General features: G+C 38.1%; 6 protein-coding genes across 23 annotated transcripts in view; 3 read left to right on the top strand and 3 right to left on the bottom strand.

Moving 5' to 3' along the window:
* LOC115448143 overlaps positions 1-10,270 on the bottom strand; it is a 10,817-nt gene extending 547 nt beyond the window's left edge. The window contains exons 1-7 of the mRNA XM_037440782.1: positions 9,871-10,270; positions 9,011-9,310; positions 8,092-8,166; positions 7,631-7,813; positions 7,263-7,402; positions 6,804-7,048; positions 6,173-6,314 (exon numbers count right to left, since the gene is read on the bottom strand). Of these exons, the coding sequence (XP_037296679.1) occupies positions 6,173-6,314; positions 6,804-7,048; positions 7,263-7,402; positions 7,631-7,813; positions 8,092-8,166; positions 9,011-9,310; positions 9,871-10,041 (1,256 nt within the window). The 5' untranslated portion in view covers positions 10,042-10,270. The remainder of the gene's footprint in view (positions 1-6,172; positions 6,315-6,803; positions 7,049-7,262; positions 7,403-7,630; positions 7,814-8,091; positions 8,167-9,010; positions 9,311-9,870) is intronic.
* A 2,279-nt stretch (positions 10,271-12,549) lies between these two features.
* Positions 12,550-34,980, top strand: LOC115448142. The gene is made up of 15 exons (XM_030175457.2): positions 12,550-13,066; positions 14,832-15,129; positions 15,451-15,553; positions 15,709-15,816; positions 16,047-16,154; positions 16,321-16,380; positions 16,470-16,504; positions 20,144-20,655; positions 20,973-21,273; positions 21,359-21,461; positions 22,011-22,118; positions 22,243-22,350; positions 33,712-33,771; positions 33,848-33,963; positions 34,585-34,980. Exons 1-14 carry the CDS (start codon positions 12,589-12,591, stop codon positions 33,887-33,889), a joined length of 2,424 nt encoding a protein of 807 aa, XP_030031317.2. The 5' UTR covers positions 12,550-12,588; the 3' UTR covers positions 33,890-33,963; positions 34,585-34,980.
* Positions 34,981-39,991: 5,011 nt separating this feature from the next.
* On the bottom strand, positions 39,992-51,597 carry LOC115448134 (3-hydroxyisobutyryl-CoA hydrolase, mitochondrial). 3 transcript variants are annotated; one of them, XM_030175450.2, is made up of 5 exons: positions 51,186-51,597; positions 47,033-47,567; positions 46,204-46,478; positions 44,907-45,048; positions 39,992-42,990 (listed from the first exon to the last, which is right to left on the bottom strand). In XM_030175450.2, exons 1-5 carry the CDS (start codon positions 51,195-51,197, stop codon positions 42,845-42,847), a joined length of 1,110 nt encoding a protein of 369 aa, XP_030031310.2. In that variant the 5' UTR covers positions 51,198-51,597; the 3' UTR covers positions 39,992-42,844. The 3 variants fall into 3 exon arrangements, with proteins under 3 accessions (XP_030031310.2, XP_030031311.2, XP_037296512.1); XM_030175451.2 differs by having other exon boundaries at positions 42,845-42,990; positions 51,379-51,396; XM_037440615.1 differs by lacking the exon at positions 51,186-51,597 and adding an exon at positions 47,892-47,918 and having other exon boundaries at positions 42,845-42,990.
* A 2,456-nt stretch (positions 51,598-54,053) lies between these two features.
* On the top strand, positions 54,054-55,633 carry LOC115448146 (peptide deformylase, mitochondrial). Its single transcript, XM_030175475.2, has 3 exons — positions 54,054-54,493; positions 54,827-54,947; positions 55,425-55,633. The coding sequence occupies exons 1-3, from the start codon at positions 54,158-54,160 to the stop codon at positions 55,613-55,615; spliced, it is 648 nt and encodes a 215-aa protein (XP_030031335.2). The 5' UTR covers positions 54,054-54,157; the 3' UTR covers positions 55,616-55,633.
* A 511-nt stretch (positions 55,634-56,144) lies between these two features.
* LOC115448145 (cytoplasmic dynein 1 intermediate chain) lies at positions 56,145-74,079 on the bottom strand. Of its 13 annotated transcripts, none has more exons than XM_030175460.2 (16): positions 73,775-74,079; positions 73,075-73,205; positions 72,185-72,375; positions 71,696-71,823; positions 70,171-70,203; positions 68,468-68,488; positions 66,331-66,378; positions 63,538-63,708; positions 63,244-63,400; positions 61,679-61,933; positions 61,185-61,302; positions 60,591-60,822; positions 60,223-60,383; positions 59,848-59,988; positions 59,091-59,216; positions 56,145-58,612 (listed from the first exon to the last, which is right to left on the bottom strand). In XM_030175460.2, exons 2-16 carry the CDS (start codon positions 73,195-73,197, stop codon positions 58,448-58,450), a joined length of 2,070 nt encoding a protein of 689 aa, XP_030031320.1. In that variant the 5' UTR covers positions 73,198-73,205; positions 73,775-74,079; the 3' UTR covers positions 56,145-58,447. The 13 variants fall into 13 exon arrangements, with proteins under 13 accessions (XP_030031320.1, XP_030031321.1, XP_030031324.1 ...); XM_030175461.2 differs by having other exon boundaries at positions 73,075-73,202; XM_030175464.2 differs by having other exon boundaries at positions 63,538-63,675; positions 73,775-74,078.
* Positions 74,080-74,477: 398 nt separating this feature from the next.
* LOC115448133 (neurexin-4) lies at positions 74,478-102,179 on the top strand. Of its 4 annotated transcripts, none has more exons than XM_030175448.2 (25): positions 74,478-74,837; positions 75,584-75,697; positions 78,734-78,930; positions 81,550-81,691; positions 82,230-82,433; positions 82,831-82,997; positions 83,555-83,731; positions 84,293-84,454; positions 85,113-85,329; positions 85,987-86,131; positions 86,626-86,732; positions 87,566-87,691; positions 88,208-88,411; positions 88,487-88,666; positions 88,884-89,021; positions 89,356-89,492; positions 90,261-90,412; positions 90,994-91,190; positions 92,424-92,564; positions 93,373-93,552; positions 94,729-94,862; positions 95,208-95,418; positions 98,121-98,258; positions 98,583-98,674; positions 99,269-102,179. In XM_030175448.2, the coding sequence occupies exons 1-25, from the start codon at positions 74,771-74,773 to the stop codon at positions 99,365-99,367; spliced, it is 3,828 nt and encodes a 1,275-aa protein (XP_030031308.1). In that variant the 5' UTR covers positions 74,478-74,770; the 3' UTR covers positions 99,368-102,179. The 4 variants fall into 4 exon arrangements, with proteins under 4 accessions (XP_030031308.1, XP_037296586.1, XP_030031307.1 ...); XM_030175447.2 differs by lacking the exon at positions 78,734-78,930 and adding an exon at positions 77,760-77,956 and having other exon boundaries at positions 74,484-74,837; XM_037440689.1 differs by lacking the exon at positions 78,734-78,930 and having other exon boundaries at positions 74,481-74,837.
* Positions 102,180-103,622: the final 1,443 nt, after the last annotated feature.

The raw sequence follows: 103,622 nt of genomic DNA, 5'->3' as shown, positions 1-103,622 counted from the left end.
GCGCGTGCGTGTGTAGCAGACATGCATCGAATGAGTTTGGTACAAGTGCTGGCAATTGCAGCGCGCGTGCGTGTGTAGCAGACATGCATCGAATGAGTTTGGTACAAGTGCTGGTACGTGACTCACTGGAGGGTAGAGGAAGACCTTGGGGCAGCAGGGCGCAGGCGTGCAGGTGCAGCGCGCAGCGCGTGCGGCGGCGTGCGAGCGCGCGTGCGTGTAGCAGACATGCATCGAATGAGTTTGGTACAAGTGCTGGTACGTGACTCACTGGAGGGGTAGAGGAAGACCTTTAAAGTGGCGGGCGTATGTGCAGGTGCAGCGCGCGCGCGTGCGGCGGCAGTATGCGTGCGAGCGCGCGTGCGTGTGTAGCAGACATGCATCGAATGAGTTTGGTACAAGTGCTGGTACGTGACTCACTGGAGGGGTAGAGGAAGACCTTGGGGCAGCAGGCGCAGGCGTGCAGGTGCAGCGCGCGCGCGTGCGGCGGCGCGTGCGAGCGCGCGTGCGTGTGTAGCAGACATGCATCGAATGAGTTTGGTACAAGTGCTGGTACGTGACTCACTGGAGGGGTAGAGGAAGACCTTTGGGGCAGCAGGCGCAGGCGTGCAGGTGCAGCGCGCGCGGCGTGCGGCGGCGTGCGAGCGCGCGTGCGTGTGTGTAGCAGACATGCATCGAATGAGTTTGGTACAAGTGCTGGTACGTGACTCACTGGAGGGGTAGAGGAAGACCTTGGGGCAGCAGGCGCAGGCGTGCAGGTGCAGCGCGCGCGTGCGGCGGCGCGTGCGAGCGCGCGCGTGTGTGCAGCGACATGCATCGAATGAGTTTGGTACAAGTGCTGGTACGTGACTCACTGGAGGGGTAGAGGAAGACCTTGCAGCAGGCGCAGGCGTGCAGGTGCAGCGCGCGCGCGATGCGGCGGCGCGTGCGAGCGCGCGTGCGTGTGTAGCAGACATGCATCGAATGAGTTTGGTACAAGTGCTGGTACGTGACTCACTGGAGGGTAGAGGAAGACCTTGGGGCAGCAGGCGCAGGCGTGCAGGTGCAGCGGCGCGGCGCGTGCGGCGGCGCGCATGCGAGCGCGCGTGCGTGTGTAGCAGACATGCATCGAATGAGTTTGGTACAAGTGCTGGTACGTGACTCACTGGAGGTAGAGGAAGACCAGGGCAGCAGGCGCAGGCGTGCAGGTGCAGCGCGCGCGTGCGGCAGCGCGGTGCGAGCGCGCGTGCGTGTGTAGCAGACATGCATCGAATGAGTTTGGTACAAGTGCTGGTACGTGACTCACTGGAGGGGTAGAGGAAGACCTTGGGGCAGCAGGCGCAGGCGTGCAGGTGCAGCGCGCGCGCGTGCGGCGGCGCGTGCGAGCGCGCGCGTGCGTGTGTAGCCAGACATGCATCGAATGAGTTTGGTACAAGTGCTGGTACGTGACTCACTGGAGGGGTAGAGGAAGACCTTGGGGCAGCAGGCGCAGGCGTGCAGGTGCAGCGCGCGCGCGCGTGCGGCGGCGCGTGCGAGCGCGCGTGCGTGTGTAGCAGACATGCATCGAATGAGTTTGGTACAAGTGCTGGTACGTGACTCACTGGAGGGGTAGAGGAAGACCTTGGGGCAGCAGGCGCAGGCGTGCAGGTGCAGCGCGCGCGCGTGCGGCGGCGCGAGCGCGCGTGCGTGTGTGCAGACATGCATCGAATGAGTTTGGTACAAGTGCTGGTACGTGACTCACTGGAGGGTAGAGGAAGACCTTGGGGCAGCAGGCGCAGGCGTGCAGGTGCAGCGCGCGTGCGGCGGCGCGCGCGAGCGCGCGTGCGTGTGTAGCAGACATGCATCGAATGAGTTTGGTACAAGTGCTGGTACGTGACTCACTGGAGGGGTAGAGGAAGACCTTGGGGCAGCAGGCGCAGGCGTGCAGGTGCAGCGCGCGACGCTGCCCCAGTGCGAGCGCGCGTGCGTGTGTAGCAGACATGCATCGAATGAGTTTGGTACAAGTGCTGGTACGTGACTCACTGGAGGGGTAGAGGAAGACCTTGGGGCAGCAGGCGCAGGCGTGCAGGTGCAGCGCGCGCGCGCGCGCGGGGGCGAGGGCGCGCGTGCGTGTGTAGCAGACATGCATCGAATGAGTTTGGTACAAGTGCTGGTACGTGACTCACTGGAGGGGTAGAGGAAGACCTTGGGGCAGCAGGCGCAGGCGTGCAGGTGCAGCGCGCGCGCGCGTGCGGCGGCGATGCGAGCGCGCGTGCGTGTGTAGCAGACATGCATCGAATGAGTTTGGTACAAGTGCTGGTACGTGACTCACTGGAGGGGTAGAGGAAGACCTTGGGGCAGCAGGCGCAGGCGTGCAGGTGCAGCGCGCGCGCGTGCGGCGGCGTGCGAGCGCGCGTGCGTGTAGCAGACATGCATCGAATGAGTTTGGTACAAGTGCTGGTACGTGACTCACTGGAGGGGTAGAGGAAGACCTTGGGGCAGCAGGCGCAGGCGTGCAGGTGCAGCGCGCGCGCGTGCGGCGGCGCAGTGCGAGCGCGCGTGCGTGTGTAGCAGACATGCATCGAATGAGTTTGGTACAAGTGCTGGTACGTGACTCACTGGAGGGGTAGAGGAAGACCTTGGGGCAGCAGGCGCAGGCGTGCAGGTGCAGCGCGCGCGCGTGCGGCGGCGCAGTGCGAGCGCGCGTGCGTGTGTAGCAGACATGCATCGAATGAGTTTGGTACAAGTGCTGGTACGTGACTCACTGGAGGGGTAGAGGAAGACCTTGGGGCAGCAGGCGCAGGCGTGCAGGTGCAGCGCGCGCGCGTGCGGCGGCGCGTGCGAGCGCGCGTGCGTGTGTAGCAGACATGCATCGAATGAGTTTGGTACAAGTGCTGGTACGTGACTCACTGGAGGGGTAGAGGAAGACCTTGGGGCAGCAGGCGCAGGCGTGCAGGTGCAGCGCGCGCGCGTGCGGCGGCGCGTGCGAGCGCGCGTGCGTGTGTAGCAGACATGCATCGAATGAGTTTGGTACAAGTGCTGGTACGTGACTCACTGGAGGGGTAGAGGAAGACCTTGGGGCAGCAGGCGCAGGCGTGCAGGTGCAGCGCGCGCGCGTGCGGCGGCGTGCGAGCGCGCGTGCGTGTGTAGCAGACATGCATCGAATGAGTTTGGTACAAGTGCTGGTACGTGACTCACTGGAGGGGTAGAGGAAGACCTTGGGGCAGCAGGCGCAGGCGTGCAGGTGCAGCGCGCGCGCGTGCGGCGGCGCGTGCGAGCGCGTGCGTGTGTAGCAGACATGCATCGAATGAGTTTGGTACAAGTGCTGGTACGTGACTCACTGGAGGGGTAGAGGAAGACCTTGGGGCAGCAGGCGCAGGCGTGCAGGTGCAGCGCGCGCGCGTGCGGCGGCGCGTGCGAGCGCGCGTGCGTGTGTAACAGACATGCATCGAATGAGTTTGGTACAAGTGCTGGTACGTGACTCACTGGAGGGGTAGAGGAAGACCTTGGGGCAGCAGGCGCAGGCGTGCAGGTGCAGCGCGCGCGCGTGCGGCGGCGTGCGAGCGCGCGTGCGTGTGTAGCAGACATGCATCGAATGAGTTTGGTACAAGTGCTGGTACGTGACTCACTGGAGGGGTAGAGGAAGACCTTGGGGCAGCAGGCGCAGGCGTGCAGGTGCAGCGCGCGCGCGTGCGGCGGCGCGTGCGAGCGCGCGTGCGTGTGTAGCAGACATGCATCGAATGAGTTTGGTACAAGTGCTGGTACGTGACTCACTGGAGGGGTAGAGGAAGACCTTGGGGCAGCAGGCGCAGGCGTGCAGGTGCAGCGCGCGCGCGTGCGGCGGCGCGTGCGAGCGCGCGTGCGTGTGTAGCAGACATGCATCGAATGAGTTTGGTACAAGTGCTGGTACGTGACTCACTGGAGGGGTAGAGGAAGACCTTGGGGCAGCAGGCGCAGGCGTGCAGGTGCAGCGCGCGCGCGTGCGGCGGCGCGTGCGAGCGCGCGTGCGTGTGTAGCAGACATGCATCGAATGAGTTTGGTACAAGTGCTGGTACGTGACTCACTGGAGGGGTAGAGGAAGACCTTGGGGCAGCAGGCGCAGGCGTGCAGGTGCAGCGCGCGCGTGCGGCGGCGCGAGCGCGCGTGCGTGTGTAGCAGACATGCATCGAATGAGTTTGGTACAAGTGCTGGTACGTGACTCACTGGAGGGGTAGAGGAAGACCTTGGGGCAGCAGGCGCAGGCGTGCAGGTGCAGCGCGCGCGCGTGCGGCGGCGCGATGCGAGCGCGCGTGCGTGTGTAGCAGACATGCATCGAATGAGTTTGGTACAAGTGCTGGTACGTGACTCACTGGAGGGGTAGAGGAAGACCTTGGGGCAGCAGGCGCAGGCGTGCAGGTGCAGCGCGCGCGCGTGCGGCGGCGCGTGCGAGCGCGCGTGCGTGTGTAGCAGACATGCATCGAATGAGTTTGGTACAAGTGCTGGTACGTGACTCACTGGAGGGGTAGAGGAAGACCTTGGGGCAGCAGGCGCAGGCGTGCAGGTGCAGCGCGCGCGCGTGCGGCGGGTGCGAGCGCGCGTGCGTGTGTAGCAGACATGCATCGAATGAGTTTGGTACAAGTGCTGGTACGTGACTCACTGGAGGGGTAGAGGAAGACCTTGGGGCAGCAGGCGCAGGCGTGCAGGTGCAGCGCGCGCGTGCGGCGGCGCGAGCGCGCGTGCGTGTGTAGCAGACATGCATCGAATGAGTTTGGTACAAGTGCTGGTACGTGACTCACTGGAGGCTTAGACTAATACAAATCGCCATCAGGCGCAGGCGTGCAGGTGCAGCGCGCGCGCGTGCGGCGGCGCGTGCGAGCGCGCGTGCGTGTAGCAGACATGCATCGAATGAGTTTGGTACAAGTGCTGGTACGTGACTCACTGGAGGGGTAGAGGAAGACCTTGGGGCAGCAGGCGCAGGCGTGCAGGTGCAGCGCGCGCGTGCGGCGGCGCGTGCGAGCGCGCGTGCGTGTGTAGCAGACATGCATCGAATGAGTTTGGTACAAGTGCTGGTACGTGACTCACTGGAGGGGTAGAGGAAGACCTTGGGGCAGCAGGCGCAGGCGTGCAGGTGCAGCGCGCGCGCGTGTGGCTGCGTGCGAGCGCGCGTGCGTGTGTAGCAGACATGCATCGAATGAGTTTGGTACAAGTGCTGGTACGTGACTCACTGGAGGGGTAGAGGAAGACCTTGGGGCAGCAGGCGCAGGCGTGCAGGTGCAGCGCGCGCGCGTGCGGCGGCGGCGTGCGAGCGCGCGTGCGTGTGTAGCAGACATGCATCGAATGAGTTTGGTACAAGTGCTGGTACGTGACTCACTGGAGGGGTAGAGGAAGACCTTGGGGCAGCAGGCGCAGGCGTGCAGGTGCAGCGCGCGCGCGTGCGGCGGCGCGTGCGAGCGCGCGTGCGTGTGTAGCAGACATGCATCGAATGAGTTTGGTACAAGTGCTGGTACGTGACTCACTGGAGGGGTAGAGGAAGACCTTGGGGCAGCAGGCGCAGGCGTGCAGGTGCAGCGCGCGCGCGTGCGGCGGCGCGCGTGCGTGTGTAGCAGACATGCATCGAATGAGTTTGGTACAAGTGCTGGTACGTGACTCACTGGAGGGGTAGAGGAAGACCTTGGGGCAGCAGGCGCAGGCGTGCAGGTGCAGCGCGCGCGTGCGGCGGCGCGTGCGAGCGCGCGTGCGTGTGTAGCAGACATGCATCGAATGAGTTTGGTACAAGTGCTGGTACGTGACTCACTGGAGGGGTAGAGGAAGACCTTGGGGCAGCAGGCGCAGGCGTGCAGGTGCAGCGCGCGCGCGTGCGGCGTAGCGTGCGAGCGCGCGTGCGTGTGTAGCAGACATGCATCGAATGAGTTTGGTACAAGTGCTGGTACGTGACTCACTGGAGGGGTAGAGGAAGACCTTGGGGCAGCAGGCGCAGGCGTGCAGGTGCAGCGCGCGCGCGTGCGGCGGCGCGTGCGAGCGCGCGTGCGTGTGTAGCAGACATGCATCGAATGAGTTTGGTACAAGTGCTGGTACGTGACTCACTGGAGGGGTAGAGGAAGACCTTGGGGCAGCAGGCGCAGGCGTGCAGGTGCAGCGCGCGCGCGTGCGGCGGCGCGTGCGAGCGCGCGTGCGTGTGTAGCAGACATGCATCGAATGAGTTTGGTACAAGTGCTGGTACGTGACTCACTGGAGGGGTAGAGGAAGACCTTGGGGCAGCAGGCGCAGGCGTGCAGGTGCAGCGCGCGCGCGTGCGGCGGCGCGTGCGAGCGCGCGTGCGTCGTGAGCGCGCCGCGCTGCGTGAAGCCCTTGCCGCACTCCGCGCACTCGAACGGGCGGCGCTCTGATGCAACACGTCTTATTTATCAACATTTGCTGCGATATTTACGATAATAACATTGGCGTATTTATCCAGTGGCATCATGTGTGAATTATGTTTGTAAACTGGGCCTAAGTTTAAGTATATTTTTGTAACATTGGGCTCTGAGCAGTGAGTAAACAGTTTCTAACCCATTTGCCATCGGAATGATTGGAATGTTAGCCGGCTAACATAAAAGGTACATGACATTACGCGTGTCACGGAAAAATTACTTTATTATGTAATAAATAATAAGGTTATATTCCCGTGACACGCGTAATGTCATGTAACTGTCACGTAGCTGTCATGTCACCGGCTAACATGTCAAGCATTAAGTAATTTAAAGGCACTCCTTTTTTGTAGTTGACATGAGGGATAATAAATTTTATACTTATCCAATTAGTTTCTTCCATGAATATCATAGTTGTTAAACCTAAGTAGCAGAGTCTGTAAGTGAAGCATGTAGTGTGACCTTGGTGCAGCAGGCGGTGTCGCTGCAGCACCTCGCGCTGCGCGAAGCGTCGCCCGCAGTCGCGGCAGGCGTGCGGGCGCTCGCCGGTGTGCACGCGCAGGTGGCGGCGCAGCGTGGCGCGCGTGGCGAGCCACTTGCGGCACGCGCCGCACCACGCGCCGCCGCCCGCCCCCGCGCCCGCCCCCGCGCCCGCCCCCGCGCCCGCCACACCCGCCGCATTCATCGACGCCGGCTCCGGCTTCCATCTGACACAACACAAATCATGCTTTGTTTTAGACAAAATATTATTTACATCTCTGGTCATGTAAAAAATATGCTTTTATTGAATACCCTTAAACGTGTGTATTATTAAATCCTTATTATTTTATGTAACCACTAAACAAGAAGTAACCACAAAAATATTTATATACTGATTGTTGCTACAAAAATTAAATTACAAATATTAACAATAATACTTACTTTATTGTCATAACTTGCTCCTCAGCTTTGTCAATCGTAGCTGCATCTTCTTCACATTTGTCATTCCCACTAAATATGCCATTTAAAACTACTGGATTTGATTTATCTATACCGAGAGCTTGACTTTCTTCTGCACTATCCTGAAAATTATTATAAAATTCATAAATATTTTCACTTGAAAATTCCAGATAACTTTTAAAATATTATTGTAATTAGCATCATGATAGAACTCTTACTCATAAAAACCGTTTTTTTTTTTCATTTGAAAACAATTTAAATAAGTCTTACAAAATCAAAAACCATTATTGTTTTTCTCATTTTGACTTTTTAGGTGACAGTAAATTCAATAATTATTATATTGTACATACATCATCTTCCTCCGTGAGTTCCAACATCACCGTGTCATCATCACCCATCACCAGCTCCAGGGTATGAACCCCATGATCCATTATAGACATGGTAGAATCTTGGTGCTCTAATATACCGAGTTGAATCAACACTGTTGATAAGAATGATGATATCTCAGGATTGTCTGCGTCATGAATTTGTGCCTGAAGTGTAACATCAATATTCAATAATTTTAATAAAAAAAATTATTAAGAAAATCGGTACAAGTAGAGATCTTTATGTATTGTATATTGAACTTTGTGAAGCTATGAGGGAGGAGCATGGAGTGACATGCAAATTGTTTCAACTTACTTATAATATTTTTTTTTATACATTCCTTTTGAAGCCAGTATTGAACATACTTTATGTTTTAGTATGTCTAATACTGTGTAAGACAAAATATCAGATTTTTCTAGACTACTAGTAATACTAAATCTAGTACCTCAATCTCTTTACTGTCCGTGCAATTAACGATTTCTGTATTAACATTACAACTCTCTTGTAATTCTGTTGATTTCTGAAAAAAGTAATTGACAAAATTTTATCCACACGCCACATACATAAACACTACTTCACATCTGAAGGGTTAGCCAAAGGAGCAATTAAGATATGTATGCATTGCCATGGTATAACATACATTCATGGCCTGTTTCACAACTTTTGAGTACATGCTATTTGTCACATAAACATATAGCCAACCCAATACAAAAGTATTCTACTTTATGCTCCTAAAGAAATGGTATTAAAATGAGTACTATCTTCTTTAGCTGTTTAATATAATAACTGTCAAATGAAATTTACTTAGAACTTGTGAAGCAGACCCTTGTAAGATTACTTACTACTGGACAAAATAAGACTTAACATGTCAGGTCTCAGGACAGCGAGCGAATGGGAATGCTCCGTGAATTACAATAATTTGTAATTCAATGTGTTTGTTATTGTTTACCATCAGGCGAACGGCAAGCTCCTGTCATCATTCAAAGCAATAAACAGAAAACTAAGTACACATCGCAAGCGGCGATAGCAAAGTTGGGTGTGGATCGGACTGCCAAGACGAATGTCCGCAGGTTCAAATCCCAACGGCACACACCTCTGACTTTTCTAAAAATCATGTGTGTATTCTTTGTGAATTTATTGTTCGCTTTAACGGTGAAGGAAAACATCGTGAGGAAACCTGCACACCTGAGAAGCTCTCTATAGGAATTTCGAAGATGTGTGAAGTCTACCGATCCGCACTAGGCCAGCGTGGTGGACTAAGGCCTAATCCCTCTCAGTAGTAGAGGAGGCCCGTGCTCAGCAATGGGCAAGTATATAATACAAGGCTGATATTATTATTATTATTAAGTATACATTAGACTTACCTCCCTATTAACAATAATATTATTTAAGGTATTTAATTCCAGTACATGTATGTCAGAGAATTCATCCCTCGTAAATGTCTTATCACACTTATCTAAACAATGTATATTATCTCTCATTCCCTGTTCTTGTTCCCTTTCTTCTATCGCCTTCTGTAAGCTCTCCTTCTCCCTTGTTGCTTGTAAGTGGAACTTTAGTTTCTGATAAGAAACCTCACATTTTTTTCTGAATGTGTAGTACCTATTGAGTTCTTTGTGACAATTTGCACATATTAAATTTGGTAGGCAATCTTCATTTGTAACCTGTGAAAGAGATAATCATTTTAGCCATAATTATATACTGGCTATTCATAATTATATTATTAGACAGATAGTACCAGTTTTAGAGTTTAAGGGAAGACAGGTCAGGCAGTTAACTAGCTTGACCTGTATTATAGAGGCTGCTGAGGGTTTAGGAAAGTGCCACAGACTTTGGCTAAAATGGCATATGTAATGTTTTTAGCAAACAAAAATTGGGACCTGAAAATAAAGTTCACTAGAAACAGGGCGCGATTTTCTTTTGCCAAAGTTGCTAAGCCTGGTGTCTCACAGGGCTTTGTTAATAAGCTATAATCCTGTTGGTCTCTTAGACCTACAAATATAAGCAAATATCTACCCATTTCTTAAACAATAATTCCTTATCAAACATGTTATTTCTGCTATTATAAATGACATAATCGTAACTATGTAATATACCCCACCGAATTACCAAGTAAAGAAGTATGTATACATTGTACATCTTACACTCACAAGTACTTACATGAATAAAAATCATGGCAAATACATGAATTTAACAATAATATATTGATAAGAATACAATATACCTCCAATCCAACACAGATCATGATCCGGAGTGATAGCGTCGCACAGATGCCGTCGGAGCCTTCGGCAAAGATTGGCAACATCTCCTCTGACTTCTCGAGGCAAAGCCGGCACAAATTATGTACGCCCTCAATTACCTGGATTTCTGGGCGCCTTCGAGTGTAAGTACGCATGTTGATTGGTTTAATTGCGAGTTACACTTTGAAAACAAGCGATATAAAATTCACAATAACATAACCTTAACAATAATGGTTAATTAACTTCATAATATTATTTATTTGTAGTCATTTAAGTATAAAAATAATAATCAGGCATTTTAAATTGTTTTTAACGTAAATTATGCATAGATACACAAAACAAATCTCAAATTTCAAAACAAACCCGAATTTGACATTTCACCAAATGTCAAAATGTCTGTAATAAAATATTCCGTTTCACACATGTGTACATCTCCAATGTTGTTCACAAAAGATTTTTATAAAAATATATCTATATTGCGAACAATATTCACAAAATGAAATCGAATTTATTACACAAAATTATACATCAGATAATTTTCTAAATGTTATGTATTCTTTTCATATTGACTGCCTCACTGACGTAGTCGTAGGTATTGCATGCGCGGTAAAACTGCCGATTACGCCCTGAGGTCTCGGATTCAAATCATGGGCCGGCAATGCAATCAGAGACGGCGCGAGCTCATGTGCCGCTCGTGTGCAACAAATTCCTTGGCGCTACCTAAGAGATAATGTTCTTTAATAATAATTTGTAATAACTTATTAAATCAAAAGGTATTGTGTAAAGTAAAGAAGCCGCTGGCCGGCCTTAGCACGGGCGCAGGTTGCTTGAGAGCGCCAGTGCCGCGAGCGACGCATGTCTCTTTGAAGGTGTCGTGTCTGGCGCCCCCCTAACACACTGCACCCGTGTGCACACTCTGCACAATAGGTAAAGTCGCCTCTGAATGTAATTGATATAGAGTTTTTCTACTTAGTATTGCGTTCGACCCCAGTCACATCATGGGACGGAATATACAAAAAGCAAAAATTTGGTGCACCTCTGCCTACGCCTTCAGAAATAAAAGTCGAGAATGAGTATAACTTGTATGTGTGTATCTGCGTGACGCAGTTAGTTATTTGGTTGCCTACGTCTGCCGTGTTGAGATCTCGGGTTTGATTTTGGGTTGGATAAATTGTATTTAATATTAGCCCGGAAGGTCGGAATCTGTGACAGATATAACAATAAGCTCGCGTTCCATGACACCGAAAGTAATGTAATCCATGGCGAATAATGAATGCACTAGTTGCACGTCTGTTTAGGCGCCGATTTACCCCTTAGATCTCCCTATAAATTATAATCCCCCTTAAAATTCCTTTCGGGAATAAAAGCCCTGTGTGCGTGTGAAATTAAGTATTGATCTATTTCTTTGTACGTCTACGGTCTTCAATACATTAACAACACATTAGCATAGCTCATTTAGTAGTTACGCCTATATTGTTGTTACCGGGGTTAAGGACGGCCACGGTTACGGCTTACGTGTAATCCGCCGAAAATACAAACAAAAATAGAGAACATCATGACAGGAAATAGACTAGTGATAGTCCTTTAATGGACTATAAATATTAATGAATGTTCTATTCTACTTTCATATTAATTTATTGCCTAAATAAATAAAATTTCTTTATCTTATTCAGCCTACCGATGGAGGAGTCAGAACGTCCATTAACTCAATTCTCAGGCATATTGTCACTAAACCTATGGTGTATTCGAATAAATTACGACGGCAAATAATGTGTAATAACTGTTCAAATTGAATAATTGTCCTAGTACTGGTTAATCACCGCGTTGTATTACAATTAAAATTAATAAGTAAAGTCTCTTCTCACTGAAAGCTATAGTTTAAGATACAGACATTAACACTTTTACCAAAAACTTCATAATTTTATGTGTAACTTAATTAACAAAAGTCTCTAGATAATCGAGTGGTGGTGATATGTCGAGATGTAAACGACGCCACATCAGCGTTATCTACTTATTTAAAATTCAGATAAAACATTATTCCCTAGCAAATCTGTTCAGCTGTTTCTGCGTTTACTTCTATCCAATATCCAAGCATTTTGACAAAGTTTTGTATTATAATATTATTAAGACAAATTTTTGAATCAGACGCATTTACCTAGGTTCACTTATTAAAAATATTTGTACGAATATCTAAGAGCTGCGTTCTTCAAGTTGTTTTTAATGGTAGTTTAAAAGAACCAAGCTATGAAAACAAATACAATTTTTATAAGTCTACAATCAATCAGTATGTGGAGTTAGGTAATAGTCTCTACTTCGCACACTGCAAGAAGTGGAACTAGTTTAAATTGCCCCTGGCAAGCTGTATTCCAAAGTAATACGCCTCACTTCATCAGGCATACCTGCATATACAAATTACAGTACTGTACAGTAACATATAGTTTACTTTCATATTTTTCTGTAAATTTTAATTGGGTTTGGTTATATAACCTGTTATTTCCCTCGGGGAATTCCAGGCGTGATTCCTGATTATATCGCTTACAAATACTAATTATAGCATAACTTTCTTTGATAAACCAACATAAATAATAAGCGGCAAATTATGCGAAGGCCGCGCGAACTATCTACCTTATGACTAAGAAAATTTGCCGATGATAGCAGAATGATTGTAAATTATAAGACACATCAGTTGATATCTATTTACAATGACATCCCCTGACAGCAAAATAAAAGAATTCTTCCGGAAATTTACTTTAATCACATATTTATGTGGCTTGGCAGACTTTTGGATCGAAGATCTAGATCTGCCAACACAATTCATCAAGTGTTACGATACATTCTGCAAGATTTTCAATAATTTCCTGTATTTATATGTCATAGCACAGATACTTTCGTTGTTCACGCAACACAACCTGACGGAGAAGCAGAGGAATTACCAGCTTATGTTTTGCGTGGCGCATCCTTTCGTAGTGACCTTCCCTACATTGATAGCCAAACATCGGAAGAAGTTACAGAGTGTGTTGTTCCGGCTTGTGGTGAGCCTAAAGCTGGTCTACAACGACCTGGACATCGAAAGGGAAATGATAAAAAGAATTAAATTTTATTTGTTCGCCGTCTCCGCCCCCTTTTGGATTTCTATGATTTCCTATTGTGTCGATTCATACGTACAAGTTGTAACATCCGGTAAGCGAGCTTACTATTGTCAAGTAAGTAGCTATAAGTGTTTTTTTATCTTCAGCATGGTACCTACATATCTAACTGTTTAGATAATCAGTGCCGAATTTATACTATCCTTGAGTACGACTTCATTTTTGTCGCCTTACATGTCTTCGGCGCCGATGCCTATTTTGCGGGAGCAAAATGAAGGTCTAAGATTGCAACTATGGCGCTCTCTAGGCCGCGGCCTTTACGGCCTGTTGACAAAACCGGCACTGCACTTGAAGAGAAATATAGTAGACTAGCTTTTGCTCGCGGCTCCGCCCGCGTTATAAAGTTTTTCAGGCTAAAGTTTTCCGTTATAAAAATAGTAGTTTCCCGGGAGCCTATGTTCTTCCCAGGGTCTCAAACTGTCTCCGTACCAAATTTCATCTTAATACGTTAGGTAGTTTTTGAGTTTAACACGTTAAGGCAGACAGATGCAGCGGGGGACTTTTGTTATATTATTTAGAACTTTTTAAGTGAAACAATCCCGTCATACATCATTGTTGCATAACTTTAACCGTTTACGCAGCGCAGGCAACGGAAGCTCTCAAAACTCATAATTTTCCCCGTTTTTGCAACATGTTTCATTACTGCTCCGCTCCTATTGGTTATAGCATGATGATATATAGCCTATAGCACTCCAGGAACAAAGGGCTATCCAACACAAAAAGATTTTTTCAGTTCAAACCGGTAGTTCCTGAGATTAGCCATTACTGCTCCGCTCCTATTGGTCATAGCGTGATGATATATAGCTTATAGCAGTCCACAAATAAAGGGCTATCCAACACAAAACGAATTTTTCAGTTGAAACCGGTAGTTCCTGAGATTAGCCATTACTGCTCCGCTCCTATTGGCCATAGCGTGATGATATATAACTTTGAGCACTCCACAAACAAAGGACTATTCAACACAAAAATATTTTTTTCTGTTCGAATCGGTAGTTCCTGAGATTAGCCATTACTGCTCCGCTCCTATTGAATATAGCGTGATGATATATAGCCTATAGCTCTCCACGAACAAAGGGCTATCCAACGCAAAAAGAATTTTTCAGTTTGGACCGGTAGTTCCTGAGATTAGCCATTACTGCCCGGCTCCTATTGGGTATAGCGTGATGATATATAGCCTATAGCACTCCACGAATAAAGGGCTATCCAACGCAAAAAGAATTTTTCAGTTTGGACCGGTAGTTCCTGAGATTAGCCATTACTGCCCCGCTCCTATTGGGTATAGCGTGATGATATATAGCCTATAGCACTCCACGAACAAAGGGCTATCCAACGCAAAAAGAATTTTTCAGTTTGGACCGGTAGTTCCTGAGATTAGCGCGTTAAACAAACAAACAAACAAACTCTTCAGCTTTATATAATAGTATAGATAGTATAGATATGGGTTCTAAATAACTTTATAACCTTCCATAATATTCGTAGAAATTGTGTTACCCAATTAATGACATTTTAATGACAGACCGTGAGTCGTAATGCCTATTTTATAGTTAAAAAAAACAATTAAGTGATTTGCGCACTGGCGTAACACTTTATTCCCTACTGAGTCTACATAATAAATTAATGTCTGATCGATAAGGGGTAGGAATGTGCTGCGTGTGCGCAGTACAAAACCCGGCAATCCTCCACCACCTTAAAGTCAATCATGCAGGTCTTTTACATTGTTCTTAAATAAGGACTTACTTATTATCTGGCTCTTTTCGAACTGCTGCTTTTCAAAACAGCGATTAAAACGTATCTTCCAGGTACAACATTCAACATAATGATACTGGCGTGGCCGTTAGTTGACGATCACTCCGTAATAGCCAGTTTGGCAAGGTTCATCTACCACATCATTTGGATATTGTTCGAGACGCGAGTCACCGCGGCCTACGTGATGGTCATATCACTGACCACTTGCATCAGTTATCAGTACAGGAACTTGCGAAGTTATTTCGAAAGTATACACCATGTTTTCGAAGAAGACTTAACGCAAAAGGAGAAGGAGAAGAAATACGAAAAATTGTTAAAAATTGGTATACAGGCGCATTCGGATACTTTAAGGTAACGAAAAATAAATATACAGAAGATATGCTTATACTTTTATTCGCCAAAGAATAAATAGAGTCCTAGCCAGTGCTTTCATTTCGCGGAGGGGGTGAGTCTATCGCCATATCAGGCAAATGTACCACTTGTACGCACTTGTCTACAAGTGGAATATTCAATTCATTCAATTCAAGGCATTGGCTTAGCAATAGCTATAGGCTACTGACTCTAGTAGCCTTTGGTTAGGTTATATAGTTCACTTATATGATGTATATTTTTGTTGTACATATCTGCGTTTATTTCTTAGAATATCGATGTATTAATTAAGTGTTCTTTCAGAGTCACAAAGGACGGTACTGAAGCGTGCAGCGCCGTGCTCAGCGCACAGGTCTTGTTCAATACAGTGTTTCTGGTTATCTTGATGTATCAGGCTGTTGTAGTAGTAAGTATAGCAATAGATAAAAATACGTTGCCGTAGTTTTGCTCCTAAAAGGTACAATGCCACTTTTCTTTTCTCCTATAGGGGATGTTGGTCATAATATCCATTATGCATTTTCCTTGACTATGTAAGTATTACAATGTTTTCATATTTGTCAGAACGAGAACCGTTCCTTAGTGAAGATGTTTTCGACGCTATGCACGGTCATAACTCTGCTCTTCAGCACTTGGTTCTTCACATGCAACGCTGGAGACGTCACTTACGAGGTACAAGATCTCAATTCTGTTTAGGACGGACTTTACCTAAATTCTCAGATCAAACTGAATAAATTCATAATTTGTCAGAATCGGTGATTATTACGTAGAGTTTTATCCAAAGTAATGAAGCCACAAAAGATTTTTCTTTTATTTTCTTTGCACTTTGCTAATATTCTTGTTCAATGTTAATTTCACATATTCTACATATTTTTTTAATAGTTTAGCATTTAATCTTGCAGGCGTCTCTGATCGGTACAGCAATGTACACGTCCGGATGGCAGAATTGCAGGGGACTGTCGTCTTTAAGCATCAGAAAACTACTCGTCATCGCCTTAGCCCGTGCACAGGTTTTGAAAATAAAAGTCACATTAAGTAAGGTGGATTTTGCAACGTAGAGAAACTGAGAGACCTCAGCAAAGTAAAATAATGCTACACTTGCACGTTATTTTTCATAAAAAATTGTATTTCTAGATTCAAGTGTCTACCGATTTGAATCTGTTTTTTTATTTGCAGGAACCAATAATCCTAAAAGGTTTTTGGATTTTAACATTATCACATCAGTCGTTTCTGTCGGTAAGAAATATCTGGTTTCAGATTAAAGTATTATCCAGTAGATGTGTACTTCGATAGACTTTTTAATATAAACACTTCAATTGTTTCAGATTGTTAAATTTTCGTATTCAATATTCTCGCTCCTGTACTAAACACTTCACCAGTATTGAGTCCGTATTGTAAATTTAAGGAAGACACTACCAACGCAAACAAAAATACAATGTTACCCCTAAACTAAAACGTATTTTTAAATTAAAAAACAAATTAGGAGTAGATACATTAGTTTGGAGTCAATTTTAATTCAATCCCAATAAATAACATTAGAAATTAATTATGTTGTTTTATTGTACATTTCTTTATTCTTTATGTAATGTTATTTCTATAACAAAGCCTACAGTACGTAGTACCTGCCTATTTAGTGAACTTACGTATAATAAGTTATTGATAATAAGTAATTAATATTATTATTTATTTATTAGCACTTCGTATACAAAAGTATACAGGGGGACTTAATGACATAGGCATTCTCTACCAGTCAACCTTAGGGTGGTGCAGAGATAATCATGGTAGGTGCATGAAATGAAGGTAAGATATTCAAAATATTCAGAATAAAATAATAATTAATAAATATATAGATATATAAATATTATTATATATACTTAAATAGAAAAATAATATATCAAGAACTAAGGTTGTGATTCTTCCGCTTTATTCGAAAGTATTATAATTGCCGGACGCTCATTTTGAACGCTAGCCGCGTAGTGGACGCCCTGATTTCGAGGGGGAGTTAATTTCACATAAGAATGGATTGAATAGTGAAAGAAGAATGACCGAACTATGAGGGGGACGTTTGGGAAGAAAATTATTATAAGAGCGAAAGTTCCTGTTATGAATGCCACAGATATTGGAAGTTTGAAGATAAATAAGTATAATCATGTCAATCGCGTGACAGCATCGCTGCAAAATATGGCCGTGGGCAATCTTTTTAAGATTTAGCAAAATTGGTAATCTGTAATGTATGATTCTAATAAAATCATAAAATAATAGGGTATTTTGGTGTAAGTATGTGAGAAAAAAACAAACATAAATAAGATACTTTAAACAAAAAGTAGTCGGAAAATAATAGTTTCAGTTCATAAAATTATAAAATAAATGTTGAAATTCAATTCAAAGTTTTTTCATCTGTTTTACAAATAAGCGAAATGAGTAACTCCGTGACATGACGTCATCAAGTTAGTAAACTACTGAAAGTGTCAATACGTGTTCACTATTTCTAATTTATCGAAATAAACAAATTATCGGAGAATAAATTTGGATCTCTTCTCGCAAGTTGTAATCAAGTTTTCCTCAAAGTTATATCAGTTGGCACTTGAATCCACAATTTTTATATTAGTAAAACGTCAAAAAAAATTATTTATTTATTTATTTATTTATTTATTGTTTCTGAATATAAGAATACTAGTGTATTCTTACATTCCGGAACAACACACCAATAATAAGGATAGTAGCTCATTTTAGTTGTAATAATTTCCTCTTTCTCTATGCACAGCGTTGTTACTTGATGTTTACTGTCGAAATGACGTCAGCAACGTGGCCTCTGGCGTTTTCGTTTATTTACGCGGGAAAATTTCAAATGTAATATTTGCATATATTTTAATGGCACTTATTGATTGAATACTTTTTTTTTATAAAATTTCTAGTGGTATTTTATCACCTTAAGATTAATTTGAGACACTTTTCAAAAAAGAGTATAATACCCTAATCAACAGTGCGCCCTAGACACATGTCTGTCAAATGTTGCACCCGATACATGATACAAAATCAGGGTAACGAGGTGTAAATATTTTGTGTTTACCTAATTACTATGAAACTAAACGTCCCTTAAATTAGGGGCCAACCATTTAGGGCCCCGGGATTCGAGGGGCAAACGGCACAAAAATTATATATCATGAGATTGGGAAGGTGAAAAAAAAAGTAGTTTTGTGTGAGAGAAAACCATTTTACTTATAATTTTCTCAACAGCTATTATTATAAATCACTCCAATTATTTACCATGAAATGAATACTCAGTTATTAAATCAAATTACAACATAAGTAATTTGATAAATTAATACGTAGCGGAGTTAATTACTTATAATATCTGTAATTAATAAGGTAGTTATAATATTGTAACAGCTAATATACGTTGATGGCATCTAATAATTTCTATAGAACTATCGCTAATACGTAAGGTCAGGGGGCTTAATTCTGTCTACGGGGGAATAACAATCTTTTTCCAATTACAGGTGTTCTAATCGAAAGACCGAGAGTTTCCAGCCCTCACACCCACCACGACAATTTCTGGTAGTCAGGATTAGCAGTGGCACGCATTATATGACCCTGAGCGGTGAAGCTCGGCGAGTCTCAGAATACACTAATCTATATCCCGCAACGAAGTTATTCAATTAGAAAGATAGCGAGGCATTGGAATTAAAGCCGTATGGGCTACTAGGGGATTATTGACTTTATTTACCTATATCTGTGTCAAGACTGTCCCAAATTTTAAAATTGAAGTATACTTAACTTATTAGCGTTCATCTTCCTTTTTCAATACTTGAGTAAGTCAATATTTACTAGGAGGTTTCCTTTCAAAGTAGTCCTTTCGAATAGTTTTATTTATTTATTACAACCATATAAGTAAGTAAATAACGTAATCGTCTGCTCGTACCCCGTAAGGGACTATTTCCAATATACTATAGAAGTACCATCAGAATGTAGAAATACAACTTGCCAGGCACTGCCCTACGCTCGTCACACTGCGTCATAGGATGTCAACACCAATATTCGCAAACAATACTTTAAGAACGCACAGTGCACCCGACGTCGCAGTGTTGGGAATTTCATAACTTTCTTTGGCTTTGTTCAACTTTGTTTATCTGGCAGCCAATTTAAGTAAAGACATACATATATCATTATAGAGAACAAATATATTATACCTACCTATGTAGTTTATACTAATATTATAAAAAGGAAAGCTTTGATAGTTTATTTGTAGGTTTGTAGGGACTAAAATCTGAAACAACTAAACCGATTTTGAATTTTTTTCACTAATAGGAAGCTACATTTAGACATTTTTTTTTCTCTGGGATTTTTTTTTTCACGCATGCGGACGCGCGAGCCAATCAACAATAAAATTGGTTAAGGATTGGGCAGCAATTCATAATTCGAATATTGCAATGTACTTGCAAAAGCTACCCCTTATAAAATTACATTAATTAACTCTATCATGTGAAGTAATACCTAAAGTTTAAATCCACTGCAAGCGACGCTGAAAACTATAAAGTTTAAAATTTTTCCTTAAATTCTTATATTGTTGCCTTTATTTACAATACATCCGGTCAAAAATCAAATATGGTTTCGATAATTAATTTGATTCACAAACAGAAAAGCCAGCAAAGGATCTTCCACCGTTAGTTTTTTTATTGCTTTGAATGACGAGACGAGCTTGCCGTTCGCCTGATGGTAAGCAATACGACCGCCCATAAACAGTAGAAACACCATCGAACACCTTGAATTACAAAGTATTGTTTGTTATTCCACTGCGCCATCCTGAGACATGAGATGTTAAGTCTCATTATGTCGAGTAGTTACACTGGATACAATAATGTTACGAATTTATCTATGTGAATAATAGTATAGCTTCACATACTTCGCAAACGTGTTACAATTAGCTACACACGCCTACTCAATTACACAACTGCTAGAAATTACTTTAAAAGTCTAGCAAATAATTACAAACCTGAACAAACGCGAAGACTCTCATCGTTACCGCAATGGCTCTGAAATATCCTTGGAATAAATCAAAAGAATGGTTCGGGAGGATTGTTTTCTGGGCCTACCTTTCGGGTTTGCCAAACTTTTGGATAGAGGACCTGAATTTCTCTAAGCATTTTATGAAATTTTACGATAAATACGCTAGAGCACTTGACATAATATCATGCATATTCGTCCTGTTGGAACTTCTCTCAGTGTTTACACAACATGAGCTATCTAAGAAACAGCAAACCATACAGATTCTATTCTGTGTTGGTCATCCGTTTCTTTGCTTGTATTCGGCGTTGATGGCTCACTACAAGGAGAAAACGAGAGAAGTGCTTCTAGAGCTAGTAATAACCCTGAAGCAGGTCCACAACGACCCCAACGTAGAGAAGATGATGATAAAACAGTGCAACATGTATTCTATCGCGTTCACGTTCAGCTGTTTTTGTTCAATGCTGTTTTATTGTGTTGATTCGTTAATACAGGTGTTGAAAACTGGTGAGTTTATCAAACACATTGGTATACTTTATATGTCGTGAAAATTGTTAAGTATATGTCCTAACCCTAAGGCTGAGCAGGTTGAGCGATTACGCCAAACTTTTTGGTTACCTCTCGGCGATATTTGAGGCGAATTAGACTGATAAATAAGCCGAAATTATTTTGAGCCCTTGAAAGGATGGTCCCAGAACTGCTTACTGCATATCTCTTTTACTACTTTCTCTTGCTGTTTAAGCTCGAATCAAACACGAATAATACGGGGAATCAGGATATTTTGCTTTGATAGATTTTTTTATATAACTGAAAGTTGTTTTCAGGTGTAACATTTAATGTAGTGATACCGGTTTGGCCGATCATCGCGGATAACTCAGTTGTAGCAAATGTGGCTAGAGTACTCTACCATATCGTCTGGATAATATTCATGGCTAAGGTAGCGTGTGTCTACATCATCGTGATATCGTTGAGCACCTGCATCAGCCACCAATACAAAAACCTTCAGAAGTACTTCGAGAGCTTGAATGAAATATTCTTAGATGAGAATTTAAAGCAAGACGAGAAAGAAGCTAAGTATGAAAAGAAGTTTAAGATTGGTGTTAAGGCGCATGCGCAAACTTTACGGTAAGCAGTAATAAGTAAACCTTGTATCTTTTATGTGGTTGGAAGGAATGGAATCTCTGTTAATCTTTAATACACGTTTTTACAGAGTTACAAAAGAAAGTCATGAAATTTGCAACGACGTGATAAGCGGGCAGATTGTGTTTAATATAATCATGTTAACAATTATAATGTATCAGACATTCATAATGGTAAGTATTTGATTTATGTAGAACATCTTTATAATTTGTAGTAATTATCCGCTTGCTATTTAGTTCGACAAGTTTGAAAAACAAAGAAAAGATAGACTATGAGATGGCAGGCAATTACAAAAAATAATAATTTTCGTATACCATCCCTATTTCTTACGTACAAGTCACAAGCAAGTTGAATTAGTGAACGTTGTTTGTTGTTGAACATTACGTGTTTATGTGTTACCAGTACGACAACTCAGTAAAGGCTGACTTGTAATGAATGAAGTAAATCAGTACCAAACAGCACCACGGAATGGATTATCGTTTTTATTTTCAATTATGGTCATTTTTTTGGGATATATCTTTGTGTAGGTTCTGGAGGCCACGAACTGGCAAGCGCGGCGTCGGACGTCCACCCACGCGGTGGACAGATAACCTCATAAAAGCCGCAGGAAGTCGCTGAATGCGGGCTGCTTCTAATAGGGCGATCCTGGAAATCTTTAGTGGAGGCCCATGTTCAGCAGTGGACTTCCTGCGGCTGATGATGATGATGATGTATCTTTACAGACTAGGGAACGTTCGTTGGTAAAAATGATGTCCACGGCAACGACAGCCATGACCGTTTTATGCAGCACCGGGTTCTTCATGTGGAATGCTGGAGACATCACATATGAGGTAAAGTTTTTACATACACAATAAACTGAGCAATAACCGTAACTGATGTCGAGGTTTTATTATATTCTTAATAAATCTCTCGACCGAAAACTTACCAAGACTTAATATATTTTCATATCATCAGGCGGCTCACACTGGCACATCAATGTACTCGTCGGGTTGGCAGAACTGTTGCAGACAATCTTCTATACGGGTCCGGAAATTGCTTGTAGTTGCCATTGCTCATGCGCAAGTACTTACTTACCTATTATTTTCTACTTAGTTCTGTCTCTAGTTGTTAAGCATGTCCTAAAAGGTTATCTGAAAAAGTGTTGTTAGGCAGCGTTCTCGTTTGTTATATTTGTTTCTCACAATTTATCATTTAATCTAGTTTCGGAACCCACTAGATCTATATAAATAGAAGTTGATTGCCTCATGTAGGTATGTAAGAACAGCAATTGAGAATTACGGCTCGACCGATTTGTCTAGTTCCCTGATTCGTATGTGTCAGAACAAATTTTGAATGATAGAAAACTGGAAAATTTGATAATATTTTTGTATGAAAATCCTTGTTTGCAAATCCTAAGTTCAAATCACCCAAAAAATTTCAATATTTTTTTTGAGTGTTGGGTTAGTTTCTGCTTGAAATATAGGATATATTGGACCAGATACGGCGCTGTTGTAGAAATCTAAAAAGATATAAGTTAATTTACATAAAATACGCTTTATGTATAACGCAATTTGTGGCAAGACAATGTCTGTTGGCCAGACTAATTTCATTTAAAGTTAACTTAACCGCTGCAATTACCATTGTACGGAAACAAGGTAATCTCGGTGGCGTAGTTGTATGAAATGCATGGTTCGACACCGCTCTGACATTCCGGGTCCCAAACTAGGTTGGTCAAAATGACATTGGTTTTTCTTCTCAGTATCAGCCCGGAGACCAAAATTTGTGGCCAATGGCGATATGCTTGATCCCTATTACATCATGGTGTTCATATTATTTTCTGCGCATATTTCGTCGTAGTTTCATTACGCCCACTTTCTTTCTCGAAGCCTATAGTTTTTAATAGATTAATGAATATAACCACTGCTTTACAAAATCTCTTGGAAAAAATTTAATGCATTCCTCTTCAACTACACCCTTAAAAGAAAATCAACAACTAAATGAATTAAGCGATTACGCTCCATGCAGCAAGTAATAAAATGTTATTTCTGGTAAAGTTTAAGGTCGCTTGGGCATAATGTTACCTATCAACTTATTGACGGGCGCCGTGGCAAGCGGCAAGGTTATCATTTAAGCCTATGGTTGAAACAAACCTCGCCTCCACCTCCGCAAATGCTGATCTTCTGTAAGGAATCGGACCTTCGCTAACACAGTTGTAACGAATATTTACCTATGTTTCGTCTTTGTGTGTAATGCTGCCGGAGCGTCTGCCAAATACTCTTCTAAATTTTCCTTGTTTTTGCGGAGATCGGGTACAATTACCGGTACCGCCTAGACTTGGTGGCTGGTCGGTTATGTTGGAGTCAGATTTACGATGCATTGTTAATAAACCCAGAGATGGAATATTTTTGGCGGCTGCTGGTATTAACATAAACATTGGGGCTACGTAAGTACTTAAATAGTTGGCAGTTAGTCAGTCATTAATAAATATTATGACTACCAATTGGAAAAGTGCTAATAAACTAGTTATTATAATCAATAATTCTCCTAGAAAATTTTACTTTGTCCACTTCTGCGTGCGCTTTCGCGGAGGCCAAGCTCTGCATCACCACCGGTAAATGGTCCTCATTAATACTCTAGTAACATCATCTACCACCATGTAAAACATCATGCTTCTGATCTCTCTCCGTTCATGCCAGTTTGTCGTCTCACCGTGCTATGAGAGTGAAGGAACAGAGTGCACGTGTGCTTTATAATATCTTTGACGTACCTGGCTGATCTCCGTTTAGATTGGCCGCCGTGACCGAAATTCAGCTAAGAAGGGATTTATTCAACATCAATATGCTACGTAGGTACGCTGAATAACGATGTCACTACAGTTTCCTTTTGCTCCGTATACTTGTTCATGTTGAGCCCCGCGTCGCTCGCCGCTCGTCACAAAACCCGCGACTCGTGGCGCGCAGTTCATAATGTACACTGTTGCCCATCGCGCCGCAATACCCATCGCCAAGAATAACAAACTCAAGGCTGGCAAGTCTGGGGCGTATGACCGCACAGGACAACTGGCGTCCTGTCAACTTTTCAAAAACCCTCCATATCAATTACCCATTGCACTCGCAGTGTTTTAACCGACTTCAAAAAAAGGACGAGGTTCCCAATTCGACGTGTATTTTTATATTTGAAAGAATATACTTCTAGATTAGTCTCATAAAATTATATGTATAAGTAATGTTAAATATTTTTTTAGTTTGCATGATTTTTAAGGCAGTTTAATTTTTCGGTTATTACTTAAAATAATGTTAAAAATCTTTCTTTTTTATTATAGTACTAAAAATATAAAAGTAAGAAAAAATAAAGAATCGTATTTAGCGCATTTAACGGCAAATTTCACATTTATTCTTCTATTTAGTAAATACAAAAATGACGTACTCGTATCTATCTAAAAATTATGTAAAACTTAATGTCTAGCCTCTATGTCGCAGAGGTGGACATTATTAAGCAGTTTTTTTTTATATAATGGCGAAGTTAGCACAGATCTCGCTTTATATTTGGACTAAGGAGGTATTTTAAACTCAAATATCAGGATATTTACTACTAGAAATGCCAGTTGTAAAGTATCACGAATAAGAATTTTATGAAAGGGTCCTATAATCATACGCTGTTAGATTTCATTTTAACAATAGGCATGGTAAAATCGCCAGATAACGCGAAAATTCCGTCTAGTCTTTACAAGCTCCATGTAGTATACAACCCTGGATGTTATTGATATAATGTTTACCCGATGTTGCGCTCATCATACCAAAGACTGCACGCACAAAGTGCATCACTTTGAGCAAACTATTCATATTAGTAATCAGGTGTAAGGCTTGGACTCGCTTGTCGCCAAGAATCTAATCAGAAAATTCAATTTCAAGCGCCTTAGCTTTGTTTAGGGGGAGAACACACAAAATATGTTGCGTCGTATCATACGGAACCACCGAGCCGCTGAGCGCACATCTTTATAAAAGCCAGGTTTTAGTACTTTAACTCATGTTTTTATTACATTTAAAAATATGCCACTGGTAAGCTTAAAAGTCGAGAACGCCGCACTACTCTGATAATCGGTATCTCAAACGCGACCAAATCGCACGAATTAATTGCGATTCGTATTCATTCATTCAACTCAGCCACAGGAAGTCCACTGCTGAACATAGGCCTCCCCCAAGGATCTCCACGTCGACCTGTTGGAAGCGAACTGCATCCAGCGACTTCCTGCGACCGTACGACCGTGCGACCTGCGACCGATTCATACCTATTGACAATCAATCGAATCAAACAAACCAAATATGAAGTTAATATTCAGCATCATAATTATATTTTCATCTTTCATCTACGCGTCAAGTGAGTGTTGTCCAAGGGTTAAAATAGAATATACAGTAAAACACGGGGAGAGTTGTTCCTCACATGTTAGCGGTGGTTACCTTCTGGAAAATGAATGGGTTGGCTTCTTCTTGAGCCGGCCGAGGTGTATAGTGTCAGTGTGTAATGATGGGCGGAACTATCCCGGCGTTTACTGCGGTGTATACTCGTGTAATATATTCGGCTGTAATTGTGATCGCGGTTGTGTACCCGGCTCTGGTGCATACAAAAACTTTATGAGGATTTATTCAAATCATGTGGAAAATATTAAAGAATTTGCCACTAAATAATAAATAAAAAAAATTATAACGCCTTCGAAAATCATTAAAATCCAAAAAAGAATTAACGTTAACTAAGTATATACTGATTACGAATTTTGGAGTCGGTGCTCACTTGATATTGCTAGATAAATATATAATCAAACAAAGTTCTAAAAACTATATAGAGCGGACATTAGGAAGATTCTCATACAAAAATTTTGCGCTTATATGATGGTTATAATCTACGGTGAAATAGTAAAACAACAATGTAAAATAATTCATATTATTTCCATGTCATGATTTGCACGTTTATAATGCGAATATTAGCATATTTTCTGTAAATATATTATTTTTGTATTAATATCTAAGAACGCTGTGACATACTGTCATACGGACATTTCAAATATGACAGCGATTTATTAGCAATTGGTAATAACTTTTGGAGCATAAATTTGGCCCTTCTGTCCGGTCTATAACTAACTATTGTTTAATGTCTTTGTAATCAAATGTTTATTGAAATTAAACTAATTTTCGGATTCTATCGCGGTTTTAGTATTTTATTTTCTCCCGACGTTTCGTAGACTTTGCAGTCTTCATGGTCACGGGGGGGACTGGGACATGAAGGCTGCAAAGTCTTCGAAACTTTGGGAGAAAATAAAATACTAAAACCGTGATAGAATCCGAAAATTAGTTTAATTTCAATGTCTAACATTCGCGTAAACATAAGAAATCATTATCAAATGTTTAATTTTAATTAGTCATCGACTTCAAAATTGGTAACTAATATTATATAGGTAATATTAGATAATATTATTGGATTTCAGTGGTTTTAAGGCGATTTAATTTTTTCATTATTTTTTATAGTTTTGACATGTATCGAGTTATTTTACTATTGTTTGAACAGTTAGGCTTAGGCCACGTAATGTTCTAGAAATCATGGAGACTATAATATTATTGTAACTGCTATTTGAAAATGTATTTATGCCCTGACAATAGATTTAATTACAAATTGGCGCTATGTAACCCTAGAATAAATAAAACATTATCTCCGTTAAAAAGCTTGTATCTCGCTTATGTCGCAGTTATTCGACCACTGCAATAAGCAATCTTATAGATAAATTGTTCTGTAGTGTTACAATGTTTAAAATTTTATGTTTAAAAATTTAAATTTAATATTCGAAATATTTTTTCTAAATATTGTCTTTATCTAAGTTTTCCGTAATGTAATTGCCATTTTAAATGTAAATAAAACACTTTATTATTTCCCGTCCAAGGCTCATTGCCCTCAAATACTCTCCTATCTCCCCCGTTCAGTTGATTGAACCCCTCTTCCTACACTGATGTACACGAAGTCAGAAGCGCACGCGCAGTCAGGAACAGTATTACGGACTCTACATCACACATGTATCAACTGGAATTGGGTTTATACATTATATTTAGAATGATCAGGAGATCAGGAGAGGTCAGGGTCGCCGGAGTCCGATGGATGAGGGCGGCCCAGAACCGGTCCCTGTGGCGCGCAATGGAGGAGGCCTATGTCCAGCAGTAGACGATTCAAGGGCTGAAATGATGATGATGATTGAGAATGAGTAGCCACTATTTGATATTAGTAATTATGAGATATTTTTTGTACGGAAACAACCAAGTGACTCCATTGCACCGTGGTAAGCGTAACGTTAACGTTGAAGGAAAACATCGTGAGGAAACCTGCACATCTGAGAAGTTCTCTATAGGAATTTCGAAGGTGTGTGAAGTCTACCAATCCGCACTAGGCCAGCGTGGTGGACTAAGGCCTAATCCCTCTCAGTAGTAGAGGAGGCCCGTACTCAGCAGTGGGCAAGTATATAATACAGGGCTGATATTATTATTATTATTAAGCGACGTAGAGTCCACATAGTGTCGACTGATGAGATGACGGTTAATAGAGATATGGCACAAGAGACTGCGCCGATTCCTTACAAACTAAGACCAGAAAGAATGTATGAAGGAATAAATAAAAAATCTTTATTTTAAGAAAAGAAAGAAAGAAAGAAGAACAATTTATTTGTCACAGACTGACATGCATAGGTACAAGCGTATAAGGGGAAAAAAATCAACATTATAAACAAGTACGACTAAATATCAAAACTAAACAAAAAAACATCTGGGAATATCAAAAATAAAACAATACGAAAATCCCTAAAACTGCATAGGCCTTGACAGGTGACCACTCAGCATGATGCTGTGTTGCGGCGCGAGCGGCGGCACAATCCTGGTTTTCGGTGGTCACCTTAACTGACGTGAGAACGATAGCAAGCCTCCATAAAAAAAAAATTATATACTTAAACATTACGACCGGCACAGTGAACGTGCGCGGACGAGCAGTCCGGTCGCTTGAGTCACTAAGTTGGATAATAATAAATCATTATCAACAAATTACAAGAACAAAAACTGTGAAATAGGACAAGTGTTCTGGATAATTACTTGGAAAAGATCGTATTTGTGTACACACACTTGATCCATCTGTATATTAAGGTGCGTTCGGATAATTTCGGACGGTTTTGCGATGTTGCGAGTATTCTCGAAAATATTTTTTTTCTCTTAAAATATTTAAGCGGTACCGGCATTTTATACATGAAATTGGTTATTATTAATGCTACTTTATGTGATTATTTAATCATCTTCCAATTATTAAAAATAGGTGATAATATCTGTATAGAAATTTAAAACCCTTAGAAAAGATCGGACGTTCGCAGGATAAAGTTCGGACTTCGTTCTAATAACGCTTATACAGCTAATATGATAAGGTCTACAAAATCAAGTAGAAGTCCCGATCAGTGTTAACAAAAGAGAAATCCACTTTTATTGTTTCACTGCACACATCACTCTTGTTCTTGGTCGTAGCATCATCTGTGGTATGTAGGGCAGGGAAAAAGAAACAGCGTAGCCGCCTAAGTAGCTTAAACTAAAAAATAACCATAGTTTCGTGGTATTTTTCGTTATACGATCTTACCCCGTGTCCGATCTTACCCGAACGCACCTTACATTATTCCATCTTATAATTATGCATTATCCATAAACCACTGCACCCCGCTGGGAAATCAATAACAACGGTTACTTAACTTCGCCCGAGGGTCATAAACATTGTGTAAGTACCTATAAACTTATTTAAAAGTGGGACATGTTTTTGTGCCTCTAGCAAGTGTTTTTTCATGTGTAATTTAAAATTTTCTTTTCTTTTAAAATTATAATACACTAAATATAGCAAAATTAATACAATTATTGAAAAAAAATACAAAAATAAGCGATCTTATCGCTAATAAGACTTATACTTCCGCGCTAAGCTCAAAAGTGGTATCACAACAAAAAATCTTGATTTTTATGTCAACAGATAGGTTAAAGAAATACCCATCCAATGAACTTACCTAAGTAACGGTATCTTCTTTAAAATTTGTAAAAAAAAAACCTTTAAAGAGTTTCTCTATCTCAGTTTTACATACAAAACTATATTAACAAAACTTCGATTATCTCGAAATAAGGTTTCCCTGACATACCGCTTTTGCGCTTAGCAGTGCAGGATACAGAGGAGAAGGGAGTGTATGTATACTTGAGGAGAGTAAGTATAACGTGTGTCTGGAAAAAAATATCTTTTAATACAAAATTCACACAAATAGTTATTTAGATCACGTTTAAGAGTGAACCTACTAGTGGTAGGTCTCTCAGATGTGAGAGTCTGCCTGGGAAGGTACCACCTCAATGTTTATTTCTGCCGCCAAGCAGCAGTGTGTAGTCACTGTTGTGTTCCGGTTTGAAGGACATTGTAGCCAGTGTAACTACTTGACATAATAAGACTTAAAATCGCATGTCTCAGGATAGCGGGCGCAGTGAGATACCAAACAATACTTTATAATTTAAGCTGTTGGATGATGATTTTACTGTTTATGGGTGGTCATATCGCTTACCATCAGGTGAACGGCAAGCTGACGAGCTTTCGTCAAAAAAATGTATTATGAACCTTATAAACACACGTTCTGATGACGTTGCAATGGACATTGCTTAACATTGAATTTCTTAACATTTTCGCTTATAACTTTTTTATTTATAGTTCTACGACAAAAAGTTACTGGACCAAAGTTGTAGAGAATTTAATTTGCAACAAAAAATGTTTATACATTTTTTTTGTCAGATAAATAGTTTAAGAGATACATCGTAAAAACCATTTCAACCCCTATTTTCAAGATGGCGGCCGTGGGACAAGGGTGGCGACCCCACAAACTTGGTTTTAGCTTTACACTGACCCCCCCTACACTTCAAAAAAATTAAATTGCGTCCTCTAAAAAACGCAACCCCAAATGTAACTTTTCAATGGACTATATATTTATAGTTTATTGTAGAAGAATATTGTTTTAGTTTAGATTTTGATTTTATTAACCTACTATTACACACACACACAGTATTACGAATATTATCTCGGAAGGGGTATGCAGAGGTGCAACCAAGGCACCCACTTTTCGCCAAGTGTGTTCCGTCTAATAGTGTGACAGGGGCGAGCCTATCGCCATGTCGGGCACAAATTTCATACTCCGGGCTGATACTCAGCAGAAAAATCCAAATATCACTTTGCCCGATCCGGGATTCGAACCCAGGATCTTAGAGCGCTGCCGTACCGCACATGCAGTAGAACTATGCCACCGAGGCAGTCTACTATTATCTTCAAATATTTTTTTTCTGATATTGACATTCGCAAAACAATCGCAGAAATTTTGCGAATGCGAATGCGAATATCCAAAAATATGCGAATATTCGCGAATGCGAATGCGAATATTCGTTACATCACTATTACAGTATTATTATAATTTGTGGCTAAAATTTATGGATAGATTGCTGCAAGTATTAGCAGGAGTAAAATGTATTTTTGATGATATCATAATTCAAGGATCTTCAGAAAATCAACTCTTGGCAAGACTACGCTAAGTTCTTAAAAAATTACAAGAAAATAATTTAAAATTAAATAAAGTGAAATGTAATTTTTTTAAGAAAAACAGCAACTATTGGCGACACACGATTTATAAAAATGGTTAACATAAGAACAGAGACAAAGTTAAAGCAATTCTGGACGCCGAACGCCCTAAAAACATTGACGAACTCAGAACATTTCTAGGCATGGCAAATTATTATAATAAATTCATATCAAACTTAGATTCAATATCGAATCCCTTGAATTCTTTGCGAAAGAAAGGTACAGAATACGATTGGACCATGAGATGTCAAGAGAGTTTCGACAAGATAATAAAAGAAATTATCGGTGGAAGGGAACTATTGCACTTCGATCCCAATAAACCAGTAATACTCGCTACAGATGCATCTCCGACAGGACTTGGTGCCATTCTGTCACATAGAATGCCTGACGCTCATGACGGCTCCTATAGACCAATCGCATTTGCATCTTGTTCACTCACATCAAGTGAAAAGAAATACAGCCAAATTGACAAGGAAGCGACGTCTATCTTCTGGGGACTTAAAAAGTTTTTCAATTTCTGTTACGGAAGGAAGTTTATACTAATCACAGATCATAAACCGCTCACTATAATATTTCATCCCCATAAAACATTGCCGGCAATGACTAACGAGACTTTCACTACGCCCGTTTTCTATCTGGTATTGACTACATGATTGAATACAGAACATCGAGTGGCAACAGTAACGCAGACTACTTATCTCGATTTCTAGTAGATAAAATAGCCTTGAATATTATAACGCAGCGTATTTTAGAGAAACCAAATGACCACCATCACAATTGACCGGAAAAAGATAGCTGGAGAAACCACGAAAGACATGGATTATGACACCCTGATGAAAGCACTGATGACGGGCACAAGTGTTGAAAGATATGGCTATAATGACAACGAGCTTACTGTGCAAGATGGGTGCTTTCTAAAAGGTACCAGGGTTGTGATACCGGCTAGTCTGAATCACACAGTACTAAACGAACTGCATAAAGGTTATTTGGGAGTTGTTAAAATGAAATTTCTTGCCGATAGTTATGTTTATTGGAAAAATATAAATAAAGACAAAGAAAGTCTAGTAAGTAAATGTCGTGAAGCCGATTCAACCAAAACCAACCAACACCGGTAGGATTACATCACTGGGAAAAACCATCTGGTCTGTGCCAGAGGGTACATATCGATTTCACAGGCCCTTTTAAAGGGCATTGTTTACTTATAATGTTGGTGCATATAATAAGTGGGTGGAGCTTATACCGACGAAGGTTACCACTAGCTCATGGCGTAGAAAAAATATAAAGGATTTATTTACAACATTCGGAGTACTATTCACCTTAGTATCGGATAATGGTCGACAGTTTTTATCAAATGAATTTCAGTCATTCCTGAAGAATATGAAAGTCATACATAAAACGTCAGCATCTTACCATCCAGCTACTAACGGAGAGGCAGAGAAATTCGTACAGACGATTAAAAAGGCATTGCGCGCTTCCCGTTCTGGGCCTGGTACGATACATGAGCAGCTACGAGACATCAAGGAACATTTGCTAAGGACCCCTAGCGTCAGCAGCGGCAAGAGCCCATACGAGCTAGTGTTTGGTAGAGGAGTACGCACCCCTCTACTTGTCAAGTTCAGAGGGAAGGTAGCGTGACAGATGGCGAGATCACATTGAGGAAAGGAGAGGAGAAGGAAATTGGACGTAAGGTGCAATGTAGGGACTCTACAGGCCGTGACAAGTGGGAATTCGGCAGAATAGAGAAAGTCCTAGGCCACCTGCACTATTTAATCAGAACAGAGAGTGGGGAAGTTCACAAACGTCACGTTGACCAGATCCTGGACTTACTTTCTAAAGAATAAGTACAAATTATGTTCATTTGAGGGGGAGAGAACTGTTGTGTTCATGACCCTTCTATGGTAACTGGAAAGGAAATACATGTCTGACGGTTGTCATTATAATAAAAGAATAAATGAAAATGTACATACATCGATATATATTATGTACTACGTAATATATTTGGCGTTCCGAACATTCACTGTGTTCAACTGAATTGAACTGCAATCCATTCAAACTGAGTTTAGTATAGTCAATAAGTATTCACAGCTTGTTGTGTACGGAGTGGCGCTCATGATATAATTTATTACTTTTGAGAGCTTACGTTGCGCACGCTGCGTAAACGGTTACAGTTACAACAATAATGTATGACGGGATTGTTCCTCTTAAAAAAAAAAAAACAAAAGATAAGTAAAACAAAGACACCAACCACATATGTCTGCCTGACTGAACGCGCTAAACTTAAAAACTACCCAACGGATTTAGATGAAATTTGGTATGGATTAGTTGAGACCTTGGGAAGAACATATGCTACTTTCTATTCCGAGCAAATATAAAGCGTAACTTTTATAACGGAAAACATTATCCCCAAAAAACTATATCACGCGGGCGGAGCCGCGGGCAAAAGCTGATACTTCATATGGACGTTCGTGTCTATAGAATATACGTCAATGTATATATATATATATATGTATATATATCAGGCAGGCAATTGAAACAACTGATAATGCTCGTATATCGCTATTACTACAGGTTTTAATTTACATGTACAATTAATACACTAGACAATAAATTTTGTTTCTTCAACAAGTTGAACTACAAAGATTAACTTATTGTGAATAAAGAAAAATAAATACTTACATTACACTTTGTGTATAGATAAATCAAAATTTTCAGTTTATCAGATACTTTTGTGGCTGATTACTTACAAACGTGAGTTGAAACTAAATTATAGTAAATTTCTAAATTCAACAGAATCCTGTTATCATGCGAGGTCTTGGGATCATAGAGTTGTCGCACCAATCTTTTGTATCGGTAAGTACAATCAGTAACAACGGACATACGGACAAAAATACAAATTAGAGAGTATTTTTTTTTTTCGTTTTTCCAGATCGTCAAATGTTCTTATTCACTTTTTTCACTGCTGTATTAACAGGAAGAGCTTGCTGTATTTACGAGAAGAGGCTAAGGAATTCGGAACACAAAGAAAAGTCACATACCAACTAGGTATCAATAATATATATAAAATTAAATATATATCTGTTCCTATGGATTCATAAATTTTTATGATCAAAATCAGGAATAAACTTTTACAAGTAATATTTTTTTCTACATTTCCGAACTTCAAACGCCTTCGAAAAGCCCAGTTAGGTAGGTATTTTAGGTATACCTACTTCATTATTGAGTCAACGAATACTGCATATGATGAAACGCCCTATGTCTGGGCCTAAGGGAATGACTACCATTGTTCCCCAATGCATTTTTGAAATAAACAACGACAAGTACGAGTAGGTAGTAGGTACGGATAAATATCAGTCAAAACTTTGAATTACGAAGTATTTCATGGTAGGTACTGCACTATGCTCGCCACGAGGGAACTGAATATTATTATACTGTATTTAATTAATCAAAATAAGTATTAGGCATAAATAAGTGGCCCACCAAGAAACACTTGTATCTAACAACTAAACATCTGTAACATAAATAAAATAACACTACAATTACTTAGATCAAATTTAAGTAATAGGCACAATTAAAATACAAATTTGGTGTACAATTTTACTAATTTAATTTACTAATAATCGTTGGACAGTACACGTTAAATCAAAATCTGTTACGGTATTCTAGACACTAACATCGCTGAGAAACACACGCTATAAAGATGGCAAGCTACGAAGGAAACAAAACCAAAGATTTCTTCTATAAAGTGGCATTACTTACCTACCTGTTCGGTCTACCAAATTTCTGGATCGAAGATTTTAAGCTGCCGAAATGGTTTATGAGATCATTCGACATTTTCACTAAGATTATAAATAATGTTCTTTATTTCTTTATATTAATGGAGATGATAGCATTTTTCACCCAAGAAAACTTGTCGGAGAAGCAAAAATCTGATTTATTGGTGTATGGAATTTCGCACCCTATACTTTACAGCTATCGCGTATTTATTTCGTACAAGGAAGATAATTTAAGAGCAGTGCTGTTGGACCTGGTTGTTACTCTGAAGAAAGTCTACAATGATGTGAAGGTGGAACGGCAAATGATTAAGAAGTCGTTGTTGTACTCCTCAGCCTTGGTTTTCAGTTGCATTCTAGCAATGTTTTTTTATACTTTTGATTCGATTTTGCATGTTATCAGAACAGGTAAGTTTGTACTACTTAATAATATTATTATAAGTAAATAAAAAAAAATAAGTAATTTTTAACTTCTAACCTACTTATTGCCTCCTTAATCACGACTCGCTAGTTCGAATTCCAAGATCGGGCACTCGTTTATGCGTGAATTTTTAACACCTATTGCATGGACTAGTCTTTAAAATGAAGTCAAATTGTTTCTACAATATGTGTGAAAACGAATTCCGCCAACCACACAGCGGAATAGGGACAAGTACACGAAAAAAACAAAAATTGCTTAACCTACCACTTTTATGTGCAGTTTCTTTTTAGAAGAGGCGGCAATTAAGTTGTCACTTGATGGTATGGAAGGTACTAAACACAAATAGCAAAGATATGGTTAATACATTTCCGTGACTCAACTAGGAGCAAATCTTAGGATTACCTTCTTTTCAAGCTAATCTTTATAAATATATGTCACAACAGGGATAATTAATAAATGGGTAGATACCATATGTTTGAAGTTTGTTTTCCATTCTAGGCAGTATCTATGACTTTTGCCTTTTCGTAAGGAAAAATCAAAAACTGACTAACTTTTCTTTAGTTCTCGGAATGCCACTTAAAGCAGTTGTTCTGTTTTTGAATATTTATTTTCAGGCGCCACTTTCAACGTAGTAATAACAACATGGCCGAAAGTAGAAGACAGGTCTACCTTAGCAAACGCAGGACGAATCGTATTCTACATATTATGGTGGTTCTTCATGAGTCGTGTATCTGGTGCCTACACTACAGTCATATGCCTGACAACGTGCCTCAGTCATCAGTACACGAACTTGCGAAGTTATTTTGAAAATTTAAACAATATTTTCGAAACTAATTTTGATCAGGCTGTGAAGGAGCAGAAGTATGAAGACGGATTTAAAGTTGGCATTGCTCTACATTTAGATACATTACGGTGAGTATGAAATATATTTTGCTATTATAATCCTAGATGTTTTTTTTTTTTTATTTCTGTCTATATCCCTCATTTGGATGAAGATCATACAGACCTTTTAGGGAAAGCCCTAAAAGGTCTGTATGACTTTATGAGTTTCATGCTAGATGGGCGGACCCAAAAACAAATCTTAAACCGTAGGAGCATCAAAAGGATGAACTCCGATACTTCACCGGACAGCCTTCATGACGCGTGGTGATAAATATTTAAGATTTGCAACAAGACACCGTTTGCTTTAGTTTTTATTTAGGATGTTTGAAGACTAAATTCCTTCACGTGGTTCTTGATACTTGATGCCAATAAGTACTTAATACCTTCATATGATAAAAGTACTGTGTGTAACTTCAGAATATCTGATTTCAGGTGTACCAGAGAATGCCATTCCATTTGTCAAGGAGTGTTCAGCGGACAAATTATTTTGAATATCTTACTACTGGTTGTGCTTATGTCACAGATGATTGTAAGTTACTATATTTAAGTAATTTAAATAAAATAGACTTATTGCTTGAACTATGAGACCAATTTCGAAGTTGTAAGCGCTCGCTAGGATGTTAGGCCTACGTTCAGCAGTGAAACAAGCAGATACTGTCGATAAAATCACATTGGCCACATAGACAAGTTGGAGAGACTTAATCCACGATAAGAGAATATCGATTTTTTTCAAGATTAATATCCTCGTATAAGTTTATTACGTTATCTAAGTATGACAGGCAACCTTTTTTTCCAGAATTCGGAAAGAACCTTGGTAACCGCGTTCGCGACGGCGTCCTCGGCGTCTGCAGTGTTAATCAGCACCGGGTACTTCATGTGGAACGCTGGCGATGTTACCGTAGAAGTGAGTCGGGTTTCCATCTTGTACTAATGTCCTACAATATCTAAATACTACTCACCTAATGATTTCTTATGTTTACGCGAATGTTATACATTGAAATTTAACTAATTTTCGGATTCTATCGCGGGTTTTTGTATTTTATTTTTCTCCCGAAGTTTCGAAGACTTTGCAGCCTTCATGGTCACGGGGGGGAGTGAGGTGTTGTTCATCCTTAAAGTCAAAGTTACAATATCTACATACATTTTATAGTTATACAACTTTTAAAAATTATTAGCTGTTGGTGGTCCGATCTACGCAGAATGAACTCACAGTGTCTTGCAGTCTAACAGCCGGTCTTTTGGGTTCCGATTTAATTAAATGTAGAACTGGAAAAAAAATACAAAAACCCGCGATAGAATCCGAAAATTAGTTTAATTTCAATACTACTCACCTACTCATGCTCTTTGTCCATGAAGTGGTAAGCAGAGGTTCAGAGGTCCCATAATGTGATAGGAGCAGAGGACGTTTTTTTTTAATTGCTTCGAATGACTAGACGAGCTTGCCATTCGCCTGCTGGTAAGCGATACGGGTACCAATAAACAGTAGAAACACCATGCAACACCTTGAGTTATAAAGTATTGTTTGAAATACGAAACTAGGTGAGGAAGTCTGTAAACTATAAACACCTAGATCGCCGAATGTATTTCGATGAAACGCGCTCAAATATACACCTAGTCATCCATTAGATAGACTTGTTTTTCATTCCAGAAAAAGATCCAATGGCATTTATATTCCAAGCATAGACTTTATATGTGCAAAAGCTAGCTTTCTTTACATAGCTAGCATATTTATCTGTGATTCCAGGCCTCCAGGTTGTCTTCAGCGATGTATCTCTCGGGCTGGCACAATTGTCACGGACGCTCGTCTATAACGATCAGAAAACTGGTTGTGATAACGATGTTTAATGCACAGGTAATAAAGAAGTCGAGTACTCAGGTATTTAGGATCTGCTTATACGTCTACGTGCACGACTAATTGACCCTGACGGTAAGTGGAGTGGGATCTCTCGAATGAAGAGATGGTTACCCCTCGGCAGTCTACACAATTATGCCGGCCTGTAAGAACCGGATATAGACTGCTTGATCCCGGACCGCGACACACTTACGTGGGCCACTATGGCGGGTTTTAACACCTTGTGTACGTCGCTATCTGGGCGGATATAAAATATAACCTACCACCAGCAAAAAAGGAAAAAAATACATACACATTAATCTAATAAAACAAGCTAATCATTTTTATATATTTTTTCAGAAGCCCGTTATATTGAAAGGCCTGGGTATAGTGGATTTGTCTTATCAATCTTATTTATCAGTAAGTATAATAAAATAAATTAGAACATATTTATTACATACATATAATAGCACACCATTAAAACATAGTCATAGAGTAAAATACAAGTAATTTTCGTATGTATACGTAGGTAGACAGAATCTCACGAAGCCCGAACGCAAGGGGTAATAACTAATAACTGAGCTGTGAATCGAGAGGCCGCTAATTCGAATCCCGAACCTAGATAATCAACAAAAAATACATACATATTATATTTAAAAAGATAATATAGCTATTTTTTTTTCAGATTGTGAAATCATCGTATTCAGTGCTTTCGCTTTTATATTGAAAACGCAGGCACAAATATAGGTAGAAAAATTTGTTGTTTTTGTTTTTATGACTTTTAATAACAATTATACCTTTAAACACTTCGTCGACTCTCGTGGTCAATCAAATCGCACGTTTAATAAAAAAAATGTTTTCATAATCAATTTTATGACTTAATTCTCTTTTGTGTATAATGATTCGTGTCACTTTATTTAACATTTAAACTTAATGCAGTAAATATAAACAATTTAAACAAAACTAGATATTGTTAAGTGTTTTCGGTATTCCACTATAATTTACCACTAATCTATAACTATTTGTATTCGTTTCTGTTTACTACTTAATCTCAAATAAACGTTTTTTTTTTCTTCTTTAAAGTTATTTCACTATGCAATTAAATAAATAATAAAGAATTAAGTATTTAATTTAGTATTATTTTAACTAAAGTATCCTTATGCACACAGTAATGGCGGATTTTGCACGTAGAATTGCTTCGAAGCATCCAGTCTTTAATTTTAAAATGTTATCATCAAGGGCAAGGAAAATTTTGAGTTCAATAGCTGTATAAAATACAATATCATTGAGTTGGAAAACCATAACAGATGAACTAATTGTTGCTATAAGGACTATGACGACGAGCTGAGTATGTTTGTAACTTTAAAGAATTATAATATTCTTTTTTTTATACTTAAATATTTCTTGATTTCTTGAGCTGAACCGTCCCAGAGGTACGAACAATATTCCATAAGCAACCGTGCCTGCGTTTAGTACAAGCGGTAGAGTTAATGGGGCCTGAAAAACCGACACACCTCGTTCAGGATTCCAAAACTGCGCGATGTGGCAGCCATTACGCCTTCGATGTGCTTCCATGGATTCAAATCATCGGAGATATCTACACTAAGGTTGCTCAAGGCATTCCACAATGAGTGGGGAACACCGTGAAGATTGGTGATTGGAGAAAATGGGGATCTTTTGCATACAAATGCATACACCTGATTTTCATGGCAGTAAAATCAACTAGGTTCCTGAAACCCCATATAGAAATGAAGTCCAAAGTCCGGTTGAACTTATTGACAATAACCTTGCGCCCCTCACAGTGTTAACTCGCTAGCTAGAGGCCCATAACAGTATCGCCCATGAACAGTACGACTCTTGTGCACAATGTGTTAAAACCCACCATAATGACCAACGTAAGTGTACCACGGTCCGAGATCAGCTTGCGTATATCCGGTTCCAACATTTATAGTATTGTAGTTTCTGTGTAGTAATTGTAGTTCCGGCATAATTGTGTCGACTGCCGAGGGGTCATCATCTCTCGTCAGTCGACATTATTGGACCCACTCCACTTACTATCAGGTGCAGTGGAGCCACTTTAAATGAACGTATAAAAAGTCGGCAGGCTATGCAAGTGCTTATCGACTCTACATGGGTTGTCGTGTATGTAAGGCAATAAAAAACATATTAACTCAAGTATATTTTATTAACTTGACGTCTCAACAATACACGTTTATATAGATACAAAATATACCACTCTATACATGTGTAAAATTTAAAATAAATGCATACTTATTGTCTCCTCTTTAAAAACTTCCATTGATTATATTTCCGACATGATGGTAAAAAAAACTATAAAAAAGTAATCTTAAAAATAAATATTAATAGCGGTCTGTCATGGCGTTAAGAGCCGCTTTCATTTTCAAATCGCAATATTTAGAGTTATAACTATTTTTTCCATGAAAATAATTTTATTAAAAATGGCTCAGTAATTATAAGCATAACTGCGATTGAAAACCCGCGCATCGTTTTGAATATACATTGATCAGGTGAGCTATCTATTCAACAATAATTGTAGCAAAAAGCTTTTGCTACAAAACAAGATGGCGGAAATTTACACTGTTCTACTTGAGACTGGAGATTATATTAAAAAATATCGCGCTACAATATATCGGTTCGCTAACTAATCCTAACATAATAGAATAAGGCACGTATTAATAACTCTTAGCAATTCAAATGACACTATCAAGGACTTGAACTATATCAAGCGACTAGTAACTTCTTTAATAGAAGCCTCTAGTGTCACTGTTTCTGATCGAACGTGGATTTTACCATCAGGCGAGACATATATGATCATTAAGGACCAATTTCAATAAACGATCCCAATTTTAATCTTCGATCTGATCCCCATAATAAACGAATCCAAATAAGTCATTTGTAATGATTAAAAACTGTATCATGATTGGTCAATTTTTACGATTGATCGAAGAAAGCGTTCATTGGAACGGACAGTTAGTTATACGAACGCGCCTATAGTTAAATTCGTTTTGCTAATTATAATCCTATAACATTGTACGTAAGTACCAATTTCAAATTTAATAATTTTAAAATGGCGTTACAAATAAACATTTTTAAATACGGAATGGACTAATCTTTTTTTACACTTTTTATTTGTAATAAGGATAATGTAATATAATATTGATAAGTACAATATAGTTTTATAAGATTTTTGTTTGTCTTAAAAAGTACTATATTTGCAGCTTACGAAAAATATGTATTTAGCGATGCTTAGAATGAAAATAGCATCATTGTTAGCTTACGATCGTAAAGACTTAAACGTTTTAACAGGCACTGTAATAGTAACATTTTTAAGTAAATTTGTAAACGTATTAAGCACCAATATACCATTCCTAACATATACATAAGAAACTTATTTAAATGAAAATATAAATACGTAATATAATGCCCTTATGTCCAGTTTCACTAACATTTGCAGTTTGTAATGTTGAGTTTAGACTAGCAAGTTCTTGCAACAATATATTGAGCAACTCTCAGATGCGAACACTAGTGGTAATATATCAGTTGCATATGTAACTTGCCGCAAGTTCTGCAAGCTTGAAACTTGCAGTTCTGTTTACGCGCGATATTGTTTGCGGAAGCCTGCAAGTCTTTTATTTAATCAAAACAAACTAGCTATATGGACATTTCCCCAAAAAGCGTTTTCTGTTTGACGTTGCATGGTAAAGTTTTTTTCGGAGGCGTCTACAAATCTACCCAAAGTGATGTAGAGATAATACAAAAGACGACCAAATATGCTAAATTTAAAAATAATTTCAAATATGTTTCGAATAATCAAGCAAATGTAAGTGAAAACGGACAAGTATTATTTGACTTAGTATGACACTATTTTATAATGCCGTCAGTGCTGCCGGTAAAGGGTTTTGTCCATATCAAGTCCGCATGAGCTGGACACAAGCTTAGGAATATGGCACTTACTCCTTAATTTTTCATCGTCCATATAACACCAGGTGTAACATAGCTGACTTAATTGGGGAGTGCTTACACCTCTGCCTACCCTTGAAAAAGTTAAGAGGCGTGATGTATGCCATTGCCAGTAATGAACATTTATACCCATACAAATGTTCTACCATCCCCAGATAAGGCAATAGCAATCACCAGTACTAACTTTGCCTAACAAATTCTATTACTAAAATATGATAATGTTATCACTTCACCGTCAACAATTGAACAAGGACGTATTAGTCAGTTCACGCAAACAGCAGCCTAAATTCACTTAAACTAATTAATATTACAATACTATTAGTCAGTAATATTTGGGGACCTCATTGTAATGAGCGCATGGTTCCTGTCTCTTGCACTCCACTTATAACCATTGGATTCTACACAGAAGCCCGGTTGCTATAATAACAATCAATAAGTAAATGTATGTATCATAACAGTGGCGAAAGGTGAAATGTTCCAAAAGGAAACCCGATACAACATTTAGGTAATATGCATGGATGCGGTGTGCAAATCGTTCTAATAATTAGATTCTACATAAAAGAAAGCCGACATTACGTTATATGGACCCTTCGACACTGGGCCCTTATTCTGTATGATAGTGTAAACGCGTAACGCGGCCGTGTCATGTTATCTTCGAGAAATGTGCGTGGAATGATATTCTGTAAGCCAAATTTCTATAGTCCTAAACATGACGCGTTGTGTTACGTGCTTGTTACGCACTGTCAAAATAACGTGCGGGATAGAGAATAAGGCACCTGGTATCATTGTGTCCATAAAGTAAGATCACATTCTTGAGAACGAGTGACACATAAATAACCTAAGAAATTACAAAATCACCGTTAATCCTTAGTTAAAATGCACCATTTTTTTTTACCTGGATATACTAATATAATAATAAAATCGATTTCCTATCTCTTGTAGCCCACATACATATTGGACACAAAACCTCCCCAAACATTACCGACATAGCACTTACTAATAAGGGAACACAAGTACTTCTACCCTGGTAATTGACCTCTACAGTTTGGACTCTACGAATTTCAGTTCCCGGTCCTCGGGGAGCTTCTTGAAGTAGCTCTCCACATAGTCGTCCGTGACCTCTGCCAGGGTCTTGGGATTCCATTTGGGACTGTTGTCTTTGTCGATCAGGAGGGCTCGGACACCTTGAAAATATAAAAATAAAAAATAATTGAAAATCGTCAAATAAAATAATCAGTCCAATAAGGCGTGGAACAATTGATTATTTCATTCATAAAACTATAATTTATAATTTGTTTATATTCTATTTTATTTTATCAATAACATTACCTGACGAATGAAAAATCAACCCTATACTATTTATAACTTAAATTATATTTAAACTTATCTAATAAGCTAGTTATTGTGGTAAAAAAAAAAATGATTTTTATTTCTTGACTGAATTCTGATCACGTATTTGGACACTTAATTATTTTCTGCTTTTTTGTGTTAGTAAAAATCAGGATACGTTGACGACATCATTTTAAAAGTTTTTTGAAATATCATGAAGTGAAGGGTCCAATAACAATGAAATTTATATGAGACCACATGAGAAGCACCAGCTTTCGAATAAAAAAAGAATCATCAAAATCGGTTCGCCCAGTCAAAATTTCTGACGTAATAAACATAAAAAAAAAGAAATACAGCCGAATTGAGAACCTCCTCCTTTTTTTGAATTCGGCTCCATATTCGTTCTTAAAAAATAACAGCAGCTTACACCTCATGCAGCTTCCTATATCTCAAGAATATGCAGAATCGAAACAATATACGCAATATACTTGTTGAAACAAAAACCTCTGTTCTACAAAATTAGTACAAAAAGTTTATTTCCTAACATTGTCCCTACGTTTAAACATGAATTCTCGCTCCAGGTCCGACTCATCAAGCAGACAATCCATATTGTGTGTATTAAATCCGTATAAGTATGATAAGAGAATATTTATATCGGCATTAGTAATATAATCAATATCCATCAAAATTGATTACATTGGCGATACACTTTCACTAACAAATATATAATTGTTACTATCTGTATGTGAGAATATTAAATAACTAAAAGCACTATATCCATATTAAATTACTCTAAAACCTAAGATCCATTAAAAAGTCATGATATGTAATAGATTGGTAATTCAGCACTCAAAAAATATCCAAAGTCTCATTCAGACCGAGCAATTATTGCTAGCAATAATCGTGAGGAGGTTACTGCATCGTATTGTTCTGAAAAAAACGGCGATAGGCTAGTTGGGGACGGAACGGACTGCCGAGACAAATATCCGCACGTTTAAAACCCAAGGGCACACATCTTTGAATTTTCTAAATTCATGTGTTTCTTTGTGAATTATTGCTTGCTTTAACGATGAAGGAAAATATCGGGAGGAAACCTGCATAATAATTTCGTAGGTATGTGAAGTCTTCCAACCCGCACTAGACCAGCGTGGTGGACAGAGGCCTAAACCTTCTAAATAGTGGAGGAGACCCGTGCCCAGCAGTGGGACAATATATAATACAGGGCTGATATTACTATATTTTTTACTATTTAGACATAGGCAACTTTTTTGAATACCTGTCGGATTAGTATACGATTATTGTTTAGGCTAAGCGAATATAGCCTGTAAAGCCGTGCCACTGCATATGTTCCATGGGATTACCTATGTTCTTTCAAGAATCGCACGTGGGAGGCAAGATTGCTCCATCTAAATGAGGATTTAGGCACAAAATACGAAATTGGATCAAACTTATTATGAAAAACATGCCATAATGACCAGTTTCTACATTTACAGTTCTGGGGCTAGTCATTGAGATCCATTGAAGCAATCTGGTATCATTTTGGCATCTTTAAGGGACCTCCACAACTCTCATTAACCGTCATAATATTTAGGATCTTCTTAGTAAACATTGTATATATCTGTCTCAGTTATACAATGGTTTGTCTTGCTTCCTCTAATGTTAAACATCCACATGACGTAAGACGGCAAAACGCTTCTTAGTAAGCTAACGGTGCCTGCAATCTACTTATTAGTCTATCATGAGTTATACTAGTTTGCCCAACACTGCATACCTTCAGGGAAGTCGTGGTTCTCGGTGGCGCGGCACGCGAGCCGGTACTCCATCCTGAGGCACTGGCCCAGCTCCAGCTGCGAGCCGCGCTGTAACGCTCGCAGCGTGATCTTCAGCGACCCCGGGCACATCTGGTGTAGCGTCTGCGGAGACACAGAGATAGATGTTTGAATAACAGAAAATAACTCTTTAATATAATTTAATGATGTTAACAAGACATTCTTCTAAAGCGAGGTTTGGCTAACAAAAAAAACTTGCCGAAGTTGACTTCTGCATGAAATTTTTGCCGTGTAAACAATTGGGAAGCTGATATGTTAATTTTGAAGCTTGCAGACAACAAGTTGCATGTGTTTAGGACTATAGAAATATTGCCGCTGGTGTAAACGCATCTTGGAAGTTCTTGCCCAATATATTGCTGCAAGAACTTGTAGTAGTCTAAACTTAGCATTATATTAAAATTTCTGTAAAAATGCAGCCATATTAAAGTGAAACGACACATTTTTGTAAGCAACAAGATTTAAAAATTCTACTCTAAATAAAATTTCAATGGAATGGTGTCACATTAAATACCTCTATCAAATTATCAGGATAAGTTATTAGTTATTACGATTTGATTCTATTATTAAGATAATTAAATGCAGTGCACATAAATGTGCCCGTAAATAAACCATAATAACGCCATCAAAAACTTTGAATTACTCATCACTGCATGACATTTAACAATATCCTGAAACATTAAATACTATACTGTACGCTGCAATGGCCTCGAAACCGAAATACAATAGACATTGGTAACATAACGACAACGGTTTCAAAGTCCATTTCAAAATTAAAGATTAGATTGATAAAAGTAGACACTATTTTATCACATCAAACTTTGATCAGGTTCAGTAGCGAAAGAGCTAAAGCCGTTCAATTATTAGATTTGATAATACGCGTCAGCACTATAGAAATGACGATAAATAATACCTAATAACAAATATTGACTGAAAATTAAAGGACAAGGGGAACTCGCACGCAGGCATCACGCTTTATCCCCAAATGGGTAGGCAGACAGGTACAGCCAGAGCACCCTCATTTTGCGAAATGTGTTTCGTCACATGATGTGATGGAGAGCAAGCCTGCTAATTAAGGCACACATTCCAGACTCTGGGCTGACAAAAAAGCCTAATAACACTTTGCACGACCCGGGATTCGGACCTGGGACTTCAAAGCCAATTCCGCGCAAGTAATTCAACTATGCCACCGAAGCATGGAAATTTGCATAAGTTAATTTCTCTGAAAATCAAAGTACCCACCTCCAAAGTCTTGACGGACCAGTCGTTGCCGACCTTCTCGAGCCTCTCGATGATCTCCTCGACTGTGGACGCGGCGAAGCAGTAGTTGATGTGTTTGATGTGCGGCGCGAGGGAGAACTCCTCCGGCGGCTCGTTGAACTTGGCGAGGAGAGAGTTGACTTCCATGTCGCTGGTGCAGCGAGACAGCAGCATTTCTAATTCGTAGAGACGCTTGCTCGGCACGAAATGGGTCGCTATGCCGGCTTTTACCACGTCCTTGCCTTTCAATCTGTCACCTGGGAAGTGATAAGTGTTTCTTAGACTTCAGGATTCAGTCAAGCGGGATTGTGTTGGGATAAAAAAATGTTTTTTTAATTGGCTACTTTTTAGGGTCAGGAAGAGTCGCCAAATTCTGGCCTAGAGTCAGAAGATCCGCAGAACTTCCGAGAAATGAGACAAGTTAAATGAAATTGAACAGCAAAGTTCACTATTTTTACGATATCGTAAGATTGGTAATAGTATTTGTAATTGCGGCGATAGAATAGCGGCGATAGCCTAGTTGGGTGTAGAACGGACTGCCGAGACGAATGTCCGCAGGTTCAAATCCCAAGGGCACACACCTCTGGCTTTTCTAAAAAATCATGTGTGTATTCTTTGTGAATTTATCGTTCGCTTTAACGGTGAAGGAAAACATCGTGAGGAAACCTGCACATCTGAGAAGTTCTCTATAGGAATTTCGAAGGTGTGTGAAGTCTATCAATCCGCACTAGGCCAGCGTGGTGGACTAAGGCCTAATCCCTTTCAGTAGTAGAGGAGGCCCGTGCTCAGCAGTGCCTATCTCAAAACTCACCAGTCAATCCCAGATACAGTCCCAAGTTGACCTGCAGCCGCGGCAGGAAGTACGACCCGCCCACGTCAGGGAACAGGCCGATCTTCGTCTCCGGCATGGCTATCATCGTCTTCTCTGTGGCCACTCTGTACCTGCCGTGGACGGATATCCCCAAACCTCCGCCCATGGTGATGCCATTGATCAACGCCACATACGGTATCTTATAATTTCCGATGAGATGATTGACATTGTATTCAGTGAAGAAGAATCTAGGACCCTCTACTTTATCTATGGCTAGTTTTACGTCACCCCCCGCGCAGAAGGCTTTTTCTCCGGCTCCCTTGACTATCACTAGAGTCTTCGTCCTCTCCCACTCTTGTAGTTGTGGGAGCATTTTGCTGACCATTGATGTGTTTAACGAGTTCAGGGCTTTCGGCCTGTTGAGGGTCACTACTCCAGCGTTATTAAGGGTCTCGAAGAGGACGTCGGATTCTTGTGTAGACATTGTGCGTTTGAGGAACGACGTGGTTCCGGATAGTCTAGTTAGCTTCAACATCTGAAAATATATTTAAGTTTATTTCGTACACTAGCTAGGTTAAGATTGTCCAGTTTCAACATTCCTTGTTCCAAAGATATATTCCCTTTCAGCTTCAGAAGTAAGTATGAATCCCCCAGCGATTAATTAGTTTCATTAAATGTTGATGGATATGCCACAGGGAGAACAGTTTGTATGCTATTTTAAACAATATTTAACATGAGATGTACCAATATAGATCAGTGAAATATAACAATAGATACATAAACTGCGAGTTACTGACTGCTGGTTACTTGATTGTTACAAAATAAAAAATAAAAATGAAACTATACAATTTTAACATACTAAAATTATCATGTCTTTCTTGAAGCTGTGACCCCTTTACAACATTCACCACATCACAAACTGACTCATATTCTGTGTACATTTCTATCAATGAACATTCCCAGGCCTGTGTCTAGATAATGGATATTGTTTTGTGAGCCGAACATCCTCTGACACGAGTATAAGCATTACTGTTTGAACGATAATACAAACATTGTCACTGAACTGTTATGGTAATACATAATATGTGGTGCACAGTAGGCAACCTGTATCATAGTCAGAGAACAAATAATTAAAAGGTAAAAAATGCACTCTTTACAAATATTATTAAATGTTATTCAGATCTGAATAAAATAATTAAGGTGTAATATAAGTTATATTCTGGTATGGCATCCATATGAAGTTCTCGGACATGTTTTCACTGCTTTTACTGTATTTATTATTATGTTTTACTGTGTACCAATTAGATGTCTGTACGTCACATGAGTTACTCATTGAAAACCAGCACTGCAGTATTACATACATAGTATTGCAGTATATAGCTGAATGGGAGACCCATTGTTAGTGCAATAATTGCTTATATTATATAGGATTTTGTGTTTTAAATTTTTTATGTTTGCTCTGACAATAAACTTCTTTCGTTCTTCTTGTTTCTAGTAGTTATATTTTTTTTGCATTCCTTGTATATGGTACAGTAAATTCATGATTTGCAAAATTTACTCCATGATGTAATTCTAAGCCAGATGTATGATCTGGAAATCTAATAAACCCCTTAAAATGCAGAATATTTAATTGTAACCTACATTTAAGCTAGAAATATAACTGTCAATTTCAGACATGTTTAGTATTCATTATCAACATTAGATAGCAATAGACCTTGAACTATAACAATGTCTGTAGAAAACAACAGGCCAATATAAAGTGATAATTAAATTATTCAATATTCAAATATTAGAGCCAGTTCTTACTATGGAGTCACATTTTTTAATTTATAGTTATTGTCAGTGTTTCTACCACCTATTTTCTCATTATACATACATATCTCCCAACATATCAATTAAATTTATTGTATTTACAGATGATTTTTCAATCATCAGATAGGTGTTATTCACAGTATTGTTAAGTAATAGTAGTATGAATGAAGCTGTTCAATTATCTAACTCTCATATTCATTTAGGTTATAATTTATTTGATTGATAACTTTTATCAGACATATAAAAAGTCAGCCCTTAATACAATGTCATAATTGTTGCAAAAATATAATAATAAAATAATAATATCAGCCCTGTATTATATACTTGCCCACTGCTGAGCACGGGCCTCCTCTACTACTGAGAGGGATTAGGCCTTAGTCCACCATGCTGGCTTAGTGCGGATTGGTAGACTTCACACACCTTCAAAATCCCTATAGAGAACTTCTCAGATGTGCAGGTTTCCTCACGATGTTTTCCTTCACCGTTAAAGCAAACAATAAATTCACAAAGAATACACACATGATTTTAGAAAAGTCAGAGGTGTGTGCCCTTGGGATTTGAATCTGCGGACGTTCGTCTTGGCAGTCCATTCCACACCCAACTAGGTTATCGCCGCTTAAAAAAATAAAAAAGCTATATTGCGCGTTGCAAAAATATAAAAGCTATATTAAACCATTGTCTAATCTGTCTTCTTGTGATCCTGTTTCTTTTATTTTATATTTAATCTAGAGAAACAAAAAAAATGGCAATGGCGACACTATGTACAAGTCAAACATGTAATCTTATTTTTTTGTTGCAATGATATAATAGCTTATTGTTATTACAATTATATGATTGGCTGACGAGATTTCAAAACACTTTTTTGAAAGGCTTGTGAATTCAATGTCTTAAAAATATTTGTCAGTGCTTGCCTTGTTTGCAAATGCTACTAACAAAGCAATCATGTTCATGAGCCATTGGAAATCCAATGCTAAAGTAGGCCTACCCAGAATATTTCCCAACCTGTTAAAATCGTCCTGGACTAGGTGAACACCTGTAACCTTTACCAAGGCCTTCGTCATCAATGATTTTTTTTGTAATCACATATTTCATAGTCTACTGACAGGTTTAATGATTTTATATACACTACATACACAGGGATTTACAGGGTCATTATGATATTGTTACTAAATTGAACCATATATTTATATTCTTGAAAATAACAGTTTAGAATATCGTAGAGAATAAATATTAATAAAAAGTAATTTTAATTTTATCAGTCCTAAGGCCACTACTAGTTACTACTACTTTAAGAGAATTTGTTGGGACGGGAACATCACACTTTCCATCAAAAATAAACTCACTCACATGCCACATTCACATTGAACTACATAAAGATAAAAAATACAGAAAAATGAACCTGTAATTTTTGGTGAGAATATTTATTATTGATAGAAGATTTTTGGCACAATGTTACCAGATACGAAGAAGTATATATGGTTTAATTTATCAACCTAATGTGAAAATGATAATATAAAAATATAATATTGTTACTGACTCTGCACTGATATTAGCTTTATAATTTATGTCATATGTCTTGGCATAACTAGCGGAACGGCTCAACCCTAGCTATATTACTATATATAGCTATGTCTTAAAATTACTTAACTGTAAATGGGTAGTAACCCTATAAAACCGAGCATATTTTACAACAGATTTTTATTTTGCATAACAATAGATCCATAAAAAATCTTATTCCCTAATTAGATTCATTTCACAATTTACAATTAACAAAGGGTGACACCCTTATAATGTACAACTGAGGTGTCACCCGTGTCACCCATGCTTTCGACGCAATGAAAGAAAATCTACGACCATGAACATGCATGAAACTTGATGAATGAAATGGCTGAAAAAATCAATAATCGCCACCTCCCTTTGGCATTCGTTTTTGCTTAATAATTAATAATGGAACAAGTATTTTTTTAGAAATATTTGAAGAGAAATCATAATACGATAAAATATTATAGATCTATGATTGATATTAGGAAACGACATTTTAAAAGGAACTTATAGAACGAAATATATCATTTATATCTTGGTAACGATTTGCGATTTTTAAGTGTTCATTAAGATCTTTATCTATATTTAATGATTTCTGATAATTATTGAAATAAGTAAATGTTTTCGATTCAAAAGTCACATGAATAAAAATTTTAACTTCCCATTGTCAGCGTAAATATGTAAAGATATCCGTACAAATACTCCTTAACCATTCATTGAATAATAATTATCTAACCGCCCGGCGTGTGCACTGTTTATTACGTTCGTAATAGATAAAAATAATTGCATAATTACTTACTTTGAACCTCATGGACAGCGGCTTATCGGCAAAAATCACTTCGTATCACCAAAAGTAGGCTCCCCACACCGCAATTTATCCAATTATAACCAATACACCCTTTTTACGTGCAAATCAATAAAGATAAAATTATAACAAAGACTGCCACCGCCGTAGATATATATGAAAATGTGTAAAATAAATAAAAATCTACCAATTTAAACCGGTCCAGATGTCAGGCGATACATGCGATAAATTTTATTTTCCCGTAATGACAATAAACAGATTATATTTGTCACGGATTAATAAATAATTCAAACCACAGATAATTTTTAACATCTGAAAAATCAATAACATGTGTAAAATTAAAAAATATACCATTATGCCACAAAATATGGAAATAAATGTGTTCCATCTTTATAAAATCAATAAAGAAATTGCCTATCGCTAAGCAAAAGTACACACCCGCCTGTGATATGTATAATTACTACCTCCACATAATAGTATAGGTATACATATTAAATATATTATATGAGCACTACATAATGTACTTCTCAAATGTATTGAGAAAAATCAATAACATGTTTATAAAATAAAAAATGTACTATCATACCGCAAAATATGGAAATAACTATTTCATTTTTAACGGATAAAATCAATAAAGTAATTGCCCAGCTTTCTGAAAATGTACACGCCTAGCCTGTCTGTAATCATATATACTGTATATAGGTGTACTAACTACCTTTACATAATGTGTACAGTATTTGTATGTAGGAACTAATACACTTGTTCTCAATTGTATTAAGAAAAATCAATAACGTGTAAAATATGGGCATAGGTACTTAATTATTAAATTTTTTTGTGCATAAAATCAAAAAATAATTGCCTATTACTAAGCAAATGTACAGGCCTGCCTGTGACCATACATGTATATAGGTACAATTACTACCTATACATAATATGTACAGATATACATAATATGTATATGTAGGTACTAATGTACCTGTTTTCAATTTGTATTGGGAAGGACTTTGAAACGGGTGGTTCAGAGCTTGACCACCCGTTTCAAAGCTCTGAGTTCCTAGCTGCGGGAGCTCTCTTTTATAGTCGCCGAAGCTCGGTATTGCCGTAATTTATTGGATGAACTACCATAATAGATAAGACAATTTTCTAAAAACTACTGGACCAATCCTGTATTCGATAATCGATTACTGTACGATTATGAATAAATGGGTGCCATTCGCGACTTCGCACGCGTGAATGATCTTTCCTGGTATAAAATTAACATACTTAGTGTAATCTTCCAAGATAAAAAGTTAGAAAACAAATCACTGTGAAGGTCCATAGTGCCATTTGTACAGCACCAATAATAACTTTTAAAAAATGTGATTAAAAAGTTTAAATATTCCCTATGGGGGTAAATTACTAATCTAGGACATGGTGATTTCATCTGCCAAATTCCTTCAAAATGCGTTCAGCAGTTTCACCGGATAGGTACTATGTCTAACAACCATCCAAAGATACAAATAAACTCATGCCCTTTTATATTAGTAAGATAAGATAAGAAGGAAGATAATAGAAAATTACGGCGATACCATTCCAGATTTGTGTCAAGTTTTTCTTCTCTAAGCACTTATCACACGGGTTAAGTTGCAGTGCTGCCTAGTACCTCAGCGGCCTCTTACGATACATCGGTAAGATGAGGCAGGGGGGGGGGGGGCTATTCCGCTGCCAGCATACACCACGGTTGGGCCATTAGTATCTTATGAAACGACTACGCAATGTTCTGTGTCGCCGCTTCTATAGTAACAATTATTGGACAGACTTATGCAGCAGCATTTAAAATTGTGCATTTACCATAATATCAGTGGGCGTTTAATATAATAATAAATAATAATAATATCAGCCCTGTATTATATACTTGACCTCTGCTGAGCACGAGCTTCCTCTACTACTGAGAGGGATTAGGCCTTAGTCCACCACGCTGGCCTAGTGCAGATTGATAGACTTCACACACCTTTGAAATTCCTATAGAGAACTTCTCAGATATACAGGTTTCCTCACGATGTTTTCCTTCACCGTTAAAGCGAACGATAAATTCACAAAGAATACACACATGATTTTTTAGAAAAGTCAGAGGTGTGTGACTTTGGGATTTGAACCTGCGGACATTCGTCTCGGCAGTCCGTTCCACACCCAACTACGCTATCGCCGCTTACAACTCCAAAAAAAACCCTGAAGGAGGCTGACGGGACCATTAACAGCAGTGGTTCTGATACCAGTAAGCATAAAAATACATTCACCAACATACAGGCAAACACACAAAATTCAAAAAATATTATTATATCCCTCACAATATTTTCTAAAATATGACATAATATATTATGTAATATAAAAGATTTAATGCTAATGATTTTGTTTTTATCTTACGAATATATAAATATACGTTTTTATTATCAAAATTCTTGCATTAACATAATAATAAACTCAATTTATACTGTAGAGTTTAGACCTAAAGTAATATGCTTGTGAAGTTGCATAAGAACCATAATATTCTACCATTAATAACAGATGTGAAATCATGTGGCAACTCACTTAAAACCCTTCAATCTTCACTGACTTTATTCAAGTGACACGTTTCGTCGTGACATTTCATCCATTTCGTTCGGAATCAACATTCTTAAAACACAGAATTCCCTGAAATCATGTTGATAAACAAAATTTTATTATAATAAATCTACGCAACTGTGAGAAACACAGGTGGTAGCTCAAGGTCCATTTTCATACATTTTGTTTCGGCTTTAATCTGGGTAACTAAACAAGTATTGGCAAGTAAAGAATTTAAATTCACGTCTAGTTAGTGATTAGTTCTCGCAGTTGAAAACACCTGCAAATTTACAAATAGGTAATCACCGTAATCACATTGTCACATCGGCCACAAAACTATAAATCTATATATAAAAAACACATTTTTAAGAGAAAGTTCCTCGAATATGGGTGTTACAAGAAAATTTTTGAATTGGTACGCTAGGTTGTCACCGGCACGCGGTAAATCAACCCCGCCTTATCAGCACGTAATACAAATTGGCGATCCTACATTACGTAAAGTTTGCGAACCAGTGCCCGTGGATAAAATCAAAACAAAAGAAGTGCAAACGGTGATACAGAAACTAACATTCGTGGTTAACAAATACGAGGCGTTTGGGATGTCTGCACCACAAATTGGCATAAACATGAGGATATTTGTGATGCAACACACAGCGAAGCAACTCTCACGGGTGCCCAAAGTTAATGCCCAAATGATGGGCTTAATTACAGTCCCGTTCACTGTGAGTAAGTACAGTATCAAAACAATTTTATATATCACCAGCGCCTCGACAGCCAATGCTTTAGTGGGAGTTGAATATAAAAGAATTATACATATTTATCAAAAAAATCAGCTAAATTCACATTCATGGAACATGCTAAGACAGTTTCTAAAAAAAAAAAAAAAATTTCTTGATTTTTTCGTTAAAAGTCTACAATGTATAAGATGAATGTAATGGTTGTTGTTCTTAAGTCATGACCAAGGAAAATAGAGATTCATTTTTATATTTATATTCTCAACTAATTAAATTCTTGACCTTTGAGTGAAATTTGTGTAACACTGTATAATGTTCCAGGTGTTTGTTAATCCAACGCTGAAAGTATTAAACTACCAGAAAGTGGTGCGAGCTGAAGGTTGTGAGAGTGTACAGGGATACACGGCTGAAGTTCCTAGGTATAAAGAAGTGCAAATTACTGGTATGCAAACCTCTTTTTTATCATTATCAGTTGAAGTTAACTGCGACTCAGGGTCTGTTTCACAAGTTTCAAGTTAATTTTGAGTTATATTAAACAGCATATGTAGATAGGGCTCAATTTATTACCATTTATTTGTGAATTTGTACACATTTAAGTGACAAGTAGTATTTAATTTTAGTATCATTTCTTATAAGACAGGCAGTTTATTTAACTGATATGCCTGTATCCTGCAATTCTCGAATCCAGTTTCACTTCCCAGGAAAATATTTGTCAAGTTTATTCCTAAATGTGTCCACATTGTTTGTTCCAACCACATCCCATGGGAGGTTGTTCCACTGTCTCACTACTCAGTGAAGGAATGCATATGTAGTTTGTTATCAGACAAGGTGGGGATTACTCAACACTTGTGAAATAGGACCTAATAATGCAAGGAATTTCTATTTAGACATTCCATAAGTACTTATTACATAATTTCAGGATATGATCAAGATGGAGAGCCTCTATCAAGGACATACAAGGACTGGACAGCAAGGATAGCACAGCATGAAATGGATCATCTAGATGGCAAGCTTTATGTGGACATTATGGATAAGAAAACATTGACATGCATTTGTTGGGAGGAGGTCAACTTGTCTAAAGGAAAAGTTGTTATACCATTTTCACCTTAATAAATTTTTTTTGTTGTATTTTTTGTCATTTTTCTGTCTCAAAAACATTTTAGAGGCATCAGTTGTATATTCACCTTGCAGGACCAATATAGGTGGATGGGTTACTACTACTAGTTTTTTCTTGTATCTTAGGGGAATATACAGGATCATTTTGACATTATGTTACAAAATCAAACCACATAGCTATCTTCATACTGCAATATTGCAATAACAAATTCTAACAGCACGAAATGGTTGAAAAATGAAAATAAATAAAATGAGATTTTAATTTGATATGCCCTTTTTCCACTACTACTCTTAAAGAATTCGTTGGAGGCGCAATATAACACTTCCAGTCAGAAATACACCCGTAACACACCATATTCGCATTAAAATAGTCATAAATTAATCAGAAATCTAAAAGCAGGATTTTTGGCTAAAATATTCGTTTTTCTTAGATGATTTTGGGTACAATGTTAGTACAGGTAAAGAGTATGTGGTTTCATTTATGAACGCTATTTCAAAATGAATTTCTGAATTGAAACACATGTTTACAAAGCAATGCTTTATTCAACATAATGAAGCATAAATAGGTACAACTAATTTAATATTAACATTAGATAAATATCTTACTGAACTTACATACAATATATAATATACTAAAATTGAGTTATATAAATATTTGATATTTAATGAGACATGTTAACTTTGATCAGTTAAAAATAACCACAAGGAATGTATTAGGGGTTTATACAAGCATCCATGTATTAAGAATCTGTGAAAATGTGCTGTTATTAGTTAAAAAGTCTACTTATAATTATACACAGCTGCTCTATTTAGGGTCAGCACACACCATTGTTAAGACCCATGCCCCCATCTCTCATAAACTGCCTCAGAATAGGGATATACAATGTGTGCTCTCCCTAAGTGTACTAACAAATACATAAATATACTTTACCAATTAGTATTCATTATCTTACATAGTCAAGAGTTTTCAAAGAAAGCCTTTGCGTAAATATTTTTATTAACACAAAAGTATTTATGTGAATATACCTAAATATTTTGAGATATAATCTTATAAACATCTACCAGAATACATTCCTATAGTAACAGCATACTCGGAAAGACACCCCACCCTGTAGTCAAAATGATTATGAATTCATAAAATTCGACCATTTTACATATCGAAATTCCTTCATACATCTATATTTAATTGCAATTTCGCACATAATCTAAAGATACTGCTAGTCTTTTATCATAGCTTATTTAAGCTTGTAGAGATGTTAAACTCTATACTGAAAAAATATACATACATTATACACTTTACTGCAATTTAAGATATTGATAGCAGATTATATAGATTAATGACTGATCCTAATATCTACCTTCGGATCGATCGCAAAATTAGGCCAATCAGAACAAGTAATTTGTAAGCATGAACAAATTTTATTCTGATTGGTTCATTTTCACAAGCGATAAGTATATTGCTTATTCATATCCACCATAAAACAGTATATTGTAGACTTACATTTATGCAATTGTTCCTAACCATAAATGCTCATAAACAAATCTTAATCAATAGAATGTTTTCTCCCTTTCATATAAAGAGACAAAACATACAACAATACAATGTTTTTAAGCATTTATGTAGCAGAAAAAAAAGCTGCTAGTAAACCATCAAAGTTAATGTAGCATTATGATAGTAGATGTGACCATATTTGATGTTTTTGTCCTGGCATTACACTACATTCGGATCTATCAATGACAAATTGGAACCTCTGGCAACCGCCAGGACTACGCCACCATGGTTTCTTCAAAAGTATTTTATGTACGCCACTCGTCCCTATAACCAATTATTGCAGTTTACGTGTATCTAGTGGTAGTTTTAAGTAGCAGTAGTGTAACATTCATTTACTTAGTAGCTTTTTGTATAACATCCATTTCATTGCATAACTATCTTGCTATCTTCACCCATTATAATTTTTTTATAAGATAACATTGATAAATTTAGGAATTACATGGTGAATGATGAATGATCTAGATCTTCGAGTTTACGGCATTTTGAATACAATATTTTAATCGGTTTATATTACTACATCGATATTCCTATAACGCAATCTGCACATTTTCCGATATTGATATTTGATACATCAATTTTTACAGTTCAAATCACATGTAACGCGTAAATAAGCACTAAAGACCAGTACAATTATTAAATTTTATTTATCATAATTGCAATTTAAACTGCACAGTATAATAATATTGATGTTATTTATGTTCCTCTATTGAAGGTAGACACGAAACCTTTTAAAAACTACATTACAGCGCCATCTACCGGCGGGAAATGAGTTTTTACACGCCATTACTAGACATAGCGTTGTTAAACACAGCTTGTGTACCTACAGCGTGAGTATTAAATCAAATACACCGGGCTGTACTGAACACAAAACGCCGGCGCGCTTAGCCTTCATACATGTAGATGATGTGCATCATACATTGTATGAGGTTGATATACTGCCATTTTGAACAATGATCCTTATAGCTTTCTTCATCCATCGCAAAAATGACCCAATCAGTTTTTTTTTACATGCTTCGAATCATTGGGATTGTAAATTGAAAACGGCCGATACTGAAGTGAACATTGTGATTATCAAAAGTTAATGCAACGCCCTGGCGGAACGTAAACTAGATACATGTTTTAAATGTACTAGTAAAATACACGTTACGAGTCCCATAATTAATACTTTAAATCCGCCAGATTCCCCCAAGCCCATTATCCAAGCGTACGCGTGCAGTACACCCCTTGCGTGGGAGTTACAGACTCCACCCGCAGCGCACGTCCCAGCGATGCAGTTACCTGAGCGGGTTGGAGGCGAGCGACGTGAGGCTGGTGAGGGAGGAGGGTCCGCTGGCCGCGAGGCTGACGCGCTCGCTCTCTTCGTCGGCCTGGTTGTTGCGCAGCTCTTGGAGTGTGTACACGAACTTGCTCCATTCGTCGTGGCGCGGTTGGGCCACATGCTAGTGGGAAGGGTAACAAAATTGGTGATGTAATAAATAAAAAATGTACCTTTACAGTGACATGCAATGGATATTAGAGGAGGTTGTTTAGTAAGAAAATTTGCAATCATTTTACCTGGGAAACAAACAAAGCAAACAAAGGTTTTTTTGCTTTCTTTCTTTTCTTTGTGAATTATCGCTTGCTTTACCGGTGAAGGGAAATATCGTGAGGAAATCTGCATACCTGAGAAGTTCTCTATAGGAATTTCGAGGGTGTGTGAAGTCTACCAATCCGCACTAGGCCAGAAAGGTGGACTAAAGCCTAATCCCTCTCAGTAGTAAAGGAAGTCCGTGTCCAGCAGTGGGACAGTATATAATACAGGGCTGATATATTATTTATTTATTATTATATCTCATTGTATTTAGTACTTTATGATGTAAGATTATTGAAGAATATGTCCACTTTTATGTATCATATTGGTAGTGGTATATCGGTTACCTCGGCGAGTTCGTAGACCCATATCTTGCCGTGGTCGTCGCCGGCGGTGACGTGGGAGCCGGACGGCGTCCACGACACGCGGTTGAACGCCACGCCTCCCTCCGCCTGGATCGACGCCACTGGTACCTGCAAGCGTCACAGATCATATTAGCATATGAGTTGGTAGTCATATCAACATCCGTATGGAGCCAACATCTTTAAGCGGTGTATAGTGGACACCGCTGTAGAGGAACAGACGGTAACGTTCCTCTATGGAAGATTCCCAGTCAGGCAGATGTTGCGCCTGAACGGCCGCGGCCCCTCCGACGGTTCCTATTCGGAGGTAGTATATATTCTACGCGTCACGCAAATTTTGCCATCGCAATCTAATATCGTCTGTCGCCATCTAGTGTGATTGTAGTGCGTTCATCACAATTATGTCAATACCACATAGGTCTTCTCGAAGTTCTATTGATGTTGACGAGATGGCGGTATGTCTACTAATTGTACTGCCACAATAAGATCTAGTATGTTGGAATATCTAACGAATTTCAAACATTTTAGCATTATATGAATCTAGCAATTATTGGATTTTGATGAAAAAAAATTACCAAAGAAAATGGGAATTGTTCCCGACAAGGCGATGGTCACCACTTAATCTTTTGAAGGGGGGAAATGGGTAGACTTTGGCTATGTTAAAAGCACATTAGTTATTGAGCTTTTTAAAAATTACTGGTAGTAAAATAACAAAAATAAAAAAGTTCCAAATCATCAATACCTCAGTATCTCTGTTCAAGTTCCACAGATCAAGCTTTCCCGCGGCGTCGGCGGCCGCGAACAGTGCCGGGTGAGTGGGGGACCAGCGCACGTCCACCACGTAGTCGCCGTTGTCCTCGAACGAGTACAGCGGCTTGTTCTCCTGAGAAACGTACACACAATATAGTGAGAAAGCGTATTATTACTCTGAAAAGTATAAGTGGCCTTATACTTGATTTTTTTTTATTATGCACTTATTAATAATGCCTTCCTGGTTGTTTCGTAGCTAAAACATAAGTGGATAGTTATTTATAAATAATTTAGTTACAAGTCTGGTCAATATACATTAGGTAATATCAGATTGTTATGTAATAATGTGTGTTGGAATGTAACGTACCTTGAGGCTCCAGAGCTTGACGCTCCAGTCCATGGAGCAGGTGAGGTAGAGATGCGCGAGGTCGACGGCGCCGGCGGCGGCGTGGCACGACACGCCCGTCACCGGCCCCGCGTGCGCCTCCACGCACTCCGTCACGCCTGCGCGCTGTCCGTACAGGCATCCTGCACACACACACACAAATCTACTGGTAAGATATATTTTATATCCGCCCGGATAGTGACCACCGTACACAGGATGTTAAAACGTGCCATAGTGGCTCAAGTAAGTGTGTCGCGTTCCGGGATCAGCCTGTGTAAATCCGGTTCCAACAGAGCGCCATAATTGTTTTGACTAAATCTAACCCAACTAGTTTACTGACTACTCCTCACCGGTATAAACATTCCCGTCCTCGCTGCCCAGCACAAAGTTATTAACCAGTCCATGTGGGAATCCCATGCTGGTGACGGCCACTGCCTTGCTCTGCCGATGCTGTAGGTCCAACGTCTCCTGCGGTTGTGACAGCATGTCCAGTGACCACGAGCAGAGTCGACCATCCGTTGATACCGAGATTAGGTTATGCGCGTTCTGACTGCCCACTACCGACAGGCAGTAAACTGGATGCTGGAAGAGTTTTGAGTTTGAAATTTTTTATTCAGCATATTGGCTATTTTACTTTTAGTTTAGTTCGGACTATGCTAGCATTTTAGTGAAATATGGAACAATTTATTAAGTAAACGTGCCTGGATACCGAAAAATTTGACAATTAGACCAGAATGTTTAGTTACTAATTACTTGTTTTTCATCTAAATACTAGCTTTGCTCAACACGGCTTTATAGATTTAGTTTTCATTAGTATAAACAGGAAAAGTCTTTGGTATGCTGAAGGTCAAGAAATTAGTAATTATAGAAAGGCAGGCAAGTTAAATGTATTTCTCGTGGAAATAAGAAACAAGTATTATATTATAGAAGACATGTTATCTTACCGTGTGTGCGAGTGAAGAGAGCGGTGTGCGTTTGATGGGGGTCCGTTTCTGCACGCGATTGTCCCACAGCACGATTTGGCCAGAGTATGTGCCACCCAGGATCAAGTTCGGGTGGAACCTGGGAAATATCAATATAGCCACTTGCAGGTCTTTGGGTCTTTTTATGTCTCTTGGGTTTCAGAATACTAAGGGATTTTTTTATTATGACATGATCAGTCCAACTATAAATTCTTTTCCTACTAGACCATGAGTAGACAGTATCTTTTGCTTTGGACAGTATACTCGTGTAAAAGATTATATTTATTTTGAATAGCGAATATTAACTAAAATTTTGATTGAAATTCAACAATACAACATCATTGCTTTACTTTCTGGGTGGCAAGGAATGGTGATAGGTCTTTGGGTCTCCACAATATTAATTAACGACTAATATATTTTGAGTCTTATCTACATAAAAATGGATCCCTCAAAACTTTTTGATATATATCACCCACCTGGCAAACGTGGCGCTCATAACCGGCGACTGACAATGGAAGATATCCTCAGGCGTGTTCTTCTTGAACTTGGTGTTCCAGACGAGGCACACGCCGTCCGGGTCGTGAGGGGCATCATCACTGTTGTGGTAGGAGGCCAGCATCAGCTCCGGATGGGCGGTGGACCAGTCCAGGCACGTGACGCAGCGGCCGCGAGACCAGCGCTCGTCGTAGAACGTGCGCACCAACGACAAACGCGCGTCCGACTTGTCGTCCCTAGACAGATTTTTTAAAATTATTTCATCGACCAAGAAAGCAGTCTCTTTTTTTTTTAATAATTGCCTGAATATTGCTATTGAAAAAGGGTTGCTTGGGTATTGTGGCAGGAAGATAATCCCACCGTCGTCAACAAAAAGGGTCTGGTTGAAGTGAAACCATATATATTATAATATACCGGGTGTTCAAACTTTACATTCCATTGTTTATAAGTGGTATTTTCATTCAACTGAAACTGTTCACAGTCTTTGGAGTGTTGTATGAGGTACCATTATCTTCTTCATGTATTGCACCGTAAAGATTATTCTTAACATGTCCTAATCGGTATTACTTTTTAACCCATATTAGATACCTGTATTCAAGTCATGAGCTTTTTAAAACTTTTGATTAAAGTAAAAATTACGACACTTAGAGGATATAAAAATCAACATGGAAAAACGCATGCAAGTAACTGATTTTAATGATTTGAAAAATCAAATGGAGCTTAAAAAATGGGGCAACGAAAGACTTGTTAAATGTTCAACCGGAAATATATATATAAGTATGTTAAAATTTCACCAAACACATTCCACAATACTATTCGCCAATTAGAATATTTCATTAGACTTAAAAAAACCGTCCGAAAAAGGCAAAAAAGTATATCCAATCGAATTTTGCTAAAGCTTCGAGGGCAATATTATAAAAAAGACAGCAATTGTTATTGTGTTACCAAAAACAAATAAAAAAAAACTTTATTTTCATTTTTCGATAGCTTTACCATGATGATATCATACCCAGTGGATAACCTACAACAAAGATTATAATTTTTGAGCATCGGTTTTCTGTCAGTCTGTTAGTTGTATACAGGTGTTCTTTAAACATTATCTAAATATTTGTTTTGTAAATTCTTAAGCAATCAATCCTACATCCAGGGAGATATTTACGGAAAATTAACTTATGTCGTTTTATACACAGCTCATTACGTAGATAACAAATGACTCAGAGAAATTTTAAGTGACAAATTCGCGGTATACTTAATTTAATCATAACTTTTAACCGCCCATCCCAAGACGGGAGATAGTCATCTGATGATTTACCTACGTTAAAAAAAAAAAAAAAAACAATCACTTTTAACGCTTAAGTGAGGTTTAAATTAGTAAGAAAATTTGCACAAGTCGATTTCCGTATGCGATTTTTACCGAGTAATCAAGCACGGCAAGCTGACCTTTGCAATATATAGGTAATATTTATTAGCGTAGGAGGTGCACGTGCCCATCGGCGCTGATCGTGGATAAGACGAAGGTTTGTTGGGGTGTGATGTCTGTACTCACAGCGCGTTCTCGCCGTCGCCGCCGCCGGTGTAGTCGGTGTAGATGTCGACGGACTCGGCGAGCGCGCGCTCGATGACGCGGCCGGCGCGGCTCATGAACCGCTGGAACTCCGACGACAGCAGGATCGTCTGCTTCTCGTCCGCGCTCAGCTCGCGGACTGGGCACAGTACAACAGTACATGTAAGACTCATGAAAAATTTCTACACTTTTAAATTGATTTCAAAATGCTGGGCGCGAGTCCAGACCGAATCAAATACTCAAGAATGTACAAGTATTAACGATCAAATCCCTCACCTTTCTTCTCCTTCTCGTCATCCTTCTTCTCCGGCGGCGCGGCGGTGACCGCCGGCTGCACCTCCTTGACGGTGGGCAGGCCGTGCGGCAGTATGCCCGGCGGCAGTTTGCCGTGGAACGCAGCGTCCTCCTCATCGCCTTGCCGCGCCACGTCGCCGTCGAATGTAAGCACTGGACGGTGAATAAGAATGGCCCTCGGCGACGTCGTGTGTGTCATGCGGTGTACGGCCGATTTATTTGAGGGTATAGTGACGTCACTCGTCGTTTAGAGCTCAACGCGACTTGTATACAGTGTGTTTGTGTATTGGTTGACGTTATAATTGTTGTTTTTTTTTAACTGAGTCAAAACAAAATTTCGTTTTTTTTTTAATAAAGTATCTTACCTAAAAGATACTTTAATGAACAAATAAATCGGCCGTCAAACATATAGGTATAATTTCATGAAGTTAGAATGTCAGCGATTAGTATTATTATTGAAAAGCGGTATACGTCCAGCGTTTCCAACTCCAAGAAACTACGCCGTGTGTGGGTGTGTCTGTACTACTGTTCTACATGTGTGCCTACGTACGTATCTACTGTGGACGGGTATCGTGGAAACTGCATCACTAATGTGGAAACTATAAAATGGATGCAATTTTCGCAGCAAAAAACATCTTTTAATTTAGTTGTTTTGACTTTTCCGAGTATAGACCAGCCTGCGTCCTTAAACGACCTGGCCATAATTCTGTAGTTTCCACATTTGTGATGCAATCGTGAAGCTATTGATGGGTGAAGAGAAACTAAAACTGTCACTTATCAAAATTTCTTAAATGCAACATTATATCACTCGTTACAAGTCAGTCATGAATAGACGATGAACTAATGTCAATGTAGGTGATGATGATTATTTGCGAATATTCAGAAATACATTAGCCATAACACAAGCGTGTTTGAAACTTTCAGTGAACACACATAATTCAGTCAGAGTTTGTCAAAGAAATTTATCAAGTCTATTTTCATTTTAATTTGACAAACTACGACTAGTTTTCTTGTTTTATATCAAAGCTGATTTAAGGGCTACGTTTAATTTATGAGAAAACAGTTACAGGGAAAATAATTAATTTTTAAACTATACTTCGAATGAATATTTAGATGCATGTATAAGTTTTAAAACGATATTGCAACTGCTAATGAACTTGGCCGACATACCACCGTGTTTGAAATATATTCTAAAGAAATATTGTTGACATCCAATTAGACTAGTTTCAGGCTAAACAAATAAAATTATGGGCAAATATATATTTTATTAATTAAATATACTACATCTTATTTCTAACTACGACTTGCTTTCGATATGCCGCGTGGAGGGAGCTACGTTACGTACTTTTACATATAATGCACCGTAAACATGCACAATATATAGGCATCAACATCATACCACGTTTCATTTTATACCTTCTGCGCTTACGCAGCGACGAAAGTCGAAAAATAAAACAATTACTGTAACTATACTCTCATAGGAAGCTTTCAGTTTTTTGTTGTGAAAAATAAAATGTAAATAATAGTGAATAATAAATTGAAGCTAAGCAAACAATAAATATTTTATTGTGTACGCTCAAAAAGTGCACGGCAATTGATAAAAATCTATAAACAAAAGACGATATACTTGGTAATCTATCAAATATAAATTATTTAACAAAAAATTAATTTAAGTTAGTCTAGAATAAAAAAAAAACTGTAAAAACTGAAAGCGCATAAAAATCTTAACATACAGCGTAAATCTGGCTAAGAATAATAAAAAAAAAAACACTAGTGCAATTAAATCACACAAGAAAATAATATTTTTTTAAATAAATCCCTAAAAGCGTTAACTCCAGTGACAGAAAGCTTTAAAATATGCAAAATAACTTCCCGAGCTCTCCACTAGAGAGATAACATGTCTCATATAAAAAAAATAATATATAAAAAAAAAAAAAACATATCCGACTAAATAAAGGATGACATACAGTCATGCGTATACACATAATGTAATTTCTGTCACATGCATTATGTACTTTTTATTATGTATTATTTATAATGATAATTTCGAGTTATGTCTTATCACCGATATAGCGTAGCTCTAGTTTTAAAGCTAAATGTAATGAGTTAATCAGGTAGTTTTTTTATGACTGAGTAGGGCTTGATGACCTGGGGCTAACTTCTACGTTGGTTAAGATAAGCTTATGTCATTATGTACAGTTTCGACATACAAAATTACATGTTAGTTGCCATACAATTTTATTGAGATCAAATAAGTAGCTAAAAGTTTAGAATCATTCAGTTAAAATTTTTATACGTACTGTTGACTTGAATTCGTAAGTACATATTGATATCATTCGTGATTTACGAATGAATTTAATTTTTAATCGAAAAGCCCGTTTCTATTTAATATTTTTGTCCCTTTCTCTTATAAACTTATTTAATTTATGCTAAAAAATATTTATAATTAACAACACGTATTTCCAATACTACACTGCATATTTGACGTCAATTCGATGTTTAAAACTGGAGCTACGATATACATGCTGATAAAATTTCGATGTGTAAAATAAATAAAAAAATACCCATTTATATTCCACATACACGACATACAGGTAATCAGTTGATGTGCTAAATTAAATATGTTAGCGTACGTAATAAAACAGCGTTACATATATGAAAAAGTATAAGGTAAGTAACAAAACAAAAACCATGCTAAGTGAAAGTTGGCACAGGCTCTACAGAGGGCTAGTTAAGTTCGTATGATTGTTTGTATGATTCGGAATTGAAACCTACCTGTGAACTCGTCCTCCCACTCTAAACCCGGGTTTAGATTGTACTCGTCTTGAAAAAGGGAGGAAAAACAAAAAAAAATATGTCAGTATCTTTCGACCATTTTTATATATATGTATATAATAACATATATTCAAAACTTTATACATAGATTAGCATATCAACAGTGCTTATATACTTAGTCTGGCCATAAATACTGTTACACTTAATTATAAAAAAATATTACATTTGAATTTCGAATCTGTCATTTTTATACGATTGTTCATTGTGTTTTCTCATTTTGGCGCCAATACATTGTAAAATATTTTGCGATATTAAAATGGTGTGGGGTGATAAAGAGAACCGAATCGCTGTGATAGCATTACACAAAGTAGGTATGGAGCCAAATGCAATTTTTAAAACTCTCCATACACTTGGTATTAGTAAAATGTTTGTGTACCGGGCTATTAATAGGTACAATGAGACCTCCTCTGTTTGTGACAGAAAAAGATCTGGCCGTCCACGTAGTGTTCGTACGAAAAAGGTGGTCAAAGCAGTAAGGGAAAGAATTCGAAGAAATCCTGTCCGAAAGCAAAAGATTTTATCTCGGGAAATGAAGATAGCACCTAGAACCATGTCGCGTATTTTAAAAGATGACTTAGGACTTGCAGCCTATAAGAGACGCACTGGCCATTTCTTAACTGATAATTTAAAGAAGAATAGGGTGGTAAAATCGAAACAACTACTGAAGCGGTACGCAAAGGGAGGTCACAGAAAAATTTTGTTTACGGATGAGAAAATTTTTACAATTGAGCAACATTTTAACAAACAAAATGACCGTATTTATGCTCAAAGCTCTAAGGAAGCTTCCCAATTAGTCGACAGAGTGCAACGTGGACATTATCCGACTTCAGTGATGGTTTGGTGGGGTGTTAGCTATGAAGGAGTGACTGAGCCATATTTTTGTGAAAAAGGTATCAAAACATCGGCACAAGTGTATCAAGATACCATTCTTGAGAAGGTAGTTAAGCCCCTTAACATCACCATGTTCAATAACCAAGTATGGTCCTTCCAGCAAGACTCGGCGCCGGGTCATAAAGCTCGGTCCACGCAGTCTTGGTTGGAATCGAACGTTTCGGACTTCATCAGAGCTGAAGACTGGCCGTCGTCTAGTCCCGATCTTAATCCGCTGGATTATGATTTGTGGTCAGTTTTAGAGAGTACAGCTTGCTCTAAACGCCATGATAATTTGGAGTCCCTAAAACAATCTATACGATTGGCAGTGAAGAATTTTCCCATGGAAAGAGTGCGTGCTTCTATTGATAACTGGCCTCATCGTTTAAAGGACTGTATTGCAGCCAATGGAGACCACTTCGAATAAGCTTTTTATATTTTTAATTGTTTTATATTTATGTATTAAACTGACACACTGTAAAAGTAATAAATGTTATTTGCAGTTAACAATTTTCTTTTTTCTTTATTACAATATTTATGGCAAGACTAGGTACTTTACAGCATGACCTATGCCGGATCATGTCGCGTCAATTAGTTTTATTACAATTCGTCCACACTTCGATGCTTAGGTATAAATGCACCGATGACGAGTTGTAGCAACTGCTGAGGCGACATCGGTCCTCGTGTTAAGACCTGTGCAGTGTTTGTTAGTTGATTCGGAAGGGTAAGTCGGCGTGATATGATATGGCACCCCATACTACCACCATAATCCGATATAAACATAACAATATTCATTATAATTTGCGGCCATATTGTATGATTTCCATTATGGAAACCACGTGGAGAACTCTGGAAGGCCACAATTAAAGGATATCGACATCAAAACGATGTTTAGTTGTCACTCGACCCACATCACAAATGTATTGCAGATTTCTTGATAACAAATGCGTATGATAAAATGAAACGTTCACTATGCTATGTGGACTATATAATATATTTCGTTACTCGTATCAAGTAATCTGAACCGCACCTATCCTATGTTAGTAGGAAACAATCTAGAAGCGTGACAGAAAGGACCTATACTAACGTCTATGTACAGTACTAGATCGAAACGTATGCTATAATACAACCGACACCATGTTAATCACTGATACGAGATATCGTGTTAGTATGTGACAGAAAGCTTCCTGGAGGAATAATGACTTACCGTAGTAGTCGGTTGCGTGTGCTAGAAAAGGACAAAAAATAAAAATATACCGTCAGTTATAGTTCGTGAATCTGGCATAAAATAAAATATATATCTTTTTACATCTATAGACATTTTGCAACGCCCTGTACATACGAATATACATCATAATATGTACATACATATTTTTGTGAATATTTGTTTGATTCGATATATTTATCTGATGATTCTATGGTATTCACAATGATTATGGTTTTGTTATTAGATCAAACATGAGCCCATGCGTTCTTGCCGCGAATGTGCATTAATGAAACATGCTCCGACGTTACATGGTTCCGAGGACACTCATGCTTTAGCGTAAGTGACATTATAATATTAATTTTAACAACCACAACAAACTCTAATATATTTATTAATAATGATGGTGAATCTCTACGACATTAAGTCTGCAAAGACGTTCCCCAAAGATAAAGTATTGAAAAGCGGTCTTTAATTATAGGGCATGCTTTTCGTGTTAAAATGTGACTTCCACTAAAGCATGTCGTGTCGGCTTTAGCTCATCGAGTCGCTTTAGAGCTGCAACAATAGTGCCACTACCGACTCGATATGTTATTCTATAGCCATACGCTCGAGTGCCTTCGGAACCGCCATTGTTCACGTTTATATTCACCCAATGACTCACACGTGTATTAGTTACCATGACATACGATGTAACAAAACATATATTACGCCAAGTATAAGATAGTTATTTTTTATTTTTAATCCCGTTTTTAGACGATTATTTTGAACAAGCTATTTTACATCTGCCTTGATTTTTTTTATATTTTAGTATGTTGGCAGCTTTTTTTTGTTATAACCGGCGCCTGTAAATTCATTTCTAACAAACGCAATCATAATTTGAGTCTATGTGTGTAGCGGTGTTATAAATGTTTGGTTTCTAATTGTCACAAAGAAGCTAGCCTATTAATTAACTATTTTAAAAAGGGTACTTGTATTTTACACCTGTGTATGTACACACTACACATTTTATGTTCGACACAAAAATACTACAAGGGAAAATAGCGCAAAGGATGGAATTTTGAATGATGGGAGGACGCGTTTCCCTTCGTATCCTTCAAGAGTTCTCTTAGATTAAAATACACGCTAAAATAAAGAAAAAAAACGTAAAAATACATTTTGTTACATCACACACAATATTCAACATGCATACTTTCATTATTATAATGATTCCATTTAATTACAAAACATCATCTTGCAAGCTATAAAATTTTCGTTAATTTTTAATATAATGACATCTATTTTTTTCCATTGACATACAACCATGTATAAATATGTGACACTCAGTAATAAAAAAAATTTTTTTTTTATAAAAATGACATTTATTTAGATAATTATTAACCCTCGTTAATGTCAGTGGAAAAATGAGATTGATTTTTGAATAATAAATGACTCATAATCGGAGAATATATTGAAGGTAGTGTGTAAAATTTCTAAATTGCTATGCAAATGTTATTGTTTATTTGGTTTTCTTTCACATATCATATCCAAAAATCAATATATATAATTAAAGTGCTCACAAACAATCGTTACCAAATAAAAAAAAAAAATTTTTACTTGGCAAGGACCATTGGCTAAGTATACCGAAGAGCTCTTAATACTGTCTTGATTTTTTATCAAATGCTCTGCAGTACACTACAAAAGTGTTAAAATAATGTATGTATTACCTTTTCGCGGCCGCCACCAGTCCTCCATGTATCCTGCAAGCGGTGATGCATTGGAAGAGCAGCCTTTTTTTATGGTAGCACAAACACAAACATTGCACCGAAAACTCATACAGTATTTACTTTTTAAAATTTATTTACGTTCCGTAGTACGCAGGGGGTACGGAATTGACATACAGCGATACAGCAAAATAAAAAGACGTCACATGTGTCGAAGCTATGTGAGACAAACGAAATTTTGCACATGTTTTGTTGAGTGAATTTCTTTGTACATTTTTTTTCCAAAAAAAATACAGATTTTTAAAATTCACGCAACAAAACCGAAGGCCAAATCAATGAAAGAAGATGAAGTGAAAAGTAAATACTGCTTTAATAACTACAGATGTCATTGGTTATTTGAGAATAGTGTCATTGGCAAATACATGTTTTATTTTAATTGAAAAAACGCTTATTTTAATGAATTACAACAAAATGTTTTAAAAGTTATTTAAAGAACACGTTTTTTTTTGGTATATACCAAAAGTACTTTGATTAGATCTAAACATTAAAATTTTTCTTTTTTGTTTTCACAAAACTGTAACAATCAAATATATTCTAAAAATGTTTTCCTCATCTATGAAAGAACTAACTCCTGTAACAGAGATAGAAGGGTATTTTTTTAAATTCTGTTTCTTATTAATGTCCACTAGTATTTACAAATGACACACAGTTAAAACCTTCACCCAGACATCAAAGTTAAGTAATTAACATAAAAAGAAACAAAAAAAAAACGCAATCTCTCAGTTGTTAATAAAAACGAAAAAAGGAGTGTGATTATGCACAAATCATAACAATAATGAACATAAGAAAAAACTCCAAGGTTAAAACAAGCACTCAATGTTTAGACAATTTGCATAACCAAATAAAGTAAAATAGTAAATTGATTAATACATATTTTTAAGAATTAAACATTATTGGGTTATTTTTTCCAAATAGTTTATACCAAAAATTAAGTTTTATATTTTTATTGAATAAAAAAATATTATCCATGGAATAAAAATGTTCATTATAAGAAATAAGGAATGTATATTTAACATTGGAATTAAAAAAGTATAAATTTAAATTCAAATAAATTAAATGTTTTTAATTTTATTGTAACATATAAAATTTTTAACACATTTGCTATCTCTAAAGGCAGTTTATATTAGAGTATTTTTAAAATAAAGATATTATTTGCCATGTTTTTCTGCCCTTTTAATGACATATACAGGAGAGCTGTTTGCATCTCTATAGCAGTTAAGCAAGTTCTATAAAGATTAAATAACTCAGGATGAAAGTCATCTAAAAATATTGAAGTCCTTTATAGGAATAATAGTAAAAAAAAACATTATGGGGGCCCTAATTGATATATTCACTGTTTAAAAAATTTATTCTGAAGTTGCTATAAATAGAAAAAATATATACTGAGGCAGCAAATGTGTTAACACTTTGAGTCTGAAACAAAATTTCTAAACGTAAAATGTAAATTAGGTACATAAACGACACTTACCATCACGCAACTCGCTCACACCAGAGGCAGTGGTCTGAGTCTGCTTGGCGTACGTGACGTTCTCCTTCGGTGGAATGTCGGTCGACTGCACGGACACCACTTGAAGCTGCGTTGGTTTCTTTGGACCGCTGATGATGAGTTTTCACAGGTATTCGTTATTAGTTTTATCTCAGACAGCTGATAGAATTAATCAATGCAATCTTAATAAAATAAGGATTCCAAAATGTGATTCAATAAATATTCTTAGCTAAAACAGTGATTTAATTCAGGTATCCTGACAATAAATAAAGAGATACAGAATGGGTACATAGTACTCTTAATAATATTGGATTAACCCATTGAAATGTAGACTTAATGTAATTAGAGAGAAAATATAACAAATTTTAATTCATACTTTATATTATAAAAAAAAAATTTCAATTTTGATCAAAATTAAGTATAGGGAAACTCCAGTTAAAAACATCATTTTGGATACATCAATGAACTCACCCACTCGCCGGTAAGCTTGATTTATCCGTGTGCGGGAGGCTGGCGTCCGGCGAGGATGTCTGTGGTGGTGTTAGAGATGTCATGGATGATAGAGACGACAGGACATCCTTAACTGGTGCCACTCCGAGGGATGACAGCATCTCGTCCAAGTCCCTGCGGCTGTCCAGGCTCGACGCGGCTGATGCCCTTTGCTTTGGAAGTATATTTGCCATTTATAGACCATAAAATAAGGAGTAACATCCATAAATATGCTACCTTTTTATGGAAATCAAAGTCGGCAAGGTTGGTAGAGAAGTTCATTCATGTAACACCAATTATATAGCTAAGATTATAATTAGTAACTGTAGAGTTAAAATGATTACATAAAATTACACACAAATATACAGAAAAAGTGGCAGCACTAGTTGATCCTCTACCAACCCCTTGAGGGATAAAGGGTGTAAGTGTGTGGTGGTATCAGACATTCATACATATAGTTATAATTCCAGAATAAAATGCAAGTATTGCACCATGGACATTAAGTATTATGAGTCCTACCATGCATACTTAATACAGGTAAGTAACATATGTAACAAGAAAAAAACATACAATTCTAATTTTGTTAAGTTTACAATTGAATAAACAACTACATAGGCAGCAAATTACTAGTCTCTTTATAGGAGATGCTAATGAGTCAACTGATGGTATGTGATACAACCACAGATTATAAACTCTATTTCGTGTCAATTAAAGTCATTCTCAAAGGGCTACCGGCAGCCAATTATTGGTTGACAGTCAAGTGATGAGTTTATTGTTAATGCATTGCAATTCTTTGGGATAGCGATAGACTCTTCCCTTGAAGGATTCTAAATCATGTGTATTTCAATAACTTTACAATTATGTACACTTACAAGTGCTTCTTCTGCATCCTTCTGTTCCTTCTCCCTGCGGCGGCGATCCTTCTCCTCCCTGAGGGCCTGGAGCTTTGCCTTCTTCCTCTCCAGCTCAGCCTTGCGGTCTGACATGCTCGACATGTTTGCTACTGTTGAAATACATTAGGCAAACAATGTTGATTTGCAATTGTTTAAGAGACCAAAAATAATTTATTACCTTAATTTTTTATTTCAAAGCAATGTTGGTATGTACATGGGTAAAATTCATTTTTAATTTTAGTACACAAATCATAGAATCTAATTGGAAAAATCAGAATATTGGGCTTAGAGCCACATGATAATGTAGGGAAGATAGAATGCTAGATATTACGTTATTCAGTTTTATTGTTCTGAATTCTAATACGCCTTGTAAGGCATACACAGGCATATGTGATGACATACAGCCATAACTTTCTAGTAATACATAAGGGTGGCATAATTTTTGTGATACTTATGTAAAGGGGAATAATAATAATGTATGTTCAAAATTCCCAACAGATTTACTAATTTAGTAAGAGTTAAACTAGTTTTTTACCGGCAAATCTCTTTTATATTATGATTACGAGATGTCAAAATATATCGGGCCGATCACAACACAACTCCATTACGAGTCGGCTCAGGTATGTCATGATCGGTAAATGATTCATTTACATTTGCATAAATTATTCCTTACACTTACCGTTTTTAACTCCTGTTTTTAAATAATAATATTCATTTTTTGAAGAATTCTGTAGCAAAAATTCCTTCTAAACGTGGCAACGAAATATTAGGAGTAACGGGATGATAAAGCTGCAAATTAGTTTGGATGATGAAATAAATGTTTCACTATCAAGCGAAAGAACAATTTTCCGCACATATACTTAATTCCAAACAAATTGAATTAGTTTTTTATGAAAATAGGAAAATAATCAATCTACGCGAGTTTCGTAAAATCTTTAGGAGAAAATTTTGGTATTGCCATGGTAAACACAGAACAACAGACACTGCACCGGTCCCAAGACATAAAAAATATTGTTATGACTACGATTTTGGTTCAGTGGAATAAGTAAACATATATATTATATTGAATAGTACAATCCAATATCCATCATAAAAAAATGTAAAATAATATAAAGCTTATAACTTCAATTTTTTTTTATTATCATACAAAGAATATAAAATGTATTTTCTTATACTTTGGCAACACAAAAAATTCAAATGGTGCGTTCCGAATTTGAATATTATTTTTTTTATTTTTTTTATTTTTATGTTTTATTTGTTATTTTACATCGATTTGTCAATTACCCTCACATAAATTGATTATCCATAATATGAACTTTATTTTAACAGTAATTTTGGCAAAACCCAGGTTTCGTTGTCGAAGAACTGTAATATAACGGCATCATGGCGGTTATGATTGGATAATTTAAGTTGATGTTAACGAATATGGCCAATAAGAACGCTGCAATGTTCGATCTGAGGATTTGCTACTCATTGCTATCGATTCAATTATCTTTTTTCGGCAACGGAAACTTACATGAATTTTCTACTCTGCTTTTTGACTTGGGTCAACTTGGGTGTTGTCCGGCTTTGCTCGATTATGACAACGCCAGTAATGATCAAACAGTTTTCTTTCGTTTTTTGATTAATTCACAACATTTCTAAATAATTACGTTTACACAATAATTATGAAATTATGATGAGTGGTTTTGTGTATTATTTCGTTGTGTTGCTTTGCCATAGCATTACTAATTCCAAAGCTGGTATGTATAACGATCTTTTACCTTAAATTTTTACGTTTCTATATTTCGATACATTACAAATACAGATATAATTCCCGTATCAATATTTCTATAAAGACCGGGTCACCATAGTATAGTATGTACTATTATCATTATTGCTTTAATTCAATAATATCACGTGTTATGATGATGCATCATACCTCAGATGCGGTAAACTATAATGCTTTCCTCAACTATTTACTTAAAAAAGAAAAGTACTTACTATTTTGTGGAGTAGTCTATATGCATAATTTATCGATTTATATAGAGGATGCACATTATAGTTCTACACATATACCACTGGTCTAAAATAAATGGTACATGGCTGTGGACACATTCAGAACATGAATCTGCCTTGTATTATCGAGAGGCAAATCTCATACATTTCTGGTCGTCCTAGAGTTTCTTCCTCATATAATTATGTTTTTTTGTAGACTAAAGGCTATAAAGGACAGACTTGCTTATTAACTTTAGTAATCAAAATGATGATACATTGGCATATATTCCAAATGCTAAGACATGTTTATGGACATAAAAATGTTTAAAAAAAGTATATCTAAGCATTATATACAAATTAGAGCAGTATAAAAACATATAATACAATAAATTAAAAAAACATGTATTGACATATTAGATGACCCTGCTAAATTTTAAAGATAAAAACTGGAACTGAAAGCAATAGTCTCTAAAAGTGTATTTTTAATATATTAATGTCTCATTATTTTCAGATTCTGCAAGATATTACTATGATTATGAATGCAATGAGCCCCTCGTAGAGAACGCTAAGTTATCCGCCACATCCAGCCTCAGGGACAGAGGGGCAGATAATGCTAAGTTGTATGGTGAGTATTATTTTTAAAATAAACAGTGAACTTTGGCCTATATCTGTACATAAAACAATGTAAAATGATTGCTCAATAAATCTGGTGGAATGATTTAAAAATGTATATTTTACATTCCATTGGATATAAAGAAGTATAATTTATAGTCAGTGAATTGTTATTTATGTCCATGTTAATGTAGACATTGGCAGTTCAATTAGAAATTTTTTTATATTCCAGTGTTTATAATAAATATGTATAAAATGTTATAAACAAACAATATTTACAGTTATAGGTCAAATGCTGTAATAAACCTAGATAGCATTGTTTTTTTGTATTTACTCCCTGATTTGTTTTTTATTATTCTTTTGTAGTTAAAAGGTTGATAAGCAAACAATCCAGTGACTGATTTAGTTGACTCGCAAATATATTTAGTCATTAACTAGGTCGGTTTAAAGGTTATCTTTCGAAATCTGATTGTTGGTTTTTCAACACATTTTACACTTTTATTCAATGAAGTTTGCAATGCTTTAGTAGCACTTTTTGTGTGCTAGAATTTAAAATATTTCCAAAAAAATATTTGTAGTCACAAATTGCATGATAAGTGTTAATTTTTGTTTTTGCTTAATTATGTGTTACATTTATTTATCAATGGAATAAAACCGCAAAGATATATCAAGAGGATTGAAAGTGAAATGAAGTTTCGTTGGTCTGCAGGTCCACAGACTGCATGGTAATTGGACCTCAATTATATATAATCAGCAGAGAATTATCAAAATAATGGCAGAGAATACCAATGTTAGATGGGCTTTCAATGCCAAACAGTGGAATCCTTCTAAAGAAGAGATCATTGCCGCTTCCAGCTACATACAACCTGAGGAGAAGCAGCGCATAGATAAATTTGTGTTCCAAGATGACGCCAAGTCATCTCTGGTTGGACGGCTCATGCTGAGGAAGTATGTACACTTGTCCATGTCAATTCCTTATGAGGACATACATTTTGGCAGAGATGATAGAGGCAAACCGTATTTGCTGGGGGCTGGAGACATCCCCATTAGTTTCAATGTATCTCATCAAGGAGATTATGTTGTGTTAGCTGGTAATTTAGGGGCGAATATAGGCATAGATGTGATGAAAATAGAGCCCCCAGTGAATAAAGATATACCGGAATTCTTCCGTTTAATGTCGAGGCAGTTCTCGGAGCATGAATGGAACACTGTCAAGAGTTTCCGCACTGAGCTGGAGCAGATTGCGTGTTTTTACCGAATCTGGTGTTTGAAGGAGAGTTATGTCAAAAATACAGGGGTGGGTTTAACAATCGCGATGAAAGAAAAAAGTTTTTCGATAGAAAATTTCGAGTTGCGTGTAGGGGAGACGGTGACTGATACGAAGTTGTACGACAGGGGCGTATTGAAAAAAGATTGGCATTTTCAAGAGACTTTAATAGACGATAGACACGCCGTAGCCGTGTCTATACATTCCAAGGACAGGCGGGAAAACTCGCCGGTGAAGTTCGAGTTTTTGACGTTTGAGGATTTGGTACAAGAAGCGAAACCTCTGTACAATCCTGATGAAACCTTCAGTGAAGATTTTATGAAGAAGCTAGAGAAGCATTTCTGATGCGCCTTGATAACTAGGTGTGAGAAGTGGGTGACCTCAGATGACGAGCTTCCAGCAATACTTATCACGCATTGTAATTTGAAGACTAAAGTTATCTGCTACAGGCTTCTGTTATGGGCAGCGGTGTCGTTATGTGATTATGGGAGTGACTTATATCGACGTTTTAGTTGTTTAAAGTAAAACTATGTTAGTCGCTAAACTTGCTTTGTTTTAGAATTTATACCTACATATAGTGCTTGTGTTTTTTCATTTTTATTGGGTTACTGTTTGTTTGCATGCTCTCATTTATGCTTTATTATAAGATATTGTTAAAAAATATAACCTCAAGTTACAACATGGAAAACATGAATAAAAGAAAATACAAAACCGTCGTCTTGTTATTTCGAAATAAACTTCAAAAATGTCTAACAATCGAACCTAAAAAGGGTAAAGGATACCAGAGTAAAAATAAATTCTACGAAAGGTACGAATGCGTGGACGGCGTCCGAGAGCGACTTCGACCAGCAGTTGATAATAGACCTGGGCTCGGTTAAGAATGTGACCAGGGTTGCCACGCAAGGGCGCGCCCACTCCCAGGAGTTCGTGCAGGAGTATCACATTAGCTATGGGTCGAACGGACTCGACTACGTGCAATACAAAGCGGCAGGCGGTGAGGTCAAGGTATGAACAACTATATCGTGAAGCTATCTGCATGTGCATGTTTATTGAGTTTTATTGTGGGTTTTAGTTGTGTTTTTTTTTTATGGCAGCCCTACAATACTGAACTAACCTCTTCTTTAAGGTCTTTAGAATTATACAGTATGGCATTGATTAATGATAGAAAATCTCAATTATTTAAGTGACTGTTATAGATTTAGTTCAGCCCAATCTCGGCAAAAGTTTACGACAGACTGTATGAATCTAAAGACTGTGTTTGTATCGTTAAATTAACCAAAATTACTTTGTCGATGGTATAACAGTACAAGTTTTCTGTTATTAATACAACTAATTCACGTTTCTGGGTACAATTCAAAAATATGACAGTGGCGAGGTTTAATAAATTCAATGAAATTAAGGCCAATTTTCAATGTGTGAAATTTGTATTTTAATCCAAAAAGTCCATGAATTAATTATTTATGTACGAATTAAAGTCATATTTGTTTCGTCTAAATCTGGCAAATACTAAATACATTAAAATGTGCAAACACTATAACGCTCATAATAAGTATTTATAAAAACGTTCCAGACAATTAATTTAAACTTATAAAGTAACTATTTAAAGTTATAGTATTTGAAAAATAAATCGATGCAATAATTATGTATGGCAGTTAACACACCTCATAAATATTATAAACGAATTCCAAAAAATATTAATAAAAAAGAAACTGTTGCTAAATTTCACTGTCACGTCAGAATTGTACCCCAAAAGCACAAACTAACAAACAAACACCGGTGAAGGTACGTCGGCATGGACGGCGCAGGAAAGCTCGTATTACCAGCAGCTCACGGTGAACCTGCGCAAGCGCATGGAGCTGCGCGGCATCGCCACCAGGGGGCGGTACGCGACCGACGAGTATGTAACAGAATATATGCTGCAGTATTCCGATGATGGTGAGAGCTGGAGGGATGTGGCGAGCGCTGATGGGTTTGCGCAGGTGAGTTAGAATGGGAAAGAAGGTGGAGAGTGGGTTCTTTCTGGTGAAGTGAGATAACATAATGATTCCACGTAATTTCAGAGCCTAGAAGCACTCATTATGACTACAATGAAGACGAAAGTATCAAAGATTTTTTAAACAAGATTTAATTTATGTTGTCATGATCTAATTAAATATTAAATTTTATAGAAAATAACAATGGGGATGGTGATATTAACTTTAGCTCTAATAATTAATTATTGTCTATTAATATGACTATGATTACCTTAGTAATGCCCTTCGGTATGCTTTTATACTAAATAATGGGCTTTCATTGATATCCTATAATATTCTTTGCACTCAATTTTTTATCCTGGAAAACTTTCATGAAGATAACATGGATTATACTATGACAGGATTTGCTTAATTATTTTTTTTATTGCAAAAATATTTACAAGCTTCTGTTGAAGATTTTTGTGTACAATTTACAACTTTAATCTTCGTATTTATGTCCGCAATAAAATTATTTATTCTGTATGAAATATAACGAGACATCCTTTTTTTGGCAGACTTAAATACGTAAGTAGTTGCCAAATATCGATGCCACAGCCTGTGTAATGCGTACTATCGAAGGCAATATTTTATATTTCCTCTATAAAAAATTACAACAGTTTTGAAACTTAATTACAATATTCCTATGACAAATACTTATTTATATTATACTTGTTTCATTTGTAAGTCGTAGTTAAATACTCGTTAAATGTATTTAAAGATTTTTTTATGACTAAACGGTCTTGCATGCAGATGATTGGGTAAAACATGTAATAGGCCTTCGTGAAACATATTTCTGGTTGACCTAAATAAATGCAATGAGCACATTAAATGTAGCATTGAAGGCAATTTAGAAATAATACGACATAATATTATGACTGCGTTACATAGTTTACACCCACAATTATTTTGAAAAAAAAAAAAACATCATTACACCGTTTGATATTGCCGCTAATAAAGATCAAATTCTGAGAAAAAATCACATGCGAAAAATTAAAGGAAAGGGCTAATTTTGCTTCAGTGTTTAAAACATTTCTTTGCTAAATTCTGTTATTGAAATTTCAAAATTCTTCGATTTATATTTTGGTAATATAAATTTTGCTCTTTACTATTCTAAGGGTCGTTTAAAATCTATAACCGTTCAGCCAGGTCTGCATTATTATATTCAGGTATAACTAAAAACAGTTTTATCAATGTTTTACATTAACTTAAACATTTTGCCCAAAATGTCTACCAGCTCTCCGTATATTGGCGCGGTCAAAGAAATAAAATCTTCAGCTTCATATTAGTAACGATGTACGATTATTGCATTGTTTATAGAAATCCATAGTTGTGCTATATTTCCCTTGTTTTCCTCCGCGGCCTGGCGTCCTGCCAGTCTAGTGTCATGCAAGGGTAGCATTGCTATGAATAAATCACTTTAGATGTCCTTTGTTATTTATAGAAATGGTGGTTAATGTGGAGTCTTCAGTATTGTGCATTAGAATTCTTAAATTAATGTAGTTTGTGATGATGGATGTAGCATGTTCTAGGGTTAGCCAGCCATGCTTAAACCGTTGAACTGATTTATATGTTTGGCACACGGAATATGTTCAGGATTTTTATCTTGGAATATTGTAAATCACAGTAGCTGATTAAAAGTAAAAATAAAAATGTTTGTTTCATATATTTCAATAAACTGAATATTGCCACGAATGAATAAAATGAATACGAACTACGCGAGTTTGCTTTAGGTAAAAGTTTTGCTGGCAAACGATCATATAAGTGACGAGATGTGTCGTAGAATTCCGGCTTGAAGGACCAAAATGTGGGGTTTCGGATTGGGTTAAATAATTAATGCACGCGATAAACTGTTCAAAGGTTTATAAATGTTCAGTACAAATGTTAGAAATAATTTTAACAAATTTTATGTTAATTATGGTGCACCCGTTCGCGATTTTTGTACTTAGTGCACTGTTTTATATAAGTAGGTGCGCATCACTAAGCGATACGTGCAACGTTGGCACCAAAAATAGCGTGTTTGGGTTTTACCATAACCGAATAATTCATTCTATAAACGTCACTATTGACAGTATTGTACAACAATTAGCTTCTTCTATGTAGGTATGAATTATTGATGAGTGATCAGTCAAAACGGCCATCATAGCGTGCCGATACTTTAGCATATACATAACTAGTACCTATCTTATGATCAGTAAGAAAGAATCGTATACAATTTGTAAAAGTCTCATTTTCTTCATTTTGATTTTATTAACTGTAAAGAGAGATTTATATGTTTATTGAGGTCATGCTCTTCATGCTAAACATACAAACAAATCCGTGGGCGGTTTTTGCATTTACTAACAACATCTATATACATTTATACACGAATAAGATTTGATTTAGCCTATAATATACACGTATTATAAAATAGTCCCCTTTTCTGTCTGTCTGTATGTTATCGATTTTCTCAAAATCTACTAAACGGATTTTTATGTAATTTGGTATGGAGGTTTAAGACCCTGGGAAGGTTATAAGCTGTTTATCCCGGGAAATTATAAGCCGCGAGCAAAAGCTAATACAGTAATATATCAAACTATAACCCACCAGATGTTCGAAGGCAACGTGGACGGCAACACAGTACAGAAGAATGAGTTCGAAGTGCCGATCATAGCGCAGTTCATTCGCATCAACCCGATGCGGTGGCGCGACAAGATATCCATGAGGGTCGAGCTGTACGGATGTGATTATGGTAAACATTAACAAAATATTTTTTATATTCATTGAGGACAATCCTTAATTGTAGTAGTAGTACAGTATTTAAAAAAGACAAATACTACTGAATGTCGAGACGAGCTAGTAGCTTGGCTGATGCTAATGGGTATTGGCTGCCAATAAACAGAAGCTCCATCGGAACTTGAACAAAGCTGAACAGCCCTCATCGTCCTAAGACATTTTTCAAGTATTCCAACTAAAATATTAATTACTTACATTTGAATTATTGCTCTTAAATGATTGGTAATATACTTATATCGTATAGGGTTTTAAAAAAGCCATGGTCTTTTATTTACCACAGCATCACTTGTAAGGAACCAGAATATCCTGAGAATTCTTACACCTTAGTAATAATTACTTGTGTTATATGGGAGTTCGTCCAGTGACCACGAAGGCTGCAAAGTCTTCGAAACATCGAGAGAAAATAATAATATAAAAATCGCGATAAAAACCTGCAAAATAGGTTTATTTGAATACCTTAGTAAGTATTTAAAAAAGCTTTTAATTTTCAACAGTCGCCGACACATTGTACTTCAACGGCTCGTCTCTGGTCAAGATGGACCTCCTGCGGGACCCCATATCGGCGTCCCGCGAGGTGATAAGGTTCAGGTTCAAGACCAGCACGGCGTCGGGAGCGCTCTTGTATTCCAGGGGGACGCAGGGGGACTACATAGCGCTTCAGCTGAGGGACAATAGACTAGTGCTGAATGTCGATTTGGGTGAGTGTTGCTGATGATTTTGACGTCATGAGTTAAATTTTAGTAAAAAAATTGATTTTAAAAAATTATGTAAATTAATAAAAATCTGTATTCAGAATAATAATACACGGTGTCATATTAAAAGTTACATTAATTGTGTTACACCCTGTATACAAAACAACCACGAAAGCGTAAATATAAACAAAATAATTATTTGATTCGTAATATTATAAATCAAGAATACTAAAAACATCCCTATCAATTAGTACACATTGCATAATAATTAATGTAAATCTGAGAATTTGTTGTAATGACACCACATTGTATGTTATGTCTATATTTCAACTATCCGTTACTTTAATGATTACTTGCTTTTAAATTAAATAATTTTACACAAGGCTAACATTTCCCCCAACAGGTTCAGGTACATCTTCGTCGATGTCGGTGGGCAGCCTCCTCGACGACAACATATGGCACGACGTGGTCATATCGCGCAACAGAAGGGACATCATCTTCTCTGTGGACAGAGTTATTGTACGCGACAGGATCAAAGGGGAATTCTCGAGGCTCAACTTGAATAGGGCTGTGAGTATAGAAGTTTTACTATTGGCAACCCAGAAGGCAACGGCTTGGCTGTACCTCTAGTATTGCTTTAGTCCATGAGCGGTGGATGCTGCTTACCATCAGGCGGAACGTTTGTTTCCTTGTCTACTGAGGCCATAAAAAAAAACTTTAAAAAAGACTGTCTTTTTCGTCCTGAGATTTTGTCCTCAAAAGCTTTTTTTGTACGGGCAAAGAGACCTAAAGAGACTGCAGCTGATGGTAAGTGGAGTAGAGTCCAGATAGAGTATTGACTGATGAGAGATGATTACCCCTCGCCAATTGACACAAGTATGCTGGTCTGTTTGACCCGATTTTTTTAGCTTTATCTGTCCCATTATTTAATAAGAGACAATCCTATTACCCTATCATGTAACCCTATTCCGGACAACTGAGATGTGTTGCACCTATTTTAGTTGTTTGATCTGGGAATGGAATCCTCACCCCTATTGCTCCCAATTTCACAGGTGTACAAATAACCAAGTCAGCTGGATAAGTCATGTTAAACGTTTTGTATTTTGGGTTACTTTTTTTGTTTTCAGTTATACATAGGAGGCGTGCCAAACTTCCAAGAAGGGTTGGTGGTCAACCAGAACTTCACGGGCTGCGTCGAGAACATGTACTTGAACGCGACCAATGTGATCCAGGATCTGAAGCAAGGGTACGAGTCGGGAGAGGCTTTCAAGTTCCAGAAAGTGAACACCCTGTATGCGTGTCCTGTAAGTAGAAAATAAAATTACATGTGTGAGAAGTTTCAAAGAAATCACTCCTTCACGTATTATTTCTTCATTGGATTTATTGAACAGTTTAATTTATATTTTTTAAACCGTTGTTAATAATGGCGTCCAGTTATTATTGCCAGTAGACGAAGCAGTAACACATTGATCCTTCGTTAACAAATCTAATTGTATAAATTCTGATAATGAAATCATACACTTACTATTATATTATTATTTTTTATACCGTCGTTGTTATTTACCCCATTATAATGTCTGGTTAGAATTGCCAGTACAATGAAGATAAGTAAAAAAAAAAAAAAAAATACGCAAACGGCAAAGTAACCTCACTTCACCTGATATTATGTGGAGTGGGTTATCGATTTTTGTCCTTCGTCAGTTGACACGATTATGCCGGCCGGTTTGAAACCGAATATACACGGTTAATACTCGAACGCGAAACACTTACATAACGTTTTACATCTTGTGTACGGTGGTCGCTATCTGGATTATCATTAAGTATGCTGCCACCATCAAGTTTACTAGCCCACATGTCCTGCGCAGGAGCCTCCGGTGGTGCCGGTGACGTTCCTGCGCTCGGGCTCGTTCGCGAAGCTGCGCGGCTACTCCGGCGGCAACACGCTCAACGTGTCGCTCGAGTTCCGCACCTACGAGCTGCACGGCCTGCTCGTCTACCACAAGTTCAACACCGACGGCTATATCAAGGTATGCTACGGAGGCACGAGTCGTGAGCACATGTGATTAGTTGGTTTCACTGCTAACAGAAAAGTGACGTGAAAATTTAATATGACGAAATTTTAAAGGCCGAGATATCCATGATTATTAATTATTTTTACGGTTTTCTTTCAACTGCGAGAACTAATCACTAACTAGACGTGAATTTAAATTCTTTACTTGCCAATACTTGTTTAGTTACCCAGATTAACGGTGAAACAAAATGTATGAAAATGGACCTTGAGGTATCGCCTTAAGGTGTGATTACCCCTCGACAGTCGACACAATTATGCCGGCTTGTTTGAGCCCAATATACACAGTCTGATCCCATAACGCGACACACACTTACGTGGGCTACTATGGCAGGTTTAAACACCTTTTGTCCGGGTGGATATGAAATATATCCTACCAACAGCCAAAATGCGATGTTTCGCGCGATTGATTACCTAGTCGATGTGCATTGTTTATTGGGTTGCATGTGTTATGAGGCTACTATACACATTTTTTTTACACACTCACCCCCACCATTTTTCCTTTGTACTCATAATTTATTGCGTTTATTGTACAATACATTTTTACAAAGCGTCATCTCATTGGTCTATCAAGAAACATTACGACCACGTTTATCAAGTCTAATTTATATTTCCAGGTGTACCTAGACGAGGGTAAAGTTAGAGTAGAGCTGGAAACCCAGGGCATGCCCAAAGTGAAGCTGGACAACTACCTGGAGCAGTTCAACGACGGCAGATGGCATTCGCTGATGGTCACCATGGCGATAGACTCGCTCACAGTGTCGGTGGACCGGCGACCCGTGCACACCTCCAAGAGGCTCAAGTTCCTTACCGGCAGCACTTACTATATAGCTGGTGAGTGTTATGTTGATTTTATATCAATGGGCTCATAAGAGGCGTATACGCACTATACAATTTACCTTCATTTGGATAGTAATTAATTTTTTTAGGGTTTTGTAGTTCAAAAGGAATTTTATAGGATCATTTTGTTGTCTGTCTGTCAAGACCCTTTCTCACAGAATCGTGTTGAGGTATTAATTTGAAAATAAATATCATAATATAATCGGGTCTATAGTCTCTCTAAGCTATGATAAACAAACTTGTAAGTCCTGTACTTCCTGTTGCCTTAGAATTAGGAAATTTGGCAAGAAGCAGTTTTTTATAGTACGGATTTGCATTTGTCTATTTTTTTTTTATGTATTTAATGATATTAAGTCAACTAGTTCTGATTTTATTCACACTTTTATCATGTGTAGAACTGCTTTAATGCCCACACAGTATACAGAAGTGCTCAATACGTTTTTAATTAAACTGTGAATATTTGTAAAAACAGACATATCCAATTGTTACTTTTAACACTAGATAGCGACTTAAAGCATATAGAACCAGCAATAATGGCTTGTTTAGTTGAGTCATAACCTAACCCTTGGTAAGATAAAATAGTCATTGAGAAGGTGGAATTTGTTGGGTCTTGCAATATACATCTAAAGCTGCTAACTTCTGTATTACTAGGTGGTAAGGCGCCTCCTCGCGGCTTCGTGGGCTGCATGCGTAAGATAGCGGTGGACGGCAACTACAGGCTGCCAACCGACTGGAAGAAGGAAGACTACTGCTGTCCCAACGAGGTGGTGTTCGATGCCTGCCAGATGATCGACAGGTGAGTACTCGGGGCTGAATAACATTACAAACTCAACATTGGTCCGAAAACCAACAGGTGTTATACTGTTATAAGTCTTATATAAATTATCTTACCCCCTTATTCATAGACGCTATTTATCAAAGGATGGAGCATTGCTGTGATAACAAGTTTGTTTTTCAGCTTTGTTTATCTGACAGCTTCCTGTTTGTTCAACTTTGTTTATCTGACACCCAGTTAGATTCAAGTTGTATCTCAATTTTAGCCAATCACAACGGCCCTATGGCTTCGCACTGCGAAGGCTGCCATGCTGTCAGCACTGAGAAACAGACTTATTATCATAGCAATGCTCTGTCCTTAGATAAATACCGTCTATGAATAGGGGTGTTATTTTATATATTTGCTTGATAGTGATGGTTCATTTTTCTGTAAAAAAAAGTTATAGAGCCAACAAGTCATAGTGATCAGTGTTAGGCAAAGTGATTGTAGTGATTGATATCATTTAAATTCTCCAGATGCAACCCGAACCCTTGTGAGCATGGTGGCATCTGCACGCAGACCGCTGAGGAGTTCACCTGCAACTGCCAGGGGACAGGGTACGCCGGCGCGGTCTGCCATACCTGTGAGTTACTGCTAACATATTGTATGCTTTAGTATTGTTTTATCAGCGGTAGACCTCGGTGGCGAAGGGTCCACATAACCCGATTCCTGCCGGCTCCCCTTTGTGTAGAAGATTTGCAGACCGCATTCATGTATATTAATATCTGTATGTTGTGTGGTGTTCTTTTTCGGAAAATTTCATCTTTCGCCACTGGTAGACATTGATTTTATTATAATAAATTAACTTGATTAATAAGGTAATGCAATTAACATCGATAGTAATTTTGGAGGCAAGTGCCACCTCGCACATTCCAAAGAATTTTTGGAATGTGCGAGGTGGCACTTGAATTTCTTTTCATTCCTTTTCATTCCAAAGAACTCTACTATACCGACCATATTGTTCGAGCTCTGAAAAAATGGGATGGTGGACCCCTATGAACGAGAAAAGTAATTAAAATGTATTTAATTTAGTATTTAACTCATGAAATTAAATGTAAGTTGATAGTTTGGAATTTTTTGTTATGTGGATCAAGATTCGGTTTACGTTAGAAACCACTGCAGTAAAGTTTGGGTTTTTATTTTTGAGAGGTGTAGTCCCTTATTACAAGCAGAGTACGCTTTGCTACGGAGGGAAGTGGACAACTAATATTTCCGATTTCTCCCTATCTTTCTATTTGATTAATTTCATTGCGGGACAAAGTGTGTGCCCTTGGGATTTGAACCTGCGGACATTCGTCTCGGCAGTCCGTTCCACACCCAACTAGGCTATCGCCGCATTAGAAAAAAGTCCCAAGCAGACTACTATTTGTATAACATATTGTGGCGGTAGGTGACGGTCGACTGTTCTGTTCGCAGCGGTGCACCCGCTGTCGTGCCAGGCGTACAAGAACGTGCAGGCGGTGTCGCGCTCCGCCGAGATACACATCGACGTGGACGGCTCCGGCCCGCTGCCGGCCTTCCCCGTCACCTGCGAGTTCTACTGTACGTATATTTACTATCATTGCAGCACATTCTTACATGATACATATTCATACAAGCGAAGCAGCAGGGTGTTATCAAACTGTGTTTCGGTTAGAAGGACTTTGTAGCCAGTGTAACTACTGGACATAATAAGACTTATCATCTCATGTCTTAGAATGGCGAGCGCAAAGGAAAACCAAACAATACTTTGTAATTCAAGGTGTTGGATGGTATTTTATTGCATGTGGGCAGTCATATTGCTTACCACAAGGTGAACAATAAACTCGTCTCGTCATTAAAAAAAGCAAATACTTTTATTATATAGACATCCTCCTCCTCCACTGCACTTGGTGGTAAGTCGCTGACGAATGATGGTTACATAAGCAAATATAGCGGGTTTTAGACCTTGTGTACCGTGGTCGCCATCCGGGCTGATAGAAATAACCTACTTCTTGCAGTTAGTTAAAAAAATATTACCGAGTAATAACATTAATCGATACAAGTAATCAATTTATTCGTATGGTTTATCATTCGCAGCGGACGGTCGCATTATCACCGCCGTGCAGCACTCGTCGTCCGTGAGCACGCTGGTGGACGGGTACCAGGAGCCGGGCAGCTTCCGCCAGGACATCATCTACGACGCCGGCCGCCAGCAGCTCGAGGCGCTGCTCAACCGCTCGCTCAACTGCATGCAGCGCCTCGAGTACATGTGCCGACACTCGCGGCTGCTTAACTCGCCTAGTTAGTGTTCACGCTCTTCATATTCAAATTATATTATGTGTATTCACGGTTTATGATGTGTGGTGTGGTGCGCAGGCGAGGAGTCGTCGTTCCACCCGTTCGCGTGGTGGGTGTCGCGCACGGGGCAGCGCATGGACTACTGGGCCGGCGCCACGCCCGGCTCGCGCATGTGCCAGTGCGGCGTGCTCGGCGCCTGCGTCGACAACACCAAGTGGTGCAACTGCGACGCTGAGTACACGCACCTCAAGCCGGAGGGTACGTGCCTTACATGGTATCGATCGTACATTCATATCGATTATCAATTTGTACACAATCGGTTGGCATAAAAAAATTATATAATAAAACCTTATGGACGAATATATGGCCTGATAAAATTTGTGAGTCAACAATGTTTTTGAAGTATTTTTGCAGTTTTCTTTTTACACCTACAGTATATATCTATATCGATAATTAATATACCTTTTCCCCACAGAATTCCAATCTGACGGCGGAGAAATTACTGAGAAGGAATTCTTACCGGTAAAGCAGCTGCGATTCGGCGACACCGGCAGTCATCTGGACGAGAAAGAGGGACGCTACACACTCGGACCGCTGTTGTGTGAGGGAGATGGTAAGATATGCTTGTCTATTATTTATCACCCTAAAATGTCTGATGGTTTTCTAACGCGCAATGATTGCATTATCTGTTATATTCTTCAAAACATACCACAATAGTTCAAAGACAGTTTAAATAGATAGAAACGGATAAATTAGTCCAGACCGATAGTTGGATAAATTTGACTCAAACTTAGTATAGAAAAAAAAACTTTATTTATCACATAGGCGAACCAACTTACATGTATTATACGTCAAAACGATGTATAAGAATAATAATTATTATTTCTAAATAACAATTAAAATTACTTATATAATTATGAATATTATAATTTATGTTATCTTTCCAGACTTGTTTAGCAACGCGATAACATTCCGCATATCGGACTCGGTGATCATACTGCCGATGTTCGACCTAGGCCATAGCGGCGACATCTACTTCGAGTTCAAGACGACGAGGGAGAACGCCGTACTTCTTCACTCCAAGGTAATAACGCTTACAATTTTATAAGATTGTGGCGAATTAATTTTGAGCTATAGATAGGTTTTAAAAAAGTCATAAGATTTTTCCTATTTGTCAGATCAAGGTATACAGGGTGGCACATAAAGGTGGCATCATAATCATAATATGTTAGTAGAAGTATATATCACACTAATATCTTTGTTATCGAATAAGATTTCGATAATTTACATAGGTTAGTTGGTTGACAGATTGCCTAATTATTTAATGGTCGCAACGTATATTTTATTTCAGAATGTTTTTCCTTTTCAAATGATATCAAAATACTTAACAATCCTCCCGAGGCAATTCTTGTGCGCTTGGTCTCCTTACAAATGCACGCCCATGCATGGGGGCACATGTGCCGCGACCCTAGGCGCACAGCTCGTGCGTATGCCGCTTGGTTGCTAAATTCACATTGAGGTCTGTCTAAGGGTTTGTGAACATTTCCCTTCCCTTGTTCCAGCCATCCTGATAACTCCTCTTCCTTCCTCTTCCCGTCCTTCCCTCTATGCCCTCCCTTCTTCATCCCGGGCCCTGGGACCGCCTAGCTGGAGGCTACCGAACCTCCAGTGATGGCAGTACGGCCCACCAACTCATCAGGGGCTGCCGTGGTTGCTAAGCCGGGGGATCGCCTGTACACCATTAGCTGGGTATCCCCGGTGATAACCAAGGCAGTTACGCAAAAAAAAAAAAAACTTAACAATTCGATGTCGCTTTCAATAGGTTCGTTCGATAACCATTTACTAATTCCAGGGTCCTCAAGACTACATAAAGCTCTCGATCATCGGTGGTGATCAGCTCCAATTCCAGTTTCAAGTGGGAGACACTCCTCTTGGCGTTTCCGTGGAAACTAGCAACCGTTTGGCTGACAATCAATGGCATTCCGTTTCAATTGAGAGAAATCGGTGAGTATTTATTGTATTGTAGGGTCTCATTTGAGTTAGATTTTGTTTGATTTATATCCATAAAATACTTTTGTTGTGGAATCTGGCTCGAAGGACCATTTTTTATTATTACTTATGAAACCATTTTTGTTGTGTTATCTGGGTCGATGGATCAATTTAGAGTTTTGATTATTTCAAGATTTATATCATAGTGAGGGGGGTTGATTTATAATTTTAGTGATGAGTTTTGTAAATATGTTGGCTTATAATTGTTATTAAATATTGTAGAAAAGTTCATTTTTTTCGGATGCCAGTATCAGTTTTTACTAATAAAGTATACACCTAAAGAAAGATATTTCTGATATTTTAATCCACTATAAAATTTGCTAAGGTGAGTTCTTCACATTCACATGTAGCGCGTGTGTATTGTTTCTAAATAAACGAACGTCAGAAGTTATGACAATGCAATACTCGCGCATAAAAAAAATATAGTGTTATGTTTGCACCTATGTATCTGTCCCTTCAATTATAATGTTATGAAACATATTTATAACTAGTGAAACAGTATCGGTGTGGGTTCCGTGAACATGTGCGTGTTGCAGTAAGGAGGCGCGCGTGGTGGTGGACGGCGCGCTGAAGAACGAGATCCGCTCGGCGCGCGGCGGCGCGCGCGCGCTGTACCTGAGCACGGGGCTGGCGCTGGGCGCGGCGCTCGACCGCGCCGACGGGTTCGTGGGCTGCGTGCGCGCGCTGCTGCTCAACGGCCGCCCCGTCGACCTGCGCGCGCTCGCACGCCGCGGTACGCACCACACGCACACATCCACTGTAGCGGCGTAAAGGTTAACGCCACTGTAGAGGAACAGATGGTTACATTCCTCTATGGAAGGGGAAGATTCCCAGTCAGGCAGATGTTACTTGTGACCGGTCGCGGCCCCTCCGACAGTTCCAATTCGTTGGTGGTATATATGCTGCACGTCGCGCAAATTGTGCAAGCGTGATTCAGGATCGATGTCGCCATCTATCGTGATTGCTGTATGATTAACACTCCAGTAGGGGACCGGCCTATGCTTGATTTTGTACATTATTCTATATGTAATGGTTAATAATATGAAAAAGAAGCACTCCTGCGAAAACTGCATTAAAATTGGTTAAAAAATGAGCGAGTAATTCATATTTAAAATATTGTAATGTGTATAAGTGGGCGCGATGTGGGGATATCGCTTCATCTCTTTTTTCGCACGCGTCGTAATTCCCGATGACGTCACATGTGGATATTTCGTCTCTTTTCTGTTTCTTGTTAATTACCCCTTCCACCGAAATTCAAAGACTTATAACTTGTTGATTTTTTACCGGATTTTAATAATTCCTTCTGTGTTATAATTTATATTATGTAAATATTTGATAATAGTAAAGAACACAAATGAGTCCGGTACCCTGTTGTGTCACTGCATCGATCCTCTTGTAGTTCCAGCGATGTTGACAAGATGGCGGTATATGCACTAATTGTACCGCCACACAACACGTGAAGGAACCCCTAAAAAAAACTGTGTCATGTCTAAAATTGTATATATTCGAATTTTTAGTTCAGCAAAGTTTGTTCAATGTGCTATTTACTAACAAAACTGACTTCTGTCAAGTTACTTTGGAAAATAATTCTATGTGAACACTATACACCGCGTAGAATTTCGATTAGAAATTTGTGTGATACCAAACATTTTATATATTCGAATTTTTGATTCAGCAAAGTTTATTAGGTATGCTATTTTACAACCAAAGCTGACTGCCGTCATACTACGTCGGAAAATAATACTACGGAAACAAAATATTTTTAAACAACCCATTAAGCACTAGAACGTACCCATGATGTTAGAATAAATAAAAGATTTATTCCTCAAAAAATAAAATAAATTAATGGCAAATATTTCCAAAATACACCATACCATTAAAAAAAAAACTTTAAATATACATCAATACATTAATAATATTCCCTTATCCCATTAAACAATATTATTAACATCGACTCTATTTCCAGGTATATACGGCATATCGGAGGGCTGCGTGGGGAAATGCTCCTCATCTCCGTGCCTGAACAACGGCACGTGTCTCGAGGGATACGACTCCTACTCCTGCGACTGCAGGTGGACCGCCTTCAAGGGACCTATATGCGCTGACGGTGAGCTTATTATTAATATATTTGATTACCTAGGTAACGTAGTAGTATTGCAGTACAACTGCAGTACTGAGGTCTGGTTCAATCCTCCGGTCGGACAAAGTGATATTGGAATTTTTTAATCAGTTTGTCCGGTGTCTGGAATTTGTGCTCGATATGGTGATCAGTTCATCCCCTATCATATCATGTTTGTGATTTTATTTTCTAATTAAAATGACTAAGAACGAGCAAGTTACTTGTCTGATGATAAGCGAAACGACTATGCATAAACAGTGGCAACATCACTCAAACAAAATAGTGCAATCCATTACGTCACGCTCAACCCCCTGAAATATTCAAGGTTAACTTTTAACGAATTATGAATGGTTTTTACCAAATAACAATAAAAAATTGTTAATGTGAGAGTACCATTGTAATTTGATATAGCAATGAATTTCCAAATTAAGGTTGTAATATTTTCGGTAACGTATTATAGTTACATTGTTTATAATTATCGTTTTTTTAAATATGAATACAACTTAGACATATTATTTAATTAGCACTTCATATACAAATGTATACAGGCGGACTATAGACATTATCTACCAGCCAACCTTAGGGTGGTGCAGAGATAATCATGGTCGGTGCATGAAAGAAAGGTAGAAAATTTAAAAGTTTCAATAACAAATAATAAAAATATGTATATGTATACATATAGATATATAAATACATAAAATAAATATTATTATACATAAATACATATATATGTAATATATGAGAACTAAGGTGGTGAATTATTATTATTACAAAATGTATGTATATATTTGAACAGAAATTGGTGTCAACCTCCGTCCGAACTCGCTGATCAAGTACGACTTCCTGGGCTCGTGGCGTTCTACCATCAACGAGAAGATCCGCGTGGGATTCACCACCACCAACCCCAAGGGGTTCCTGCTCGGCTTCTACTCCAACATCTCCGGGGAGTACCTCACGCTCATGGTGTCCAATTCAGGTGTGATATTAAATAAAAATAAAAACAAAATAAAATGCTTTATTCATCACATAGGCGAACATAGTTGCGATAGATCACAGTATTAGCCCATATAACTATTTATTTATATTGTATATGTCGGAGTGAAACTGTTTACTTGGTTATTTTTTTACATGACTGGTAAAGTTTCACCGGTCTAAATTTATTTTCCAGACAGTTATTCAATTATTGAAACACTTCTTTACTTCAATAACAATTTACTGCATAGCAACACCAGCGGAATACACAATGTGCTCGGTTCGAGCGTGAAACAAGACTACTACACTGTTACAAGGCTGGTACAAGACTCCAACCAGACTCAACCAACACTCGTACAAGACTGAGCTCTCGTCGCTCGGCCGGTCCTTATATTGGCAACAGTCGACCTCCCTCCTTTTCTAATACTTCCTCGATGTAATAATAGATGGCGCCACTATCGCTTCGGAAATTCACCAGTGCTGCGGCGACATATATTATTTCATAGATATAACATAGTTTTGCTGGTGGTAGGATATATGTATGTTGTAACAAAACTTTTCAATTTATTTAAATTATTTTATTAGGGCACGGCAAATAGCCCCACTGCACTAGGTATGTGGAGTGGTGTGCAATGTAATGTCGACTGACGAAAGATGATTACCCATCGACAGTCGACACAATTATGCCGGCCTGTTGGAAACGGATATACACGGGCTGATACCGGAAAGCGACACACTTCGTGGGCCACTGTGGCTGGTTTTAATACCTTGTGTACGGTGGTTGTTATCCGAGCGGATATATGATATATCGTACCACTAGCAAAACTAATTATTTACTATGTTTTGAATAATTGTAAGGATGTGGTCTGAACTCCCCTTGATACCAATGTAAGTATGAAAAAATATTTCGTACTACAGATAAGATGAATCTAAAATTAGCAGTCGTTAGTTTTAAAAACTCATCAACTTAATATCTTGCAAAACATCTTGTTCCTCCGTCCATACTATAGCTTAGGAGTGGCACAATTTTAGGGGTAAGAAATACCAAAATGTTTCCTACCAAATTGACCCACCTATCTTACCTTGGAGATATTGTGCCATAATTTTTTTTATAATCGAATATCTGTGTCCTAATGTCAAGTAAAAGTTCGTTCAAATTCTAATTTTATTGTTATAACAGGTCACCTTCGCGTTGTATTTGACTTCGGTTTTGAACGGCAAGAGATCGTGTTCCAAGGGAAACACTTCGCCCTGGGACAGTACCACGACGTCAGGTTGTCCAGGAAGAACAGTGGAGCCACTTTGGTGTTGCAGGTGATGTCATAAGTCGATATTAATGTTTGTATTAGCCTTTTGTCTTACTGAATGACGAGCAAGCTTTCGTTTAGGATAAGAGATATAAAGTAAAGTAAAGTAAAGAATTACAAAGTTCTGCATGTTACTGAACTCTGATAGATCATTTAAGACATAAATGGAGGCATCATAAGACTTAAGTCTCATAAGAATCTGTTATTACTCTGATAATACCGATTACTCAATATGTGAATGCACTGTGAACTTAGTTTTCAATAGATGTTCAAGCCGAAATGCTCCATATATATCAAAACATTAACTTCAAATTTCAACACTAGTTTAATTTACGAAGGCTTTACCCCTTAGGTTGACAATTTCGAGACGCAAGAGTATAACTTCAACGTCAAGGAGTCTGCGGACGCGCAGTTCAACAATATACAGTACATGTACATCGGACGGAACGAGTCGATGGCCGAGGGCTTCGTGGGCTGCGTCAGTCGAGTGGAGTTCGATGATATATACCCGCTGAAGCTGCTGTTCCAGCAGGACCCGCCGCCGAATGTCAGGAGTCTTGGAGGTGAGTGGATAGGATATGACTTTTGGTCTGTTGGAGGCCGGCTTTAGTACGGTAGGCTGAATTTTGAATGGTCTAATGTTATTCCTAGACGTAACATGCGATATTTATCAATTTCCATCGACTTGTTCATAATTGGTCAAGACCCCGATCTCCTATTTTATTGCCTTTCAAAAGTCATCATTGAGCGACTGTAACTTCACTATGTCAGGAAAAGTCATCCCGTATTCATTTCGATCTGACTGTGCTGTGTTTACAATTCCATGTTATCTATACTATTATATAAAGCTGAAGAGTTTGTTTGTTTGTTTGTTTGTTTGTTTGTTTGTTTGAACGCGCTAATCTCAGGAACTACCGGTCCAAACCGAAAAAATATTTTTGTGTTGGTAGCCCTTTGTTCGTGGAGTGCTATAGGCTATATATCATCACGCTATACCCAATAGGAGCGGAGCAGTAATGGCTAATCTCAGGAAATACCGGTCCAAATCGAAAAATTCTTTTTGCGTTGGATAGCCCTTTGTTCGTGGAGTGCTATAGGCTATATATCATCACGCTATACCCAATAGGAGCGGAGCAGTAATGGCTAATCTCAGGAAATACCGGTCCAAACTGAAAAATTCTTTTTGCGTTGGATAGCCCTTTGTTCGTGGAGTGCTATAGGCTATATATCATCACGCTATACCCAATAGGAGCGGAGCAGTAATGGCTAATCTCAGGAAATACCGGTCCAAACTGAAAAAATCTTTTTGTGTTGGATAGCCCTTTGTTCGTGGAGTTCTATAGGCTATATATCATCACGCTATACCCAATAGGAGCGGAGCAGTAATGGCTAATCTCAGGAACTACCGGTCCAAACCGAAAAATTCTTTTTGCGTTGGATAGCCCTTTGTTCGTGGAGTGCTAGAGGCTATATATCATCACGCTATGACCAATAGGAGCGGAGCAGTAATGACTAATCTCAGGAACTACCGGTTTGAACGGAAAAAATCTTTTTTGTGTTGGATAGCCCTTTGTTCCTGGAGTGCTATAGGCTATGACCAATAGGAGCGGAGCAGTAATGAAACATGTTGCAAAAACGGGGAAAATTATGAGTTTTGAGAGCTTCCGTTGCCTGCGCTGCGTAAACGGTTAAATTTATGCAACAATGATGTATGACGGGATTGTTCCACTTTAAAAGTTCTAAAAAATATTTTTTTAAACAAAAGTCCCCCGCTGCATCTGTCTGTCTGAACGTGTTAAACTCAAAAACTACCCAACGTATTAAGATGAAAATTGGTATGGAGACAGTTTGAGACCCTGGGAAGAACATAGGCTCCCGGGAAACTACTACTTTTATAACGGAAAACTTTACCCTGAAAAACTTAATAACGCGGGCGGAGCCGCGGGCAAAAGCTAGTGCTTTTATATTTTTTTATTTTATTTTTAAAATTCTTTCAGAAAATAATCATGGATGTGAAAGAAAATTAGAACTGACGGCAAAATATTTAAAATGTATGCACACTAATATCTAAAATTACCGCTGTAAATGAAATTATGATTTTATTTATCTATACTATTATATAAAGCTGAAGAGTTTGTTTGTTTGTTTGTTTGTTTGTTTGTTTGAACGCGCTAATCTCAGGAACTACCGGTCCAAACTGAAAAATTCTTTTTGCGTTGGATAGCCCTTTGTTCGTGGAGTGCTATAGGCTATATATCATCACGCTATACCCAATAGGAGCAGAGCAGTAATGGCTAATCTCAGGAACTACCTGTCCAAACTGAAAAAATCTTTTTGCGTTGGATAGCCCTTTATTCGTGGAGTGCTATAGGCTATATATCATCACGATATACCCAATAGGAGCGGAGCAGTAATGGCTAATCTCAGGAACTACCGGTTCAAACTGAAAAATTATTTTTGCGTTGGATAGCCCTTTGTTCGTGGAGTACTATAGGCTATATATCATCACGCTATACCCAATAGGAGCAGAGCAGTAATGGCTAATCTCAGGAACTACCGATTCGAACTGAAAAAATCATTTTGTGCTGAATAGTCCTTTATTTGTGGAGTGCTCAAAGTTATATATCATCACGCTATGACCAATAGGAGCGGAGCAGTAATGGCTAATCTCAGGAACTACCGGTCCAAACTGAAAAATTATTTTTGTGTTGGATAGCCCTTTATTCGTGGAGTGCTATAGGCTATATATTATCACGCTATACCCAATAGGAGCGGAGCAGTAATGGCTAATCTCAGGAACTCCCGGTCCAAACTGAAAAATTATTTTTGCGTTGGATAGCCCTTTGTTCGTGGAGTGCTATAGGCTATATATCATCACGCTATACCCAATAGGAGCGGAGCAGTAATGAAACATGTTGCAAAAACGGGGAAAAATTATTAGTTTTGAGAGCTTCCGTTGCGTGCGCTGCGTAAACGGTTAAAGTTATGCAACAATGATGTATGACGGGATTGTTCCTCTTAAAAAGTTCTAAAAATATATATTATAAAACAAAAGTCCCTCGCTGCATCTGTCTGCCTGAACGTGTTAAACTCAAAAACTACCCAACGTATTAAGATGAAATTTGGTATGGAAACAGTTTGAGACCCTGGGAAGAACAAAGGCTCCCGGGAAACTACTACTTTTATAACGGAAAACTTTAGCCTGAAAAACTTTATAACGCGGGCGGAGCCGCGGGCAAAAGCTATAATTGTTATATTTTTCTAGGCGGCATCCTGAACGAGGACTTCTGCGGCGTGGAGCCGGTGACACATCCGCCGGAGCCCATCGAGACCCGTCCGCCGCCGCTGGTGGACCTGCAGCACGAGCTTGACTACCACAAGACCGACGAGGCGATACTTGGCAGTAAGTCACTCTTTAAAGTCCACATTATTTCTCTCTCCTTTCCAGTTCTCTCTAAGGATCTGCAAAAGGATCATCGAATATTGGCAAATAGGCAACGATTGCGTGTCTGAACGTAAAAAATCGCCTTGTATGTAACATTCTGTATAGAATAATGGATCCACCATTAGAGGCGCCTAGCTACGGGGTCGATCGGAGCGGAGCTATTGCGTACGCAGCATCACTAGGGTCGCTCCGGCCCCCGGCCATTTATAATGGAAACTTAAAGCTTTTATACATGAAAAAGTTTTCGTAAAATTAGTGACTTACAATGTATTTGTTTTTCAGCTGTGCTGGCTTTTATTTTCCTGATGTTGATCGTGGTGGCGATCGTGTTGGTGCGCGCTCTTTCGCGGCATAAAGGGGAATATCTTACACAGGTAAAGTGCGATTGTCAATTTTTAAGGTTTATAAATCTCAAATTTTGTCACCTTAGGTTTTCTGCATTGACTTTAAAAATTGGTAATTACCGAGATGAAAATATATGAGGGTAATGATTGATGTAATATCTTGTTTTCATAATACTACATAGATTCTATAAAAAATCACAAAAAAAGGTGGTGATTTTGTGATGTATCTTTATGGTTAGGAGGGTGTTAAAAGATATAAAAGTATCCATGATAATAATCATTGTAGCATAGTAGTTAGAAAAAGCGACGGTAGCTTAGTTGGGTGTGGAACGCACTGCTGAGGCGAATGTTTGCAGGTTCGAATCACAAGGGCACAAATGACTTTTCTAAAATTATGGGTGTAATCTTTGTGAATTATTGCTTGTTTTAATGGTGAAGTAAAATATAGTGAGGAAATTTGCACATTTGAGAAATTGTTTATAAGAATTTTGAGGGTGTGTGAAGTCCATCAATCTTCACTAGGCCAACGTGGTGGATTAAAGTCTAATCCCGGTCAGTAGTAGAGGAGCCGTGCCCAGCAGTGGGCCAGTCCATAACACAGCTGATGTATACATTATTGTGCAGGAGGAGCGCGGCGCGGCGGGCGCGCTGGACCCCGACGCGGCCGCGCTCGCCGCCACCACCGGCGCGCGCGTCACCAAGCGCCGCGAGTTCTTCATATAGCCGCACCACACCAATTACAAAACATACACTGCGCCGCGCATACACGTCAATGCGATTATATTCTGCTTAACGACGCCGGTGTTTAATATTTTACCTTCAGATGTACGATGCTCACAATTACCTTTGCTTTCTAACTTTATTTTCTTAAATATTACAGTTATGAGATGCCAGTGAATAATATGAAATAACATTAAAGACTCACAATACAAGCATTGTGTGTACCTATTAATTTAAACAAAACAATATTTCCATTGATCGACATGGAAAATATTTTTCAATAACACTGTTCAATATTTAATCGAATATTTCGCTCTGTTAACATAATATTTTTATTATATGGCTGCTAATCGAAATATATATATATATATATCCTCCATCTTTTGCAACAATAAATCATTAAGTTAATTAACTATCTCTTCCAACATAGCGCAGCTTAAAACACTTCATAACATAATTATATCAACGTAAAAGCGAAAAAATTGTTAAATAAAATTAAAAACCAAATAAAAAAATCGCTTTAAAACGCATCTAACTTAACGTATCGTAAGCCCTCTCTCCCGCGAAGTGCCATACGGCTGCTTAATACACGCTTAGGGCTCGAAACACTCGATAGTCTGGGCGTCGATTCTATAAAACCGAATATAATCGAAAGTATCGATATTCCAAATTTCTATACTCGTTACTTTGTATTTGAGCTGTATCGTCTTGTATTGAACGTGTCAATCGAATAGTCTTCAACAAGTTGGTCGAATATAATTATTCGAAATTGAGGACTTAGCGATTGCTGTTCAATAAACACGATATCGATAAACGAAGTCGATACTTTGGGCCCTTATTAAATGTTCTATCGCCTTCTAGAATCTCAATGAATCTCGAATCCTCTCTCTGTAAATAAGACTGGGTTAATCAAAAGCATTTTCTTAGTATAGTATGTATTTACGCTAGAGCAGCTTCTACACTCTTGCAGCTTGCAAATATTGTCAATAGAGAATATATGACTATGATTGAATAATTTTTACATGTAATTTTAGTAAAACTATCTGTTCTTCATATTTCGAGTAAATTTCTCAGCCAGAGTATTACTCTCTCAATTCAAAAGTTTTGGTAAGTTTGTATATTGGAGTGAATATTATTTCTGTAAATTATTTGATTTATAGTCATAATTCTTACAGCATTTTCGCCTATAATGCATTGTGTATATATAATATCCAAACTTCACAATAAATGTTAAATAAATAATGTTAGAAAGTCGATATCGATAAGATGTAGTCCTCATACGCCTTACAATTTATGTAAGAACTATATACAGGGTGCTGCTGAAAATCAAAACGATGCACCGCAGTTTCGAAAATATATGTATTTTGATGGTTATTCTATGGCCTTACCAAATTCTTTGTGTAGCGAAACTTCTACGCTCCGTTTCGATTTTCAGTGTAGCCACCCTGGTACATAATAAAGTATTTTTGTCACGAATAACGTAGTTAACATTAAGCGTTAGATGCGAGCTATTCAATTATCATCAGCCTGAGCTATTCCCATCTGTATTTATTATATAATGTGTGTTCAACCAGTTTGATATTATTTTTCTGTTCTGCGAGATTTGTGCGTCATTCGTTATTAAACTGACGTCGAGTTGTGTTTGAAGTGATGTACTAATTATTTTTGACGTAAATATATATCGATAAAATTGTCATCACAATTATTTCATCCGAATAACACTCGATGTTTGACTAAGATGAATCTTCATTTCAAATTAGGGTGGTTATAACCAGCATTTTTGTGATGGATTTATTCTGATTTTATCGACACAATTTAGCTTTAAGTTCTAGTATGTATAGAATATACGGATTCGTTTATGATATTTTATTTAGACTGCCCATACAAATTAGTGTTTCATTAGATTTAATTGCGGTATTGTGTTTTATTTTATTTTTATTTCTCCGTCCAAAAGAGATCTTTTTTTACTTAAACCAATGATGTGATCATAGGCTTTTATGTACACGGCAGGTAAGGGCTTATGCACACGTCGTTGATACGAAATGCGACGCCTTTCAAATGCAATTAAAACGCGCGTTTATATCGCGTAACTCTAGGTATCGGTACTAACATATTTTCTATTGCATACGCGTAGACCTGCGTAAAGTGCGCATATCTCAAACCATATCGTCGTATAAATGTCGTGTGAGTAGGCCCTAAATAGTATTTACGTGAATTTAGTTTTAAAAGATGTGTATTTTTTTTATTTCTGTAACCATTGTGACGAAGGCCGCGGCATTGAGTCGAGAATTGTAGTTTCATAATGAATTGTACGTCGATGTTATTGGTGCCACATTTTTCTAGAATGGCGGGCGATGCAATATCTGCCTCTGGTTATGGATAAGGATGTAATGGCGACAGTTTATCGATGTCGATGGTTTAATAGTTTGGTTGCTATGGGTGGTTGGTATTGTCGATAGATTGATTTGATAAATTTTTATTTCATAATTCTGTTAGAACATGTGTATTATCAATTGAATTATTTTGTAGTAAAAGTCGATAAATCTTACAAAATTGGATGACTTTACTTACATACAAAAAACAAATCAAATCACCCGAAGACTTAATAAATGCATGCGCTGAAACGTTTTACCAACATCGATAGACTGTCGACAAGGTGTCGATAGTTTTGTATGATTTTGTATGTCATTATAATAAGGTGTTGTGCCTTAATATTTCCGTAATGACGCAAGGCACATAGGTTTAAATCACGTAGTGTTGAGACTAGAGTTTTTATTTTACTACTTCGATGTCACGAATAAATTTTCCACAAATATATCGTAGTTTTATTTGGTGTTACAATATCCTTTAAAGGAGCTTTCGTCTGCTTTAGGGGGCATGTATGAACCGTAGACCGGAAAGTCCTGAATTTGCTTGCAAGGTGATACTTTGTTGTTTTTTTTTTATTTATCCGGGATTCCACAAATGTGCTTGACGTCAAGCGGGTAGGTCGTAAAAGATGAGGCAAGTAAAAAGCAATGTCGAGTTAAAAACTAAGCTAACCTTTGTGCAATATGTGAAAAGCTCTGTTTCGACCCCAGGAAGATTAGTGATGATTTTGCAACGGTATGGTATGCGCAGTATGGCACCTGAGAATTAACCCTTATATGGAATAAGGAAGTCGTCCTTTAGTCATCTTTTAACTCTTAGGTATTAGTATTCAGTCTCCGTATCTTTGTTTTAATTAAATCAATTTATAGGAAGTATTATAAATGAAGTTAACACCTGGCAATATTTTGATTTAAATTATAAGAATATAATTGCAGTACTGTTTTCAACTGGTTTATGAGTAGATTTCTATTTACTTAAAACTTTATTACATACGATTAGATGTTTGGTAAGTGTTACTTGGTACGAAAAATATATAGAAAACTCGTAATTTTTTACATCTATTGGCTCACCACATAATTCCTTTTAATTTCCTAAAATGTATGATGAGTTCACTGTACTACAAGCAGGCGCATATTTCGCTTAAGGAATGTTAACGGTGACCTTATTATTTTGCATATTATACTTACTTAATACTTCAAAGCATTTTGATATAATTTTCACAATGATGCTAGTCGTAAGTGCAATAAACATAAAGTATAATAAATTGCAAAATATGTAGGCAACGTGGTAAGAAATATTTTTAAAGTAGGCATTTAAATGCAAATAAAATTCCACTGCACTACTAGCAAATATAAAAAAATCCTACATCATTTGCAATAGGTCTACAAAAACCTAATGTGAAATTAAATGCATGTTGACATACTGTCTGGTTCAATGCGTGACGAGTACGCGACCTTTAGCGAAGTAATTGCATAGTTATTGAATTCCTCAGAGGTCAGGAGGCTAACTTTAAGCCATTTCTGAACGTTCGTGTGATTTTTTGTGGATGATGTTGTATTTTGTATGAAGTTGAATGACGTGAGATGTTTATTCATAATTTTTTACCAAATATTGTTTCTTAAAGATTTTTCGTATAAGACTAGACGAGTTTTTTGACAGTAATCACAATTTATAACTGCCTATAAAACCATAGCGCAACTAATGAATTACAATGTATTGTAGAGCACTGTAGTCTGCATATCTAGAAAATAAATTGCAAAGTTTCTTTACCCATGATGGCCAGTATTTAAGTACACCGATTACGAAGCAAGTCTGTCAAATAAGGACATATTAGCGCTTGGGCTAGTGCCTGGAGTGACTTATTATATAACTTATTTTCTTATTTAAG

Source organism: Manduca sexta, chromosome 20 (genome assembly GCF_014839805.1).
Source record: "Manduca sexta isolate Smith_Timp_Sample1 chromosome 20, JHU_Msex_v1.0, whole genome shotgun sequence".
NCBI lineage: Eukaryota > Metazoa > Arthropoda > Insecta > Lepidoptera > Sphingidae > Manduca > Manduca sexta.
This window is presented reverse-complemented; position numbering and strand designations above follow the sequence as displayed.

What these genes read in the sequence shown, in the direction of transcription:
- LOC115448134 (XM_030175450.2), bottom strand. An exon ending in ACTGTATCTGGGATTGACTG is followed by an intron (nt 46,479 to 47,032) that starts GTGAGTTTTGAG and finishes ATCACTTCCCAG; the next exon opens with GTGACAGATTGAAAGGCAAG. An exon ending in GGTCCGTCAAGACTTTGGAG is followed by an intron (nt 45,049 to 46,203) that starts GTGGGTACTTTG and finishes GTGTCTCCGCAG; the next exon opens with ACGCTACACCAGATGTGCCC.
- LOC115448133 (XM_030175448.2), top strand. Translation starts at nt 74,771, where the DNA reads ATGATGAGTGGTTTTGTGTATTATTTCGTTGTGTTGCTTTGCCATAGC. An exon ending in CAGCACTTACTATATAGCTG is followed by an intron (nt 85,330 to 85,986) that starts GTGAGTGTTATG and finishes CTGTATTACTAG; the next exon opens with GTGGTAAGGCGCCTCCTCGC. An exon ending in GCGGCTGCTTAACTCGCCTA is followed by an intron (nt 88,412 to 88,486) that starts GTTAGTGTTCAC and finishes TGTGGTGCGCAG; the next exon opens with GCGAGGAGTCGTCGTTCCAC.
- LOC115448145 (XM_030175460.2), bottom strand. Translation starts at nt 73,197, where the DNA reads ATGTCGAGCATGTCAGACCGCAAGGCTGAGCTGGAGAGGAAGAAGGCA. An exon ending in AGGATGCAGAAGAAGCACTT is followed by an intron (nt 72,376 to 73,074) that starts GTAAGTGTACAT and finishes ATACTTCCAAAG; the next exon opens with CAAAGGGCATCAGCCGCGTC. An exon ending in CTGGTGGCGGCCGCGAAAAG is followed by an intron (nt 68,489 to 70,170) that starts GTAATACATACA and finishes GTCCTTTTCTAG; the next exon opens with CACACGCAACCGACTACTAC.
- LOC115448142 (XM_030175457.2), top strand. Translation starts at nt 12,589, where the DNA reads ATGACATCCCCTGACAGCAAAATAAAAGAATTCTTCCGGAAATTTACT. An exon ending in TATTCAATATTCTCGCTCCT is followed by an intron (nt 16,505 to 20,143) that starts GTACTAAACACT and finishes ACAAACCTGAAC; the next exon opens with AAACGCGAAGACTCTCATCG. An exon ending in CTGGAGACATCACATATGAG is followed by an intron (nt 22,119 to 22,242) that starts GTAAAGTTTTTA and finishes TCATATCATCAG; the next exon opens with GCGGCTCACACTGGCACATC.
- LOC115448146 (XM_030175475.2), top strand. Translation starts at nt 54,158, where the DNA reads ATGGGTGTTACAAGAAAATTTTTGAATTGGTACGCTAGGTTGTCACCG. An exon ending in TAATTACAGTCCCGTTCACT is followed by an intron (nt 54,494 to 54,826) that starts GTGAGTAAGTAC and finishes ATAATGTTCCAG; the next exon opens with GTGTTTGTTAATCCAACGCT. An exon ending in TAAAGAAGTGCAAATTACTG is followed by an intron (nt 54,948 to 55,424) that starts GTATGCAAACCT and finishes ACATAATTTCAG; the next exon opens with GATATGATCAAGATGGAGAG.